At 42.5% G+C, this 133,221-nt stretch overlaps 2 protein-coding genes across 2 annotated transcripts in view; one reads left to right on the forward strand and one right to left on the reverse strand.

The window, feature by feature from the left end:
• Positions 1 to 27,149: 27,149 nt before the first annotated feature.
• PTPN11 (protein tyrosine phosphatase non-receptor type 11) lies at positions 27,150 to 119,349 on the reverse strand. The gene is made up of 16 exons (XM_004429964.3): positions 119,184 to 119,349; positions 94,723 to 94,845; positions 84,709 to 84,903; positions 82,841 to 83,033; positions 79,631 to 79,747; positions 78,075 to 78,188; positions 58,820 to 58,916; positions 56,350 to 56,429; positions 56,065 to 56,223; positions 52,162 to 52,293; positions 48,013 to 48,167; positions 47,024 to 47,091; positions 46,368 to 46,519; positions 34,019 to 34,131; positions 31,856 to 31,957; positions 27,150 to 31,161 (listed from the first exon to the last, which is right to left on the reverse strand). Exons 1-15 carry the CDS (start codon positions 119,195 to 119,197, stop codon positions 31,888 to 31,890), a joined length of 1,782 nt encoding a protein of 593 aa, XP_004430021.1. The 5' UTR covers positions 119,198 to 119,349; the 3' UTR covers positions 27,150 to 31,161; positions 31,856 to 31,887.
• Positions 119,350 to 131,201: 11,852 nt separating this feature from the next.
• Positions 131,202 to 133,221, forward strand: part of RPL6 (ribosomal protein L6) — a 6,371-nt gene continuing 4,351 nt past the window's right edge. Inside the window, exons 1-3 of the mRNA XM_087424191.1 lie at positions 131,202 to 131,352; positions 132,106 to 132,342; positions 132,433 to 132,531. Coding sequence (XP_087280317.1) covers positions 132,106 to 132,342; positions 132,433 to 132,531 — 336 coding nt within the window. The 5' untranslated portion in view covers positions 131,202 to 131,352. The remainder of the gene's footprint in view (positions 131,353 to 132,105; positions 132,343 to 132,432; positions 132,532 to 133,221) is intronic.

The raw sequence follows: 133,221 nt of genomic DNA on the forward strand, positions 1-133,221 counted from the left end.
GAGTGAAACATCCTTATCACAATAATGGAAAAATACCTATTTTCTGGCGAGATATTTCATGCTTCTCTGCCCTTGGAAGTTCCTCGCAAATTTTTTCCTGTCCTTCAGCGTAACCAATGTGTCAGTTTCAGGGTAAACAGGCAAGATGGGGGGAGGGGGCCTGGAGGGGTGACGGATGGAATGTTGCCATAGTAACAAAGAGTTTCAGTGATGAGTATCCATGGTGATTGTTGCTAAATTCTGAGAGCTTTTAAATGCTTTATTCAAAATACATAACAACAGTGCAGCTGCTGAGGATGTTATGAGGGGAGGAGAGGAACGGGCTGGTTGTGCTTTCCTGGATGCGTGCTCGGGGTGGTTCCGAAGGAAGAAGATAAGGTGGTTTAAGGACAGACGTGTTCCTTGTGTGATGCTGTCTAGGAGTTAGCAAGGACTGCTATCCTGCTAACAGAGGATGCCCTCGCACCTCTGGGTCCCATCCGTACCTCAATCACCTACTCAACGGGGTAACACCTGAGAGAAACTCGGGTAGAAACCAGCCCCCACCCTGTTCCTTCCCTGGGCACCCTGCCCCCACCACTGCCTGGGAATAGAAACACAGGGAGCTCTGAGCAGAACTGAGAGTTCCCAGGAGGAACCTCATTGGAAGCTTAAAATAGGTGCTGGGGATTGCAAAGCAGGGACTATTGCTTTTTTCACCCCCAAATTTGCACGGACTGTGAGTTGGAGAAATGGGACTAGAGCCCAGGTCTTCTAATTCCTAATCCAGAGTTCACTTGTTCTCCTTTTGTATTAGAATGAACTTTGACTGTGAACAGGCAAGACCCCACATAACAGGAACTGTAACAAGATGGAAGCTTATTTCTCTTTTATAAGAAAAAAAAAAAAAATCCAGAGGCTCCTTCCATCTTGTTGCTTTACTGTATATAGACTGCATTTGCATGATTACCTCATTATCCACCATGGTTGCCTAATTCTAGCCATCACATTCAAATTCCAACCAACAGGAAAGAGATGAAGAAATGAAAGCAAAGGGCCCAAACAGCTGTCTTTTAAAGAAGTTTCCGGGAAGCTGCTATCTGATGTTTCCCCTTATACATCATCTACTACAGGGTCTCACCTAGCTGCAAAGGAAGGAGGGAAAGAAGGAAAGAAAGAGAAGCTCTCGCTGTCCAGAATCATCTAAAGTGAGGACTGCGGTGGTTCTTGAGATGATTTTAGATGGTACATTATCACCTGGGGAGAAATTCTTCCCTTTTCCATCCCATTCCAATCTTGATTACTTTATGACAGGGAGAAAGTCTCGGGTTGGTGCTATAGGTCCTAAACATCCCCCTCACACTTGCTGTTATCTCCTTATAACAAAGAGAAAGGAGATCTCAGCCCAGAGCTCTAAGTATCCCTAAACATCCCTAAATACCCCCAAATATGAAACCCGACGGGCAGAGCAGATGCTGACTTTTGTTTTACAGGAGTCGCTGTCTTCTCCGTCACAGTTGCCTCTCTAGAGAGTAGTGACATTGTTTTGTTTGCCTTGTGTTAATTTTCATTTCCTCTTTATTTTGGTAAGTAATAAGATTTTCCGTTTACACTTGTGATGTTTTCCTTTTAAATAAATGTCTTTGCACTTTTAAAAGTGAGTCGATTTAAAGGAAAAAACATTAAGTAAACAATAGTACAGGTGGTACGTGGATATGTTAAAAGTTGACTGAAATAGGGGACACGCAGGTTTGGTGGAAAATTCAACTGTTGATACTGGAAGAGGCCTGCGTTCTAATCCCGGTTCTGCCACTGACTTGCTGTGTGGCCTTAGGCAAGTGCCTTCACCTCTCTGGGCCTCCGTTTCCTTACATGGAAAATGAAGAAAACTAGCCTCACTGGTTGCTAAGATCCCTGCTTGGAATGACAGGAATTCTGGGTCTACAGAGGACCCCAAATATAACTCCTGAGGACCCCGACCTCACTCCTCTAGCGATACTAGCTTTGCCTCGATGAGCATCTGAGAGCACGTAAAGCAGCAAATGCTTAGTTTAGCAATAAAGATTAATCTGTATTCAGAGCATTGCGAATAAATAAAGATTTTTTAAGCCAGTGGAGAGCCATCTCCCAAACATGCAAAATTAGACTTAATTATTTTTAAAACAATACATCTCTTAATTTGCAAATGAGCAGAACGGAATGGTAAGCAGGGTCTTATTTTGGATGTTAACTATTTAGCTTTTTCAATTGAAAATTTTCATTCTCTCTCTTCACACTTCCCCTCAATGTTTATTAATAACTCTGCCTTTTCTTTGGGTTTAAATTATCCCTAAATATTAAACTCGGTGTGCAGAGCAGATGCTAACTTTTGTTTTACAGGAGTCACTTGTCTTATTACAACCCCAAATAAAGACCCATTTCCCATTTTCTCAAGAAATGCTGGGGATGGTCTACTTTGGTGCTCTGGACTTCCAGCCAGAGGGGGACACAGACCCACTGTCCCTCAGACATGTCAACTCCTGAGTGCCCAGCGATTTCAAGAAATGCACATGAAAACCACAATGACAATTATTTTATACCCACCCGTTGGAGAAAATTGAAACGTCTGACCGTAGCAAGTGCTGGCAAGGATGTGGAATTCTTATAGACAAGAAGCCAGTCCAGGAAGGCAGTGTGTGCGCTGGACAGAACGATAGCTTTGGAGGCATGCACTCAACCAATATTCATTGGGTACCCACTATGTGCCAGGCACCGTCGTCAATACTGGGAGGCAGCACGGGGCGCGACAGACAAAAGGCCTTGCCTCGGTGGAGCTGACGTTCTGGTGGGGAACAGTGAAGAAAAAACAAAATAAGTAATGGAGTGTGTTAGATAAGGGGAAGGCTAGGGAGAAAAGGAGAGAAAGCGGGAGGAAGCAGGGGTGGGTGGTGGGAAAGGACTGCAGTGTTAAATAGGGCTGTCAGAGAAAGATCAATGAGGTGGCTTCCAGCCGAGACTTGAAACAAGCCTATGTGGATATTTGAGGCAGAGTATTCTAGGCAGAGGGAACAGCCAGTGCATAGGCCCTGGGGTAGGAGCATGCCTGGTGTGATTAAGGAAGAGCAAGGAGGCCCAGGTGACAGAAGTGCAGTGAGGAAGGGGGCAAACGGCAGGAGGTGAGAACAGAGAGGGAACATATGGGGCTTGTAAGCCAGGGTGAGGATTTTGGCCTTTACTGTGTTAAGATGGGAGCCACAGAAGAGTTTTGAGCACGGGAGGGACTTAACATCCCTGGGGCTGCTGGGTTGAGAACAGACTAGAGGGTGGAGGGCATAATCAGGGAGACCAGGGAAGAGGCTACTGCAACAGTCCAGGCGAGACTTTATAGTGGTTAGGCCAAGTGATAGCGGTGGGGATGGGGAAAAGTGGGCAGGTTCTGGATAGATTTCTAAAGTAGAAGCAACAGATTATGCTGAGTCCAGCTAGAGCTGAGTTCAAATCCCAGCTCGCCCACGTTCTTAGGCATATCACTTACCCTCTCTGAGCCTCAATTTCCCCATCCATAAAATGGGGATAATCATTCCCATTAGGGCTGGTGAGGCGTCAGTGAGCTGGTACATAGTCAATCAAAGCTGTTATTATTACCATCCGTTCCAGCCAGTGTCCATCTCCTCGTGACTCTGCTGACCACCCCAGACAGCCTCACGGAGGTGTCACAAAGCCACGTTCTGATATGGAAAAGGGAAATGGGCCTGAGCAGAGTGGACCCTAAGATGCTGATGTGACCAGCAGCAGAGAAAGGTGACGGGTTGCAGGCCCCAGAGGGGACTGACCAGCACGTGAGCCGTCCTCAGCCAGAGACCAGGAGAACCACCCCCCTTCCCTCCCTCCAGCCTCCGCTCTCCGTCTGCCGCTGCCCGTCCCCTCTCCCCCTCCATTAACGGCAGCCTCTTGTTCTCGACGGAGAAGGTTCAGGCTGCCTCTGAAGGCCTTTCTGCACGCTAAAGATGTGGGGAAAACAAAATAATTACGCCCTGCCTTTCCTGGTATCTTTCAGCTGGGGACCCACAGTGCTTTTCCAGCATTAATGAGGCCGCCGAGGCTGCCAGCAGCTGAGCAGTGCGGGGAGGTCACAGACGGAGCCGGCATGGGGCTGGCTTGAGAGCTCTCTGGGAGGAATGGGAGCCAATTCAGAGGAACGTCCACCCCGTTCTGAAAGGGTGATTGAATATGTCCTTCAGGTCACTTCTTCAAAAAATGGTAAAACTCAACACAGAAAAGGGAAACCAGAAAACCTTAAAATGTTTGTGGAAGAAACTTTATGTAATTCACACTGATTCCCAACAATCAGCTTGTCTACCTCGGCCATAATCAAGCTGGAAATCAGTATAACATCATTAAGTCGATCAACAAACATTCCCTGTCATTTCGCATGTCACTCAGACATGCTTTTTCTGACCTATTTAAAATAGCATCCCATTGCCCCTACCACCACCTCCACCATTATTTGTTCCTTTACCCTATATTGTCTATTACTATAGGAAATTATGCTTATTTATCTATTTTCTTATTTGCTATTTCCTCCCCCACCTGAAAATAAACCTTGTGTCTGTCCTATTTGTTGTTCTGCCCCAGCACCTAGCACAGTGCCTGGCATATAGTGGCCCTCAAAAAATATTGAACGAGTGAGTGAATGAATGAATGAATAAGGGAACAACCCTTTGAAGGAGGCAAGACTGGTATATCTTTGCCATTTAACAGGTGAAGAAACTGAGGCTCACCCACATGGAAGCCAACAGCTCAAGGAGGGGAAGAGTGCCTACCGCGTGCCCCGAACTAGGCTGAGTGTGTTGCACAGATTCTCTCATCTGAAGCCTTTAACAACCCAAGAAGACGGCGTAACTCTCCCCATTTTACAGATAAGCGGCCAAGTTCAGAAACTGCCTCGTGGAATGCAGAAATGGCCCCCAGAGACGTCCACGTCCCAATCCCTGGAAGCTGCGGATGCGTCACCTCCACCACAAGAGGGAATTACAGCTGCTGGTGGAACTCAGGTTTCGAGCCCGCTGACCTTAAAGTAAAGAGATGATCCTGGATGACCTGGTGGGCCCGGTGTAACCACCAGGGTCATTCACGCATGAGAAGAGAAGGCGGGAGGCTCAGTGTCAGAGACGGGGTGTGAGAAAGACTCATCCGGCCGTTGTTGGCTCTGAAGATGGAGGAAGGAGCCACGAGCCGAGGACTGCAGTCGTACCCTAAGAGGCTGGAAAGGGCAAGGAAACGGATTCTCCCTAGAGCTCCAGAAAGGAACGCAGCCCTGCTGACACCTCGATTTTAGCCCATTTCAGACTTCTGACCTCCGGCACCAAAGATAAGAGACGTGTGTTTTTTAAGCCACTAGGGCTGTGGGCATTTGTTACAGCATCAGTAGGAAACCCGCACACGCCCCGCGATCATCCAGGGGTGATTGCTGGCGATCGAGCCACAGATCACCGCTGCCCTCGGGGAACCTGCCCAGCTCTCAGACAGACCTTCCTGTCCCTAGATGAGCGGGCGGCGGGGACACGACCCCTCCCCAGCAGTGGCTGATCAGACCAGGGAGGGACAGCCCAACCAAAATAGGTCAGATTGAGTCTCTCCCCCCCGGGGATTTGGAATGGAGACAAAAGCCTCAAATTAGTTTCTGTTTGGAGCAGCCTCCGGCCAAATCTGGTTTGCAAATGGGATTTATTGGGCCCACATTGTGCTTTAAAACCTTTTTTAATTATTTGCAAACGTATTTAAATCTTGACATTTTATATTTTCAAAATCTGGGTTACCTGCTGCTCTTCAAAAATCAGAGCCCCTGGCGACACTAGCCCACGCCCTGCACAGCGATGATGACCAGAGCTGGTCGCACACTCCTCGTGGCCCGCGTCCCACCACCGCCCCTTGCTTCCCAACACTAAGAGCAGGCATCCGTCAGCCCCTGCCATCACGCCCAGACTACTGTCTGCACCCACGTGTGTGGCCTGCCCCTCCACACCCACTGCCCCCTTCCCCACCCTGCTCCACACCCTGGGGGCTGAGCCTGCGGACGGCACCAGTGGGCTCCCGCGTCCTCTGGATTTAGTTGGGTTTGACCAATGCAAGGTGCCAGCAGGAGATCAGAGGGCAGGAAGAGTGTGCTGTTGGATTATTTATTTACTGCCTCCCTCCCTGTGGGGTCACTAAGGGCTGACTGTAACCCTCCATGAAGGCCACAACTCCTGTCCACATGGCCCTCTCCATGCCACCCGCCGCTCCCAGATTCCAGAACCACTCCCTCGCCAGTCCTCTGGGCGTAGGAGTGATGAAGTTCTGCTATGACTAGCCCTGGGGTTTCCTCCACACCTCTGTAATAGTCCCTTCATTAAACCCTCCTCAGCTTATCCTAATGAGGGTCCCTAACGGGACCCTGACTGGTACACCGGGTGTCTGCCAGGAGTGAGAGTATGAAAGGTGGACCAAGAGACCGTTGTTCCCATTGACATCACCTGCCTGACCCCTGAAGATTCTGAGTTTAAGACTCCATATTTCTCCCTCGGGTCCTTGAACTAGAAAAAGACATAAAGCCATTGTGCTGTTAGGTGCATGAAAAGCAGAGACAGAGAGGACAGGCTGCCCCGGTCCCCTGCAGCGTCCCAGTCCCAGTGCCTGTTGCTATCCACTGGAAGCGTGGCCATATTGCCACCATTTGGGTCTGGGAGCCACCCCTGTGGATGCCACCACCCCCACATTGCCCCCCTTGTGCTGAGCTAGAGTGGGAGCGGGTTTCTCTTTCTTTCTATCGAAAGATCTGTAACTGCAGAGAAGCCTGGGAAAGACTCAGGTAGGGTGGACATTTGTCATCTTCTCGCTACCCAGCATCCATCTCTCTTTTGACTTGGAGAATTGCGTCACCCCCATACAGTCGAAGGAGCTGTCAATTTTGGTGCCATACCACCCTGCCCCGGGGACTGCTCTTTAAAGGGCCCTGCCCTGGCCCTCTGGCCATGCTGTTTCCCGTAGGTGAAGAGTTTGTGGGGCCAAGAGGATGTGCCCACTCGGAGGGGCCCACTCGGAGTCCATGCCCCTCCTTCCAGACCCCATTCCAGGAACTCTGGACTCTTGCTTCCAGAGCCTGCCTGGGTCTCTTTCCTGGGTTGTCCCTCCAAGGGTGAACCATGCCACCACTGTGGGCATCTTGAGGCCTGAGGGATGGCCCAGGGCAGATGTTTGCTGGGGGCTAGAAAACAGAGCTTGGACACATGGGCTGGGGCTCTACCTGAGGCCCCTTCAGATGCAGGACAGGACCAAGGGTTAGAAGAGAAGGACGGGTGGGCCATGGGCCAAGGGCCGGCTCTTCCAGAGTCACCACATTCCAGCCCATAACTCTGAGGAATCCAAGATTCTAAACTCAAACCTGGTCTTCCAGGCCCTTCTTCAGGTATAGGTGCCGAAGTAGGAGGATAGATCATATTTTATTTAAGTTTTTTGCTTGATTTATAATTTTCAAATATGTAAACAAATGATAGATGGGCCTCCCTTTGCACTCTTGTCTTGGGGGCTACAAATGTCAGGGGTGGGCCTGCAAGCTGCCCCCATCAGCCCCAGCCAGGAAGGGGTCATGGGACCCAAGCTGGGCCAGCTGGGCGCCCCTCCCCACAGTCTGTCTACTGAGCCTTCTGGGTAATGCCTTTGACTTAACTGAGCCGGAGCTGGTTTCTGTTACTTACAACCCAAGAACGCTGACAGGTAAACCAAGTCTGCCCAACCCCAAGCCCATCGTTCCCTCCATTAGAAAAGGAGGTACGGACACCAAAGGCCTGCATCCGCGGAAGACACAGAGGATACAGAGAGGCAGGAAGACGAGACACGAGGGCATCCTCAGGTACGTCTCACAAGAGGTGTCCGGAGGGGGACTCTCTGCCCCCTCCCTACCCTGAAACCTAAGTCTTAGTCCCCATCCTCCATCCCCACTCCCCCCACCCCAGATGTCTCAGGGCAAATTGTGCGTGAAGATCCACTGAGTCGCATAAAAAGGTTGCGCCTTCAGTTCCAGCCTCCACACTCAAATGTACCAAACAAAACGAAAAACAGTCTTTTTATTTTCGCTAGAAATCATCAAAGCCTCCGCACTTGATTCTCTGTCTTTTGTAAATATTTCTCTCTCATCCCCTAAAAGTGATCTCACTGAATGGATGAATAATAATCTGGAGAGAGGAGTGAGGAAATTTACATCATTTAAATGAGAGCCTCTGTTACGCAAAATTATTATTCACATCATCCTCTCAATGGGAGGAACTTGCTCCAGCTGAGGGCCGACCACTCTTTGTGAGGCAGCAGGAGGAAGGAAGAGAGATGATCAGGACGCTAAGAAGAGCAGCCAGAGGGAATGGTCCACGGCGGGATGGGTCCTTGCATGTTACACACGTTACATACAGTTTGGTGGTGCATTTCTCTCACGCTTAAAATATGCAAAAATCTGAGTCATTCCCCTGGCAAATCACAGGAAATGAACCCCTCAGAGGTTGTGGCTGTAAATCAAGAATACTTGTAAAGACAGCTCTAAATATTCTGAAAGACCGGGAAGGATGGAATTCCCTCCTAGCAGGGTGTCTTGTAAAGAGGAGACAACCTGGAAAAAAGTTCCCTTTCCGGGTAAACGGGAAAAGGACAGAATGTTTGATACAACAGAAACCAGCATCCATTATTATTATTGTGGATGCTGATACTGCTAATAAGAAGCCCATTCGTTTGCCAGGGTTTTTTTTTTTCTTTTCTTTTTTTTAAAGAAATTTGATGGGGATGTTCCCCTGCTTAAAGGCTTTTAGCGGCTTCTAGTTCTGCACATCACACTGAGGCCTATGCCCCCCCGCTTGATCTGAGTCCTTTCTGTTTCTCCAGTGTCTTCCCAGCCTGCCGACCTCCTCCCTCACCTCCTGCAGCCACATCTTTAGCTCCTAGAATACGCACAGCTCCTTCCTACCCCAGGGCCTTTGTCTGTGCTGCTTCCTCTGCCAAGAACGCTCCCCACTCTGACTGGCTGCTTCCTTCTCACGCTCCAGGTTTCATCCTTAATGTCCCCTCCTCAGAGAGGCACCCCCCCACACCTCCTAAAACAGGTGCCCCCATCTCATACTCCCTCAGTATTCTCTATCACTGCTGGACGCGCACACCTTCTCTCCCTGCCTCTGCTATTTTTTCCTTCACAAGATGCAATTATACACTTACTTGTCTCTTTACTTTTTTTTTCGTCTGTCCCCCTAACCAGGTTGTAGACTCTGGGGAAGCAGGGACCGTGTCTTTCTCGTTCACAGCCAGATTTCCAGCACCTAGCACAGATCCCGAGTCGTAGTAAAAAGGCAATAAATAATGAATTAACCAGTTCATTAGTAACCTATTAATTGGCAGGGCACGCAGTGGTTTCCAAAGCACTTTCACCCTTCTCTTGAACCTCGCAACAAAGCTGTGAGATGAGCCAGGCAGATATTAATTATTCCCATTTTGCAGATTGACACTTCAGGCCCAGGCTTGCCCATCTGAATATGAGCGGAGGGTAGAACTCAGATCTTCTGACGGATTCAGAATCCAGGGCCTCTTCTGCAGGCCACACTGCCTGGGCCTCAGATATCACCTCTTTAATTCAAGTTCCACTGAAATCTAGTACACCCTTTCTTCAGTCAGAGTTCAGACGAGGAGTTGTAAATAAGATCAGAAATGTTTTAAGGAATGAAGTGTTTTCAAAGCCTTCAAGCACTTAAGCAGCAGTCATTCACTCATTCATTCATTCATTCATGCAAGATTTGACTGATCCCCGCTTCTGCGCCAGGCACTGTTCCCGTGGATTTGGGTCTGAACAAACTGCCCAGGGGATCCTGATGTGCAGCCAAAGCAGGAACACTGATCTAACCCCACCCCTCCGTTTTACAGATCGGGAAACTGAGGCCCAAAGGGGAACAGTCATCTGCCCAAGGAGGAGGAGGAGCCTCTGCACCCCACATATGTGACGATGTCATCCTCACGACCATGCTGACAAGTAGCATTATTATCCCCATTTCACAGACGGGAGTGAAGAGACTTGGCCAAGGTCACAGGGGCAGTTATTGGGAGTAGGTGGGATTATCATCCACTGTCCCGAGTCAGAGTCCCCAGAAACCTCCCCGGAGACGGTTTAGCGCACAGGCTACTCATTCAAGCGGGCCCTTCGTCGGCCCCGTGGAAGGTTGTGAAGGAAGCAGGAGTGGACAGAGGGGAGGCTGAGCCGTGATGCACGCCCCACCACACCTCGGTCCCCAGCGGGCCTGGAGCTAGTGTGGTGATATTCCCAGTTGGGTCCAGACGGCCAGGCCTTCCTACTCCACCTTGATCTGTCTTGAGCTGTGGGCTGACCTGGGAAGGGGAAAGAGCAGGGTGGCTCTGCAGCTGAGGGGTCCCTGAGGGGTTCACAGCTGAGGCCACCTGCTGTCAGCACTCCCAACAGGTGAGGCAACGGGTTCCCAGTTGAAGGGGGATCTGGGTGGCACATGGCACGGAGGCTAGATGAGCTCATGGGACTCGCCCAAAGTCTCATAGACAAAAAGTAGCAGAGCCAGGATTTGAACTCAGACCTGTCTGATGTCAAATTACCCCTCTCCCTGCACTGTTTTTTGTTTTGTTGTTGTTGTGTTTTTTTTTACCACTAGTCTACACTGCTTAGTGAAAAGCAAAGTTGTTGATAACTACTTGGATAGAGGGAACAAAAGAGGAAAGATTCAAAGACATCAATCCGAGGTTTGACAGCCTGGGAGCCTGGATATATGACACCATCCCTGACGAATGGGAAAATTGGGATGTGGAGCCAAAGGAGAGAGGAGAGCTGGCAGGTTCAGATCTGACCGAGCTGCCTGTGGCAGAGGTTGCGACATGAAAATATGCATTGAGGGAAAGATGACGAAACCACCATTTTTTGAACTCTCTGAGATGGGAAAGGGCCAGGAAGATAACCCACCTTTCATTCGGAGCATTGCATGATGAGAAGTGCCATTACCACCTGGAAAAGATGAAATGCAGCTGGGAGATTAAAGAACAACTCTGCAATTTCTTCCAGGGACTGTGAGGACTCAGGCTTGTCCCCAGAGAGAGGCAGCAACTGCAGGCAGTTTCACAGAGGATGACACAATGCAGCAAGCACACAACGAGGAAGCAGGAGGCCTGAGTTCCAGCCCCAGCTCTGCACTGACAAACACGCTGTGTGTCCTTGAGCAAGCCGCTTGCCCTCTCTGAGCCTCGATGAGCGTGAGTTACAGTGAGTGAGTTCTACCTTACAGAAGCCAGACGTAACATAGAGCAAAATCAGACAGGTTTGTTTCCTAATGGTGTTTTAGGTTGTATTCCTTTGTCGCTGTCACACTTCTTTTGCACATTAAACCTCCAGGAAGAGCGTTATTTCCACAAAGAAAAATGTCCATTCTTCATCTGCCTGTAAGACAAAGCCCCCTCAATCTACCCTTTGTTCTTCCTCTTTTGAAGGGGCATTAGGTAAAAGAAATATTTCACTTTCCTCTTAACTACTGTAACAGCCGGTGTGTGCTGACACATGGCAACCAGCGACCTCCATCTCCGTTTCAGAGGCCGTAGGGAGTGGTCCAGGAGGAGCCAGAAGTCCCGCCCCTCCCTGCTCTGACCTCTCAGGAGCTCCTATCGGTGGCCCCTCCTCCACAGCGCCACCTGTCGTTGGGTCCCCCCAACTCCATTCCCTCCCTTGGCCCCAGAGGTGGTAGCGGCCTCTCACTGTGCTAGCCCCTCCGTGCCTCAATATAGCCTTTATTGACCCGACTCACGTCATTATAAATAGCCCTTTTATTAAACCCTCCTCTGTTACCTAGCTAAAGTGCACCTTCTCTTTCCTGCTGGAACCCCAGCTGATATACTAGGTGCTCCATCAAGATGGGTGAAAGTAATGAATGAATGAGTAAAATGAATGAACGAGTGGATGCACCCGGTGACTATGTGAGGTGATGGGTGTGCTCACTAACTGGATTGTACTAACGTTGTGTACGTCATTTCACAACACACATGTATATCAAATCATCATGGTGTACACCTTAAATACATACAATTCATATTTGTCAATTATACCTCAATAAAGCTGGGGGGAAACCAGTGGTTAAAGAAGAGAAATAGAGAATTCGGGCAGGGATTCGGGTTAAGGTCAGGCTAAGGGTGAGGTTAGGATTTGTTTGCAAAGTAGAGGGGGATGGGATGGCAGAGACGGCGAGGAGAGCTGCCCACAGCTGTCTCTGGTGCTGCAGGAAGACGCCTCCGGCCTGTCCCTGCCGCCCCAGGGGACGCGAGGTGACTGGACTGCGCAAAAGACCCATTAATGACTTTGGCCGAAGGTCAGCCGGCACACCCCACACTCATCCACAGACAGTACATCAAACCACCTGCCACACGATGGCCCTTCAAGAGGCGGCCGCTCCCTCGACTAAAGGATGCTAGACCTCAGCCTTGAGTAAGGTCAGATGGAAGGAGTCCGACACGCCGGGCGCCCTTTGAAGAAGTTACCAGACTCCGTGGCTCTGAAAGAAAGACGTTTCTCATTTTCCACAAGCGATTTTGTAAGCTACCAGTGCTGTGGCTTAGAACACACTCAGGAGCCCCCATCTGGCTTCTTCCCATGCCTAAGACAGGCATTTTCTGTATTTACAGAATTCTAGATTTCTAGAGTTCAATGTTTCCCAAGTTTCTGTTACTCAAAACCATGGTCACCATTTGGCCATATCCCTGCCATGCATCCTTTATTATTTATTTAATGTTTTTCTTTAAAGTGGCTCTCACCCAGTCCCCCTACCCTTTTTTCTTAAATACGTTTGAAAAGGAAACATTATATCCTGCATCAGCAAAGTAGATTGGTTAAGGGCACAGGCTCTGGCAGCAGACTTCCTGGGTTCAAATCCCGCCTCTAGTATCTACTAGCTGTGTGACCTTGGGAAAGTGCTTTAACCTCTCTGTGGTTTGGTTTTCTCATTTATAAAGCAGAAATAATAATAGTATCTTATCTCTTAAGAGAATTAAACGAGTTATGGATGTAAAACCTTTAGAAAAGTGCCTGGAATTAGTCAGCACTGTATAAGTGGTGGTGGTAGCTATTGTTATAAATGGAAAACTGGTTATCACTGGCTACACGGAGAGAACGTCAAGAGAAAACATAAATACAAAATTAAAAAACGTTATTAAATTTTCTTGGTTAGAAAGAGAGATTAGCAGATGTGATGTATTAAAGCCATCTTGGCACAAAGCTGAATTTTTCTTCAGAGGGTAATCAGAAAGGCTGACAGAGAAATGAACAAGGAAGAACGTTCTAGCCAGGTGATTCAGTGGATTTAAAGGTCCGTCCTTGGGTCATCTAAAATCATTCGTGGTGCCATACACTGTATTCCACTCCCTCCACTTACAGGGCAAACGGAGGTCCAGAAGTGGGAAGAGGCTGCCCAAGGGCACGGGCAAATTAACACAGATGTCATTCTCAGCCCCGCTGGAGATTCTCTGGACATGGACTCCTGGAACCTCTCCTAGACACGAATAACCCGAGCTCAGTCCTGCTCTGTTCAATGGGTTCATCTCTTTAGGCGTCCAACACAAAAAGCCCCGAAATGTAAAGGAAGGCTTTTATAAAATCTCACAAAAACTTGAGAAGCAGTCACTGGCCATTACACAGAATGATTTGCAGAAGCCTCAACTATTTTCATCTTCTCCAAACCGCCTTATGAAAAAGACAGGCATAAAGGCAAAGGCTTCACCAGCCCTCCCCGGGGTTGTCAACCCTGGCGTATTGCAATCAGTGCTGTCGTCAGTTCCAGGAAACCTGATTTTTCTGGCCACTAAAAATGCCTGCGATATTCTCCTTTGGTTTCCAAAATTCAGATGTGCAGTCCTCAAGACAAAGGAAAAGTAAATAAGAAATAAAAATGCCAGGCCAGGGAGAGTGAAACCAGGAGACAGGGTTAGTCCCCGAGGGAGGGTGGCCAATGATTTTTCTTCTCTCAGGGGTTGGGTTCCTCACCTGGAAATACAGAGAATTGAAACTAATGGTCTGTAAGCACCCGCCACCTGCACCTCCTGCGTATACACACACACACACACACACACACACACACACACAGGCTCTAATGGGTCAAACTACCGGCTCCTCCCTCCCACCCAGCACCCCCCCCCGTATTCTTAGTTGAAGGTAGACCACCCTCCCAGTAACCCAGACTGCAGACTCCAGACCACCAACCTCCATATCTCCTTCATCACGCATCCTTCATCATGCACACAAGTATCGTGCCAAATCTTGCCGACTCTCATTTTGTTATTTCTTTTATTCATACAATGCTTATTATCTTCCAGAAAATGGGCTGGAGTGCTTCAAGCGTTATCTCCTTAACTCCTTACAACAGTCAGTAATGGACATCTTTTATTTTGCTGCCCAGCACCCACTCTCCTTCTTCTGGTAAGAGCACCCTGTTTTCTTTTGGGGAGCCCCTGACCCCCACTCTCAGTCCATGAGGCTTGGGAAAGGCCAACACATGCCCCCTTCCAAGGGGTAGTCGCATGACCCAGACTTGACCAATGAGTGTATTCCATCCTCCTGGCCATAAGGGATTCGCACATGTGACCTGTGGTGATCCAATTAAAGCCAATCTCATAATTTTTATAAGAACTATTAGGAAAGAGCTTCTGTCTTTGCATAGGAGCTGCTGAGGGAGTAGGATGTAAGCCTAGCAATATTGGCAGCCATCTTGCCACCATGAGGAAAGAAACAGCTTAAATAAAGCCAACACTGAGTCAAGAGATAAATTCTTAGTAACTTTATTGGAACCTCTAGATCCAGCCAGACCTGAAATTGGACCAATCTCTTGTAAGCATAGAACACAGGTAGTTACCTTGGTGGGAGAATTAAAGAAGAATATCTCAGGTAGAAGAACAGTGAAGCACATGAAAAAGGCCTGAGGCAGAAGCATTTTTGTGAAACAGAAAGAGAGCCGTTGTGGCTGGGGTTCAGAGACCAGTGACAGGCGAGAGTGGAAGACAATGAGGTCTGAGAGAAAGGTGAGGTCCGGACCATCCAGGGCAGGCCAGAGTAAGTATTTAGATAGTTATTCTAAGGACAATAGGCAAAGTTTCAAGAAGGGGAGGGTTAATAATCTGATTTGAATTTTGAAAAGTTCCTGGGGGCTGCTTTAAGGAGAAGGAACGGACTGGGGTAAGGAAGCAAGGAGGGTAGATGTTGGAGGGACCATGAGGGGACTACCGTAATCATCAGGTGAGAGAAACGGTGGCCTGGAACGCTGGCATGTGTCCAAACTGCTGCCCTTGGAAAGAACGCAGAGAGGAGGGGAGGCTGGCCACGTCCTCTATCTTTGTAGCTACACGATGTGGAAACTAATGCGACTGGCAAGGCGAGATTTGCCACACCCCAGCAGCCCACCCGAACCACCGAGTCATGGAGAGTTAACACCATCCATAAATCTACAGCTGCTGAGCGAGAGCGCCGCTTTGCACACACACAGCCACAACGCAAGGGGCGGTGCGCTGTTTCCCTGGTTGAATTCAGTCACCCTGAAGCCTGTAAGAACCTGGCAGCTTGGCAAACTGTCTGCCAGACAGGACCCCTTGTACCTGTCTGTCCTCTCCTATTTACACTTTTCAATGATTTCTTCTCCTGAATGATATTTCCCTTGAATTAAAAAATGGCAGATGTTAATTACGAAGGGAAAAGATTCCTTGACAGGGGAGAAATCAGACAATATCCCCTTAACCACGTGATCAAGGTTAACATCATCAATAATGGGACAAATGACACCTCATTCCTCCTGACGGGATGCACTGAGAAGGACACATCACCCACATGGTATTTTTGCCCAAAATGTTTAACCTGAATCTCATCGCAAGAAGCAATCATGCAAATCCAAATCGATGGATTTTGTACAAACGGAGTGACCTGTGCTTTCCTGTTAATGCCATGAGAGACAAAAAGAGGCAAGGGAACTGTTCCAGATTCCAGGAGACTGAATAAAAAGGACTGCTAAACGCCAGGCATGATCCCTGATTGGATCCTGGTTCCAAAAAAAAGTGGCTGTAAAAGAAAGACATTTTGGGGACAATTGAGGATATTAAAATATTGATGGTATTTTAGACAATAGTGTTACCTCCACATTAAATTTCCTGAGTGTGAACATTGTATTGTGGTTATAAGAGGAATGTCCATGGTAAATGTCATGCTGTCTGCACCTGGATCTCAGGAAAAATAATGATAGAGAGATGATTGATAGATAGATAGATACGTAGATACACAGATAGATGGCATAAACATGGCACCATGTCAAAAATGGCTCCATCAGGGTGACAATTATGTGAGTATTAATTGTACTAATCCATTATTCTTGCAAGTCTTTTGCAGGCTTGAAATCTTTCAAATTAAAATTTCTGGGAAAAAATCAGTAACTTTTTTCAATATTCACACCCACAGTGGCTGATGTTCTACTGTCACTATGGTAAAGACTCATCTCCTGGTGGGGAATGTTGGGATAACTATGCATCCCAGTTTGCCTGGGACAGACATCATTATTAACAGTGCCCCCTAAAAAAATGCTAACCCTAATTATGTCTAGGGTGGTTGCCTAAAGTGGAGAGAAAGCATTATCTGACTTCTGAGAAATCAGGTTATTTTCACTTATTCATTCATCAAACATGTACTGAGCACCTCACAGTGTGCCAGGAGCTGAGTATATAACGCTGAGCAAAGTCAACAAGGTTCTGGCCCTCACAACACCGACAGTCTAAAACCACGCTTGGCAAACTATAGCCCCCCAGCCCGATCCAACCCGCTGCCTGTTTTTTTATAACCTGTGAGCTAAGAAAAATTTCAAATTTTTAAATTGTTGGAAAAAAGCAAAAGGAAAATGACATTTTGTGAAGTGTGACAATTAAATGAAATTCAGACTTCAGTGTCTATCAATAAAGTTTTATTGGCACACTGGCCCGCTCATTCATTTACGCACTATCTCTGGCTACTGTCACTCTCCAACAGCAGGGTTGAGCAGTCACGACACAAATCGTATGGCCCACAAAGCATAAAATATTTACCGTTTGGCCCTTCACAGAAAAAGTTTGCCGACCCCTGGTCCAAAGTTGTGTTTTCAGTGTAGTTCCCAGGGTTGCTAAGAGATGAAATAAGATAATGCAAGTTTTAACAATACAGTGCCTGGCACTTAATAAGTGCTCCATCGATGTGTGTTGACTAACTGCCTCAATTTACTCATCTGTGAAATGAAGAGAAGAAGAGCCCTACCTGGTTGTGTGGCTGTAATGAGAGAATGCTCGTCAAGCACTTGCTGCCTGCATATAGTAATCACTCAATAAACGGTAACTACTGGCGGTTATACGAGCTGACTTCAGCGAGGCGCTTTCTATTTACAAGGTGATGGTCACATTTAGTATCTTAGTTAATCTTTTTAATGTTTCATCCTGAAGTATCTCAAATGTTCAAAAGAATATATGGAACATATAATCTTGTAATATAAACATATTATAAAATGTTATAAAATCCAAAATATATATGGAAATATATAATCTTATAATGTAAACATGTTATCTTATATAATAAGATATAAAAATTAATAACATGAAAAAAGTTAGCTAAAAGAAGCATTTTGAAGCCATTGGAACCCCACTTGCCCCGCTCTGGTCTCCCCCATCCTCCTCCCTTCTTCTTGCTAAAGCAACAACTATCCAGATAGCGGAGTTTATCGTTCCCATATTTTCCTTTATAGTTTTACTACAAATGATTTTTTTCTCCAAACACTGTATTATTTGTTTTTTGTATGTTGTGGAACATGCGAAATAAGTGGTCTCATTCTGTTCATCTTCTTCCACGATTTGCTTGTCCCTTTGTTTGTACGATCCATCCACGACGTGAACCTCTCTTTTCCTCTTCTGTATCGCACATCAGTGTATAGGAAATGCCACAATTGATTCCACCCATTCTTCTGTGGAGGGGCATTTGGCGTGGGGGCAAAGGAGGTCTTCCATTATTTTGCTGCTACAAACAAATAGATGTTCTTGTGTATGTCTAGTAGCTCATTTAATCCTCATAGCTGCACCAGCCTTACATTATGATTATCAGCCCCATTCTCCAGTCAGTAAACTGAGGCTCTGAGAGCTTGAGTTATTCACCAAAGTCACACAGCGAGACTCACGACCAGGTCTTTACTCTCAGCCTTCCTGCATTCTCAAATCTTTCAAATCAGCCCCTTCCCAAATTGAAGCAATTTCCCACTTATCCCAAGCAGAGGAAATCACCAACCTATTTCTGTTCCCAAGATTAAAAGCCATGAGCAAATAAAAACATGTTGGCACTTCCCAAGTGTGTTTGAATTAAGTTTTGCATTCCATGCCAGGGAGGGAGGCCAGTTGAGGATTTCCAATACTCATCGACTGTGATAAAAGCAAGAGGTTTCTGCTCGACAATCACCTTTGGAAGGGCTCTGTAGACTCTAGCGCAATCCATGAATTTTGTTCCCTGATCCTCCCTGCTACGTGTTATCAATTAGTAAATTCAATACACAGGAACAGGCTATGTCAAGGGCTTGCAAGACACTCTCAAGCCCCATAGGAAGAACATAGATGTTGATTGAGCACCTATTACGTGCCAGGGCATCTGCGGCCATTAAGCTTCTCAATCCCTTCACATCAATAGGTACCATTACCTCCATTTTCCTAAAGAGGAATATGAGGATCAAAGGCCTGGAACGACTTGTCCAAGGTCACGCAGCCAGGAAGTGGCAAAACCAGGAAACAAACCCAAGCCCGTGGGGTTCCAAAGCCCTGATTTTCCCACTAAATCAACATGCCCGGAACAGAAATGCTCCATCTCTGCCTGGAGCCTAAAACTTACATGTAATTAACACCTCAAACCAAAACATATATTTTAACTTACCCTTAGCAGAAACCTGATGGTTTATTCTTAAACCTAAAGATAGGAATTATATGGTTCCAAGCAAAGATTTTAGTCCATTTTCAAATGTGGAAAGGGTATTAAACACAATAAATCAATTCACAATCGAGCACTGCTAGAAGATCCTTTGTGTGGCTGAAACCCAGGAGTTCTTTCTGGCCCTAACTCAAACTTTTGTTAGAGGTTTTTCTAAAGCCTTCATACAAAGTAACACTTGGAGGAATCAACTCTTTACAAAGAAGGAAGCTGATTTTAGTACCAGGGAAAAAAAAATAATGGTAATGTGGAAAGCAACCAACATGTATGAATGAAGACGGAAAAAACTGCTTTTTACACGTCTAGAAATCTATCAAGACCCAGACATCTGTCACCTCCTGAACAGACTTTAATTTTAGAGTTTGCTTCCTTTAAATTTTTTTTTCCCTTCTCTTCCCATAGTTAGATGGATTTAACATACGCCTGGGATTTCACAGGCTCAGTTTCAGTAGGTGTGATGTCTAAGAATATCTGAAGCTGTTTTCGCGAACTTGTGTAATGACGCTTGCCTTGTTCTGTGAGATCCAGTCTTTGGATTTGTCTTACGCTTCATGGCGACTCTTGTGATGTCAAGTGGTCCACAAATCCGTGTCTGCAGACGTGAACTGATCCAAGCATGGGTATGATTTCCAACGACCCTTATCTCCACGTGGAAATCTACCAGTGCAGCCTGTCCCAAACTACAGATGTGCCTACGCATCCCCCAGTGATCTGGTAAAAAATGCAGATTGTGGTTCAGTGAGGCTGAAGTGGGACCTGAGACTCTGCATTTCCCACAGTCCCAGGTGACGCTGATGGTGCTGGTCGGCTCCAGTGGGCTTGTTCTTCTCCATCTGCCCCGTCCCCGTCCCAGCTCCATTCTCTGCCTTGCGGCCTGCAGCACCTGGACACCTTGGCCCTCTGGCTTGCAGATGGGTTGGGCCAATGGGAGGCTGGGTCAGTGGGTGGGGCCGATGGGAGGCAGCAGCAGGAGGTCAGAGGGCGGGAGGAGAGAGTGGTCAGGGTGTTTCTTCCTTCCCTGCTGAGCCCTTCTGTGCCTGCAGCTCCCTACTGGGGCCGTCTCCACAGCTCCAGACCTCGCCAGGTCCTAGGAATACTGTCCCCCATCCCTGTGTCCTCAAGACTTAAGGGTGCTGTGGAAGGCAGAATAATGGGCCCCCAAGCATGTCCATGTCCCCATCCCTGCAACCTGTGAGTACGGTGCTTTCCATGGCAAAGGGGACTTTGGAGATGTGATTAAGTTAAGGATCTTGAGATGGGGAGATTGTCCTGGATCGTCTCAGTGGACCCAATATAACCATCAGGGTCCTTATAAGGGAAATAGGCAGGAATGTCAGAGTTAGAGTGACTTGACCAGCCGTTGCTGGCTTTGAAGACAGAGGAAGGGACCCCAGGGCAAAGAATGTGGGAAAACTCTAGAAGGTAGAAAAGGCAAGGGAATGGATTCTCCCCTAGAGCCTCCAGAAGGAATGCACCCCTGCTAACACCTTGACGTAAGCCCAGTGAAACCCATTGCAGATTTCTGGCCTCTAGAACTGTAAGATAGTGAGTTTGTGTTGTTTTAGGCCACTATGTTTGTATGAATTTTTTACAGCAGCAACAGGAGACTAATACAGATGCTAACGTGTCTCCTACTGATGCAGGTACCTGGTGCATCACCAGCCCACCTGCCTCCCTTAACCCTGCTGACACCTCCCTGAACGGTCCCTTCTTTAAATTCTACTCACTTCAACCCTTGTGAGTGACTTCTTTTCTTCCTGGATCCTGACAGATACATCCAAACACCTCACAAGCAACTTACACACCTTCAAGACTGAACGCATCCTCTTTCCCCAAATCTGCTCTTCCTCTGGACCGCCGAGTCCTCGAACAGGCCAAGCTGATCCCTGCAGCAGGACATCTGCACAGGCGGATCCTCTCTCCTGAAATGCTCTCCCTCCAGACTTTCACGTGGCTGACCTCTCTATAAAGGCATCACTCACTCATTCACTCACCCCTTCATCCATTCCACAAACATTCATGGAGCGCCTACTCTTTGCCAGGCACCATTCTAGGCACTGGGGATACAGCAAAGAACAAGATAAAGTCCCTGTCCTCTTGGAGCTGACAGCCTAGTGAAGACAGACAATCAAGATAATTTCAGATAGCGATGTGTGCCGTGAAGAACACAAGACAGGGTGATGTAATGTAATTGAGAGGTGTCCATTCTGCTTAGGGTGGTCCAGAAGGGTATCTTTGGGAAGATGTCATTTGAGCTAAAACATGAATGACAAGAAGTCAGCCATGTGCAGACCTAGAGGCAGAGCATTTCAGGAAAGAGGATCAGTGTGTGCAAATGTCCCGCTGCAGGAACCAGCCTGGCACATTGGAGGCCTAGAAAGGGGCCAGTGTGGATGAAGGGTGGTGAGGGAGGAGGAAAAGAGGCCTGGAAAGGTGCTTGACGTATATTGTGAATGAATGACTGCATGGTGAGGTCAGACGCATGGACAGAGGCCAGTGTACCAGGCAGAGCTTCTCAACCAGGAGGGGTACTAACCTCCTCCAGGGGAGTTTGGTAATGCATGGGGTGCTCATGGCTATCATAGCGACTATGGGCACCGTTGACATTTACTGGGTAGGGGCCAGGGATGCAAACATCCTAAAATGTGCAGGAGAGTCCCACACAGTGAAGTTCTGTCCACTCCAAAAGCCCAGTAAGGCAAGTGGATTTTATTCTGAGTGTGATGGGAAGCCACTGGAGAGCAGAGGAGCGGTGGAATCTGACGTGCCTGTTTAACAGAGCCCTGCGTGGGGACAGAGGCGACAGTGAGCATGAGTGGAAATGGAGAGGCCACTCAAGATCCTACCACGTTCCAGGAACACTGTTTCTCTCTCTCCTTGACCTTCAGAAATAACTGTGGCTAGACGAGCATGACGGTAGTAGAGTCAGGGAGACGAAATAGACTGGGGATATATATTTTGGAAGGAGAGCGGACAGAATTGGCTGGTGGTTGGCCAAACAGTGGGTAGAACGTGAGGGAAAGGGGGGAGTCAAGACGGTCCCTATGTGTCTGGGTCGTGGTGATGCAGAGTGCCCCTCCAGATCTCACAGCTCACAGCTGCCCCCAGGGGATCAGGTTGAAGCTGCCTCCACCTGACACCATGTCTATCTGTCCATCCATGCATTTGTCCGTCTGCCCATGCTTAGCTTCTTCCCTGCCCCCTCCTGCTTCCCTCTCTCTCCTTCCCCTGAGGGCCTTCCTTCTGCAGATCACTTGCACAGGAGTCCCTGTCGCAGGCTCCACTTCTAGAGAACCTGACCTAACACAGACAGGGAAGGTCTCCCTGTAATTTTATAATTTAAACAGAACATTTTTATTAAAAAGATTTTTTTTTTTTTTTTTTTTTGGTTAGGAACAGGAAGGCTGGGGGGCTGGCGAGTGATACCCAAATGGTTTAAAGAAACAAGGTTTCTTTTGAAGATGATGAAAATGTCCTAAAGTGGACTCTGGGGATGGTTGTACACACCTGTGAAGATACTGAAAATCACTGAATGGTACACTTTAACTTAGTGAATTGCATGGAATGTGAATTATATCTCAATAAAGCTGTTTTAAAAAAATAGTTGCCAATCTTTTGTCCACAACAAAAAAGAAAAAAGGCCAACCTCCTTGGTCATGGCCACAGTTTGCCGTCCCAGTCTTATCTCCCATTCTTGCCTTCAGGTACCCTCTGCTCCAGCCAAGTTGAACTCCCCATCCTCTCAACCCCCAAACCATGTGCTTTTCTGCCCTGTGGCTTTGCCTGCCTGCCCACGTCTCCAGGAACGCTTCCCTGGGCCCCTACTCCTTTCCACTCCCCCACTCCAGCCAATGTGAAGTCCTCACTCAGGGCCCCCGTCTCTCCCAGGATTCCTCAGGGGTCAGTGTGGTAAAAAGGAGCAGGCACGGACTTTGGAGCCAGACAGACCCAGCTGGGCTCAAATCCTAGCTCCCCCACTTACTAGGCCAGTGGGACCTTAGTAAGTCAGTTAATGTCCTTGAACCTCAGTTTACTCACCTGTAAAATGGAGACAAGCCATTCGTCCTACAATGACTGAGCATCAGCTGCCCAGATACCATGCTAGGCGTTGGGTACGTGGCGGGGAGCAAAACAGACAGGGAGGGTACCTACCTTGCATGTTTAGAAATAATCTGTATAAACTCTGCAACAGTGTTTGACACGTAACTGTCATTTAGTAAATGAGGGGTATTGTCATCATTTCCTTCTACTCTCTTAATCAACTTTGTCCAGGCCTCATCCATAGCTGTTTCATTTTCCATCTTATTCAGCCTGTGTGTGTCTCCTTTCCCTAAATGGGCCACCAAGTCCTTTAAGAAGGGATTAAGACAGATATTTGCTTTGTACTCCCCACAGCAGCTATAGCCCAATGCCTGCTTTATCGTACTCATTAAAAAGCGGTTGAATGGACGCATGCATGCATGCATACTGTTTGGCACTTTTGAATCTGGAAGAAAATCTGAAGTAATTCTCAGCTCACTAGCCAGGATAATTAAGACCGGTCTCACGTGGCAGCTGGAATAGGGCTTCAGCATCCGGGGTGCGCTGAGAATGCGGTTCCCAGGCCGTTCTCCTCATCGCCACTGAGAATTACAATCCCAGCAAGGCCAAAACCTCACTCACAGACAGCTGCACCCACAGGCACCTGAAGAGGAGTACTGTGCAGAAATCGACCCTGGTGCCTCAGTAATTACAGTCATGTCAGTCAGAGAGAATTGAGTATCTTTATTCCTAAACTCAAAACAAGACAGTTCCGGAACTCAACAGAAAAAAATGTCAAGCGACATAAAGAGTTCACAGAAAGGCATATACAAAGCATTTGAAAAGATGCCCGGCCTCACTTTTAAGAGAAATGCAAATTAATTACATTGAACTATCGTTTCTCATCTATCAGGCCGACAGGGGTGCCAGGGGATAACATGATAATGTGATAAAGATGAGGGGACACGGGCTGGCAGGGATATGACTAGACTCAGCCTCACTGGGGACAATGCGGCATTACCTGTCCTAGTCACAAATGCAGCCCCTCGGAACCAGCACTTTTCGGGTGGAACATATGTTCAAAGTTGCCCATGGTCCTTGGGGTATAACGGGAAACACTGCTCATGGGAGAGAGAGTTTCCACTGTATGCTCTTTAGAAGCTGTTACATTTTGTTCTAAGTGAATGTATTACCTATTCAAAAACTACACAAAATTTTAAAATTCATTAGAGCTTTAAGCCTCAGAGGGAAAAACTTGAAAAACAGAGACAAATTGGTTAATGAGTACAGAGAGTTCCAGTTGCAATGGTGAAACAGTTCTGGACAGGGATGGTGCTGATGTCACACCATAATGTGCGTGTGCTTAACGCCACTGCCCTGTACACTGAAAAGTGGTTAAAATGGTCAATTTTGTGTTGTGTATATTTTACCACAATAAAAAAAATTTAAAACAAAACAAAGACAAGCACACAAGACTGAATCATGAGGCCACACTCAAATACTATCACTTGGTAGATCAGCACTCGGCTGAGCTGCCCAAACTCAGGGGCCTAGACCACCTGAATTCTCCAGGGTATTTATTCATCCTGAATGAATACAATTTATCTTTCTCAATAAAGGAAATTTATTAACTATAAAACTAAATTGCAATTTAACTTTACTGACTTTATAAATTTATATGAAAACACTTCCAATGCAGGGAAAAAAATCCTTTGCCCTACTGCAAGAACTTGATTTTTCCCTTAAAAAATGTGGTCTCGGCAATGATTACATTCAGGATGAAATTGTTCATTCCAAACCATGATGTACACTCTAAATTATACTAGGAAGTCCTAGCAACACTGGCCTACATTATCCAAAACAATGAATTCAGTCAGCATATTTCATCAAGAACTAAATGGTTAAAAATGCAATAGATAGAGAAGGGAAACACTAAAATATGTACTACATTTTGTTGCAAAATATGTCCAAAAGTGCTAGAAAGGCTATTGGTGTAGATCGTTGTAAAGAGAGTTGTTCTCCTTTGTTCAGAGATGAATGGAGACACAAGGGTTGAACAGAGAAACAGCTATTTGCCTTGCATATTCATTTCTAGAAAGAGATCCGGAGAAGAAACTGGCCTTGACTGAACCCACAAGAAAATGAAAGTTTCTCTCTCTCTCTACACACACACATTCTCCACTGGTCAAGAATAAGCTGAAGTGACGCCCACTGCTGAATTCTAACCCCCATATAATTCACTCCACTGTGTAACCATCAGTTTCAGTTAATACCCTGATTATCGTCTACTCCATTCAAATTCTAACTCTCTCTATGTACATCAGCCTCCCCCGCTCCACTGAGCTCCTTGAAGGCAGGAACGGTCTTATTCATCCATTCCCCAGGGCCTAGACCCTAGTGGCGACTTAATCTTCGCTGAATGGAAGAGAATTTGAACCCCAAACAAATGCTTTGCAGTCCAGCATAACTACGGTCTTACCAGGCAGAGACAACTCCAAGTCTAAGCAGCACAGGCAATTCCTGTCCATAAACTGCCCACAGGTTTTGCAGTATGGTACTGCTCTCTTATAGCTCATACTTTAGTAGCTATCTTTTATATCATGATGGTATTTGGGGATTTAAATCGTCTGACCTCAAGGGGCATATTTATCAGTGGCTATTGATATTGCACATCTCTAGTTCTGGCTCATTATCATTTTGCAAATTCAGTGTTTGGAAGCTTAGCTACTTCCCAGGGGGCAGAAACACCACCTGCAATAAAACCATTCACTTGAGGTTGCAGTTCCCTTTTCACTGCCCCTCAGAGTCAAAGCGAACGGGTGGTTGCGAATCATACATGTAATGGGATCCAATGATAAGTAGGCGCTTTCTTCGGAAGCTTCTCATTTACAAGACGACCAAGTTGAATAAACCCTTTGCGCTCTGCCCACAGTTGATTTGTTATGGGGATTCCTGCTTTGTCTTTAATCTATACGTTTTCTTATTTTTCTTAGGATCAGGAAGTATAGAACTAGAAGGTTCTTTCATGGCATGTCAAAGACAACATATTGTTGTCTTTGACAACATATCGCCACTGCCCTCAAACGTACAACCCAGGATCTCAGGAAGGATTATGGGGAATGAGGCGTCTCCGGCCAACAGTGCACACAGCACCTCTTCTGAAACCCCACAGGGTAAACCCACAGTAGTACCATGACATGAAAACCCACTAGGGGTCCTCCATCTGCAGAAAGTTGCGTTCCCCTGTGGCAGACACCCTTAGCCCCTCTGCATAACTCTCATTGTGTTTGGAAGTGGTTGTCTAATTTCTGTCTCTCCTACTTTGTCTTGGCACCCTGCCTCTCCAGTAGTGCTCACCCCAAGTATAATTAACTGCCTTCTGACTCGTACAAGGCCTAGCTCCCCCCTTAGAACGTCACTGCCATGAAGACGGCCACTAGGCCTGTTTCAGTTACCGCTTAGCCGTGGTGTCGAGAACAGGTGCAGTGCGCTGGCATTGCAGAGGCACTCCATAGTTTCTGAATGGACAGATGACTGGGCTAACCAATTAAACCAGCTGAATCTGATCAGAGGCATTATGTAACAGTTAAGACTGAGAGGAGGACAACAGTACTTCACAGTGTAAATAAGTAATAGTAATCACTCCTCAGATTTACAATAGAGAATAACTACATGTTTTGCTATTTATAAAATGATTGCTTTCTGCCAATGTTAATGCAGTGTTGTCAGAAGAGGCAAGGCCTTGTTTGTATGTGGCCTGAAGCTACTTGAAAGGGAGGAGCTGACATCCTGTAGCACATAATTTACTCCTCCCACAAACCTCCTCTATCATATCTGTACTTCATATCCCCACCCAGTTCTACTCACATTCAGCTCTGTATGTTTTCTAATCATTTCCTGTATATTTTACACAGATATACTTTTTATTCGTTACTTACTCGTAAGTTCCAGAATTCCCTTTCTGTCTTCCACAGCCATTCAGAGTAGGCACTCAACAAATGCGTGAGGAACTGATTCATCTCTTCTGGATTCCACACTCCCTTCTAGATGAGAGCTGCTCAATGTCAGCATTTTGCCAGTATAAGAAGTTGAGTGACCTATTATCCCAGTTTTACCTTGACATTTCTGATGAAGCAAATGACAAATACCATAATATAAGAAAACGGTTTTATTCCTAATTTTTAGTTCCCATACAGTTTACAAATACACTTTTATTCTGATAATACGGCTTTGCAACTAGCAAAGCAGTTGAACTAACACCCATAAATACAGGTGGGGAGACAATTAACATCCACTAATGTTTCTCTACATAAACTACCCTTTTAATGTCATTTTTTTAAAACAATTGCAAATAGACTACATAATATACGTGGGCAAAAAGGCAATTAAGTGAATCTCTTGAAACACTAAATGTATAATAAACAGTGTATATTATCAACATTTACATGATTCACATCAAAATGATGACATCCTAAAACGTATTCCTTTTAAAGGATAGATTTATCAATAAAATATTACATATCTTTTAATACTCTGGTACAATACTTCATATACTGCAGGAAAATTAAATGTAGGTCTAGTCATCAGCTTAATAAAGGATCCTTTTCCATTAGCTTTTATTAATAAAAGAATCACAATTAGGTCATAAATAAACAGGCAAATTATTAATTACATGATTTGAGGTTTAGGATGAAAACTTGTAAAAATTAGTTTGATATACAGCAAAGTTATACAACACACGAAAACCAACTGTTTACTATTTTTGCCTTGTGTGAACTGCCCATTGTGAAAAAGAACAAACTTTGTAATGATGGAAGAAGATACGACAAACTATATTTTGGAACTTATTTTTCAAGAGGAAGAGGGAAAAAGATTTCAACAAAATTAAGGGCGAGTACAAGTCCTAATAAAGGCATCTTGAAATCAGGGAGGCCATGTGCTTGCTATATAAAACTTTATTCCCCCTACAACATACAGAAAACAAAAACTGTACTGGGTTTGTACTTCTGTCTACAGCCTAAGTTTCCCTTATGGATTAATAAGCTACAACAAAACACTTCACAATTGCAGACTTTTCCACATTCCCCAGAACTAGAAATAACCCAGGACGTTATATTAGTTCTTAAAATCCCCAGTAAGATAACCCCTAAAAATAATCTTGATGATTTTCTTGGCTCTTCCAAAGCAATTGTGCTCTGTAAAGAATGCACAAACACTAAGAAAGTCGTACATGTATTTTCTCATCCTCATTTAGCCACATTTGAAAAGTCATTGATTTCAATGGGAGAGATGACCATAATTTTCAGGAGGGCCACACACTGGATATGAGGTGTCTTATTTTTTTAAAAAAAGCTATTAAGACTCTGAAATTTGGCTTTTTTATAAAACCCCAATACCACGTGCCAGACAAGTTCTTCACCCCAAATATAAAATCCTATGCTTATAATTTTAAAATACTCAGCCAGCTATGGGATATTGTGCAAATTTAATGTCTACCAGCAACCCAGAAGCAGACTGCATACATGTCTCTACCAGACCTATTTTCTAGGTAACCTGATTCAACTATTACTTACTGCTCTGGCCCTGGGCCCTTTGACTTCCTCAGAAACCACCTCTTTGGAACTTCCATTTCCACCATTTTTTAAACCGGCACCTCGAGCTCCCCACATCTTCACAGCCCCTCTGCCTGACTCCATCCCGTGTAGAGTAACCTCATCTGAGAACCTGCAATCGCCCTTTACCAAACACACCACAAACCTTAGCAACCTGGGGACTATTACAACCCTGTCTTGGCATAAGCTGACCTAACAAGATGGTTTGCAGACTTCTTGGAGGGAAATCTAAAGGAAACCAACATCCTGTAACAAACAAAGCCAGCCTAGATCAGGTGCTCCCGTTCCAGGTGCAGAAACAGCTGATCTTAAGCTACAGGCAGAGACAATGACGCAGCAGGTACACCTGTACAATCAGACCCTCGCGTGCTGGTGAAAGACTTTGCCCCCAACGTCCAGGGTCAAAACCATGAAATCAAGGCAAAACGGAGACCATACAACATGACGATGCAATAGAGAAGAACAGGATTCACGAGCCTTGTTGCAAATACTGAACTGGAATCTCTTTCTTTACAGGCTTGACAGGAAGACAGTAGTCTTTACATTCCTCTAATAAGGTAGTTACCTTCAGGCCACACCTGTGTTCAGAAGCAACTCTAAGTTCAATGGATATGGGGGGGTGGGGATCAGTGTACATTTGCCTATGAAATTACCTCAGGGTTTGAAAGGAGGTAAAGACCTCGGGAAGAAACTCCCACCAGGGCTGATCTCGTTCTTCCTTTCAGGAGCAAAAGCAAGAAGAATCCCAGTAAGGAGACCAGGACTTAATGGCAGAGCTGCCATAGCATTTTATTATCTTTACAAAGTCAACCAGTGATAGTTTAATTGAAACACACTCACTGCATGATGATCAACACGGGGCAAAGAGGGATGTCTCTGGAAAAGGCACTTCAGGTAGAAAGTTAGCAAATCTTACTGCTCGATTAAAACCAAAACGAGCTACTGCTAACCCCGTCTGCTGAGCGGCCTCATGAGGCCTGCTCCGTCTCCTACAGCCTGATTGGCAGCGTGTGAGGCCTGACCGAAACCAGGAGCACAAAGAAAGCATTACGTTCACCTCCCTCTGTGGGTGCCACGGTGATGGGGTGGTCCTGCTTGCAGATGCTCTGCCCCATAAACACATCCATCCTTACGAGACCAATTTTCCCATATGATGGTTCAGAAAACAGGCTCAGAGCCGGCAGAAGCGGTGCAGGAAGCCTCCTGAAGGTCCTGTTTCTCAGCCTGACTTCCAGCTTACACCAGCTATCAGAAGCAGCTTCTCAAGGTCACTAGCAGCTTCTACTTTTGCTAACTGTAGGTGTTTTCCCCGGCACTGGTTCTGACAGTCTGTCACACTGGGGGCCCCCATGAACCACACGTCCACTTCATGCCCTCATGTAGCGCCCTCTTCCTGAACCTGGGCTGGGCCTGTGACTTGCTTTAATCAACAGAGGGTAGTAGGAGCAATGCTGTGACAGTTCTGGGTTTAAATCTTAAGAAGGCCTGGCCACTATTGCTTTATACCCTTGGGAGCTCTGAGCTGCCATGTAAGTGGTCCAGCCACCCTGCTGGCGAGGCCATTGGAAAGATAACACGGAGAAGGAGAGACTGGAGGACTACGTGCAGACAGAGAGGCCCAGCCACCCCAGGGTCTCAGCCAGCCCGCCGACCCCATGAGTGACACCAGCAAGACGAGCAGAGGAGCAGCTCAGCTGAGCCCAGGCCAGACTGAAGAACAGTGAGGGAAAAAAGCTGTTGCTCTAAGCCACTAAGTTTTGGGGTGGTTTGTCAGTAAAAACTGATAACCAAAACACTCGTTATCCATAGATGCATTTTTTTCTAACTACAAGACAATTACTCAGATGAAAAGAAAATACGGCAAACGTTTTCCCACCACCTTCTCAGTCAACAGGCTCAACAGTAATTGGTCATCTGCTAATAAGACATGCTTTCTATCCTAAGTTCCCACGATATTTTCCCCATGGTTTTTAATGGCAATGCACAGGTAGACAGTCAACTTCTGACAGTCTGGGGCATTGGCTTAACTATTATTTAGCCAAAAAAAGAGGCTATCAAAATGCATTATCCACTACGGGATGGATGATGATAAATGAAATTGTCCTCATTTCTACAGGATGTTGTTACTGAATTTCCCCCAATCATTTTTCCTCTTACAAGTGCCCCATCATCCTCCACAAAGAGGAAAAAAATTAAATCTATTAAGGTTACAGAAAGAAAAAAAATGCCAATAATGGGAATTTGAATCACCACCATCTGCAAAATATAGAGCACAATGTAACTGCTTCCTCACTTTAAAATAAAATTCTATAAAATATAACATTGTCTACATTGTAGAGATGATTTCTTCTTATCTGAGGAAATGAGCAACTGGAAATCAGGTATTGTTGAGTTAGAATACAGTGGTCTTTAAATGCTTTGAAATTTTGCTTATCAAAAGGTAGTCAACAGCAACGCAAGCCTTCCAAATTCCAAATTCAAATTCATTCTTCACATAAACTTTCTTGCATCTGTTCTTGATCTTTTTAGGGAGAGGGTGAAAGTCCACATCTGGGGGAAAAATAAGTTAGAATTTTTTAGGAGCATACATCTAAAAGTTTGGCAAGGCAGTCAACCATTTTAAAATAGACTTAAAGCTTTTAAATATACTACCCATTGAAATGGGAAGTTCAACATGAAATGCTTAAACTATGAGTTTCTGATTTATCTTTTAAACACACATCACACACTTGGGTCACCTCTAAAAAGATGACTGACGGGGAGGAGACATACGAGGGAGGTGAATTCCCAGTAACAGAGCTGGAAGGAACGTGGAGTTGAGCAAGTCGGAGACTTGGGAAGTCCAGTGCCCTGTGTCACACAGCTAGTCAGAGGCCAACTGGGGCATCCTGACTCCAACCATCCAGTGCTGGGTCCCCATGCTTCCCAGATCCCTAAAGAGCATCTCCCAGCACAACTTGGTTAACCAACTCTAATAAAAATTGCAAGAACAGTGATATCAACCATGTCTCTATAGTAAGTGCTAACCTTGCCCCCACAGAATTAATTCTGCATTTGGTTTTAATGCTTAAACTCTACAACAAATCCAGCTTGGAAAAAGAAATACAAAGTCAGCAAAAAGGAGGCTGGTTTGTAAAACTCAATTACGGTACACTTTGCTAAAAGTCTCATGAATTATTTGCCTGCTTAAAAATGCCACAAATGTTATAAACAATGAACTGATACAGCACTTCTATTTAAATACCTATTTCTGTGCTGAAGTCTTGGTGGGTCTTCTCATCTGAAACTTTTCTGCTGCTGCATCAGCCCGACGTTTTCATAGACTCTAGCATTATCTTCTCTCATTCTGAAAAGAAGGCATGAACAAAATGCAGACCCTGCTGTTTAAGCTTCCATGATATTTATGAGGTACATGCTACATGCTCCGGGGACCAGATACGGTGCAGACATAGTTCCTGCCCCCCAGGAGCTGGCATTCTAGAAAGGGATATAAGACGTAAATGTAATAGAATTGTGAAGTTACAAGTGAAATGGGGCCTCAAGTCCCTGTGCTCTGGGGTGTGGGGGAAAGCGGGCTGTTTTCCAGGCAGGCAGAGCAAGGGAGACCTGTATGATGAGGGATTTGAGTTAGACCTTGAAGAAGGTGGGACATGGGCATGTAGAAAGGAACAGTATTCATTTCGAGCAGAGGGGTCTGAATAGGCAAAAGCTCAAGAAGGGTGAGTGTAGGAGCAGTCAGGCAGGAACCGTAGGTGCATTTAGCCTGAACTAGCTACATGAAGGGGAACAGTAAGCATGAAGCTGAAGGGTGGTTTAGGGCCCCGGGGCGGAGGGCCAATGCGTCAGAGGCCAGACTCCGTTCTGCTGATCAGGGAGTGGAGATCAGAGCAGTTCGGGGGGACGAGGAGCCCAGGAGCTGTGGGCACCAGCCTGAGGGGCAAGCTGAAACAAGCAGACGGGCTCGGGGTCCGGGTATCCTAGGTCTGCACCCTACAAGCGGGACGACGGGAATGGAGAGGCCAAGAACCTGTCCATCACAGGCAGGCCACTGGTAATAAGGCAGTCGTCAGAGCTGATTCTGCTGTGCCAACACGTGGGGAAAGCTTTCTGGCAAGGACTCAGAGGCCTGACATGCTAGTTCCACTGCAAATTACTGCAGACAGCAATTTAAAATATCAACTTTCCCTAGCAGTCCACTGGGAAAGAAAAAAGCAGGCAGAAGGAACAGGTAGTTTGGTGGGGAGAATACTTACACTATATAATTTCACTTCAATGTTAAATAGAAAGCAAATGTAAATACAAACCTCACATATGCTATCTAAAACATTTATAGAGAGGATTACAGTCAGCAGGGGTCTAAAAATCATCAGAAGCAAACAGAGATAAGACTCTTACGGGAAAATAAAAAGTAAATGTTATACCAGAGACTGACTTTAGAATATATAGAAAAATAATAACTTACAACTGCTATTCACATAATCAATTTATCAAATGTTTTCCTATCACATTTTAGTTTAAACAAGAAGTTGGCAAAGTTTTTCTATAAAGGACCAGAGGGTAAATAATTTAGTCTCTGCAGGCCATACGCAATCTCTGTTGCATATATTACTCTTTGTGGGTTTGTTTAATGACCCATTGAAAACCATTTATGAGCTGTACAAAAACAGGCCGTGGCCAGGATTTGGCCTGGGGACTGTAGTTTGCTGACTCCTGGTTTAAACACCTGAAGTAGATTTCTGTTGACTGTGGAAAATTATCAGATCATGATTATGTTGACACACTAATGGTCAATTTATTTATTTATGTATTTATTTATTTTTGCTGAGGAAGATTCACCCTGAGCTAACATCTGTTGCCAATCCTCCTCTTTTTTTTTTTTTTTGCTTGAGGAAGATTAGCCCTGAGCTAACATCTATGCCAGTCTTCCACTATTTTGTACGTGGGTTGCCGCCACAGCACGGCTCACGAATGGTGTAGGTCCACGCCTGTGATCCGAACCCATGAACCCAGGCCACTGAAGCGGAGTGTGCCGAACTTAACCACTACACCACGGGGCTAGCCCCTCAATTTATTTACTTTTACTTAGCAAAAAGTCTTAACACATCAAAAAAAAAGGATGTTACCTACCTCTGCAACAATCCCCATCCCATCAAAAGAACAATTAGATTCTTCTTAGAGAACACCACCTGACGTACTTATAATCCCATATAATCCCAGCTGGTGGAGCAATCAGCCTTCAGTTTAGGTAAATTAAAATTGAGTTTAGATAGCCACTGATACACTCACTAACCGGTTGGGCAACAATAATGTGCACCAGTGAAAGGTGTGCACTGCAAAGACTTGTTGTTTTTCAGCTTTTCTACAGGATAATATTCGGGTAAAAAGAATTTCCTTCATTACTACTTACTCTGCACAGGATGGCGTTGGGGTACAAGGCGGGAGAGGACTCTGATCTCCACTTGTCTGGTCCGTTAGGGAATACTTAATATTTGTATATTCGTGCCCTTTCCTCTTGCTTTTCTGAAAGGTGAAGATTGCATATATAATGAACTGTGACTTTTTTAAAGGAATAAAGAAGCAAAAAAACCATTTCACCAAAAAGGAAAGAGAGGGAGAGAGAGAGAGAGACAGACAGAGTGGACCTGAATACTGATATGCTGACCAAATGTTAGTGAATTCATCTCCTCAACGTAAATACCCCATATGGATGAAACGTACTTTTGAAGCAGACAATTCAAAAGCACAGAGAGTCATGCATTAACAATTTAATGTATTAAACCAAATGTACCCATTTCTGAGGTAAGAGAGAATTCATACTTTCATTATCACATTAGCATCTAATCATCTCATAGTTCACTTGCAACACATTTAATGATTTTCAGGTAAACAGCTGGGAAAAGAGTTCCAGAAATAAATTCACTCCAAGCAAAAATGGCACACAGGTACAAAAGACGGCAGCACTTTTATCAGAAACAATAATACACTTTATCATATCTTCCCTAACCCCCCCCCACCCCAGAAAAGACCCTAGCACCTTTAAAACTTTATTTTTGGCTCTAATGATACTCCGAAAAAAAGTGGCAAAGACAACCAGTAGAATGTAATCACATCTCAGACGCAGAGTGCTCTAACTCCATTTGGTAGGGCTCCCGGTTACATGATTTATCACCTTTTACTCCTAATTTCACCTAAATTCACAACCAATTCCGAAAATCTAATCCATCAGGTTATCATCATTATATAACGTTGCCTTCGTTATAGGATTGTTCAAGAAACAGCAAATATTAGAAAGGGCATCCCCCTGACGTACACGTGGGGAACTGTCACTCGCTGCTGGTGAGGGTAAATGGGTGCCATCGCTTCAATGCACAGTCAGGACTGGCAGTACTAACTAGTTAGTATCTAGCAGTAATGAAAAAGCATATATCCTACAACCTTGCACATTTACTTCTTGAGAAACTCACACACATAAGCCTAAAAGAACTGTACAAGGACGTCCAGTGACATGCTATCCTTAATAATGTCCGCCAAGAACAAATGAATGCGATGTATTCATATCATGAAATAATAGGCAACAGGGAAGAGAAACGTCAAAAAGTGTGTGTGCGTGTGTGTGTGTGTGTATCAAAACAGATTTCATAAACAATGTTAAGTGGAAAAACACAAATTACAGAACAATAAAATAGTATGATACCATCTGGCTAAACATTCTAAACATATAAACAATGTTATATATTGTGTACAGAAATCTGTATTTGTATTTTAAACTATAAAAAGAGACTGCAAGGCTAATGACTGCCTTGGGGTCCCAAGGGTGGAGATGAGGGGTGCAACTGGGGGTGAGGATCAAAGGGAATCTCAGCTGTACCTGTTACACTTGATTACTTTTATAAGAGAAAAAAGACTTGAAAGAAATGTGACAAAATGAAATGGTCAATTATAGGTGTGGTACCGTATCTTTTAAATTTTTTCAAAATAAAACGTAAAGCATAAAAGAATTTTTTTTTTTTTTTTTTTTTTTGGTGAGGAAGATCAGCCCCGAGCTAACATCCATGCCAATCCTCCTCTTTTTGCTGAGGAAGACTGGCCCTGGGCTAACATCCATGCCCATCTTCCTCCACTTTATATGGGACGCCACCACAGCATGGCCTGACAGGCGGTGCATCAGTGTGCGCCCAGGATCCGAACCCAGGCCGCCAGCAGTGGAGTGCGCGTACTTAATCGCTATGCCACAGGGCCGGCCCCAAGCATAAAAGAAATTTAAATCCACCAGTGAGGTTTCTTTTTTCTTTCCTTATTCAAAACTCACCAAAAACAACAGCTAATAAAAAGTGGAAAATCTTATTACACCTAAAACAAGGGGATGCTACAAATCCCGTCTACAAACCATAAAGCAGCTGTAATCCTGTGAGAGCTGGACCGAAACAAAGCAGCAGCTAGGAACTGACACATGTCTGCTCAGACACAGCGGGACAAAGAAACCCCTGAAGGTCGCTGTCACAGAAGTGAAAGGCCTGGGGGTGTGGGGGAGCTGCGCAGGCCAACAGAAGCCGGGCAAGCCTGGAGACAGCAGTTCAGCACGGCAGAGAGGCCACCTTCTGAAGGGCCCTTTCTGCTGTCCACCAGCACCCTCTTAGCTCTGGCAGACTGGAGGGGAAACAGGGGTAAGAGGGAGCACTATTAACACTGACTACAAAGGCTTTGCAGGGAGTCACAACGGCCCCTTGAACACCAACACATGGATGTGCTCCCAGGGCACAGGTGACAGGGCATCTGAGACAACAGGCCCCAATCAAAGCTGTGGACGTCCTCGGCCGCCCTGCCTCCCCTCACTATGGACCCATTCAGTAATGGAAGGGTCAGCACAGGACCTCTATACAGATGGGGGTTGGGGGAAAGGCACCAAAAGGAGAAAGAGAACAATAAGCAAAAGGCAGGGGGAAAAAACACATCACAAAAGAAACTAAACAAAGAAAGAGGAAGAGAGAAAGACAAATATTTCCGCATCAATATCACAGACATGAGTTTTCTCAAGAAAGAGCTCAAGTGAGAGATTATGAGACGAGAGAGAAGATGAAAAACAAGCTAGCAAAGCATCAGAAAGAAACAGAAGAAAAAACAAGAAATACTACAAATTCAAATCAATTAAAGGCAGCAAAAAATAAAATAGGTGAAAACCTAGAAAGGAACACTGTAGACAGGTTAGAGGAAAACATACTAACAAAAATCCATTAATAAAATACATAAATGGAGAAAGCAAATAAGAGATTTGATACACATAGTGGAATTCCTGAAGATGGGAACAAACACAACAGAAACAATATTCTAAGACATGACGCAAGAAAATGTTTCTGAAATTTAAAACAAAAAAAGTCCGAATCTGCATTCTAAAAGGGTACATAACATAGGAAAAAGCTCACAATCAATCTCCCAGATATTAACAATAAAAAAAGAATCTGCCTGGATTGGATCTCCAGGCAGAAAAAGTCAGTCACATATAAGGGGGGATAAGCAAACTGACTTGAGACCTCAACACAGACACATTATTCTGAAGAATCCTGTGGGGAAAAAAGATGACCCAATAATCTTATACCCTGCTAAGTTATCCTTTAGATACAAAGTCAATGTTCAGACATTTTCAAGCATGCAGAAACTTGGAATACAATATCTTTTTTTTAAACCACTAGATAATGAAATCTAGCCAACAGAGATAAATCAAAATAAAGAATTCAGAGAAATCGAAACCATGATAAAAGGACTAGGGTATTGATTTAAACACAGCGCTAACACTAAACTACTGCGGCAATTATAGATATAAATGCCATAAATCATGTCACAAATCAGGAGGCAAAAGAAAAATGTGCTAATTCTCTTTCACAGATGAAGTTAAATATCAATTATTACAATAATAAAAACAGTTAACATTTCTAAGCACTTAACTTTGTGCCAGGCACTATTTGACTCTATTATCTCATTTTAATCCTCATAACAACCTTTTGAAATAGATATTATTATTAACCCTATTTTACAGATGAGGAAGTGTGCAATTTCTGCATCACATCCTTAACACAGGGGTTGGCAAACTAATGACCTGTGTGACAAACCCTGCCCACAGCCTTTTTATAACGCTTGTGAGATAAGAACAGTTATCTATCTTACAAGTTGAACAGTTTTTAAAGGGTTGTTAAAAACAGAAAGAAAAAAAAAGAATATGCAACAGAGACTTTATGTGGCCTGCAAAGCCTAAAAGATTCACTGCCTGACCCTTTACAGAAAAAGTTTGACTCCTACATTAACAGGCAGCTGCCTGCCCTCTACTTCCCCATGCTATCTGCAACCATGTGCAAAAGGAAACATCCTACAGGACGGGAGAACAACAAGAAAGAATGCACCTGGGTCCCTGGATGACCCCATGGAGCACAGCTGCCCTACACCCCCTCGTCCCCAAATCGCCTGCCAACTCCGACTTTCTGTAGAAGGGAAATAAGCTTCTATACCTTGTTTAAGCCACTATTATTTAGCCTCTGTTAAGGCAGCCATATCAACTTATTAACTGATGAGGCAGTTGTTACAGAACTTATAGTCTAGGGAAGAAGTTGCAAATATAAATCCAAGGAGAAATGTTTTGTTTAGTCTCTACAGAATTTTAATTTTTTGAACAACCACTTTTAAAAACCTAAAGGCTTTATGAATAATTACCTCTGAATAGCAGCCGTAGATTTTTAGCACTGAAACACTGACATATAAAAAATAATTTTTAAAAAGATACAATATAACTTAAAGTGAAATATTAATGGAAGAATTGGCAGAGAACATTACTTATTTTAAAACATTCTAAAGTTTTAAAAATCTTAACTCATTTTTTAAAATAAAAATCACAGGGCCGGCCTCGTGGCTTAGCGGTTAAGTACGCACGCTCCGCTGCTGGTGGCCCGGGTTCAATCCTGGGCGCGCACCGACGCACCACTTCTCTGGCCATGCTGAGGCCGTGTCCCACATACAGCAACTAGAAGGATGTGCAGCTATGACCTACAGCTATCTGCTGGGGCTTTGGGGGAAAAAATAAATAAATAAAATTAAAAAAATAAATAAAATAAAATAAAACTCACAAATATAAAATAAAAACTGAAGATAAACTTGCTTTCTACTCAACACTTTTTTTAAAAATTGTGGTAGAACAACACATAACATGAACTATAGCCTCGCAACAAAATGTTAAGTGTACAGTACAATACTGTTAACTATATGCTATTGTTGAACAGCAGATCTCTAGAACTTTTTCATCTTGCATGACTGAAACTCTATACCCATTGAACAGCAACTCCCCATTTCTCCCTCCCTACAAAAGACTTTCTTGAAAAGCAAAATCAGTATTTCTACATAAAGTGATTACAAAAGAATTTTCTAATGAAGGATAATTAATACAAATGGGACATGAATTATTTCAATGAATCAAAGTAGCTCAAGGAAAAGCATAAAAATTCTGGAGCTTTTTAGCTTATTTAGGAAGAACAAGAAATAAAACTGATTCACAAATCAGACAGGTTTGTTTCTTATTATGGTGACAGCCCAGGCTGTCTTATAGATCAAAAAAGTTCTCAAGGGATATGGGTCATTTTGCTTTGTTTTGTTGTTGGTGGGTGGAGCAAAATTTGTTCCAGAGACCTAAAAAATGATCTGAAATTGATCTATCCTCCACCCAACTTCAATGACATAACATAGTTACTAAGTCTTTTGCAATGTTTATAATAAATCTTATGGCCTTGCCAACTGACACACAGCCAAGGTTGAGAGGAAGGACCAACCATGAAGCTCTAAAGTCATCTGGTATTAAATATCTTTCCATGTGAAGTAACTCCAGTTACATTCTTAAACCTTAAATTACAAAAAAGCCCAACATCCAACAGCAGGAGAGAGGATAAAATGAAAACTCTCTTGTCTAGGTTATGGAGCACAAGATTACTGGTCCAGTGTGCTCTGGGTTCAAATGTCAGGATTACAAGCACCTTGACTCCTTGCACATCTAATCAAGAAATCTTACGGGTGCTGCCTTCTCTCTGTGCTCACTGTGGGCCCCGCCCACCCTGCCCGAACCATCAGCAGTTCTCACCTACACTGGTCCCCCTGCAGCTGCTCATGCCTAGAGCCCACCACTTCTTCCCCATCAAGCCAGGGCCCTCTTTTTAAAACGAGGATCTTTTTATGTTACTCTCCTGCTTCAAAATCCTCAGTGACTTCCCGTTTCCTTTAGTGTGGCCTGCAAGCCCTGCCCCCTCAAAATCTGGTGTCTGATCACTTTTGCAGTCCCACCCATCACACCCCATGCTCCCCCTCTCCAACTCCCTCTACTCCAACTATACTGATTTATTTTCACTTCAGGAACATGACTACTCATATTCCCAGGGTCCGGCACAGTTCCTGGCACATAGTACAACCCACGTGAATTAACGCAGGAATGAATAAACAAATGAAAAAATGTGAAAAAGCCTTTTTATTGGACCAGGGAGAGTAGGAAAGATATGTGAAGAATCACAAATCTAGGGAAACAAATAAAATAGGACAAATGGGGGCTTGGCCTCACATTAATTCAAACTTTCCATCTGGTGAAACTTTAGTTCCATGAGGCAACAGCCATGTCTATCTTGTTCTGTTACCTCTTCAGCATCTAATCAGTGTCTGGAACACAAAGGCACCTAGATATTTCTTAAAGGAATAGTAGCAAACAAAATGTGCAATAAAATGAATGGTAAGTGCCAGAGCAGGCCAGTTTAAGTCTTGCTGGCAACAACTTAAATTCAGCCTGCAGAAACACAGCCTATTATGTTTCTATCATGGCTCAGTTGTGATTACAGAATTCTTAAAGGTAACTTCTGTCCTATAGTATGATTCACTCAGAGAGAATACTGTCCAAGTCTCTACACTGCAGCTTAAAGGACACTTCTTAGGGGATGTGGAATTATTTCCTTCAACGAAGAGTTGCCTACTTGGTAAATTCGATTCTAACAGGGGTACTGGTTAGCAATTCTGAAACTACTTTACATGTATATGAGGGCTGAACAAATGAGTAACTAAATTATAGACCATGGGAGCCAGGTTTCTCCCAGTTATAAAAGTTGCAGACAAGAACAGGTAAGGTAAGAATGAACCCTGCGGTCCTGAACAAAACTCAGACATCGGTCCCAACTCAGGTTTAGCTTAATCTATATACAAACAGACAGATATGGAAACAATTACAGGTGTATGTGTACACATGGATTAGTATACAGATGTACGTCTCCTAGCTCTGTCTGCTGAGAGCACCTAGAAGCAGTGATACCCAGCAGCAATGAGCATACCCAACACCCAGAACTTGGTTTCTAAATACCAGTCTTTAATAAACAGAACCAGGGCGCCATAGAAAAATGGCTGATTCTAGGGCTAGGACAGGGAAAATCTAAGATGAGCCTGGAGCACCTTGTCGTGCCAGAAAGTAAGGAAGTGCACAAAAATGAAAGGATAGGGACAAGTCAAAGGGACACAGAAGCCAACCAGAAAAAGCTCCCAATGGCCAAGGCTGCAACAATCTGAGCAACAACACAGACAGCACAGTACTGGATTATAACCCAAAGTGTAAAATAAACACACGAGTCCACACTGATATAAAGAAATAATTGGGGCCCGTCCCGTGGCTTAGCGGTTAAGTGCGCGTGCTCCACTGTGGCGGCCTGGGGTTCGCCAGTTCGGATCCCAGGTGCGCACCGATGCACCACTTGGCAAGCCGTGCTGTGGTGGCGTCCCATATAAAGTGGAGGAAGATGGGCAGGGATGTTAGCCCAGGGCCAGTCTTCCTCAGCAAAAAAAAAAAAAAAGAGGAGGATTGGCAGATGTTAGCACAGGGCTGATCTCCTCACAAAAAAACAAAAACAGAAAAAGAAACAATTGGATAAATAAACGGAGAGACAGGACAAATCTTCCTTACAAGAGAATTCTAAATGAGTTATGTAGCTACCACCCATTCCAAAAGGAGCATAACTCCCTTCCCTTGGGTATGATCTGCACTAAATGACTCGCTTCCAAAGAAGAGAGTAAAAAAAACAGAAAAAGAGTCATTACACAATGAGAGAAATCTGGCCAACACCACCTAAATTAAGTGATGAAGGTTAACATCACCAGGCCATGTTGTCATCAGGGGCCCCCGAGCGATGAGAGGGGCACTTCACAACTTACGTCGTGGCACTCTTCCCAAAAACCCATTACCCCAGTCTAATCCCGAGAAAACAGACAAACCCAAATCGAGGAGCATTCTAGAAGATGTCAGACTAGCACTCTTCAAAAGTGTCATGGTCATGAAAAACAAGCAAAGACTAAAAAACTATCACAGATCAGAGGAGACATGTGACTAAACTCAATATGGGATCCTGGACTGGATCCTAGGACAGAAAAAGGGTATTAGTTGAAAAACTGGTGAAATCCAAACTCTAGAGCTTAGTAGCAATGCATCAGTGTTAACTTTTTAATTCTGATAAATATACAATGGTTATGTATGATGTGAACATTACAGGAAACTGGATGAAGGGTAGCCAGGAAATCTCTACACTGTCTTTACAACTTTTTGTGAATCTAAAAATTATTCCAAAATAAAGAGTTTATTTAAAAAAACTAGTGGAGGGGAGAAGAAGAGTTGCATATATATATATATATATATATATATATATATATATGCGCACATATATGTGGGAGGTTATATAGAGAGAACTCAACTAGAGCAGTAATTAATTAGCTAATTACCAACTCAAAGAATATTATACCAGTACAAATAAGCACACCCAGTACTCAGATCTTGGCTTCAAAATACCAACTCTTGAATAAAAATAATCAGGGCTCCTTTGAAAAACAGCAAAGTACAATATGACCCTGGATCATCCCGTGGCGTCAAAAGATGTAAGGAAGTGCTCAAAAATGGGAACATATCAAAAGGATAGAGGAACCAACCTGAAAAGGTTCCTACTAGCCAAATTTGGGACAATTTAAGGAACAAAATAAATAATAGAAATGGATTATAACCCATTCTGACATAAATAAATGAATAAACAAATAAGGGAGAAGGGAAAGCTCTTCCTTAGAGTAGGTTTTCAACTAATAAATGAAAAGAAATGATAGAAACAGAAAATCACCATTGGGCAAATGTCACAGCAGTAATTTTTCCAGGCAAGAATTGTGACTGCGGGAGCCGGCCCCATGGCTTAGCAGTTAAGTGCGCACGCTCCGCTACTGGTGGCCCGGGTTCGGATCCAGGGCGTGCACCGACACACCGCTTGTCCAGCCATGCTGAGGCGGCGTCCCACATACAGCAACTAAGAAGGATGTGCAACTATGACATACAACTATCTACTGGGGCTTTGGGGAGAAAAAGGGAAAAAACGGAAGAGGATTGGCAATAGATGTTAGTTCAGGGCCGGTCTTCCTCAGCAAAAAGAGGAGGATTGGCATGGATGTTAGCTCAGGGCTGATCTTCCTCACAAAAAAAAAAAAAGAAGTTAAGCTTAAAAAAAAAAAAAAAGAATTGTGACTGAATGTACAACTAATAAGCAAAAAGTATGATTAAAAATTGGTTATTTATATAGTCTCAAGTATCTACCTACAAGATATTAATTAAAAAGGGAACAACAGTAACTTTAAAGTGGAGAAATCTGACAGACAACACCTTAATCAAGGAATCCAAGTTAACACCACCAGTAACGAAACAAATCAACAGAAGGTGCTCCTGATGTGACGTATTGAGGACAAAACACCACTTCTGTGACAGTCTTGTCAAAAATACATGACCTGAATCTAATCAAGAGAAAATACCACACCACAAATCCAAATTGAGGGGTATTCTATCAAATAACTGGCCTGAACTCTTAAAAAATGTCAAGGTCATGAGAAACTGTTCCAGATTAAAGGAGCCTAAAAATACATGACAACTAAATGCACCATGGGACCCTGGACCACTTAAGGGATATTAGAGGAGGCCAAATTGGCAAAATTTGAATATGGTCTGTAGATTAGAAAATAATATTAGATCGATGTTAATTTCTTGGTTTTGATAATTTTACTGTAGTTATATAAGAGAATGTCCTTATTTCTAGGAAATACGCATCGGAGCATTTAGAGGCAAAGGAGCATAAATGTTTGCAACTTACAAACATTTCACTTAAAAAAATTATATATATATGTGGAGAGAGAGAATATGAACAAATGATTAAGTGTGTTAAAATGTTAACAGTCAGGAAAGCTGGGTAAAGGGAATTCTATATACTGTTTTTTGCAAATAAAAATAATCTTTTAATACTATACATGGAAGTGAACAAAGAAATCTACTTCCAAGTAAATGGCAGAGTGTGAGAAGAACCATTTATAAAAACTTGAGAATTTTCTCCATCTTGTTTCATTTGCATTTTCCCCTGGATTTCCACCTCCATTTTTGCATCTCCTCCGTCGCAGCGCTGTCTCTATTTCTCTACTCCCTTCCCCACTGTTCTCCACCCATGACTGTCATTTTCTTTTTTTCATTTATCCTTTTAGCAAATTCTTTCACTCCCAAAGTCCTTAACTCTTCATAATTTTGGAAATGACTGTATTTCAAAATAACCAATTATCCTGAATGACTTTTGTTCATTTGCTTAATTTAAAAATCAGGTGGGTTTAATGTTTTTAAGTTTGCCACTTAAATCTTCTACTAAATGAAAGTACTTTTAACTTTACCACGAAATCAGGTAGCAAGTTCTTACACTGAATCAGACAGTACAATGCAGAAAACTACATATTACAGGATCCCATTTTTTTTTTTTTTTTTTTGGTGAGGAGATCAGCCCTGTGCTAACAACTGCCAATCCTCCTCTTTTTTTGCTGAGGAAGACTGGCCCTGGGCTAACATCTGTGCCCATCTTCCTCCACTTTTTTTTATATGGGACGCCGCCACAGCATGGCTTGCCAAGCAGTGCGTCAGTGCACGCCCGGGATCCGAACCAGCAAACCCTGGGCTGCCGCAGCGGAGCGCGCGCACTTAACCACTTGCGCCACGGGGCTGGCCCCCACAGGATCCCATTTTTAAAAATAAATAATCTAAGCTTACACATTTTTTTTAAATACGAAGGCTTATATATCAAATAGTAGTTAATGAGCTTAGGACACAGTGTTGGTACATATTGGCACCCAAAAAGTATTTGCTGAATGAGTGAATGAATGAATGCCTGCGTGCACACAAGCACTCGTAGGGTAGGATTGCCAGGGACATTCAGTTTCTGTATTCTATATATTGTAATACTTAAATTATTAAAAAACATGTTTTGCTTTTGTCCACCGCCCCCCCAAACCAAAAAAAGGCAGCGATAAAGATTTTTTTAAACACTTCCTAAATCCACATTACAACTCCAGATTTAGGGTCAGAGAGACCATATGGTAATGAGAAGATCTAAAGTGCTATAAAAGCTGGGGAGAGAAGTCCCTAAATTCTCTAAAACAAGGATAAAAACCAAAGCTTCTGAACGAAATAAGAGAGCTTTTTCTCCAGCTTTTCTGAGCAAGACTAGATTATGTGTTTCAAGATATCCCTGAATATTTTTCAATTTGCACCAACTGTGCACTCTCTTTGTAGTTACTAGGAATCCTTCTCTTTGGGCAACTTATGCTTTAACTATTCCTGGACCAAATTAAGCATAACCGCAAGACAAATACGAAATAGCCTATGGTAACCATCTAAATATTTCACGGCACTGACAGTAACCCAAAGTCAGATTGAAAGCACTAAAGCTCAAAGCCATTCACTTGCTAAGTATTTGACCTTACACTCCATATATATGTGTACATTTGATGTACACACACATGCACTGTTTCTGAAGATGTTTTTGTACAATCAAACAGTCTAGTGAGTATTTTTGTGTGGACTGAGAACCTACTAAACTAATTACCAAGTGTCCTACTTTGGCTAACCAAGCTTGGATAACATGGCTGCTATTCTGCCAGGTAAGAAATCTTTCAATCAGGTGGCATGGCCCACTTTGAGAAGAGCTTAGCTCCCCTTTTGAGAAGTTGAGTTCTCTGGAAGGCAGTAAACAGGGTAAAGCAGGCAAATATCACTGATGTTTAGACACCACCCCATCTGCAGCATAGCAACAGGGCTGGGGTGGGGGTGGGGAGGGAGATAAGCACAGCTCCCCCAAAAGAGCAGTCTCCTCCTTTCCCTCATCTCAGCAAACTCCTAATTAACTCAGCTTTGTGTCTGTTATGAATAGCTTCAAATGGAAAGGCTCCAATCCCACATTCTTCTTCATTATGCACGGCTTATTAAAATTGAAATTTCACTGTTTCCAACTCCACCGAATTGGCGGTTCAAACCGCCGCGCACTATGAGGAGTGAAGCATTCATTCAAGAGATGGAATCAGGATAAATATGGCCTGGATCAAAACTGGAACAAGCTGGAAACTTCGAGGCTTTGAGTTCTAAGCTTGCCATGTGAGCCTGGGAAAGTTCTAACCTTTCTGTGTGTCAGTTCCCCAATCTGTCAGGCCGGGACAACGGCATGGTGCCCCTCCCTTCCGAAAAATCAGAGCTGTGAAGTAGGGAAATAATCAGTTTCCAGAGAAGCTCTTCCTGATTGAGAACTTGTTTCCCATTCCCAAATAAAGACAGTCGTCTATCAGAGCCTGTCCTCCTGCTCAAAAGGAGAGCATATTCAAGCTGTTGCAAAAAAAAAAAAATGAAAATCCGCACACCAGCCCTGCAGGCTCAGTACCTGCTCTTCTTCAATCCTGCGCTGTAGTGTCTCGATATAATGCTGGACGGCCATATAGATGAACCGGTACTGAGCTTCTGTCTGCACCATCCCTGACCTCTGAGACCGCACCATCTGAATGGTTTTGGGAACGTCGATGTCACAGTCGACGCCTACAAAGCAAGCACCACGAAGCATCAGGAGAAACTGCAGAGCCTGGGTGAAGTGCTTTAATGCACAACGTTTAGCAGACTCAGAGATAAAGCACATGCAGTCTTCAGTGTTCTAACCGAACGTGTTCCAAGGGCTACGGCGCGGGCCTTCTGACAATACCAATGATCCCAGAAGATTACGTGAGGAAGTGTGGGAGATGAGGATTCCCTCCCTTTCCAACAGCACCACCCCATACCGCCAGCAAGGATGAAGTGGCTGGGTAGAGACCACCACTGCACACTCAACAAAAGACTACAGCAGTGGGGTCCACAGCTCCTAGGCTTCGTTTTATGCCAAAAGCCCAAATAGCATTATTTCTGTTCTCTGGCAAAGTTGAAGTCTTCAGCCCAGATTTTTGTGAACATTTTTTAACATTCAAATTCTTCCCCAGGCTATTTTCACTAGCACTTTCTTTCCATAAACTAAAAACGGGAACTGTAGCTTCTGCCCTCCAGATGACCTACCTTTCTCTCTGATGATGTCAATAAGGATATCAATCACAATGAACGTCCCTGTCCGGCCAATTCCAGCACTGTGGGCACAAGGACAAAAAGCAAGCACAATGGAGTCATTCATGGGGGTTTTATACTCAAAACCAAGCCATTAACATCAACAGAAACAATGTCTGCTCTGGGGAGTACTTAGATTGTCTATTTATATTTGAAAACATATTAGCAAAGAACACAGGGACTCAGTCCATCCTGCACTGGGAGTCCAGCTCCTCCAGGACCATGTGCCTGAGGCAAGTCCCTTCCCCTCTCTGACCCTCAGTTTCCTCATCTGTGAAATGGGGATAACAGTACATACCTTACAGGGTTGTTGTGAGGATCAAATGTGAATCAGGTATGAAAAACACTGAGCTCAGAGACTGGCATAGAGCAAGTATTCAATAAACAGTAGCTTTTAAAACACTGAACAAGGAAAGTTGCACACACATCTACTTGCCCAACATATGAATGAGATTTAGGAAACCTAACTTTCCCCAGTATAGTTATGAAGCCCAAAACTTGGGCACCAGCAGCCTGCAAACTCTGATGCAGAGGCCATGGGCATGGCTTCCAGAGGCCTGGGTGGGGAGCGGTCTGAATCTTTTGAAACAAACAAGTGTATTGTCAGGGGAAAAAATATATCTTATTTCCATGGTAGAAGAGAACAGAATCACAATCAAAGAGATGAATCCTAAATTACTAAACTAAAAAGAAAACCAAGCAAACACGACTAAGGACTCCTTGAGAATAAGGACTGTGGTCACCACCCTTTGCCTAGCCACCCCCAGTACCTGGCTGGCCTGGAAGGTCTATGAGAAATGTACTTTAGGGCCAAAGTGTCCCTTGAAGCAATTTATCAGGCCTCAAATAGAGAATAAATTCTTCCTGCAGTTAAAGAGCTGGGGGTGGGTAGGTAAAAACAAGCCCTGAGTGCTTGTAGACAGGGACAGAGAGGGGCTACTCACCTGCAGTGAACCACCACAGGCCCAGCATCCATGATGTTCTCCTGCTTATGGTGGACCTCCTCCAGGAAGTCCAGCACACCCCCGGGGTCACTGGGCACTCCGTGGTCTGGCCAGGTCCGAAAGTGGTACTGCCAGACCGTTCTCTCCGTATTCCCCTGGAGTAGAGCCAAGAAAAACCAGAAAAGAATTAAATAAATCAAGGGGTTGAGGAATTGCCCGGTTCCCATCTTTCCCAGATCCTATGTGAGCTGATGCAGCTGGTCGGCACAGAATCGCCTCACACTCCATTTAAAGGTCCTCTTCATGAGTCTCTCAGATCTCTTCTCCTTTTGGGTCTGGCTGAGCAATCCCGGAGGCAACACTTGCCTCTGTTATGAGAATGAAGATGTCTAGTTTCTTCAGGAAACTACAGCTTGAATCACTTCTCTGAATCATCAGCGGCAGGCAATGTCCCCATCCCTCCCCATCGGTGAGTAGCTCAACTCAGGAGGCGACTGAGGCCTCCGGGACTTGGAGCTCTCCTCCCACCAGATGGGAAACAGAGATTCTCTCAAGACACTTGCTCCTCTTTGTCTTTCTATACCCAGCCCTCCTCCCCTCCTCTAACACACATACTTTTATTGTCATATCATGATATTTTAAACTTCTGTTTAGTGCTAAGTTAGATAAGAAGACAGGCTTTGCAATCAGATGGCTGGATTTAGGCCCAAATCCCAGCATTCACACTCACTGTGGCCCCTGGACATCTCTAAGCCTCAGTTTCTTCCTCTGCAAATGGGAATAATGATTTCTCTCTCACAACACCATTGTGAGACTTAAACAAAACCAACGAGACACACATAGCTACAGCTCAGCAGACAGTAAGCGACTCGGCACACTGCGCTCTTCTGAGGAGAAGGATCCTTCGTAAAGGTCAACGATGGTACTCAGACTACAGAAGACCAAAAAGTATCACGTTCTGGGTCTACCCAGATTAGGTCATTGTAGCACTGCTACATCTTCTTCCCATATACTGTCTCCAGTATCTGGAGACAATCCAAGCTAAGCGATATTTCTAAAGGGGAATTTAAAAAAAGAGAGAGAGAAACTAGACCAGTGTCCACCACCAGTGACTTTCAGGATATCCAAGGAATCCGAACCACAATTAAGATCTTTTCTTGAATTACATGCATTTAATTTGCTGATGTCATAAAAAAGATTTTTCTTGGTGTTACTGGTCAGCTGAACATCAGGGGGCTACACAGGTCAGTCAGGGAATGAGAGAGACCCAGCCTCCCTGTGCTCCTCCTCCTCGGTAAATGGTCACTGAGGTCTCTGCCCCGACTCCTCCTTCCCAGGCAGTTAAGAGGCTTAAATGAGATCATGTGACAGCACTTAAGAAAAAGTGTAACATGTTACACAAAAAGCAGATAACACGTGACCAGCAATTCCGGAGAAATGATTGGTCCCATGTCAGCATCTGCATCCAAGGGTGCAAAACACAAACCAAACACCAACGTTCCCTGTACCTGCTACTCAAAAGTCTCTGATAACAAGAAGATGGATGGTTTACCACTAAAACTGAAGAAAAATCCACCTGCCACTCAGAAACACCTGATAGCGGGAAGACGCGTAGGTGATCACTAAAACTGAAGAAAAACTTATCTGGAATCTTTGTCCAATGTCCTCTAAATCTCTCTCTCATTTCTGCTTGACAGCTACATTTGTCCAGTTCCTCTCACAGTCTCTGCAACAGACTGAACCTCCACCCTCTCCCCACCATCAGAAGAACGGCACCCCTGTTGACACCAGAAGTTCCAACATCTCACCCTGGACCACAACCGCCGAGGTTTCCAGCTCCTGTTAGGCCCCCGACCACCTCAGGGAGCTCACCAGACCACTGAGCCTCTCTCCACTCTCCACCTGCCTCCTCCTGCCCTTGCCGCCCCCTTAACCAGCTCGGATTCCACATACTATCCTGACAATTGCTCTCCATCCACTGCACCCACCAGGCAAAGCCCTGAGCCTGGACAAACCCAACCACCCACTTTCTCTGTTTTTAACCCAAGGAACAGTGTCCTTGAGAAAAATCACACAACCAGGTGATCAGCGTCACTAGATGTTCACGTTCACCATGTCAACAGGGCACTCAGCACTGCCTAGATATTTACGGGATTTCTTGCTTTCTCTACAAAGTTACTATTTCATACTTTTCCCACTTTCCTCAAATATTTCATCTCTTATTATTCCCTTCCAATGTCACTGACGGCCTTGTCTCATGCCTCATGGAGAATATAGAGAAAATCCATCTCAGCTCCTCTACCGGCATCTGCGGCTACCTCCTCCTCTTTTCCTCCTATTGCCACAGAGGAGCTGTCCCACAATCGACCAAATCCATCCACGATGCTCTGGATCCCATTTCCCCTCCTCATCCAATCTCCATCCCGGCCTCCCCGGCATCTTCGCTTGGATGTCTCAAAGGCATCTCAAACTTGACATGTTCCGGAGGTTGTTCTTCATCCTCCCTCCCTCCTCAGATCTACTACCATCCACCCCACTGCTCAAGCGAGAACACGGGCGGTCATCCTGAACGCCGCCCGCACCTCTCACTCACACCATCATCAAATCCCTTCATGTCTCCCTCCACAATCATCTCGCATTGGTCCTCTTCTTTCCTCGCCCCTGTCATCACCCTGTCATCTTGCACCTAGACGCTTCAAGCCCTACCACCTTCCATATCTTCTCCCAGCTTTTCTGACCTCTGCCACAGCGCCACTGTCCACTCAGACTCCAACTCTTAAGATGTCTTTGTTCCTCCTCCTCCTCCAACAGCCAAACTACCCCCATGCCCTGCAGACTTCACCCAAAGGCCTCTCTCACACACACTGCTTCACTTCCAGAGTTTATTCTGACATTTTAACATAACATTCCTTTCCAAAGGAAGGAAGAAGAAAGAAAACAAAAAGAACAACTGCTGGGGTCTCTGGGAAACGGGGAGAGGAGGCCACCAGACCTCGACCACTGCGGACGCCTCCCAGCCAGCGGATCACCCCAGCCCATCCTCCCCGCCAGGGCTATCAGACACCTTCCCAGCACACAGCTCTGTGCACAGGTTCACTTGGCACAAGAACCCTCACGGGTTCCAAGATAACTAATGAATAAAGTTCACATTTCTTAACATGATGGTCAAGACTCTTCCCGACTTGGTCCCAGCCTCTCTCAACCCCAGTTTATTCCCTCGATTCCCCACTTGCCTTTATCCCCCATAAATCCCACTCGCCCACACTTTGCACTTCAGCACTGTGGCCCACAATGACACCTCCATCCGGGAGGCCCTCCCTCCACCATCTTCTCCCATGGGAACCTCACCCTTAAAGACTCAACCCCTTCTGAGACCATCTCCCTGATGCCCGAGCTGGAAGGAAGCCCAGCCTCTGCAGTACCTCGGCACCTCAGCTGTGTGTCATAGCCCATGTCTGCTCTGGAGCACAGCCATTTGTATACACAGCTTCTGGCTGCTACATGACTGTAATTCTTTGAGGGTAAAGGCTATTTCATTCATTTTTGTGTCCCCAAAAGACCTTGAATAAGTAAGCCCTTCTAATCATGAAATTAAAATGAATCCAAATCTAATCCTGCTTTGTAAAGTTAGTCACCCCAGGGACAAAACTGAACTACATGCAATTAAGATCTGATGCCATGGAATTTGAACAGGACCTCAGGGCCTTTGCACTTGCTGCTCCCTCTGCTTGGAACACTTCTCTCCAGACTCTCTGGATGCCTGGTTCCTCCACCTCCAGGTCTCAGATCAAGTGATATTCCCTCCAAGAGGCTCTCCCTGTTTACTGCATCTCAAGTACCCTGTTTCTTTCTAACATACCCTCCTATGGCCTGCACAGACTGAGCACAATCGGAAAGCTTAGTTGGTTATTTACTTTTTAACCTTCCGTCTCCAAAGGCTCTGCGAGCACAGGGACTGCTCCTGTCTTGTTTGCAATGTACTAGTAGTGCTTCAACTGTACCTGGCACATAGAAGACACCCAACAAACAGATACTGAATCAGGAGTGAATAAATACACAAACGTATGCAGGCAAGAGTAACTGCACGACCCTGGGTTACTGCGTACATAGACATTCACCAAAGTCTCTAAAATACGACAATATACTTACTTGTCCAACCTTTGAAAGTTTAAGTTCTCTTAACGTGTAGTCATGAGCAGCACTCTCTTTGACGTTCCTAACACGCATGACCCCGTATTCTTTTAGAGCATACTCGTCAGGCCAGTATTTGACACATTTACTCTGGAAGGGATCAGAGAAAAGACAGTTAATCTCTGTGAACTTTGAAATAAAAGCCTAAACCAGCAGAAAATAAATTTCAACCCCTGCTTAAGACTACTAACATGGAAAATGGTGCATCTAGTATCTAACCGTTGGATTTTCAAAGAAAAGGAAAGAAGAGTTCAAACATGAAAAATAGCTGCTTGGAGAGCCAGGGAGAAGGGGGCAGGGAAAGCAGCCTCTGCAGAGCTGTCTGATCTAAGACACATGTCAAAGGAGAGTCAGTGCTTATTCATTTATCTCCAAGGACCAAAGATGCAAAGAGAGAGGGACTAACCAGTTTGAGGGTGCTGTCTAGCAACCAGAGTTTTGAATTCTAGAGATCTGCCAGTCACTCTACGGAAGGCAAGCAGGGACTCTGGAGGTGGATGGGCTGCCCAACGAGCCAGACTGTCTGGTTCACTTCCGCACCAGCGTAGGAGGACTCTGCCTTATCTAACCCAAGTGTGAATAACTCCAGCACAGAAAGGCAGCCAATGGGGTTCTGAACCAGCTGCTTTTTCTATATCCAGATCCATTTGATACCTACTACACACGTCACCTTCTCTTAACTGGGTGCCTGGGAACGCCAAGCCTGCAATAGCTGCTGGCTTCAGAGCAAGCAGATTGAAAAATATGGCACCAGAAAATCATTCTTGCTGCCAAAGAGGAAGATATTTCGCTCAATGAGAGACGAGTCTGTACATATTCGGTGATGCGTCCTGGGCAGAGAATGCTTTTGTGTTTTGTTTTTTTCTGGGAACGGTCACCCACACCACTCACTTTCCAGAACCACCAAGACACAAATATCAGCAAGAGAAATTCACCTTGTATGTTAGGAAGACAGAGAAATTCACAGTTACAAAACCAGAAATAGGAGAGCAGCTGCAGACATCCACATAGTCAATGATAATTGATAGGGAAAAAAAATATGACAAGAGGAAAGTTCAACAAAGGGATTAACGGATGGTGCGACTTTTTTGCTTGGCATAGTTTATGTGGTCTTTTATTTATTATTATTCTGAATTCAGCTTTCCCTCCAGTATTTTGTAGATCCAAATATCTCTGTGACAGATTTGACACAATTTTTATTATCCCCAAATAAACACTTTCAATACTAATTGTACTCAATGCTGTTATTGGCCAATCAATTCTGAGGACTGCTGGTTGCTCAAGAGAACTCAACAGAGAACAAAAAATTAAATCACCCCTCTGAAAACATTTCAGCTGACTTCAAATATCTGCCAACAACTGCAGCCATTCTCCCAGTTTTCCAAACTCTGATGCAAACCTTGGCAAACAAATTCTAAAATGTGAGAGCTAATACTTTAGCTTTTAAATTAAAGCCCAGGAATCAAAGGGAATCCAGAGTCTGGTTTTTGTTCTGTGCACTGGAGGGATCCCCAGAGAGCAGGTTATCAGAAAGGCCTGTGGAAGGAATGAAAGCCCATCATGTCATCCTCTCCCCCCACAGAGTGAAACGGAAGAACGGGAAAGCAGGCACAGACTGGGAGGAGGAGGTGAGGAGTGGGACACAGTGATCTGGCCCAATGTCTGTCTGTTCCAGGAGCTTCCGGCAGCTCTTCTGAAAGGGACCAACACTGACTCCTCTGAAGTGACACGAGCACCCTCTCTTCACAGCTCCCAAGTCCTTTGAGAATAGGCGGCCTCCTACAACTACAATCAGGCAACAGGCAGGGCAGAGTTTTCCTTTCCATATTTAGGGCAGGTGACACTCACCTGAAGCAGAAACTATGAAGACGTTTTAACTTGTATGTTAATTCAAAAACATCTAACACAGGCATCTTACTGCAGGCAGCTGCTGGAGGAAGCCTCTGCTTCACAATGACCAGATCTGGCCTCAAGGGTATTCAGAAGTGTAACAACCGGTAGTGCAATGACGAAAATCTTACAAAATCATGCTGCCCTTCACAACCGACATGAAAATTATAGGAGGGCTAAAATCCAAAATCACCCATCTGTCTTAGGTTTAACTTATAGGTATGACGGCTACATGCAAATTTTATATAAACCAATTAAAGTGCATCTAAAAAAGAACTCTGACCAGAATACAAAGACACAGGACTTTTCCATATGAAAAAACCCACATGGATGGGCTCACTTTGGGATAACACAGAGAGCTGTCACTCAATGAGATCTGGCTGCTTCTTTGGAGGTACAGGACGTTACACTTTTAAAAACCTCAAGTGTCTGTCATGAAGAGTGTGGGGAGGTGGGTGTGGTAAGCTGCTGGGCGGAGTGCACACTGGGACAGCTACTCTGGAGGGCAGTTTGGCAGAAGTTATTAAAATGACAATATGCATACGCTATGACCTACCAACCCTTCTGATATCTAACCTAGAGGAACATTTGCCACATACACATACAAGCAAGAGTAAGATTGTTCACTTCAGCACCGTTTATAAGAACAAAAATTGAAACAGCTGAATGTCCATCAAGGGCATAATGGTTAAATAAATTATGGTACATCCATACCATGGAATACCATGCAATTACTAAAAAGGAGATGGTCAATATATACTAACAGAAGAAGTTAGAACACATATTTAGTGGAAGAAAAAAACCCCAAGATGCACAACAAAGTTATTGTATGAGAGCACTTTTTCATACAGTATTTTTCATAAAGTAGTACTACATACTTCTAGAGGTACATATATACGTGTGTCAATACATGTATATATGTAAATGCAGGTATGTAAAGCCTATAATAATGCCTATAATATACATAGGTAAATGCTAAGAAGATAGTGTGGAAGAATACACATCAAACTGATAACAGGGTTTTTATGTTGGAGGAGGGGACTAAAATGGGTGGATGCAGGAGGGTGACAAAGGCAACATTAACCTTAACTATAATGTCTTTGAAAATTTATATGAATACATTGTTTGGATAATTCAAATTAATTTTTTTTAATTTTTAAAAGTCATGATAAGTATAGTTTATATGACCAGTGAAATCACTGTTTACTAGTACTTTAAGCACCTGATAGTACGAGACAGGCCTCCTTACACAACCTTTTTGACTTCTGCTTCTGGATACAATGGAGTAACAGGGACGGGATTTACCTTCCCACTTTAAACAACTAAAGAACTGGAAACAATGAAACGACATATCCAATAGAATCAGTAACAAGGACATTAGAACAGTTATTATAAATATATTCCGTATGTTCAAAAGGTATAGGAAATGATGCACATAAAGAGGCACTGAAGATATTTAAAAGATCTAAATAAAACATCTAGAGACGAAAAAGACAACGTGTGCTGTGAAAAACAGAGAGGACAGGACTAATAGCAGATTACGCACTACAGAAGAAAAGATCAACCTGAAGACGTACAGCAAAAAAAAAACAACCATCCAAAATGAAAGTGGGGTGAAAAGAGAATTAAAAAAATGCACAAAGCCCGAGTGAGTAGTGTGACAACTTCAAGCAGCCTAACGTACGTGCAACTGGTGTCCCAGGACGGGGTGGGGGGTACATATTTGAAGAAATAATAAACATTATCCAGATTTGAAGAAAACCATAAATCCACAAACCCAAGAAGCTCAGTGGACCCCAAGCAGAAGCAGCGGAAGGAAAACTAAAGGCACATCATAAACTTCCTCGACTCCCTTTCTCCAGAGGGTCAGTTAGAGCACGCTTAATTTGTTTATTCAGTTCTTAATTAACATGGTCAACCTGCCGTGTCCAATAGTTTAAACACATTTTATCAGAGGCATACGTAGCATACCTTTCCTCTCTCCACTTCCTTCGTAGTCATGACAATCACTCTGGAATTCTCTTGAAACACCATCCGCCAAAAGTCATTCACCGTATTCTGCAGACAGCCTTGTGTGGCAATATAACTCTTTTTGGGCTTTGAGTTGTTGCACTTGGTTTCAAATTCAGGCTAGAAATTTAGGAAGAAAATCCTTCAAACATTTGAAAGCTGCGTTCAAGACACAAGGAAGGATTTAAAACACAAAAAAGGGCTAGCAATCTATGGTCAGAAAACACTGTGAAAAGCAAAATTTACCATGATAATATTTGCATTGATGTAATCTGAAACAGGCTCATTGGGATCACCATCGTGTAGGACAACCCTGGTATGATCAACTGGAAGAAAAAAAAAAGACCAGTCACCAAAGTGCTCAGACCTCTTCAGGACAAATCAGTTCAAATCAATTAATCCTCAACCTAGTCCAAGTTTTGTTCATCAATGATAAGACCACATAAAAAAATAAAAGCCTAAGCGAGCACAACAATAATCTGAATACCACATGATGCCTCATAATGCTTTTTTTTAAGAAGAATAAAGTAGCAATGTCAATTTCCTGATTTTAATAATGTACTATGGATAGAAAGGATATTATCATTGAGTGAAGCTGGGTAAAGGGTACATGGGAACCCTCTATAAGTTTTTGTGACTTCTTGTGAATCTAAAACTATTTAAAAACAAAAAGCTTTTTTTGATTTTAAAAAAAAGGAAGAGTAAAGTATAGATAAATGACATGTCTGAGATTTGCTTCAAAATAGCATGGGCAGAGAGGATAAGTGGATCAGAATACAGATGAATCAAGACTGGGCATGAGGTGACGACGGCTGGAGCTGGGTGATGGGTATGTGCAGGTTCTTTATATTATTCTGTCTACTTCTGAATATATTTGAAACTTCCCATAATAAAAAGGGTTTCTTTAAATGAGGCAGAATGAAATACAATATTTAAAAGATTCTGATAGTATCAACTGACCAAATTCTATACAAAAGTACATTATTGGTAGAAAAATCTGAGTGCTCTACCTAAGCAACATATTTTACAACGGGAATTAGTAATATAGTTTTATGTCTTAATTGAATAATGTTCTTTTTGCCTCAGACTCCCCATCTTTAAAGAAATAAGATGTTAATCGGAGGAAACATCTGAAACATCTGGGATCTTTAAGGGAGGAAACAGCAATAATACTCTATTTAGATACTGCATAATATTGTTCCCTTCATCTTTTCCTACATCCCTGCATCTTACTAATAAGTACCATTAGACTTCTTGAGCAGAAGTGAAAACTTAGACATAGAAAGAATGAGGCTTCCCCAAGGTCATTAGGACCATGCTGTGGCTTAAACTGATTCTCTTCAACTTCTCATTGCCTTTCTCAGTATTATAAATGCCTCCTCTTTCTCCTATCCTCATCTACACACATTACAAATATCCATATGGACGTGGTATACACATATACCATGTATGTGTACATATGTATACAGAAAGAGAAAGACTATGCTTCACACTCACACGTACACACCGATGGGCTCACAATATCTGACAACATGGCTCCGACCTGATGAGACATTAGAGCAATGCTCTCCAAATTTGATCATGTGCCCAATAAACTTTAATAATAAAGTTTTTGAACACTGAAATATACGCACATACATATATAAACAAGCCTTATTTTTAAGTTGGGTAAATTTATTATGCGTGCACTGCTATCAATCTGTACATCAGGTTTAAGTTTTTCTTTCCCTTTTTTTCTCTAGATATAGGATATACATAAAGAGAAATTCAAACTGTTCCTTCCCTTGCCCCAGTGGATTGCCTTGCATGCAACACTCTGAAGACCCGTGCATTAGAGCATGGTGCTAAGATCAGTGACTTTGGGGGCTCCAGTGCCAGTTCTCCCTCTTACTCCCACTTGCGACCTTGCTAAAATGTCTATAAAATGGGGATAATAAGAACACTTGCTCTGTGTGCATGGGCTATGGATTAAGTGAGCTATAGATGCAAAGAGTCTGGCACAGAGTCAGCCCTCAGGAGAGGTGAGTGATGACAACTGTTTAGTGCCATTTCTGGGGCCCTTATCCAAGGCCTACAGCCTTCCGGGCCTCTTTTTCCTCATGGTTAACTTGGGCTCTACCTGGCAGCATCTGGATGTTAAAGGAGGTACTGCTTTACCAGTATCACAAGGTCCACTTCTGAGTGAAGCATAGGTGTGTACCCCAATCTCCAGTAACTCGAGGTCAGGGCATCAGGGAACCCTGATGGAACAGTTGGAAGAGCCCTCATGAGGAGCTTGTCTGTTCCCCAGGTGAGGAAACAGTCCCAGAAAGGAGGCGTGCCTTCCCCAAGACCCTTGGGATGGATATTGCAGCTCAAGGACACAAGCCTGGGACCCCTGAGACTCATGGTGTGGCCTGATCCTGGGAGATGGCAAGCTGTGAGACTATCACTCTTAAGCAGACACTCTTAGGCAGACAAAATCAGTTAACAGAAGGAAACAGGCACACTCAAAACCTCCTAGCGGCAATTTTACTCACTAATCAGCATCACAGGAACTCGGTTAACGAGGCCATCCATCCCCACCACAGTTGATTATTTTGGAAACTGCTCACAATTAAGAGGCTAAGGCCTCGGATATGCTGAGAAGGCACACGGCCCCCAGGACAAGTTACAGGGGCACTGGGAATCAAAATCTCCAAGAGTGATTACTACTGAGCAGAATATTGATACTCACAGGGCAGGATGTTTTTATATCTATTTTTGTTTTTATTTTCTTGCCTCTGACCCTCTTTTCGGCTGTAGAGAAGTTTGCACTCCTGTTGTTGTAGTGTCTAGAGAGAAACAAAAGTAAATACTATTGTGTCAAAAGCTTCAAAAAAAAATCCTGGCTAAACATTTCCACTTTAAGGAATTTATCCTAGGAAATGTTCCCAGTCAACAGCTACAAGAATGCTCATCTTAATATTGTATCAACAGCGGTAAAAACATTGGAAACAACATAAATTTCCAACAAGAAAGGGCTGCCTAAATAACACTATTGTTCATTCACACAAAAGAATGTTCTGCGGCCATTTACAAAGATGTTCTAGGAGAAGATTTAATGCCTTGGAAAGATGATCAGAGTTAAATGTTAAGTGAAAAGAAGGTCAAACTTCCCAAACAGTGTGTGACGTAGGTCATATGTCTGCATTCACCCAGGCAGAGAAGAAATGGTAGAAGAATATACACCAAAAAAGTCATGAGGAAATTTTTTTCAGGGTAGTAGGATTATGAAGGCCTTTTCTTCCCTCTCTCTTTTTTTTTTTTTTACCATTTTTTTCTCCTAAATTTTCTACAATGAATAAATATTTATAAGAGGAGAAACCTTGTAAAATAACGATTATTAAGAATGAAAGCCAATGAGCACTGGTGTAGAGTATACAAAATAAGAAATGTGATCTGCGTTCTTGAGGAGTTCATGAGCTGCCTACTTTTCCCACTGTTTAATGCAGAGCAAGCCATATGCCAGTTCTCAGATGTCAATGCTGGAGGATAGTGGAAGTAGTGTTGGTATCACTGTATCATGGGCATGCAAGCTTTGTTAGCAAGGCTGTAGAGTCCTCCCAGGCCAGAAACTCACGTTAGTGCCCTAGGCAGCCAGCCTGCAGCTACACAGGCACCCGCTGCCCTCTGCTCTCACCAGCCAGAGAGTGAGGAAGAGAACGCTCGAGCTCCTGAAGTGAGCAGTCAGGGCAGGAACGCAATCAGGGAAAGAAGAGACCAAGCCAGACAGCCACAGCGGGGCTGGCCCCAGCGGAAGAAGGGACATGGGGAAGTGGAGTAAAGGACCAGCTACAGGAACAGACAGGGAGGTGGACAAGCCAGGCTGAAGCATTTTCAAGGGGTAAGTTTCATTTTCAAAATTACAAACAGTGCCTCTTTAAGGGACCATTAATTTCAAACAAGCCTATTTGTAACAGGAAATCACAAATGGGCAAATTAAGGAAGGTAGACTAAAAAGAAAAAAATATATGCGTGTGTATTTTACATATACATATAAATGCCAAAATGGTTACCCCTTAAAGATTTCTACAAGGAGCAACAGAGTCAATATTTCATAACAGAGCAGCCCTGTTGTATTTCCATTTCATTTATGTGAATTTCACAGACAGGTATGAAAGTCAGGAGTTTAAATTGCTATTTGACTCTCGGCTTCAAAATGCAATATCCGGCCTTGACACACAGCTCATAACAAAAGTGTTTAGCTAGCGGAAACCTGGACAGAAATAAAGTACAATGTACACAGACCTCTGACAATGAAACTGAAACCGGCAAGCAGCCATTGATGACTGAGCAGCTGGGAACTATGGGGGACTGGAATTTGCAAACTCAGAGTATGTCTCTGCCTGAATGCCGTTTTGACCCCCACCCCCACTAACTGACCAAAGGAGTCTGGGATGGGAGGCCTGCCCCCAGAAAAGGCCATTACTATAGACATCTCCCAGTACCTGGGTGGGTCGTGCTAAACCCATTCTTAGTTCTGGTTATCCTTTATGAGATACATTTACATTTGTAAAGAAAATCTCCATTTGTAAAGGTATCTTCTTCCCTGCACCAGGAAGAAGGTGGGATGGCCTTACCTAGAAACTTAGCAGAATGGAAGGCGAGGACTTACATCTGCATGATAAACTTACTCAGTGTACAATATGCTGTCTGACTCCCACTAGGTTCCTATAGACGACATCTCCCTGGAGCCTGGGTTACCATGGTAATGGGTGTTTGAGCTATTTTTTTTCAGGAATGGAGCCTCTTGTCCACTTCAGGCCGGACTGAGACCACCAACCCATCAACTGGGCCCTTGTGATGGCAAGAGGTTGGAACTCCACCGTCAGGGCATGCTAACGCAGCCATTCTGTGAACATGTGTCCTACGAAGAGATATGAAGTCTGACTACGCTTGCGCAGATCATCAATTACCTCATCTCCCCTGAGCTCCAATCATTTCAGACCACCTTGCCCCCTTCCCCATAAAAACTCGAGTCCCCATTTTCGGGGAAGCGGATTTGAGACTTGTTCTCCTGTTTTCCTCACTGGGCTGCTTTGTGATTAAACCCTCTCTCTCTGCAATCTCGTCATCTCGGTGATTGGCTTTCCAGGCAGCGGGCAAAAACGGACCTGGTGTGGTAACAAAACTGTCATTCAAATTTTTTAAATGAACTCAGATTAAGTAATTAAAGCGATTTGCTTTCTCCAAGCTGGCATTTCCTTTGAACTGTAAGCCAGTCTTACGGAGCAATACTGCTGTATTAGGAAGAAGGTTCAATCTTGATTTTTAGACATTAAGATGAGGTTCAGAAAGAAGTTCAAACACAATGAACTGAATCAATCACTTAAAAATCAACCAAGTGAAGAGCAACAATGTCAACAAAAGCTACTATGGCAGGGAGGGAGCTAGGAAATAATTAGCTGCTTGATTCAAAACAAACTTGATGGTAAAGCACTCAAGTGTTCAGTCATGAAACAAACTTCATGTGACGCTTCACTTGTTGAGGGCGCGTGGCCAGAGCAACCTCTATAAAAGGCAAATGTCGGGCCAGCCCCGTGGCTTAGCGGTTAAGTGCCCGCGCTCCGCTGCTGGCAGGCCGGGTTCGGATCCCGGGAGCGCACCAACGCATCGCTTCTCCAGCCATGCTGAGGCCGCGTCCCACATACAGCAACTAGAAAGGTGTGCAGCTATGACATACAACTATCTACTGGGGCTTTGGGGGAAAAAATAAATAAATAAAACTTCAAAAAAAAAAAGGCAAATGTCATCCAGCCTCTCCCTGAGTAATCACCTTCAATTTCTCCCTCTGCCTTCAAGATCAAGGCCAAGCTTTTCAGAACAACTCACGGAGCCTTCTCATCTCTGAACTAACAGAGGCCTGCCTCTAACCCCAGCTTCCGCTTTGCCAAATTACTACTCTGTCTGCCTCGGTTTCCTCAAGTGTAAAGTGGGGATAATCCTAATTATCTACCTACCCCATCAGGTTGGTATAAGAGTTAAATGAAATACATGTAAAGTGCAAAAATGTACCTGGAATGCAAGGGAGCATGGAAGAAGATGCTAGCTATTGCTATTAAATTATTATGGTTATATGAGCTCTATACCCAGCTACTCCATGTGTGGTCTGCAGAAACACAGAGTCTCAGGTCCTGCCACAGATCTACTCAATCAAAATCTGCACTTCAACAAGATTTCCCAGTGATCAAATGCACATACAAGTTTGAGACACAACGTCTATACTCCAGCCATACTAAAATATACATAAGGGTCTTGAACTCACCACATTTCTTCAGGCCACATTTCTTGAGGCTTTCATGCTCTTGTACATGCCATCCCCTCTGCCTAGCATTCCCTTTCTCTGCCTGGAGCACCTATGAATAGTTATGTTTTATTTATTCCTTAAGACCCATTCAAATACTTCCTCTGAGCAGCTTTCCTGATCCCCTCAGCAATGCAGAGCATGACTTCTTGTGCCACACAACACCTAGTGCACTGTCTGCAGTACCTCTCTCCACGAGCACACGTGGCACTGAATCCCAGCTACGTCTTCCCAATCTGACTCCTCTACCAGACAGCAGGGACTGCCCTGCTATGCCTGCAACCAGCCCAGCACCAGGCACGTCGCAGGCACTCAAAGTCTGTTTGCCAAATGAACAAAGGGGCTCGGGGCGGGGGGGCGGCGGTACAGACAAACCACAGACTACCACCAGTGATGGCCTGGGCACTACAGGCCCCACACTTAGCATCGCTTTCTGACACTACTGACCCAGACTTCAACATAAAGGAAAATCATTGTAGGCAAAATGCTGTAGAACAGCATTTCCCAATCTTTAATCATTTGAAAAGCATCTTCAAGATGCTTTGCCAGCTCGGCACACTGTTATATCAGTTGTTTTCTATATTAACCTTCTCTTTTTCCCCTTCATAAAATGTATTTCAAAAGGAAACCTCATATTACTAGCACAGATGAAAACCAATATCACTTGCCATATACAGAACGTAACCAGAAAAAGGAATATAATAAATATGAAATATTATCAAATTCTACCTAGATACTGTAGCACGCCTGAGGCTTTGTAAAAAAGGGACACTGGCAGATGTTAGAGGCAGATGTAAACACATATTAGAACCATACTGAGACTTTCTCCTAAACCTCATCAAAGGATTGGATAAGGGTTAAAAAGAGAAACCTTAACTAACCCTACCATGTAATCATTTTGTAATATATAAGTATATAAAATTTAACACGTTGTACACCTTAACTTACACAATGTTATATGCCAATTATATCTCAATTAAGCTGAAAAATGATTTAAAAAATACTATAATGGGGTACCACCAAAAAATCGTCTCACACACGAAGAAACACTTAACCAGACTAAATTCAGAGTTCCAGGCCAGGGAAATCCTCATCAATATCCATGGCATTGGGCCGGCCCGGTGGCGCAGGCGGTTAAGTGCGCACACTCCACTGCGGCAGCCCGGGGTTTGCCGGTTCAGATCCCGGGCATGCACTGATGCACTGCTTGTTAAGCCATGCTGTGGCGGCGTCCCATATAAAGTAGAGGAAGATGGGCAAGGATGTTAGCCCAGGGCCAGTCTTCCTCAGCAAAAAAAAGAGGAGGACTGGCATTGGATGTTAGCTCAGGGCTGGTCCTCCTCACAAAAAAAAAAAAAAAAAATCCATGGCATGGCAGCTGGACCATCTACTCAGGTCAGCCAGAGGCTTCCCTCAGCCTGCATTAAGTTCCCAATCACCTCTTCCATGTGCATTTGGGGTTTGAACAGCACACAAGTTGAGACAGGCCTTTGGGCCCCAGAGTATTCCAGAAAGGACAGGCCCAGAGCCACCGCATCTCCCAAGCACAGTCGGGTGCTAACTGCCAGTGGCTGGCAGCTGTCACAGATTAATAATGACTAACAGTGTGTCTCTCCTGCAGCTCCTTCCTCAGTGCCCATTAGCCTATTCTCATCTGTGCCTGGGGCCCAAGCTGCCTGAACACATTTCATTTCCCACAGTGGAAGGCTGCCACCCATCTAGAGGGAGACTGAAAATAAAAAGAACTCAGAAGTCGTGACCTGCCATGCTCTGCCCGCAGAGGCCCCCCAACTGCACCCAAGATAATCAGCTACCACCCGCTAAGGGGCACTTCCTCCCCAGAACCAGGCTGAGGGCTGGAGGAGGCCAGAGAACATGGAACCCGCCCCGCCCCCAGGAGGTTATGATGCTTTCATGGTTTATCTTCCACACCCTCCCTCTCACCAGCAGCCCCTGGGGCACAAAAAGCTGCAAATGAGCTGTCCAGCTGAATGTCACTGTGTCGCCATCCCCGTTCTCCACTGGGCCGTGGCAGGGATGCTCACGATAAGGGACAGGCAGCAAAAAGGACAATGTAAAGCTGGGGCACAGGCAGCAAGACACCCTGTTTTCCCAAGTAATACAACCAAAGGGTTTGCACCAAATGATGAACCCTCAAAAGGGGCCAGAGGCTAGTTTCAGCCACCCGATGGCATGAGTCAAAGCAGATCCAGAGCCCAAGCGATTGTATCAAACTATTAAAACTTAAAAAACACCAAGAGAAAGTCAATCCGCTGATCCACGATGTACATGCAGGAGTGCCCAGCAGCACGACAGACTGCGGATGGGACAAGTGTTCATGGTGCAGAGCCACCCTTACATTTATGGCCAGTTAACATCCCTGCTTCCCACCCCGGACCCCTGCCAGCCTAAATGTCAGCAGCGGCATCCCCAGTCACTGTGATGACAAAGAGACCCCCACAGGCTTCCAGGGCCCTGACTGAAAACCACTGGACCTGGCTCTTCAGGACCGAATGTCATGAACGCAAGTGGAAGAACAGGATCAAGCAGAGACAGGCAGGCAGCAAACCAAGTGGCAGAGCCAGGCATCCCTAGGCACCGTGACAACGGCCCAATGACCACTGCACCTGCACTGCTCTGAGCAACAGGGACAAATCGCCAGGGGGAGAAAATAACACCACTAACCATTAAGGCCAGACCAAGCTGTCCAGTTACTTTACGGTTGAAAACAAAGCTACAAGGGTGTATATGCTGGATGGGGGGTGGGGGTGGAGATGGAAGAAACCAGATTAACAAAATGTTGGTAACTGTTAAAGCCGGGTGCTGGGGAAAATGAGGTTCATCATACTATTTTCTCTACTTTCAGGTGTTTGAAAACTTCAATAATAAAAGGCTTTTGTAAACAAATGAATAATAAATAAAAATGTAAAAGCTCCTTCTAACTCTCTCCCCACTGCACTCATGGCTGTAGCCCCACGAAGGAGAGAAAGGGAGCTGACAAAGGCTGTCAAACAGATGGTCTCACTCGTTCTGATGCTATGAATAATTATTAAGACAGCGGTAACCACCGGGGCAGGCTCCAGAACCAGGCCTTCTACAGGGTCTGAATAAACTTCTGTTCTTTGGCATCTCTCCTCTCTGCAGAGGAACGCTGCAGTTTCTCATTGCGTCCTCTTTACTGCAAACTCTGCAGCGTCACCAGGCACCACAGGGGGTGAAAGCCCCCACTCCCTGACGCCACACTGCACAGCCTGTCACCATTTCTCTGCGGTGGATTCTGGGCAGCTCGTCCTGAGTGAGTCTACAGCAGCATCCAGGGATGAAGGGGCTGCTGGAGACTCTCATCACCAGAGAAAGTCCCAACAATCGACGGCACTTACGAAGCACCGCGAGGGACAAACCCAGCCCGAGCTCTGGTTCCCGTCTAGGTGCTTGCTGTAAGCCAACTCACCTCCTTGCCCAACAAGATGGAGTGTAAGTAGAAACATGAATTTAAAAGGCCTGGTCCCCGGAGGAGAGCAGGTTCTAACACGTGGAACAGCGGCAAACGTACAAGACAGATCTACAATGAAGGGTGTCACTAATTACGTGGTGCAGAATTTAGGGAGTGAGGTCATGAACACTAACTGAAGCAGGTTTCTGGAAGAAGCTGAGGCCTGAAGCAGGGGAAGAGTTTAGATGTTCTGAGTGAGAAATGAAGACATCCTGGCAAGTCAGGGAACACAAGCAAAGGTGGCTAAGAAGCCAGAGGTTAGTGGGAGAGCGAACGAGTCTGGCCCACAAGTCTGGAAGCTGTGTGCTGGGAAGTGGTGGGAAATGAGGTTAGACAGACAGAGTAAGAAAAATGATGGAGGGCCTTGAGAACTGGGTGGAAGAATCTTCAAAGGCTGAGTGAAAAGAAGCACAGCATAGTAGACTTGGAGTCAGAAGTCCCAGAAGTTCAAACCACGCCAACCATTTGCCAGTCACATCCCTAGGGACAACTTTCTCACTTCTTCTGGGCTTCAGTTTCTTCGTCTCCAAAATGAAAATGTTATGTGTCTAGTAGGAAATAGGGGTTTTGAGCAGAAGAGTGACAGGAGAAATGCTGAGAGCAAATTAGCAAGAAGGGTGAATGGAGGGTCAGAGGCAGAGAGTAAATGAGCAGCTCATGTCTTCTGGGGTGATGAGACTGCACCCCCAGGATCAGGTGAGACTCCTGTCTCTGCCGCCACCCACCAAGCGGTCCCGGGTAGGTGCCTTGATCGTTCAGAACATCCAGGGATATAACTCTACCTACCTCGCAAGATCTGGGGATGCAATGAGAGGACTCCCCTCGCCCAACACGCAGCACCAAGTCAACAATAAATGTTAGTTTCCTTCCTTCCTCTAAGACCATTAGGAAAGAATGGAAGACATTAGGAAAGAAAAATCAACAGGACTTGGTGAATGACAAGATACGGAAGAAAGAGGAGAAAGATAAGGGAAGGGATGCTCTGAGGACTCCAGCCTACAAAGCCAAAGAATAAATAATGCAACCACCAGAGACAGAGAAGTAAAGGGGATATTTGGTCTGAAGAGGAAAATAAGAGGTCTTGTGTTGAATGCTCAAGTATGAAGAGATATGACAGCCGAGGAGAAACGTGGAAGGTCAATTCGAAAGGCAAAACCAGAGCTCAGAGCCACATAAACTTAGGGGCAACTGGACGAGGATGAGAACAGATGTACTCCCCAAGGAAGAGGAAATTTAAAGCAAGATAAGCAGAGGACCCAGACCACGTCTTGGAGAACCAACAGAGTTAGGTGGTCGGGAGAAGAAAAGGCAATGAACAGCAAGAGAGGCCCAAGAAAGGGGAAGAAGGAATAAACCAGGCGCATGCGGCAGCAGGTCACAGAAACCAAGAAAACTACGGGAATGAGGAGCTGGACAGCTGTCTCAAGAGCAGTACACGGAAGAAAGAGGCTAGAGAAAAGACTATCTGTATTACAATAAGAAGCCATTGCGGGGCTGGCCTCGTGACTTGGTGGTTAAGTGCACGCGCTCCGCTGCTGGCGGCCCGGGGTTCGGATCCCGGGCGTGCACCGACGCACCGCTTCTCCGGCCATGCTGAGGCCGCGTCCCACATATAGCGACTAGAAGGATGTGCAGCTATGACATACAACTATCTACTGGGGCTTTGGGGGACAAAAAGGAGGAGGATTGGCAATAGATGTTAGCTCAGAGCCGGTCCTCCTCAGCAAAAAGAGGAGGATTAGCATGGATGTTAGCTCAGGGCTGATCTTCCTCACACACACAAAAAAATAAAAATAAAAAAATAGAAAGCCATTGGTGTCTCCTGAATGTATTATTTCAGTATATTGGGGGAAGTCACATTCCAAGGTTAAAGAAGGAAGGAGCTAAGAAGAAACGGAAGCCGCAGCACAGGCCCACTCGATGAAGACAGGGCGATGGCAGACACAGAAAGTAGCAAGGTCATTTAAAGGCAAACAGGAAAAGTGAAGCAGAGATGTTAAAGCACCCAAAAGCAACTTCAGTTCTTAAATTCTCTGTAAAGGTGTCAAGCAGCTCCAGCCAATGAAAACAACTCTCAAGGAAGGGAGGGGAAAAGAACAAGAAAGAGAGAGAGAGAGACGCTGAAAAGAAACAGTCCAAAAGAAACAAAGGAATTTCTCCAGAATGGAACCCATGGAAACAAAACCTATAACCACTGCAATGCTCTGCCCACAGGAATGTAGCAGCCCTTCTATTAAGCAACTAGGAGCCCGGGCCTAGATGGAAAATCTTGGTTACAGCTCACGCCTGCCATCCCGGAGCATTTTTCAGCACAAGGCTAGAGCCTTGGCTGGGGGCTGTTGTCAACGTGGCAGGGCTTAGTCACCAAGGGGAAGATTTCCAATAGAGATCACTAGCAAGAATTATTATTCGAGACACAGCTTTGGGGTGTAGTTAAAGTCTTGTTTCCATAAAACCTAACCATCTCAAAGCAGAATTTACAGCTCCCCTGAGCAGGATGTAATCACTTTAAAGAAATCAAACTGGACTGTGGGTTTGAAGACAGACACTGGCTTCTCCTGGAGACACGCTGGTTGGCAGAGCTGCCGGCAGAATTCAGGAGAGCTGTGTAGCTGTCAGTGAGGTGACGGCAATGCCCATGCACGCTGAAAACAGCTTGAGACTACAACAGAGAAGAGAGGTCTGTGTAACAGAAGGAGGCTGAGTTTAAAAAAAAAAACAAATTACTAAGGAAAACAAGCTTTAAAGTTCTGGGAAAAAATAACCCCAGTTAATAAGGTGGCATGTGGGCTTTTTGTGTATGTGTTGTGGTTTCCTTTTAAATCAGAAACAAAAGGTTCAAAACTAATATCTTCCTGAAATTCATCACTGCAACCCTGAATTAGCTCCTCTTCGGCAAGTGTGTACAGGGATCTCAAAGACTAAAATGTACATTCACCAAGCCTCAAACAGGGGACTCCAAATGAAAACTGTTTGAGAATAAAGAGGAACACCTCAAAACAAAGCCTGGAACATTCCTCCATACTTTTTAAGCATCAGAAAGCTGTTCTCTGTTGAATATACGCGAAGGGTCTGAATCCAACGCGACCCTCTCTCAACACTCAATACAAATACCTATTTTGTGCCCACTGTGTGCCAGGTTCTCTGCTGCATACTGGGGCTACAGTAAACAAAACAGGACTACCCATCTTTGTGGGGCCCATGGACCAATTTTCTTAGCTGATACACACACAGCAGACATAAAATAGCAGGACCAAAGTGTCTCTCTTTATTTGTTCACATCAGTTTCACTTGAGCACAACCTCTCTTTATTCCAACAGACCTAGTAATGTTATCTGCTTCTATAGATTCAGAGTACAGGAGACAAACATGAAACCAATAACCACACAAATTATTCATGAATTCCAAGGACTATAAAGGAAAGAATTCACTGCTATGTGCACACACAACAGGAAGAACCAATCTAGGCATGGGGACAGGGGTCAAGGAAGGTTTCCCTGAGAAAATGACCCTGAGGCTGGGAACTGAATACTGAAGACATGTTAGCAAGAAGAAGTAGGAAGGAAGAGCGTTCTAGTACACTCCCACCCATAACATCATAGAATTAGTCGAAGAATCATATTCGCATTAGATGTCTAATAGGCAGTTCAAACTTTAACATGTCCAAAATAAAAGTTGATCACTTGCCCCAAAACCCATTCCTGCCAGTCTTCCCCACCTAAATAAATGGTAACACCATCCTACCAATTGCTCAAGCCAAAAACTTTCATCTTATTCTTGCCTCACCTTTGTCTTACCACATAATCTGTTAACTCTACCTTCAAATACTGACAATTCTACCCTCAAAATATCTCAAGACGGGGCCAGCCTGGTGGCATAGTCATTAAGTTCAATGTGCTACACTTCAGTGACTCGGGGTTCACAGGTTCAGATCCTGGGCGTAGATCTACTCACCGCTCATCAAGCCATGCTGTGGCAGTGTCCTACATACAAAACAGAGGAAGATTGCCACGGATGGTAGCTCAGGGCTAGTCTTCCTCAAGCAAAAAAAGGATGATTGGCAACAGATGTTAGCTCAGGGCCAATCTTCCTCACCAAAAAAAAGGAAGGAAGGAAGGAAGGAAGGGAGGGAGGGAGGGAGGGAGGAAGGGAGGGAGGAAGGAAGGAAGGAAGGAAGGAAGGAAGGAAGGAAGGAAGGAAGGAAGGAAGGAAGGAAGGAAGGAAGGAAGGAAGAAAAAATATCTCGAGAACCCAACTACCTCCCCTGCTGCTGCCCTGGTCCAAGCCACCATCATTTCTCTCCTCAGACTACTGCAACTTGCCCTCTTGCTGGTCTCCCATCTTCTATCCTCCCCCTTGCAGACCATCCTCTGGCCCACTCCTCTCCACCAGCACTGGCCTGTTGGCTGATCATGCGACACATGAAGTGCATTCCCCTTCAGGGCCTTGGCACTTGCTGTTCCCTTTGCCTGAAATGTTCCTCCTGGGCTTATCTGCGTGGCTTATTCCCTTATTTCCTTCAGGTCTCTGTTCAAATGCCACCTTGTCTGAGAGGCCTGTGTAAAATGGTGACGCCCCCATCAGCCTATCCTTTTTACCTTAGCCTACTTTATTTTCTCCATAGCACTTATCCCCATCTCATGTATTGAATATTCCCTTGTTTCTTTGTTTACTGTCTGTCTCTCCTAATTGACTACAGGATCCATGAGGATAAAGACTTTGATTTGTTTCTGCTACATCCCCAGAACCTAGAACAGAGCCCAGCATAGAGTCTGTACTTAATAAATATTTGCTAAATGAATGAACGAATCACTGCTGCCACCAGCGTCTACCGTTCGTGGTAGATATTTTTGGGGTATCTGCCCAAGTCCCTACAGTCCTCATCTGTGAGAACTATTTTTCCCCAATCAGGGTGGTCTGTGCAGACACATTTGTTCTATGTGATCATGTCCTTGGAACAGAGATGGATGGCATCTGAGCCAATGAGAATCTCTGAGACTTTGGTACAAAGACTGAAAGTTTCAATATCTAAAAGGGGCTAGAAGTAAGGTTTGTAAGTCCAGAAGTAGAGAAATCTGCTGAAGGAAAAGAAGGATGAAGCAGGTGTGAGGAGAGCAGGGATACTGGATACAGAGTGGGCAGCAAGATGGAGGAGGAGGGTGAAGGAAAAGAGTGGGGGTCGAAGGACTGTCAGCAGCAAGATTTCCATCCTCAACTTGGGTCCTGCAGTCAGATGCAGTGTGCAGGCTCAGCCCACAGTGCCCCCTGGCAGCTCAGGCCTAGAGGACTCAAAGGGAGGGGCAGGCACAGGGAGAAGGCAAATACCCTGTCAATGCAGCCATGCAATACGCATCTCACCGTGATGCACAAGGGCTGATTCAGGTTTCAGGTAACTTGCACATCACAGGCACAAAACAACAGGATCGTAACCTGCCTTTTCATTTATTTAGCATCAGTCTCATTCAAGCAGAACTTTACGTCATTTCAACAAATCTAGAAATATTATTCACCTCTTTATATTCACAAACAGAGACATGCAGGAGACACAAGATGCTTACACAGATCAGAAATGGGCAATCTCTAGGAAAGATCAGAGGCTTGGGTTTGCAATGTCTTGATCATACAACATATCCTAGAAGAAAATCATCAACCTGAATTTATTTCAGGAGCAAAGAACCAAAGAGCTTCACAAGAGACTTTGTATTTTAAGATGAGTCAAAAGAAAAAGTAATTTATAAGTGTCTCCTGGGGAAACATACCTGCAAAGACATGTAGAATTTTACAGACAACCAGGAATCCGGCATACAAACAAAACATAGGTGTCAGTTACATTACCAATGGCACTGCAGTTTAGAGCTTTGGTTCATTTTAAAGACCATCAGAGCACACTGTGAGAAGAAACTGATCCCAAATTTATCATCATCCAGGAAACAGCTAAGGTACAATCACTACAATAATAACGCCCTGCTGCTGTGGATCAAACTTTAGTTTCAAAGGATTTAGATTATAATGAATTTCTGCCTCCACGTATCTAATTTTTCCTAAAATGGTTTGTTCTGTTCTCAGCCTTATTTCCCTGGCTCCAACCTTAAAGGGCAAGCTTTTAAAATTGACTGGATTTGAGAAGCAGGTACATAAGAGATCTACAAAGCAGGCCATCAGCCATTTAGATCTAGCTTCAGTTTAAATAAAACGTTAACGCCCTGATTTAGCTCATAACAATTTATCACCTCAGCCTGACCAGTACGAAGAACTTGTAGGGTACAGATGTGATCTTGTTTTTTTCCATTTCCCCTGAAAGCCAACTCAAATTTTCCCCCTTTTTGCTGTATAAAAGACGACCTGAATTTGAGATGGCTCAGAGTAAAACCATCAGGTCAGCATTTAAAATCAACCCTCTTTTTCCATGGCCAGCAAGTCAGGCTAGGAGTTCCTTCTTTTATTTATTTTTTTGTGAGGAAGATTGGCCCCTGAGCTAACATCTGTTGCCAATCTTCATCTTTTTGCTGAGGAAGATTAGCCCTGAGCTAACATCTGTGCTGATCTTTCTCTATTTTGTATGTGGGACACCTGTCACAGCATGGCTCGATGAGCAGCACATAGGTGCCTGGGATCCGAACCTGCGAACCCTGGGCCACCGAAGCAGAACATGAGAACTTAACCATTACGCCACCTAGGGGTTCCTTCTAAGTTCACATCTTGACCCCACCAATAGGATCATGAAAAACACCCCCACTATAACAAGCTCTTCAGAAAGTTTGACTTTGTTTCCCTAAGCATTGCCCTAAGTGAACTTAGTGTTAAAGAAGCTACCACTGCAGAGTCCCACCTCACTGGTGTAATTTTTTTTTAAAGTTCATAGTCACTTTAAAGGAAAAGTGGTCTATACAAATGATCACCTCAGCTACCATTTCAAAAGGAAGTAGGGGGCCGGCCCAGTGGCACGGTGGTTAAGTGCGTGCGCTCTGCTCCGGCGGTCTGGGGTTTGCAGGTTCGGATCCCGAGCACGCACCAACATACTGCTTGTCAAGCCATGCTGTGGTGGCATCCCATATAAAGTAGAGGAAGATGAGCGCAGATGTTAGCCCACGGCCAATCTTCCTCAGCAAAAAAAGAGGACTGTAATCAGATGTTAGCTCAGGGCTGATCTTCCTCACACATACACACACAAAAAAGGAAGTGTGACATTAAAATGGGTCTAGATTACAAAATAGCTCACTATTTCTTTGCGTGTGTGTGTGAGAAAGATCAGCCCTGAGCTAACATCTATGCTAATCCTCCTCTTTTTGCTGAGGAAGACCGGCCCTGACCAAACATCTATTGCCAATCCTCCTCCTTTTTTTCCCCAAAGCCCCAGTAGATAGTTGTATGTCGTAGTTGCACATCCTTCTAGTTGCTGTATGTGGGACGCGGCCTCAGTGCGGCCGGAGAAGCGGTGCGTCGGTGCACGCCCAGGACCCGAACCCGGGCCGCCAGTAGCGGAGTGCGTGCACTTAACCGCTAAGCCACGGGGCCAGCGCTCACTATTTCTTATATTTACCAAAACAGTTCGACACCTTTCAATTTTAATTAAAAACAGTATTTTGCAGACTTTAAATATACTAACCAAAATCATGTACAATATATAATAAAAAATTAAAAATGAGTAACAACTATCATTTTTTTAACACAGAACATTAAAAAAATGTTAATATAGGGGCCAGCCCCGTGGCTTAGCGGTTAAGTGCGTGCGCTCCGCTACTGGCGGCCCAGGTTCAGATCCCAGGTGCGCACTCATGCACTGCTTGTCCAGCCATGCTGAGGCAGCGTCCCACACACAGCAACTAGAAGGATGTGCAACTATGACATACAACTATCTACTGGGGCTTTGGGGAGAAAAAGGGGAAAAAAAGGAGGAGGATTGGCAATAGATGTTAGCTCAGGGCCGGTCTTCCTCAGCAAAAAGAGGAGGATTGGCATGGATGTTAGCTCAGGGCTGATCTTCCTCACCAAAAAAAAAAAAAAGTTAATATTAACAACAGTTAGCAACCATAGAAAAAGATGTGTGCACAAGGCTATTCATTGTATCCTCTTTGTAATACACTTGGAAACTATCCAAATGCCCATCAATAGGTTGAATAAACTACAGTACTTCCACACAATGGTGTACTATGCAGTAAAAATGAATGAAGGCTATCTCTAGATACTACTACGGAATGATCTCCAGCATAGTGAAAAAAGCAAAGTGGGAAAAAAGTGTGTAAAGTTATGCTACTATTTATCCAAGAAAGAATGGGATAGGAAAATATGTATTTGCTTATACTTTTTAAAATGTAATGATAAACCACAACTTTTTAAAAAATGGCTATAAATATCCGGAGGAAAAGACAGGGATAGAAAGTATACTTCTTTGAATATACTTTTTAGCTTTGACTAGACTCAAAAGCAATATTTTATGTAATTATAAAATTTTATAGAAATTTCTAAAATTCAAACATAAAATGAAACAAATAACCTAACTGTATATCCACTTAGTGTATAACCACACAGAAAGGGACTATTACAAATGAGTTCAGTAGTGGAAGTCTTATTATTCTGAGACTGTGCAATGTGGGATAAAGCAAATAAGTAATCACATTATGGCTTCAAGAAGTGGGATTTCTGACACAGGAGAAAGGAGATACAGGGATAAGATCAATGAGGTTAGTAAAAACCCTGAAGTCCTGAATTTGAACTCATAGTTTATTTCAAGAAAACAATTTTTTCTAGCTCCATCCATTGAGAAGGCAATAACCAACCTAGTAGCAATGAGCACCTCTGGCTCCCAGACTATCATCTCTAAGTACCACTTCCCACAAAAGGAAGGAAGAGAAGGAAGGAACAAAGGGAGGAAAACAAGAGAGAAGGAGAGAAGCCAAGTCGCTCCTTGGATGAATGACTGATTCCAGTTCAGACATGGGAAATGTATTATCCTGTAACAACTTATCACACCAAAAAATAAGAAATCTAGCAAAAACTATTCAAGTTGTATAAGGATTAGAAGCCAACTTGCACAGGCTCCCAGTGACCAAAGCAAAAATATCTGAGCAACAAAAACGATAATAAATGCCACAGATAGAAGCACACCAAATGTGTCACAAATCCATGAGTATATATTGATACAAAAAAAAAAAAAACTGGGGAGAATGCTATTTTGAAAACTGCTTAGTAAAAAGGAAAGAATCAAGCATTTATCCTGCCTTGGTGATGAAAAGCTTATCTTTATAGAAATATTCCCTCTAATAAATGAAGAAGGAATGATAAAGTTAGAATATCATGATCTTACACCCCTTATAAATTAATGCATTGAGGCAATAATTATCAGTGGCTGCTAAGAAAATAAAAAGAGAAACAACAGCACATAAGTACCTCCTAATGCATCCAGCAAAATCCAGACCATAAGTAACTCTCAAGACAAAGAACCTGCTTTCTCTAATAACAAAAACAAAAACAAAGAGGGTCCTAAGGTCTGAATGTTTGTGTCCTTCAAAATTTATATGTTGAAATCGTAATGCCCAACGTGATGGTATTAGGAGGTGGGGTCTTTGGGAGGTGATTAGGTCATAAGGATGAAGTTCTTGTGAATAGGATTAGTGCCCTATAAAACAGACTCCAGAGAGCTCCCTCACCCCTTCCACCATGTGAAGATACAATGAGAAGTCTGGGACCTGGAAGAGGGCTCTCACCCGACCACGGTGGCACCCCAATCTCAGACTTCCAGCCTCCAGAACTGTAAAAAATAAATTTCTGTTTTTTATAAGCTATCCAGTCTGTGGTATTCTGTTACAGCAGCCTGAACGACCTAAGACAGAGGGAGAGGGAGAAGGAAAGAGAGAGGAAGGAAGAGAGAGGATGGAAGGGGAGTCAAAATATCAAAAGAAATTTAAGATTTTTAAAAGAGAGATACACATGGAGCATATCTGAATAATGATACCACAAACAATTTTTTTAAATTATAAGACAACTGCCATAATCTGAACAATGACTGGATATGTGATGAATTTCTATCTTGTTTTAGATGTGGTAGTTGTATTCCGGTTAATTTTTTAAGGATTTCATAAATATTAAAATATTTATGAATAAAATAATATGATGTCTGGGGTAACTGATGAAGCTGATACTAGTCCATGGGGGTTCCTTATACAAATCTATTTTATATACATTCAAAACTTTTTCATAGTCAAATGGGAAAAAGCACTTCTCAATTCAAACAAACTGCAAATATGTGTGTGCGTGGATATGGCAACTGGGAAAATGTGAAGAGTGACTGATAGGTGTTAATATTAAAGAATTATTGTTAATCATTTTAGGTGTGATAATGATATTTTGGTTATAATTTTTCATTTTTTTTAAAAGCTTCATTTTTTTTTTTTTAATTTTTATTTATTTATTTTTCCCCCAAAGCCCCAGTAGATAGTTGTATGTCATAGCTGCACATCCTTCTAGTTGCTGTATGTGGGACGTGGCCTCAGCATGGCCGGAGAAGCGGTGCATTGGTGCGCGCCCGGGATGCGAACCCGGGCCGCCAGTAGCGGAGCGCTCACACTTAACCGCTAAGCCGCGGGGCCGGCCCCTTGGTTATAATTTTTCAAATGAAAGAGTTACAGATGAAATGACATCTGGATTTGCTTCAAGGTAAGCCAGGGCTGGGGAGTGAGTGAGATGTAGTTCAAAAAGACTGACCACATATCAACAACTGTTAATGCTGGGTGACAGGTATATTGCCATGATTATACCACTATCTTAGCTTTTGTATATATCTGAAATTCTGCATAATAAAAAGCTTTGAAAAATAGTTTTTTCATTCAAATTTTGATGTAAGGTTTCTAAAACTTCTGTACTTACCCATGTTACCTCAGGAGGCTTTATGAAGATTAAAAGAAATGAAGTGAATGTAATTAAATGAATGTTGAAATGCTGCCTTGTATTATCTAGGCCAGTGGGACAGAATGAAGAGAACACCGAGCTTGAGATTTAAAAATTCTGACGTGTTTATCATCACTTTTTCGTTGATGCTTTTCCTCACTGTCTTCGGTCTCTCAACTACAAGCTCCTTAAAGACAGAAACCCTTTCTATCTTGTTCACCATGGTGTCCTCAGGGACTAACTCAATGCCTGGGATGAAAGAATTTCAAGTTCTTGTTCAGCAATGTTGAGCAAGGACTGTGAATGTTCTATTCTGTACCCAATGCCACAATTCAATCAATATTTGTGGTATAGGTTGGACAATTTACTTAACCTCCCTGAGCCTCCGGCTCCTCATCTGTAAAATGGAAATAATATCTACCTAATCTAGTTGATACTGTGGTTAAAAAGACTTCATGTGGCCATTCATTCATTCACTCCACAAATATTTGTAAATTCTAAAGTCCTATAAAAAGTATGGAATAATCATTCCCATAAACAGAGTAGTAATAATAAAATGACACAAATATTAGCTAAATGTAAATACTCATCAACAAATATTTATGGAGTTTCTGCTCTGTACCAGGCACTGGGCTACAAGCTACGGATAACTACGAAGGTAAATATGGCAGAATCTTTGTTTTTGAGGATGTTTTCTGTCAAACGGATGAAAAGAGAGAGAATGAGATTACAATATAAATTCATAAGTGACATACCAGAGTGCAACAGGAATACAGCACATTCCAACTGGAGACATTCTCCTACCCAAGTTGGTTTCAGGAAAGAAATCAGTTCACTTAACTTCCCAAAGTTATAAATTTCAACCTCCAAATTAAAACCACCATGAGATATTTCTCCTTTATTTACTTACTCACTGCAATAAGGCTATAGATTCCTTCTAAAGACCCCAGCCAATACTGGAAATCTTCCAAAGGTTTTAGATACTTTTGTTTTTTTGGGTTTTTGTCAGCGGTCCAAACCAAAAGAGTTAAATGGAACTACTGGCTCATCCATTTAATATTAATTGCCAACTCCCTTCTCCCAGAACACAATGCCCTTCTATTTCAAAGAAGCCCCCTCAGCAATTTGTTCCATGTCAATCAACAGCCAAATTAAGAAAGGACGCAGATTCAAGTCTTTCAGATCTAATTCCAAACACAAGACCAACTTCTCTTCCATTAAAAACAGGACTTAATAACTCATGTAAAAAAATTTTTTTTAATAACTTACCTCAAATTCTTCCCAAAAGCCTTGTTTGACTTTATCTGTGGTCTCAGCCAATTTGCTCAGTTCTCGAACTCGGCTTTCTATTTCCGCAGCGTTGATACGAGTCGTGTTGAGGGGCTAATCAAATTCAGCAGTTGGTGTGAAATGAAGAAAGTATTACAGGAAACAGTGTTAACGCAAAAAAAAAAAAAAGACTCCTATGTTGGTATTTATAAAGGCAAGAACAGAAAGTTCACAGGACACAGTAACTCACAATAAAGTCTTCAAATACAGTTTCACTTTCTTTTCTATTCTGTCAGAAAATATATCTTTCTTCAATCTCCACACATACTTTACTCTGCTGATATAAATTTGAACCTGTTTTTCTTTATAAATTGACCACAACTTTATTTAGAGAGATGATATAATTTGCCACTAAGTAATAATAAAAGCAAACTTTGAAATAGCAATAACTCCAAAGTGAATAAGAGTGACCACCTAGGGCCGGCCCCGTGGCTTAGCGGTTAAGTGCACACACTCCACTAATGGCGGCCCGGGGTTCAGATCCCGGGCGCACACCAATGCACCGCTTCTACAGTCATGCTGAGGCTGCGTCCCACATACAGCAACTAGAAGGATGTGCAACTATGACATACAACTATCTACTGGGGCTTTGGGGCAAAAAAAAAGGAGGAGGATTGGCAATAGATGTTAGCTCAGAGCCGGTCTTCCTCAGCAAAAAAAAAAAGAGGAGGATTAGCATGGATGTTAGCTCAGGGCTGATCTTCCTCACACACAAAAAAGAGTGATCAACTAAAGGTAACCAAAGGCTGATCTATGGTGAAAACTTGCTTTAAAAACTCTATAAGGGGCTGGCCCCGTGGCTTAGCGGTTAAGTGCGTGCGCTCCGCTGCTGGCGGCCCGGGTTCGGATCCCGGGCGCACACCGACGCACCGCTTCTCCGGCCATGCTGAGGCCGTGTCCCACATACAGCAACTACAAGGATGTGCAGCTATGACATACAACTATCTACTGGGGCTTTGGGGGGGAAAAAAAACTCTATAAGGCCTTTTAGAGATACATATGGAGATAATCATGGAAATGATGTAATTTCTGGAATTTGTTTCCAAATACCACAAGAGTGGAGTAATAAACGAAACAATATTTGATGAGTTGATCATAACTGAAGCTGGGTGATGGGTACATGGAGGTTCATGATACTATTCTATTTCTATATATTTAGAATATTCTATATTAGGATTTTTTTTTTTTTTTTTTTTTTTTGGTGAGGAAGGTTAGCCCTGAGCCAACATCCATTGCCAATCCTCCTCTTTTTGCTGAGGAAGATTGGCCCTGGGCTAACACCCGTGTCCATCCTCCTCTATTTTATATGTGGGACGCCTGCCACAGCATGGCTCAGTAAGCAGTGAGTAGGTCCGTGCCTAGGATCCAAACCTGCGAACTCCAGGCCACTAAAGCAGAGCACACGAACTTAACCGCTGCACCACAGGGCCAGCCCCTATATTAGGATTTTTTTAACTCTCGAAGAAGATGGAGCTTTAGCTTTCCAATGTGCTCACCTGCTTGAGTTGTAATACTGTGCCCAGTGTTTCTACCATGGGATTCTTCTTGTAATGCTCCACAAGATCTGTCAAAGAATCAAACCGTTCTCCTCCACCAACATCATATTTCAATTCCTTTCAAAGAAAAAAAAAATTATGACCTTTATGTTAAGTTACTGTTTTTCGCAACTGAAGTACAAAGACTAACTCTCCCTCAGTAATGGAAAGATCAAACAGCTGTAGGAGCACAAAGGAAGGAAGCAACAAAGATGATGAAAACGGAGAGGCTGACCGAATGTCAAAGAGTTCACTGTGAGGTGTGAGAAGCTCTAAAAAAGTACCCAACATTAACTAGGGCACAAAAAAGTTTCTCCTTCATAAGTTAACTAAATAGCTGAAATAATGAAAAACAGTATTCTTTACTATTTACTTATACTCCAGGCTAAGTGACTATACATAATAAGGCTGCCGAATAGAAGGTAAATAACTATTTCTTTCTGAAAGACAACAAACCCCAAGGCGGTGAGGCAGCACTGAAGCCCAATATACACACTCTTACTTTCATTTCTAATGAAAATTTAAACGGGAAATCATAAACAGAGACCAGGAAATTTTTTCTGACAAGGAGATCAGAATAGTCTATTTAGGGCCGGCCCCGTGGCTTAGCGGTTAAGTGCACGCGCTCCGCTACTGGCAGCCTGGGTTCGGATTCCGGGCGCACACCGACACACCACTTCTCCGGCCACGCTGAGGCTGTGTCCCACATACAGCAACCAGAAGGATGTGCAGCTATGACATACAACTATCTACTGGGGCTTTGGGGAGAAAAAGGGAAAAAAAGGAGGAGGCTTGGCAACAGATGTTAGCTCAGGGCCAGTCTTCCTCAGCAAAAAGAGGAGGATTGGCATGGATGTTAGCTTAGGGCTGATCTTCCTCACAAAAAAAATAATAAATAAAAAAAATAAAACTGGGGAGGAGGGGGAGAAGCACTTTCAGAATGACAGAGCAAGGACATCTGAAAATCTGCTCTTCCAGAAAAGTAACAAGAAAATTGGCAAAAATTATCATCAACTTTTTCAGAATTCTGAAAACTAACCAAGAACTTTCAACAGTTCAAGGAGCATTTATGCAAGAAAAATGATTGCATCTTGAAGATTCAATCTGTGCAGAACAAACTGTGGCCTTGTAACTTGCCTTATTCCCACCCGTCCTCCCCAGCTTCTTGGTAGCCTTGAAAACCAACAGCCTCGTAACCACAGTGGCTATGAAAACAAGCAATCTAGCACAACCAGAGGGCACAGAATGGATTTGGAGCTCACTCAAGGGACCTATCCCAAGAGAATTATCACTATTTGGCCTGTTTAGCAGCTCCTTGGAAAAGGCCTGTTTTCAGAGCTTGTCTTTGTTTAACTGACTTAGAGCTCACTCAGCCCTGTCTTCAGGGCATCTGCTAAAAACAATCAGCAGCAATTGTTTAATATCACGGCTGTTAAAGCAGCAATACCACTTAGGGCAAATAAGAGACTAACCAAAAACCTAAAAGGAAAATCTAGGCAACATCCATCGGGGGCTCTGAAAACCTCCAAATATTCTTGAGAATCTAGAAGGCCACGTGTATGTGCAGGGCTGTGTGGAGTCCAGAAAAGATCCAAGAAGGCCCTAATCTTCACCTCTAGCTGACCTTGAGGTTCTGTGCAAGCAGGAAGTGAAGGCTAAGTCAGAGTTTTAAGCTGCCAGAGTGCTGAAGGCGTGCCCCAACACACACACACAGAGGCCCCCAGGCAAAGACTGGCAGACTTAATGGTTCAAGGCATTTAAGGAAATCTCTGTTCAATCATTAACTGACCACTAAGCTAAACAAGCAAAACTTCAGTAGGTGTACATGACAAAGAATACAGGAAAGTCACAAAATACACACACAGCAACAATAAAAAGTAGCAACAACAAACCCAGGGAAAGGAAGGCATCTGATTTCCAGAGTTCCCACATTATATTATTTAAAATGTCTAGTTTCCAGCAAAAAATCATGAGACGCAAAGAAACAGGAAAGTTATGGCCCATACATGGAGGTGGGGAGCACTCAATAGAAACTATCCTTGAGAAAGCCCAGACAGACTTTAAATCAGCTAGTATAAATATATTCGAAAAATTAAAGGAAACTATACTTTACAAATTTAAATAAAACATGGGCATGATATCTCATCAAACAGAGAATATCACAAAAACTTGTACACCAATGTTCACAGCAGCATTATTCATAATAGCCACAATGTCCATCAATTTTTTAATGGATAAACAAAATGTGGTATATCCACATAATGGAATATTTGACAACAAAGAGTTTACTGATACATCCTCTAACATGGATAAACTTTGCAAACAGAATGCTAAGTAACAGAAGCCAGACACAAAAGGACACATATTACATGATTCCCTCTATATGAGACATCCAAAATAGGCAAATCCATAGAAACAAAAAGTAGATTAGTGGTTACTAAGAGCTGAGGAGAGGGGGAAAAAATAGGGACTGACTGGTAATGGACACAGGGTTTCTTTTTGGGGTGACGAAAATGTTCTGGAATTAATGTTGGAAGTTGCATAATTTGTAAATATACTAAAAACCACTGAATTGTCCACTTTTAGGGTGAATTGTATGGTGTGTGAATTATATTTCAATAAAGCTTTTTTAAAAAATTTTATTAACTGAAGCAATAAGTGAATAGACAGTTACTATTTAGGAAATTACATCAAAACAAAGTTTGATGTAGTTGACCAAGAATCAACCTCCTTGGTCCAGTCACCATATTAAAATCAAGAAATAGTGAGTTCAATCATCCCAGCCTTAATGCAGGAACTCTGTGATATGAAGGCAAATGCAGTCACAGGCTAGATTGTGACAACCTGAAGGAGGAGCCAAGGCCATCCCTTTAGAAATTGAGACTGAAGCCGACTCTAGCCGCAATCAAGCATGACCAGACTAGATCCTGCAGGGCAGAAGGTGATGCACCGAGGCACGACTTAATCTGCTAGACATAGACTGGAAATAAATAATTTAATGAAGTTCTGAAATGATGAAACACAATAAACAATGTACTAAAAGTGCAGAAGCCCTTGACTAAACCAGCAAAGAAAATCTGACTTTGGAAGTGATGGTGTGTATCTTTTCCCAGCAGAAAAATCACCCCAAGACGACATTCTGCCAGACCTATCACTCAATTGGGGCTTTACCTGACAGCGGATCATGACATGGGTCACTTTAGACTTGCCGTCATTGCTCTCTCCTTTGTCATCACCAGTTCGGACAGAGAGAACAAAATCTCCAGGGTGGCTTTGGCTCTCTCGCACAAGGAAGCTGCCGTGTTTTCCTTTCTCAGTTAATAATTTCTCTGCTTCTTTCCCAGAGAGGTGTCCATGAAACCACCTAAATTTTTAAAATGAAAATGAATTGAGTTCTGCCATGGGTTCACAATATTCTTTCATGAAACTACTATATTTAGTCAGCTCTCCTAAACACAATTAAAAACAGACACTTTCCTCCAAGAGATTGATCAATCCCACAAAAGATAGAACTTGCATCTCAAAAAGGCAGAAAAAATGATAAAGATGTCAAGAATGACCACTAAACTTCTTAAATGAGCCCACAGGCACCTGGAGACAAAGGTCCTCAGTCTTTCCTATTTTCTTTTACATTTTCCATTTTTAAAAATGAAATTTGTCATTTCTCCATTGCTCAACTCTAAAAGAACCAACTATTTAATCACAACCATTTAAAGAAGTTACAATAGAAAGTCATGGTAGAGACAGAGAATCCTTTGAATGTTTGCCCTTGCTTTGGCATGTGAACACCACATAAAAAAGGATTTTCATTATAAATTAATTCTAGCATTCCAAATTTTTCCATATTTCCAACCTATACTTCAACAGCCTTCAAGGTTGCTGTCAACATCTTTGGACTGTATACTGGGTTATCATTTAAAACTTTAATGCACAAAAGACTTGAGTGAGCGATTTTGCTAAAAATGTGAATTCCCATGCCTTCCAACCAGAGATATCAATACACTAAGTCTGACTGGGGCCCAGCAATCTGCATTTTTAACCAGCACACCAGAGTCCTGATGAAGGCCATCCAAGGACAGACTTGGAGACAACACTGCTCTAAGTTACTATAGAAAACATCTTAACATAGTCATATTTATAATATTAGTGGCTTTAGGATCTTGGTAAGAAAGCAAGCACTACCGTGGCAGATAATGCTAACGGCTCATCACTAAAGGAATATACTCCAAGTTATTTTTCATCCACCCTCAACTCAACAGAGTAAAATTCAGAAATAAACTGCACCGAGTTGGCTGACAACTTTTTGCTTGAGGCTATAGTGGTGGCTGGAGAAACAAATTATCAGCATATAATTGCATTGACATGAAGGTGCAAATTGAAGAAACCTACCTGAAGATCCAAAATATACTAACCTGATTAAGAGACCCTGAATTTATACTGAGTCAGAGAGGAGACTGGGAATGCAGAAAACCAATAAAATCAATACAAACAAGTCAAGCCCCAGCTTTCGTCAGCTTAGTTCCAACATGGGGGACAGAATCTCTGAAGTAATACAATTCCCTTTAAGCAAGGGCATTCTCACACATTTGTGGATATAACATAGAAGAACTGATGAAAAATCTGACCCTCTGAGTTCTCTGCTTTTCCACTTCTGAGCCTAAACTGACATCTGTTGGTGGCACTGCTGAATAACTGGTCGGAAGCTAGTACAGGGAACTGCAGCTATTCTGGTGTCTCCATTTATCATTTGTTTTCCTCTCGCAACTCTCAAAGATTATCAGCTGACGTTCAATAATCTTAAAATTACTACATGTACCAAGAATATACAGGAATAGTCTGAGACTCCTGTAGAATAAGTATAAGAAACACTGATTGAAGCTTTTGCAAGAAAAGGGCACTCTGAGAATAATCTGATCCTTTTATTCTTACTTTAGTAAAACTTTTACAGCGTGAGAAACAGATACAAGCCAAACCCCCATAACGCACTCACATAACATCCGTGGCACGAGACACTCTGCAGTTACTAAAGTGTCACTGACCTTTCAGAGGTAGGATCTGCACAGTTCAGAGGATATTTGAGCTCAATAACATCTCCATTCTTCTCTTTTAATTGCCCATGATGTTCCATGTAATACTGGACCAGCTCAGCCAAAGTGGCAAACTTCTCCCCTCCATACAAGTCATAGTAATCCCCAGTGTTCTGAATCTTGATGTGGGTGACAGCTCCATTTCTTCTACAATAGTCCATTAGAAAGGGGAGGGGAAAAAAAACAAATAAAGAGCTACACTGGTAAAAATGGATCTCATATTCAGGATCGGATTTCACCTAAATATTAAAACAACCCAAGGAATGAGTTTTCACTTCTCCTGTAACAAACAGAATGAGTGAAATAAGCAGAGTCAACCATTTCAACACAAAGGGCTCTGTTTATTAGTTTCCTTTCCTTGTACAACTTCTATTTTGAAAGTCTCACCCGTCAGATTGCATATATTGACAATTTTTCTCATCATTAATTAATCAAAACACACAAAGTTAGACATAGAAAAAATCCACTCCTAAGTATTTTGCCCAAAAGAAATGAAACTGTTTGGCTACCAAAAGACTTGTACAAGAACATTCATTGCAGCCTTATTTGTACTGGAAATAAATTGAAAACTCAAATATTTATCACCAAAATGGATAAATATAGTTGCATACTCATACAATGGAATAACACAGAGCAATAAAAAAAAAAAGAACCACTGATACATACAACAACATTGATGAATCTCGAAAACATTATGTTAGGAGAAAGAAGCCAGACACAAAAGAATATATATTGCATGACTTCATTTATATGAAATTGTAGAACAAGCAAAACTAGTCTATGGGGATAGAAATGAGAATAGCGGTTGCCTCGTAGAGGGAGGGAGATTTGAAAGGAGCACAAAAGAACTTTCTAGGGCGATGGAAATGCTCTATATTTTGACTGGGGGGTTGGTTACATGAATAAATATATTTGTCAAAATTCACCTCACTGTTCATCTAAGATACTATATGCAACTGTTCCTTAAAAAATCATTTTAAAGACACATATAATAGAGTTTCCGGCATGAGACAGCTAATATGTTATCCAACTGAGTTGACATAACACTGACCAAAAGCTTCTAAAACTTGGTATTTAAGTTAGCATAGGCAGCCTGACTATGATTTCCATTTGGTTTTCTGAACTACTACATACACCTCAAGGATACCTTTTATCACCTTTAGGGACCCAACGAACAGATCTGGAAACCCCAAAATGGTAACCATAGGTCTATATTTATTTTTAGTCTGACTCTGAAGCATTATTGATGAAGTCTCTGGAAAATATAAACAAATTTCTACCAAAGAAAAAGTAAAATGGGAAGTAAGAAAAATCGTCCCATGATGTTACTGACAATTATCTACTTCTAATTTTTGGTGGCAATCTTTTCTAGCGGGTAAAAAAGGCACTTCTGGTCACTGTCCCCCAGCTACACCCGACTATATTCTAACACCTGAGCTTTCTATTTCTGGCCTTCACTTAATGCCACAACACAAAGATCCTTCAGGGACGGACTAGCTCAATACACAGCAACACAGAGGGATCTCAAAAACGAGAGACTGCACGAAAGCAGCACAATGCAGAATGACATGCTTAGCATGAACCATTTATGAAAATTCAAGAACACACACAAGTAATACTAAATATATTATTCACAACACAGACATACACATATATATGTATTATATATTATCATTATAAGTATTATAGTATCATTTACATATTACATTCTTTATTGTATTATAAATACATACTTCTTTTTTAATGAACTAGAGAGAAAAACACCAAACTCATGATAGTAGCTGCCTCTGGGACAAAGGGAAGAACGGGATCGAGGGTGGTGAGTAAAGGGAAATTTTGCTTTATTTTATATTTTATTTTTAAGAAAAAAATGACTGGCAGTAAATACAACATGGGTGATTGCACGTAATTTTTTGTACTTTTCTGTATTTTTTTTCTCAAAATTGAAAAGAGGATCTTCCTTGACTAACTGAATATAAGATCAATCAACGTAATACACCACATTAATAAAATGAAGAATAAAAATCTCATGATCATCTCAATAGATGCAGAGAAAGCATTTGACAAGATACAGCATCCATTTATGATAAAAACTCTGAATAAAATGGGTATAGAAGGAAAGTACCTCAACATAATAAAGACCATATATGAGAAACCCACAGCTAATATCATCCTCAATGGTGAAAAACTGAAAGCTATCCCTCTAAGAACAGGAACCAGACAAGGATGCCCACTGTCACCACTCCTATTTAACATAGTACTGGAAGTCCTAGCCAGAGAAATCAGGCAAGACAAAGAAATAAAAGGGATCCAAATTGGAAAGGAAGAAGTGAAACTGTCACTATTTGCAGATGACATGATTTTATATATAGAAAACCCCAAAGAATCCACCAGAAAACTTTTAGAAGTAATAAACGAATACGGTAAAGTTGCAGGATACAAAATCAACATACAAAAATCAGCTGCATTTCTGTACACTAACAACGAAGTAGCAGAAAGAGAAATTAAGAATACCATCCCATTTACAATTGCAACAAAAAGAATAAAATACCTAGGAATAAACTTAACCAAAGAGGTGAAAGATCTGTACACCGAAAACTATAAAACATTTCTGAAAGAAATTGAAGAAGACACAAAGAAATGGAAAGATATTCCGTGCTCTTGGATTGGAAGAATTAACATAGTTAAGATATCCATACTTCCTAAAGCCATCTATAGATTCAATGCAATCCCTATCAAAGTTCCAACAACATTTTTCACAGAAATAGAACAAAGAATTCTAAAATTTATATGGAACAACAAAAGACCCCGAATAGCTAAAGGAATCCTGAGAAAAAAGAACAAAGCTGGAGGTATCACACTCCCTGATTTCAAAATATACTACAAAGCTGTAGTAACCAAAACAGCATGGTACTGGCACAAAAACAGACACACAGATCAATGGAATAGAATCGAAAGCCCAGAAATAAACCCACACATCTATGGACAGCTAATCTTTGACAAAGGAGCCAAGAACATACAATAGGGAAAAGAAAGTCTCTTCAACAAATGGTGTTGGGAAAACTGGACAGCCATATGCAAAAAAATGAAAGTAGACCCTTACCTTACACCATACACAAAAATTAACTCCAAATGGATTAAAGACTTGAATGTAAGACCTGAAACTGTGAAACTTCTAGAAGAAAACATAGGCAGTACGCTCTTCGACATCAGTCTTAGCAACATCTTCTCAAACACCACGTCTGACCGGGCAAGAGAAACAATAGAAAAAATAAACAAATGGGACTACATCAAACTAAAAAGCTTCTGCACAGCAAAGGAAACCATCAACAAAACAAAAAGACAACCTAACAATTGGGAGAAGATATTTGCAAACCATACTTCTGATAAGGGCTTAATCTCCAAAATATATAAAGAACTCATGCATCTTACCAACAAAAAAACTACCAACCCAATTAAAAAATGGGCAAAGGACCTGAACAGACATTTCTCCAAAGAAGATATACAGATGGCCCACAGACACATGAAAAGATGTTCAAAATCACTAACTATCAGGGAAATGCAAATCAAAACTACAATGAGATATCACCTCACGCCTGTCAGAATGGCTATAATTAACAAGACAGGAAACAACATGTGTTGGAGAGGTTGTGGAGAGAAGGGAACTCTCATACACTGCTGGTGGGAGTGCAAACTGGTGCAGCCACTATGGAAAACAGTATGGAGATTCCTCAAAAAATCAACGATAGAACTACCATATGATCCAGCTATTCCACTGTTGGGTATTTATCCAAAGAACTTGAAAACACCAATTTGCAAAGGTACATGCACCCCTGTGTTCATTGCAGCCTTATTCACGATAGCCAAGACTTGGAAGCAACCTAAGTGCCCATCAAGGGACGAATGGATAAAGAAGCTGTGGTATATATACACAATGGAATACTACTCAGCCATAAAAAACGACTTAAATCCAGCCATTTGTGACAACATGGATGGACATTGAGGGTATAATGCAAAGTGAAATAAGTCAGAGGGAGAAGGTCAAATACCGTGTGATTTCCTTCATTAAGTAGTAGATAATAACAACAATAAACAAACACATAGGGACAGAGATTGGATTGGTGGTTGCCGGGGGGGAGGGGGGGAGGGAGGAGGGTGAAAGGGATAATTCGGTACATGTGTTTGGTATTTTGGTGGTGAACATGATGTAGTCCATGCAGAGATGGAAGTGCAATGATGTACACCTGAAATTTTTACAATGTTATAAACCAATGTTACTGCAATAAACAAAAAATTAAAAAAAAAAAAAAAAAAAAAAAAAAGAATGGCTATAATTAACAAGACAGGAAACAACATGTGTTGGAGAGGATGTGGAGAGAAGGGAACTCTCATACACTGCTGGTGGGAGTGCAAACTGGTGCAGCCACTATGGAAAACAGTATGGAGATTCCTCAAAAAATCAAGGATAGAACTACCATATGATCCAGCCATCCCACTGCTGGGTATTTATCCAAAGAACTTGAAAACACCAATTTGTAAAGGTACATGCACCCATGTGTTCATTGCAGCGTTATTCACAATAGCCAAGACTTGGAAGCAACCTAAGTGCCCATCAAGGGACGAATGGATAAAGAAGCTGTGGTATATATACACAATGGAATACTACTCAGCCGTAAGAAACGATGAAATCCAGCCATTTGTGACATCATGGATGGGCATTGAGGGTATAATGCAAAGTGAAATAAGTCAGAGGGAGAAGGTCAAATACCGCATGATTTCCTTCATTAAGTAGTAGATAATAACAACAATAAACAAACACATAGGGCCAGAGATTGGATTGGTGGTTACCAGAGGGGAAGGGGGGAGGGAGGAGGGTGAAAGGGATAATTCGGTACATGTGTGTGGTGATGGGTTGTAATTAGTATTTTGGTGGTGAACATGATGTAATCTATGCAGAAATAGAAGTACAATGATGTACACCTGAAATTTATACAATGTTATAAACCAATATTACTGCAATAAACAAAAAATTAAAAAAAAAAACAAAACTGAATATAAGGCAACATAATCATCAATTTTTCAGCATGGGCACATAACAAAAAAGATTAGATTGCCTGCAGAGAACCAGGACAATAAACTCATCACACATGCATGCATGCACATACACACACACACACAGGTGCACACACACACACATATAACAGTGTCTACAATATATATATGAATATATATAAGGGAATATATAAAACGTGATACTTGGCAGTGTTGAGGAGTTGCTGAAAACACTGGTCTAAGACAGTTCACAAAAAAGACATATAAATAGCCTTTAAACTTATTAAAAGATGTTCAGCTTCAATCATAAGAAAATGAAAATTAAAAAATCACTGAGACACCATTTCTCAACTATCAGGTTGGCAAAAATGGAAAAGCCTGACAGCATTCAACTGGGAAGCTGTGGCAAAACAGGCACCTTCACACACTGGTGGGAGTGCAAAACGATACAATCACCACGAAGGTGAATTTGGAAAAACTCTACTGTATATACATTTACTCTCTGCCCCACCTATCTCACTGCCAGGAATTCATCCTGCGCATAGATTTCCAAAAGCATGAAACATATGCAAAATGTTATTATAATCTCTGCGGCATTATATATCACTGTAAAATACTGGAAGCAACTAAATTCCCATCTGTAGGAAACTGTATAAAGTTATACGCTATGCAGTTGACTAAAAAGATGAGATCACTAAAAGATTTCTGTAAGTGAAAAAACTAAACTACAAAGAAGTATATTTAGTATTCTACTTCCTGTATAAAAAGAAACACAAAAAAATAGACCAGAAATTAATGGAAGTGGTTACCTATAGGGATGGATAGAATTACGGTGCCAACGAGTACGGATAAGGAGATTTCTCAGAATATATCTATTTATATAGTTTGATTCTTAAATCTTGTAAATGTTTCACATATTTAAAAAACAAAATTAAATCAACAGGGATCAAAAAAGATGAATACGTAACCAAAAAACTGAATACAAACAGAAAGAAATGAATCTAACTTTGTAGCCAGTTCATAACTTCACAGAAAATTAATCCCAGTACATTTGAACAGTACTGACTGTACACCCTTAGTGGGATATAGTCTAAGAACAAAAAGACTCCAAAGAAATCATGAACTTCACTTAATGGGTTTGTAATTAGAAATGACAGTGGTATAGTAACTCTGGAACTATTTTTGTATTATAGGATTGGCCAAATGAGGTCATATACTGATGCTGCCGGGAACCAGACTTCTCCCTAGAGGAGAAAGGAAATACAAATGTGGACTGGGAAAAGGCGAGAAAGTTCGGTTGAACTGGAACTATCAGTAAGAACACTTGGTTTTAAATATATAAATATTTATTTCCCAGTTTTGTCTACTGTAAGGGCCTAGAAGCAATAAATACACCTAGCGTCTAAATCTTGGTTTCTAAATACCATTCCCCACTAAAGGAATCAGGGCTCCTGAGAGAAATGAGTGATTCCAGGTTTGGAGAAAAAAACTATAAAAGTGGCCTGAAACATCTCATAGAGCCACAAAGCAAGGACGTATTCAAAGATTACTGGGGAAATGTCAAAAGGATATAGGAGCCACACCGGCCAAATTTGGGGCAAACTGAACATCAAAAATAATAATGGTGAGGGGCCAGCCTGGTGGCGCAAGCAGTTAAGTGCACGCACTCCGCTGCGGCGGCCCGGGGTTCGCCGGTTCAGATCCTGGGTGCACACCGACACACCGCTTGTTAAGCCATGCAGTGGCGGCGTCCCATATAAAGTAGAGGAAGATGGGCACAGATGTTAGCCCAGAGCCAGTCTTTCTCAGCAAAAAAGAAGAGGATTGGCATCGGATGTTAGCTTAGGGCTGGTCTTCCTCACACACACACACACACACACACAAACACGAAAAATAATAATAATAATAATGGTGAAACAAGCCAGAAAGAGAAAGACAAACACTGCATGATTTTCACTCATATGTGGAAGATAAACCAACACACGGACAGATAGAACTGTTTGGTGGTTACCAGGGGCAAGGGGGGTGGGGGCGTGGGCACAAGGGGTGGAGGGATGCATTTATATGGTGACTGACAAACAATAATGTACAACAAAAATTTCACAATTAAAAAAAAAAGAAAAAAATTTCACAATAAAAAAATAATAATAACGATGCCAATGAATTATAATGCACTAGATAAAAAAGAAAGATCCATGAATCCATAGTGATACTCAAAAATAATAAGGAGAGGTGGAGGATTGGAGCACTTCTTTCTAGAAGAATGCCAACTAATAAATGTAGAAGAAATAACAGAATTAGAAAAATAGTAATTTTCCAATTGCCAATATAATAATTTATTCAGGTAAAATTCAACACTGCATGCTAAAAACATTAAACGAAAATGTGTTGGGGAAGCAGTCTTCACATACTCACAAACTACCATCTCACTGACCACTGATTAATTACAAAAGGAAAAAGGCACCTTTATAACAGAAAAATCTGGTAAACACTTCAACCAAGTGATTAAACTGAATACCACCAAAAGAAGGGGTAAATAGATATTACGTGCTTTCTGACGTGAAATAATGGAGTGGATCTAACATCATCTCCATAGCATGCTTGCCAAAAATGTTTACTCTGAATCTAAAAATGAGGAAACCATCAGCAAATCCAGATTGGAGGACAATCTATGAAATAACTAGCCTAAATATCAATGCCGAAAAGCCAAAAGAGGGAAGGAAAAAAAAAAAAGGTCAGGAGAGTGGGCTGTTCCAGATTAAAGGAGCCTAGAAACATAAAAATTAAATGCAATGAGTGATCCTTGACTAGCTCCTGAATCTAGTCTGGGGGGTTTGGGGTTTTCAACTACTTCAAAAGCCATTATTAAAATAATGAGGAAAATTTTAATATGGACACTATATTAGACAATATTATTAAATCAATATTAAAAATTATTATATATAATAATGATATTGTAATTATACAGGAGAATGTCCTTGTTCATAGAACATACACACTGAAGTACTCAGAGATAAAAATAAGTGCCCTGGGGCCAGCCTGGTGGCGTAGTGGTTAAGTTCGCACACTCCGCTTCGGCGGCCCGGGGCTCAAGGGTTCAGATCCCGGGCACAGACCTACGCACCACTTACCAAGCCATGCTGTGGCGGCGTCCCACATACAAATAGAGGAAGATAGGCACAGCTGTTAGCTCAGGGCTAACCTTCCTCAGCAAAAAGAGGAATACTGGCAATAGATGTTAGCTCAGGGGCCAATCTTCCTCACCAAAAAATAAAATAAAATAAAAATAATGTCCTGATACCTGCAACTTATTTTCAAAAAGTTCAGCGGAAAAAAAGTATACACGTACACACATACACACACTCAAAAAGAGCAAATATGGCATAATGTTAATAGGTGAAGGGAATGTGGGTGTTCACTACACTCATCTTTCAACTTTTCTATAGGTCTGAAATTTCTCAAAATAAAAAGTTGAGGAAACAGAAAAAAAGAAACCCACCAGTTCTGTAGTCCTGGCTCTGCTGCTTACTGGCTATAAGACTAGCTTACTAACTTAACCTCTGTGCTTACTCACCTGTAAAATGAAGATAACACTAGTACTTATTCATAGGTTGTTGGGAAAATTAAATAAAATGATATGTATAGAGCGCTTAGCACGATGGCCTGGTATATATGTCAAGTCCCCAATAATGTTTACTATCATCATCATCATCGTCATCATATAATCTCCATCCAAACTCTTACAGCTCAAACGTCATAAAACTGTAAGTTAGAAGTCCATGCTGAGACAAGCCCTGAAGACTTCATCAAGGCTTCCATCCACCCCTTGTGCTAAGACTGAAGTAAAAGCCAACGACAGTGGCTCCTCAAGAAACTAATCAATGCCAAAAAGGGACTTCCCAAGTCCCAAGGGGATCCTAAATAAATCCTCAAGAACATGTTTTACTTACTTCTTTATTTAAAAATAACAATAATAAAAGCAAATTCATAAAGCAATTCAGTTCTAGCTCCTGAAATGAGGTAGAGGAAGGAGAATAAGTATATAAGAGAAAGTCAATTACTAGAAAAACTCTCTCACATCCGCCCAAAGGGATATGTAACAGGATGTTGGACATACTGTTCAAAAAAATTTAGAACTAAAAATGTCTAACGACAGGGGACTGGATAAAATGTGGTACATTCACACCACTCAAATATTATATAGCCATTAAAATTAATAATTAGATCTATATGTACCAGTGCAGAATTCAAAAACTTTAAAAGGTACTTGCAGAATAATAGATATATTATAAAGACATTTATGTAAATTTTAAAAACACACAAAGCAACTTTATATTGTTCACACATAGCACAAATGCAGTACAAGTATAAAAATATGCTCAGGAAGGATATATGCCAACCTCTCGATGGCGGTTTCCTTTGGGGAAAGAGGGAGGGGATGGGACTGCCACGGGAACAAACGGGACCACAACTTCCTCAGTGATGTTTTATTTCTTGAAAAAGAAAAGCCATCTGAAGAAGCTCTTAAAAAGTATTTTTCTCATTAAGAAATCAACAGAAGGGAAAGGAAAAAGGCAGGGAACCAGGTCAGAATGAGTGGAACCAGGATCAAGCAGTGGATGGCTTAGGAACTTGTTAAGCCCTCATGGTCTGCTGCAACTCACCCTCAGGGGTCTCTCAGAAGAGAAGAAATGCCCACCATCACATCCCTCCAGCTGACTTCCCAGGCTCCCACTCTCATGCCCTGAACCCCAAAAGCAGGCTTGAATCACGTGTGATCTGCGGGCCAGGCCTCACCCCAGGGCAGCAGGCCGGCCTTCAAACTCTCAATGAGGGGAACCAGTCGTCCAAGTGTGGTTTCACCATTTCCTACCTGGCAAACACTCGCAGGGTTCTTTTTCACTTCCAACTTACCTAACGGAAAGTGTGAAGTCTCCAGGGTTACTTTTACTGGGCCTGGCCAAAAAACTGCCATCAACTCCTCTTGTCAACAGCAGGTTTTCTGCCTCCACGCCAGTGATGTTGGGATGAAACCATCTTGAGAGAGAGAGAAAGAGAGAGAGCAGTGAAAACAGACGACTGTCAGCACTACTTTCCACACCCTCACAGCTAAAACATCCATGAGTGAGTAAGAACAATACAAATCAAGACCTCCCCTGCCCCTCTCCCTCTTCTCCTTGGTCACCTCCCCTCCATGCCTTCCTCTTGGCAGGGGCCTGGGATCCTGGGAGCACAGTAGGTGGGGCTGGAGGCACGGTCTGTGGGACTGGGGCTAGGGGTATGGGTATTAAACCATTGCACCTGGTGGGGCCAGGCCCAAAAAGACAGTCCATATGGTTAGAAAATTGAGCACATGAAGTCGGACAGAGCAAATAAGTAAGTAAATAAATAAATAAACTACTTAATAAATAAGTAAGCATACTGAGGATAATGGGAGCCAGGTTTCTCACTGTTGATGAGGGAAATACAAGTATGGAAAGGGAGAATCCAGAATAAACCCTGTGGTGTTAGACTGAAACTGGAGGTATCAATGCAAACTCTAGTTTTGAATATACACATGGAGACAGATATATAGAGAAATATAAACGTACATTTCTGTGTATGTGTGTATAAGTATACATGCACACATACATATACATCTTCTCACGCCCTCTTCTGAAAGGGCCTGGAAGCAACGACACCCCAGCAGCAATCAGCATAACCAGCACCCTTATTTTGGTTTCTAAATACTGTTCTCCAATAAAAGGAACTGTTCTCCTTGGACAGCTGATTCGGGGGCTAGGGCAGTAACAGTAAGATGAGCTTGGAACATCTTCTTGTGTCACAGTACAAAAGAGCTCTAATGAGAACATGTCAAAAGGATCCAGGAGCCAGCTTAAAGGGCCTCCTCCTGGCCAAATTAGGGACAATTTGTACCTCAAAATAAACAATGATAGTAACGGATTATAACCCATTGAAAAAAAATAGGAAACCAAGAGTCCATACAGATATTAATTTTTAAAAACAGAAGTTCCTCAAAAAATTAAACACAGAATTACCATATGATCCAGAAATTCCCCTTCTGAGTATATACCCAAAAAAACTGAAAGTAGGGACTCAAACAGATACGTGCACATCCATGTTCATAGCAGTATTATTCACAATAGCCAAAAAAGGTGGAAGCAACCCAAGTGTCCATCAACGATAAATGGATAAACAAAATGTGATTACATACATCAGTGGAACATTATTGATCCTTAAAAAGGAAGGAAATTCTAGGGCTGGCCCAGTGGTGTAGAGGTTGAGTTTGCGTGCTCTGCTTTGATGGCCCAGTGTTTGGATCCTGGGCACGGACCTACACACTGCTCATCGAGCCATGCTGAGGCGGTGTCCCACACAGAGCAACTAGAAGGATGTACAACTGACATGCAACTATCTACTTGGGCTTTGGGGAGAAAAAAGAAAAAAGGAGGAAGATTGGCAACAGATGTTAGCTCAGGGCCAATCTTCGTCAAAAAAAAAAAAAAAACAGGGAAGGAAGGAAATTCCGACATATGCTACAACATGGATGAATCTTGAAGACACTATGCTAAGTGAAATACACGAGTCACAAACAGACAAATACTATATGATTCTACTTATACGAGGTACCTAGAGTAGTCAAATTTAAAAAAGACAGAAAATAGAATGGTGGGTGACGGGCTGAGGGGAGGAGGCAATGGGGAGTTATTGTTTAATGGGTACAGAGTTTCAGTTGGGAAGATGAAGATAGTCTGGAGATGGATGGTGGTGATGGTTGCACAACAATATGAATGTACTTAATGCCGCAGAATTGTACACTTAAAAATTGGGGCCGGCCCCGTGGCTTAGAGGTTAAGTGCACACGCTCTGCTGCTGGCGGCCCAGGTTCGGATCCCGGGCACGCACGGACGCACCGCTTCTCCGGCCATGCTGAGGCCGCGTCCCACATACAGCAACTAGAAGGATGTGCAGCTATGACATACAACTATCTACTGGGGCTTTGGGGGAAAAAAATAAATAAATAAAATTATTTAAAAAAATTGTTTAAATGATTAAGTTTTATGTTATATATATTTAACCACAATAAAAAAAAAATACATGGGGAGCCAGCCTGGTGGCGTAGTGGTTAAGTTCACATGTTCCACTTCAGCGGCCTGGGGTTTGCAGGTTCGGATCCCGGTGCGGTCCTACGCACCTCTCATCAAGCCATGCTGTGGTGGCATCCCGTATACAAAACAGAGGAAGATGGGCACAGATGTTAGCTCAGGGCCAATCTTCCTGAGCAAAAAGAGGAGGACTGGCAATGGATGTTAGTTCAGGGCTGATCTTCCTCACCATAAATAAATAAATAAATAAATACCTGGGGAGAAAAGGAAAGCTCATTACAGTAGAATCACAAAGAATCACATATAATAAATATAGAAGGAATAATAAAATTTGAAAATCACCATTTGGTAACCACCATATTAATAGTTCAGGCAAGAATCATCAACGGATGGTGATGGATAAAAACTGGACTGTTGGTGGTAAACACAATGCAGTCTATATAGAAACTGAAACATACACAATGTTATAGTGACCTCAATAAAATAATTTTTTAAAAAAATGAATCATCAATGGATGCAAAAACTAGGGGGTGAACTTTTCAGGAGGGACAGGATATTTATAGCAACTCAAAGTACCTCCCCAGAAAATGCTTATTAATTACTTGTTAATTAACAAGTAAAAAATATTGATGAACTTCACAGAGAAGAATTTGACAGATACTATCTTAACGAACTGATAACAGTTAACATCACCAGCTATGGGTTAAACTGACATCACGTTCCTCCTGACATCATGCACCGAGAAGAACATACTGTCATTTCTGTGATATTCCTGCCAAAAATACATTACCTAATCTAATTGCGAGGAGCATCAGACAAACCCAAAATGAGTGACATTCTACAAACTAACTGGCACGTACTCTTCAAAAATGTCAAAACCATGAAAGAAGGGGGTGGAGGGAATCAAAGAACTTTCCAGATTACAGGCCAGTAACAGTAACAAGACACAAGTAATACAATGCATGATTCTTTCTGGACCGTATCAGGAACCAGAGGGAAAGGAGGCAAAGGGAAAAGAAGGGTTTTTGTTGTTGTTTGTTTTGTCTTTTGCTATAAAGGACATTACAGAAACAATTTGAAAGGGGAGTAGGAATTTGATGATAGTACTGTTATAATGTAAATTTCCTGATTTTGATGAGGGTACTGTGATTATGTGTGTGATTGTCCTTGTTTTTAGTAAATACACACTGAAGTATTTTGGGATTATAAGACATCATGTCTGCAACTTACTCTCAAACAGTTCAGAATAAAATTATATATACTGTGTGTGTGTGTGTGTGTGTATAGAAAGAGAGAGAGAAAAAAGGCAAATGTGATACAATGTTAATGGATAAATCTCGGTGAAAAGTAAACAGAAGTTCTTTGTACTATTCTTGCAACATTTGTGTAAATTTGAAATTATTTCAAAATAAAAAGTTTTGGAAAACACACAAAAAACGAAGTCCACCATAGATGGCATCCACTTCATCCTCTCTAGTATCCAGCAAAATTTCCCTCATGGATCCCAAATGTCAACAAGATTGGTGGTAAGAAGAGTAATTTCCAAAGTCAAATTATCGTGGACCTTTATAGGCTAATTCAATCCTCCCAGGAACTTAAGTCAATATTAAATGTAGAGTTCTGGTACTGACAATAAAATGAACTTTTAAGAGACTTATCAACAAATATTGGCCCCCAACTAAAGTGTTTTACAACAGTGAAGAAGACAGAGATGCAAGGACGAAGAGCTGTCATAAACTGTGCATTAAGGACAGAGAGAGCTGCACAGCGTTACAGTTAGGGCTCCGACCACACAGACCTAGATGCACATCTGAGCTCTACCACTTACTAACTCTGTGACCCACGCAAGTTCTTTCCACCTCGGATTCCTCAAAATGGAAATGCTAATTCTTAGGTTCATTTTAAGAATAAACTGGGAATCCAAGGGTGGAGGATGGGCAAAATAGGTGAAGGGGATTTAGAGATACAAACTTCCAGTTATAAAATAAATAAGTCACAGGGATATAACATACAGCATAGGGAATACAGTCAATAATATTGCAATAAATTTGTATGATGACAGATGGTTACTCGACTTGTGGTGATCATTTCATAATGTACATAAATGTCAAATCACTATGTTGTACAACTGAAATTAATATAATATTGTATGTCAATTATATTTCAATTGAAAAAAAGGAATAAACTAAAAATTCATACAATGGAATATTATTCAACCATTAAAAGGAAGTATTAATAAATGCTACAATTTGGATGAACCTTGAAAATATTATGCTAAATGAAAGAAGCCAGACACAAGAGGTCACATGTTGTATGATTCCATTGATGTGAAGTGTCCAGAATAAGCAAGCCCATAGAGATTAGGGCTTGCTCAGAGAAGGGGGATAGCTAATGGGTACAGGGCTTCTTTTCAAGGTGATAAAAATGTCCTAAAATTGTAGTGATCACTGCAGTATGTGAACATACTAAAAACCACTGAACTGTATACTCTAAAAGGGTGAATTATATGGTATGCGAACTATATCTCACTAAAGCTGTTTTTTTAAAAAAAGAATAAACGGGGAAAATAAAGAAGAAGGCTTACTAAATTCATTCACTCAACAAACACTTACTGAGCACCTATCACAGACAAGGTATCTAGGCACTGAAGACACAGTAGCTAACAGAACGTCCCTGCCCTCAAGAAGCTTTCTTTATAACGGAGGAGACAGAAAAGAAAGAAAGAAAAGTAAATAAAATGTCAGATGGTAATAAATGCTACAAAGAGGAATAAGGCAGGGTGAAGAGAACAGGAAGTGTGGAGAGAATGGGGTGGATGCTACTTACATGGGCTGGTTGGGGAGGGCCTTAGTGATAATGTAGCATTTGATCAGACCTTCCCGAACAGATTTAATCAGGAAGAAGTGAGGCAGAAACATGCACACACGCAGTCACATGTCACTTAATGACGGGGATACATACTGAGAAATGCGTCGCTAAGCAATTTCGTCGTTGTGCGAACATCGTTAAGTACACTCACGCAAACCTAGACGGTACAGCCTACTACACACTTAGACTCTATGGTACTAAGCTCATGGGACCACCGTCATATATGCGGTCTGTTGTTGAGTGAAGCGTGGTTATGCAGTGCATGCCCGGAGAGGAGAGAAGCACAGCAGGCAAGGGGAAGAGCAAGATCCAGGTCACAGGGGCGGACTGCATTTGACATGCTTAAGTACACAGGAGGCCACCGGCGTTGCAGCTGAACCGCTAGAGGACAGAGGAGTAGGAGATGAGGCCAGTGAGGTAATGACAAGTCAGATGATGCAGGGCCTCGGAGGACACCGTAAACACTTCAGCCTTTATTTTTTTGGAAATGGGAAAGGACTGGAGTGTTTTAGGCAGAGAAGCAACATGATCTGACATATTTAAAAATCATCTTTCAAGCTACTGTGCAAAGATAGAAGCACACAGGTCAGTTAAGAAAGGTACTGCGATAATCCAGGCAAAAAATGATGGTGCCAAGGACTGAGGTGGCAGCAGCAGGAGAGTGATCAACAGTCCAACTCAGAGTGTTTTAAGGGTAGCCAACGGGATTTCCTAGTGGATTGCATATGGGACGGGAAAGAAAGAAAGGAGGAAGAATGACTCCTAGGTTTGGGGCCTAGCCAACTGGAAGGTTGGAGGTACCACGTACAGAGATGCAAAAAGGGTGGAGAGAGGAAAATCAAGTGTTGGATTTGGTACGTGTTAAATCTGAGATGCTTTGTCATCCTAGTGTCTGGTACATACTCAGCACTAAATGTTAGATATTATTATTGAAAATCATAATAATAAATGTAGGATTGTTCTGACAAGAAATAATCAGAAAAAACAAGAATCCAGATGTAGTCTATCAACATTCCTGTTGTTTCCATTAACTGAAATTTATTTTATTTTTAATTTTTCCTATAGCATCTTACTAGAGTTTTGAGGGAAATCTAATCATCATTCTGATTGTCCTAGAGAAAAATCACAAGGCTCAGATCAAAGGGAAAAAATACTAGTTTGCTTTTTACTTCCTCTGAGAGCTCGTCAGAAGATCAAGACAGAATTTCGCCCAGGGAAAACTCAACCTCACTTCATTAGATACCTATCATTCCAGCATCCCATACTTTTGCATTCAGTATGATTATTGAAACTATTCATTTTCTTTTAAATCTTGTCCACAGGTTCTTTGATCTATGGTTCCCATCTGGATCCCCATAGCCCTAGGGAATCAAAAGGTAGTGATAGAGGGCTTCCAGTTATTTATAACTTGTCAAAAAGTATAATGAAATCTTACATTAATGCTCAATTTGTCTACCTACTTAAGCTAATTAAAATGTCAAATCTTTTTGCTTTTGGCTGCAAAACAATTAAGTTACTTGGTGTGGTAGTCTGAAGCTGAGTGGCACATATTCCTTAGAGGAAGAAACAAAAATGGGAAAACTAATCATCATTTAATAAACACAGGCTTGGAAACAAATTTTTTCAGAACATTGGGTTTATGGTTTTAAAAAAAAAAAAAAAAAAGAAGGGGCCGGCCCTGTGGCATAGTGGTTAAGTGCTCGCGCTCCGCTGTTGGCGGGCCAGGTTCAGATCCCGGGTGCACACTGATGCACCGCTTGTCAGGCCATGCTGTGGCGGCACCCCATATAAAGTAGAGGAAGATGAGCATGGATGTTAGTCCAGGGCCAGTCTTCCTCAGCAAAAAGAGGAGGACTGGCGTTGATGTTAGCTCAGGACTGATCTTCCTCAATCAATCAATAAATAAATAAATAAGGAATAGTAACAGCACTGAGTCATAGGGTTATTGAGAGGATAAAATGAGTTAATATTTACAAAGTGTAGGGCCAGCCTGGTGGCGCAAGCGGTTAAGTGCGCATGCTCCACTGCGGCGGCCTGGGGTTCGCCGGTTCAGATCCTGGGCACGCACCGACGCACTGCTTGTCGAGCCATGCTGTGGCAGCGTCCCATATAAAGTAGAGAAAGATGGGCACGGATGTTAGCTCAGGGCCAGTCTTCCTCAGAAAAAAGAGGAGGATTGGTATCAGATGTTAGCCCGCTGATCTTTCTCACAAAAAAAATATGTATATATATTTACAAAGTGTCTAGAACACTGCCTGGATTTCACAGGAGCCAAGAACAACAGTGACTGCCTAAATCCACATCTCCCCACAGATCCTTCAAAAACAATACAGAATGGAAATAATAATAACAACAAATAAAAATACACAAAAACCACTCCCTCAACGTGCGTAGAAGATAGAAAAGGCCCAAACTTCCAAATTGTCTGTAAGTTCAGAAAGAAAACATACTAAATCTCAGTGAGGGATCTCATCCTCCTACTGCAAGCCTTTGTGCCAAGCAAAGGCTTTCTGAGAAAAACTACATGGCAGAGAGATCTAGTGGCAGAGGAGTTAGTGGAAGGCCTAAAACTGCTCTAAAACCACCTCCAGAAAAAGAGAATCCACCTGGAGTGTGAAAATACTGAAAAAGTTTTCTGGTAGATCAGAGCCCTGTTTATAGGGAAGGAGCGTCGGGCCGGCCCCATGGCTTAGCGGTTAAGTGCGTGTGCTCTGCTGCTGGCGGCCCGGGTTCGGATCCCGGGCGCGCACCGACGCACCGCTTCTCTGGCCATGCTGAGGCCACGTCCCACATACAGCAACTAGAAGGATGTGCAGCTATGACATACACATATGACATAGCCCCTATCTACTGGGGCTTTGGGGGGAAAAATAAATAAATAAATAAATAATCTTATTATAGGGAAGGAGCGTGATTCCAGGGGCAGTGTTAAAAATGCATGCTCTCTGGGAAAGAAAAAGGCCAACAAGAGAGAGGCTCCATTTGGCAATTAGGTGACAAAAGGAAGGGAAGAAGGGAGAAATTTAGGGTTCCGCAAAACAAAACAAAAAAATCAGAGGATAAATAAACTCTCCCCCATCACACAAATACATACACAAATCCACTAAAAATCCTAGACTTTTCTACACTGACAGAAGATGCCATTGAACTAGGAATCTGTAAAACATTTAGGATCCACAAAATGAACAGGAAAAAAAGTGAATGTCTATACAAAGATTGTACACTACAAAAAAAAAAAGAAAAGAAGAGTCACACATCTCAGCTGTTGAAAACTAGCCCCAGATAAACAACCATGAAGAAAGCTATTAGATGACACTCCCATCTTAATTAAATATACTTGAACAAGCATTTTGGGATATTAAAAAAAACATTCCAAATAAGAAATTTAAAAGTTAACAGAAATGGACAAAAAGCAGGAAGAAGTAAAAAAGGAGTTGACTGAACTCAGGAAAAGGAAGAAAAAAAATAAAATCATGTAAGAAATGAAGACTAAATTATAAAGTGCCCAAGGGAGATAGGCTCAAATGAAAATTTAATAAGTAGCATTGAAGAAAGGCAGGAAAAGAACCAAGAGAATAAAAATATGATGAAGAAAGAAGTAAAAAGGATCTGAGAGAAAGTGGTTAATATCAAAAACAGGCAAAGAAGAAACAACATACATATAACTGGAAAATTAGAAAAACAAAACAATGGAACAGAACTAATATTTGAAACTAAATTGACAAAACAAATAAACTGAGATGAGAACCTATATACTGAAAGGGCCCACTAGGTCCTTGGGAAAATTAACACAGAACAATCACCCTGACACATATTCTAATGAAACTATTAGACTTCAAAGACAAAGGAAAAAAGAATTCTCAATGCCTCCAGGAAAAACAATTAAATAACTTACTAGAGGAAACAAAATAGATTAGCATCAGACTTTTCAAAGCCAACATACAAAGCAAGTTGACAAATGGAACAGCATTTTTTAAAAACTCAATCAAAGAAAGTATAAACCAAGAATTTGATATCCAGCCAAGTTATCCTTCAACTATCAAAGCTATAGAAAAACAGGTTTCAACATACAAGAACTAAGGGAATGCTGTACTTATCAGTCTTTTCTGATCAATCTACTAGAGGGTAAGCTTCATGTAACTAAATGGTAAGAAATATCCACAAAATAACTGATGGTGAGCATTTAAGAATATATAAATGAATGTGTAAGACTAAAACAAAGATGGGAAAGAGGGCAGAAAACTAACGTACAACAGTTATATATTGTGACAAAGTAGAAATATTGCAACTAGAAAATGGGAAAAGGGGAAGGAAAATAGAAAAAAACTCGTTGTATAGGCAATAGGCAAAAGATGGTGTTAAAGGATAATGAAAAAAATCTGATGAGCCAGATAATAAAAGTTAAATAAGAAAACAGAGGGCTAAGGACATTCAAAAAGGTGTAAGTACAAAGGTGACCACTAGAACAAAAACACAAACCTTCTCAAATACCCCTGAAAAAGCTGTTTTCAACAAAAAAGTACAGAAGATACATCTTGTGAGAAACAATGCAAAGAAAACACAATACATATAATTATAAAATATTATGATAGAGTTGATACCAAACCTATCAGTCATAACAATAAATATGAATCAGTTTGTTATCTATTAAAAGAGACTGACCATCCATAGTGAATACACAACACTTACAAATATTTATGTACCAAACAGCACAGCAACCACCTTTATGAAGCAAAAACTACAGGCTATTCAAGGAAACATAGATTAAAAACACACTAACAATAGGAGACTTGAATACACCACATTCAATACCAGATAGATCAAGTGGACAAAAAAATAGGTAAGGGGATACAAAATCTAAACAACATAAATAATAGCGTAGATCTTATGAGCATATATTGAACTCCACACCTTGATGACACAGAATAGACATTTTTCTCAAGTGTCCAGAGCATCTCCATAAAAATTGATCATATATATTAGGTCACAAAGAGAACAGTAACCTCCATAAAGTAGAAATATTACACAATACAATACTACAATGCAATGAAATTGAACTCCACTAACAAAACCAAAAAACAGAAAAGTCCTTCCACCTGAAAATTTTAAAAACTTCCATTAAACTACTCTTGGGTAAAAGGGGAAATACAGGGCCGGCCCATGGTGTAGCGGTTAAGTGCGCACACTCCACTGCTGGTGGCCCAGGTTCGGATCCCCGGGCACGTACCGATGCACCGCTTGTCAGGCCATGCTGTGGCGGCGTCCCATACAAAATAGAGGAAGATGGGCACGGATGTTAGCCCAGGGCCAGTCTTCCTCAGAAAAAAGAGGAGGATAGGCATGTATATTAGCTCAGTGCTGATCTTCCTCACAAAAAAAGGGGGAAATACAAACTTAAATTACACAATTTGTAAGAAATAATGTCCATGAAAACACTACATATCAGCATCTATGTGATACATCTAACGGAGTCATCAGAGGAAAATTCACTACACCAAACACTAACATTAATAAAAAATATAAAAGAATAAAAATAAAGTCCCAGCTCAAAAAAAGTACTAGAAAAAGGACAAAGGATAGCTCAAGAAAGGAAATATATTTTATAAAGATAAAAGCAAAATCAAAGAAAAAATAGTAGATCCAATTAATAAATAAAAATTCTGCTTATTTAAATTAACAGAATAGACAAACCACTAGTAAACTTGATCAGGGAGAAAAACAAGAGAAATCACAAATACACAAAATAAGATACGACAAGGGGGAAATAACCATTGAAACAGAAGAAATTTTAAAAAATAAGAGACTATTTTGCAGACTGCTGTACAAATAAATTAGAAAATCTAGGTGAAATGGATAATTTTCCAGAGAAATACAGACTACCAAAATTGATTCCACTGGAAAGAAAACTTAGGAAAATCAATTTCTATAGAAAAATAGAGAAAGAAATTAAAAAACTATTTCACAGAAAAGCACCAGGCCCAGATGACTTTAAAACAGAATTCTACCAAACTTTCAAAGACCAGATAATCCCAATGCTCTATAAATTATCCAGAGAATCAAAAAGAAAGGAAAACTTACTACTTCCTTTCATGAAGCAAATATAACACTTCTACCAGATAAAGACAGCTACTTCCATGATACGGAAGGCAGACACACTATTCCTAATTCTCATAAGATTCCAATTATTTTAAACTTAGAATGATGGTTATATTGTAGTATTTCAAAAATACCCTTAAACCCACAATTATTGGGTTAATGAAATGAACGAAAAGAAAATAATTTTTGTCTCCCCTCTATGGAAGGTGAAGTGTTGCTCTCTCCCAGTGTCCTCCATCACTAGTCTTCACTAAATGAACTACTGCAGGCTCAGCAGTTACTGCATTTTTAAATACCGGTCATCCTGCCTGGCCTGCCACGATCTATCTGTGGACCTGTTCCCTTACTGTCACCATCGTCAACTCTTACTTCTGGGTTTTTGTTTTTGTTTTGTTTTGTTTTGTTTGTGAGGAAGATTGGCCCTGAGCTAACATCTGTTGCCAATTCTCCTCTTTTTGCTGAGGAAGACTGACCCTGGGCTAACATCCGTGCCCATCTTCCTCTACTTTATATGTGGGACGCCGCCACAGCATGGCTTGATAAGTGGTGTGCAGGTCCGCACCAGGGATCCAAACCCGTGAACCCCAGGCCACTGGAGCACGTGAACTTAACCACTACGCCACTGGGCGGGCCCCTTCTTTCTATTTTAAAAGTAGGTTCTAAGAGAATTTCTCAGGTCTGTCTTCATCCTCACCACTGTGATGGCAGCCTCAAGTGCACTATGTACACTTCTATCAAGATCTTTTATTGCTTATCCTGTTTTTCATTCCCATTTGATCTTTCCTTATCTCAGCTAGCTACTTCAGGCTGCTCCAATTTTTTACAGAATCAACGTCCTTTTGGATCTTGTTGAGAAGACAAATATAAACTTTCTAAAATCTTTTTAATTCATTTATTATAATAGCACAGGTGGGCACCAAATTCAAAGAAAAAGCCCAGGCTTCCCTCAGACTCCCAGTTGCGCTCGTCAGAACTACAGTTACCAGTTTCCTAATCTTTAAGAACTGTCTCATGCATATACATATATATACTTACCTACGTGTGCATGCATGCAAACACCAACTCCCTCCATGCCTGCCTGTGTAACACACACACACACACAGACGGAATTCTCCGGATCTACACCCCAATATTTTCAATTACGAAAATGTGAAGATCTTTCTATATCAGAATATAAATATTCTCTTAAGTGGCTATACAATATTGCATTGTAAGAATGTACCATCCATAATTTAATCCCTATTGTAGGACATTTATATTATTCCTAGGTTTTTATTACAAATAATGCAGCAGAACACATCCTTTACAATCATCTTTACACGTTTTTACAAGTATATCTATACATTAAATTTTCAGAAATAAAATTGCTTTGTCAAGAGATTTTTTTAACTCTGATGAATTTGCCAAACTGTACTCAAAAGAAGGTACCAGTTTCGACTCCCATAAATGTGAAAAGCCCCTGCTTCCTCTCACTTTTGCCAACACTACATATATTACCAAACTTTTTCATCTTGGTCTATCTGATTTACGGAAACCGGTACCTAGTTTGCATTTCTATGTGAGACTGAGCACTTTTTCAAGTTTTCAGACCACTTTTTTTCCTTTTCGTTGAGTTATCAGTTTGTCCTTGTTCATTTTCTACCGGATTTTTTTTCTTACTGATTTATAGGAGCTCCTGTATAACCAGAAAGTGATTCTTTATTATGTGTGTGGCAAATATTTGTCTTGGCTTTTTTCTCTTTTTACTCTGTGGTATTTTTTCCCCCACAGAAATTCATCTTGGGCATGGTTAAATTTATCAGATTTTTCCTTTATGGCTTCTGGGTTTCTTGCTATGCCTAGAAAAACAATTCACAGCACTGTTGTGAGATGGAAATAAATTAATACATATAAAATGCTTAGCACAGAATCAGCCCTTAGAGTTTCACCTTTGGAACTAGGAATTTAGTTTTTAGTAAGCATAAAATACTTAGAATAAAGTGACAGAATTTAACAGGACCCTGCAAGGTGTGTTCCCTACTTCACTATCCTGTTCTGGTGACCTCTCTGTTTTCCTCGTGTGCCCTACGCAGCCTTTGCACGTGCTTCTCGCCACCACAGTCAGATCTTGCCCCATCCCACTCTCTCAATGCACCATGTGCTCCCCCTGGGTGATACCAACAGTCTCCTCATACATTTCCACAACGGCCAGCTTATAGGCTAGAGCAGCAGCTTCGTGAGGGTAAAGAAGCTGTCTGTTTCCTCACCAATGTGAACCCCCAGCCCCCAGCAAAGGGGCTAACACATTACTCGTTAATAAATACGTGTGGCGAGAAGAGAAGAGGGAGAGCAGGCGTGGGGTGAGCCCGTCACTGCTCTCTCCCACGGCCACAGTCCCCATCCCACCTAGGTGGTGTCACAAAGACAACTCCTGCACGGTCAGAAAGAGGCACAGACTCTCTTCAAACTGGCCAGCTCTTTATTTGGGGGGGCAAGGCGGGGCGGGAGTGCAGGTGGGGAGATGATTATTTCTATTACTCAGTCGATTCTTACCCGATTTGGGGTGCTGAGGAGGATATTTTCCCCTATCTGTATGCTACTGCATTTCCAAAGTGAAGGTCTAGGGCACCTGTGCACAAGCCAAAAGCTTGCCCCAAAGCCTCCTCATGTATTTGGAAACATCAAATTTTGATATTTTAACTAAGCTAACATCAGCGGGGAGAATTTTTGGTTGGTCTCTTTCTCTTTGTCTCTGTTACCAGACTGGTACCCTTACAGCACTTCACCCAGTGTTGTTCTGTCCCCCTCACTTGTAAACATGCAGGTGTTGGTAACCATAATAACAAACATAGATTTAAAAAAGAAAACAGCTGCTCAGAGTTCTTTCTACACTACAACCAGCTAAAGTAGACTACACTGCACAGCCCTTTAAACAGACCCCATTTAAAGCAATGAAATTTTATATATAAACTGATACAACTGGAAAGTTCTATCATACTGGATGGTAGAAGAAAAGAACCAAAGTCATAAACACCTCTACAAAGTTTAGCAACCATTCTACCAGGCTTTTGGTAGAATATCAACTGTTTGGCTTTAAGCTTTGTTTAATTTATGACTCAGAAGAAAATATAATTTTTTTTCTATTAAGTGCATTTAAAAGAATCACACCTATATTCTGAATTTGTTTCTCCCTTCAATAAAGCCAATAAGCATAAATACTTTAAAGAAATACATGTATTTTTATTTACTAATGTGAGTTGCATTTTTCTAAACATTAAATAAGGCCAGCTATCACAGCAAGAAAAAAACATAAAATACTACATTACGCTTTCCTTCCTAATTATTTGGATTGAAAAAAGTTGAGGATAAGGCACAGTTTTATGTTTTCACAATTTGCAATTTAATTTGTAAAGAAATATTTCAGGGCCAGCCCCGTGGCTTGGAGGTTGGGTGTGCGCGCTCCACTGCTGGCGGCCCGGGTTCGGATCCCGGGTGTGCACCGATGCACCGCTTCTCCAGCCATGCTGAGGCTGCGTCCCACATACAGCAACTAGAAGGCTGTGCAACTACGACATACAACTATCTACTGGGGCTTTGGGGGGGAAAATAAATAAATAAAATTAAAAAAAAAAAATTTAAAAAAAAAAGAAATATTTCAAAGTGCATAAAAAACATTTCAGCATCTATTAAAAAAAAGAAGCTACTCCTGTACAGAGCTGAAGGATAGCTTTAAACATTTCTGATCTGCAGTTAGCAAGCATCATGGTAAAGACTGGATAAGGCAAGAATTAGCAATGGATGCTAAATCCAGAGAGAAATTGTGGGAGGACCAGGATATCTGCATGGTCTTAAACTGTCTCCCCATCAACTGCTTATTAGTTTAAAAGGAGAAAATAGTAATCATACAACGAAGAAACTGGACAAACTCTTGACCACGTGGTCACTGAGGATGATTAACATGATCAGCGGACATCATGTACCTCCATACATGATACCCAAGAACACACAATATCACCTATGCAGTACTCTGCCTGAAAGTGCTAAATCTAATAATGATGAAACATCAGACAAATCCAAAATGAGAAATCTGTTTTAAAAGGGGAAGGGAGGAGGTGTACTCTCCAAAAAAATCACTATCATAAAAAACAAAGAAAGGCTGTAGAAATATTCCAGATTAAGGAGACCTAACAACTAAATATAACTGGATTCTGTAGGGGAGAGGGAAAAAGTTCTATACAGGACATTATTGGGTCAACTGGCACAGCTGGACTACAACAGATGAGACACAAGTATTGTTATCAATGGTAAAATTGCTCAAGTTAAGAATTAATGAGGATAATCTTATTCTTAGAAAATATATACTGAAGTATTAAGGGGTAGAGGGCTATGGTATACCTAACTACCCTCAAAATGTTCAGGAGAAACATTATAAAATATTATATGTGTATGTACACACACACAGAATGTTAAAGTAAATGGGATAAAATGCTGACATTGGTAAATCTGGGTAAATGGTATTCTATTTATATTGGTATTTTTGGTGCTATTCTTATTCTTGTAACTTTTCTCTAAGTTTGAAACCTAACTCCAAATAAAAAGGCAAAAATTGTTTATATTGAATACAAATTTCTGATAAATCCATTTGCTGAAGTCACCAGCATGACTTCCACCATCAGTAAGTTACGCATCCTTAACCCTGAAGCTGACTGTAGTAGGTACTAAAAAGAGATGGCAGGACGAAGAAAGTAAATAAGACAGAGATGGGCCTGGCCCAGTCGCGTAGCGGCTGAAGCTCCACACACTCTGCTTCAGCAGCCTGGGTTCGCAGGTTCAGATCCCAGGAGTGGACATACTCCACTCATCAGCCATGCTGTGGCGGCATCCCACATACAACACAGAGGAAGGCTGGCACAGATGTTAGCTCAGGGACAATCTTCCTCAAGCAAAAAAAAAGGAGGACTGGCAACAAATGTTAGCTCAGGGCAAATCTTCCTCATCAAAAAAAGAAATAAATAAAATAAATAAGCCAGATGAGAATTTACATCAAAGAGAGAGTACGGAGACAACGAGGAGAAAGATTTATATTTTTACTACTACTAATATTTTCTATTTAAATAAAAACATAAATTATAACATAAAAAAGATTTCTCCATTTTTTTTTTTTGTGAGGAGATCAGCCCTGTGCTAACATCTGCCAATCCTCCTCTTTTTGCTGAGGAAGACTGGCCCTGGGCTAACATCCGAGCCCATCTTCCTCCACTTTATATGGGACGCCGCCACAGCATGGCTTGCCCAGCGGTGCGTCGGTGCGCGCCCGGGATCCGAAGCAGTGACCCCCGGGCCACCGCAGCGGAGCAGGCACACAACCGCTTGCACCACCAAGCCGGCCCCAATGTCTCCATGTTTATATCACTACAAACACATTTTTTTCAGCAATTATGAACTAGCTCTGATAGCAAGGAAAAAATAATTTCTTGGCTATTATATATTACAGCTGGTTAAAATTACAGCCACATTTACTGATTGCTTGACAGGTAGCAGTGTGCAAAGTGGACTCCAGAAATCTAACTTTTAACCATTACATTCTGCTGTTTATTTCTAAAAATTTCTAAGGCAGGACTCTGAATCCAGAATGGTCTTCTATTATAACCCTGTGTTCTCACCTTTGCATATTTTATAGAAATAACACTTACAGAGACTACCCTGCTGATGCCCAGGGACACTATAAAAGTGACCGCTGCTGCTGAAGGTGAGGCTAGGAACCACCACCGACACCCATCAGGTAGACTGGCAACAGGAGATAAGGCAGGTGGTGGCCTCTTTACCCTTTTATTAAATAAATTATATTATTCCACTTACAACTTATAATTATACCTATCATATTATTAAGAGTGAACAGAGGAGAGTGATGTTTACAGAGGAATCTTAGTAACCGGCATTTAGCACAAAGGCTGGACAGTAGAGTAAGGCTTAATAAACATTAGTTATCACTGTTGTTGTCATCATTATTACTGGTGGAAGATATGCAGAATCGATTCTTCTCCTGCATAATTATGTCAGTTTCACATAAGCCACTTTGACATATGTATCATTTATGTTACCGTGCCTTTCCATAAACTTGCCTTCATGTCTCAGGGGCTGTCCCTACATTATTTCAAATAGCATATAATTAGAAATTGAAAGGTCCGTAACCCATTGACTTGAGCTTTGATACACTGTAAACTCTCCTTCCTTAGCTGTTTTTTCCAAAAAGCATTTGTAATTACCAAAAACTCTTTCCCAATTATATGTTTAATATTTGTGTTCGATCACTGACATTTTGTGATTTGCAGCATGCTTATCACTAATAAGGAGTTCATTCAACCCCTGAGATCTCAGTGAGGGAGAGTAAAGAAGACTGGAGTTAAGAGAATTAATATTATATTACAGAGCTGGCCTCGAGGATCATAAACACTTGTAATATTAGGGACTGAGGCCACACATCTCTAAGCTCTGCCCCCATCTCCCACCTAGTGCGATTTCAAACAGTAAAGGTTATTCTACCAAAAAAAGAAAAAAAAAGAATGTAAGTGCATCTGTATTACCTAAAAGGAGGGGAAAAACGCAAATTAGTATGACTCCACTTGGGTTTATCCACAAGGCGATTAACACAGTGGGTCTAGACAGGATGAGAGGAAACAGATCAATTTCCAGTCCTCCTCGTATAGACACAGTAGGCACCTAATGAATGACCTTGACTGAATGAATTTCAGGGGGTGAAGAAAAAACAGGTAGGATAAAAGACACTGAGAGGAGGGACGTGGAGAAAAAGTCACAGGTGGAGAGGAGAAGGAGAAAGAGCGTCTTCCTCTTGCTCATTCTAACACCTGCAAACCTGCCAGCCCCTGACAACCCCTTCTAACCAGCCATCCTCTGGCATTGTCTATTACTTATTAAGCATCTCAGGTCATAACATGGCCCAGGTGACTACCACCCCTCTCACAGAAAGAACTGAAAACACACACACACAACACCAACACTTGTGAAAAAGAGCCTCAAATCGACGTCTAAAACACACGAGCCCTGTGCTGAGCGGGCTTGCAGAAATGAAAGCGAATCCCTGCAAGAGTTTATAAACCCAACTATCTGCTGGGAAATCACACCAGAAATCTAAATCCCTCATTAGTGAATGCAGCTTCTGCAAAGGCTTAGCTTTCCGAGGCTAGGAACTTATTTATGTCAAGTGAGTTTAAAAAAAAAAATGCTGATGAACCAAAAAAGAAAATACAATGATGCTGAATATTTTGTTTTATCTGTGCATCCCCCTCCCCCAGTGATGTGGGGAAACAGTCAAGCAGGCCAATAATTTCAGGAACTTATTCTCAAGGCTGCTATGCTAAGAAGGGAGTTTAAACTAGAAATTCAAAATCTAATTTCAGTTTTTTGCCTAAATATAAAGTGATGCTGGGTAAAACTTTCTTACCCACTGCTCCAGAAAAATCATTATCTTTGTCCTTGGGGAGAAAGTTTATAGTTTGGTACCTTCTGCAGATTACAAGAATATTCCTCTTTTCTAATTAAATTTTAATATTCTAGAGGAAAAGGATAACTCATGGAGAAGGGGCGATCAACAGGGACACGTATTCTAAGTAACAGAGGCTAGAAAAAAGTTAAGGCAGCTTTTTAATGGTAGTGGATAGCTACATCTTTATAAATTACTATCTTCTCGCGGAGTTTGATTGGTCAGCCTCTCTGCTTTGATGACAAGGCAATAAAAGGAAACTGTCTCCAAAAGTTTTTCCACAAATGGCTTCTACCCTAGTTCAAAGCCTTTCTCGCTTGTCTGCTCTCCCCGAGTCCACTCGGGCCTCCTACCATCCTTCCTTCACAGCAGCCAGAGGGATATTTTTAAATAGATCAGCTCATGCTGCTCCCCTGATCACATCCTTCTATGGTTTTGCATTGCTCTTAAAATACAATCCAAACTCCTCTGCGTGGTCCACACGACACTGAGAACCTTAAAAATCCCTGTGTGGTCAAATCCCCACCTATGTCCCCAGTCTCACAGCTCTTCCACATGCTCCCTTCTGTTCTTCGAGCAGTCCAAGAACTTCCCTGCCTCAGCACTTTCACACTTGCTGTTTCCTAAAACCTGGAACACCCAATGCCTAGCACAGTGCCCGGCACTTAGCAATCCCACAATAAATAGTTCTGGAATGAATGGATCAATATTTCACGAGAGTGCGTCAATGGGATGATGGAGACTTGGATCTGTAGCCTAGTATCTTTAAAATAAACATATTGCATGTGTGGATATATGTATGTGTGTACAGAAAGACATATATACAGTGTGTATGTATGTGTACATCAGTAAACAAGTATATAGGTATTCTAAACAGTATGTTCTATACTGATAAATTTCAACTTCAATTTGGCATTACCTTCATCAAACTCATTTGAAGCTGGTGTACAAGTCTGTCTCTCTCTCTCTAAATTCAATGTTCCTTGCAGACATGAATTGTACCTTTCATATTTCAGGGTTGCCAAGGACTATCACACATACAAGTTTGTTAAATGCTCACAACCCTCCAAAACTCAGTAAGGAACTGGGCTGCATTTTAGGGTGTTTGACTCCATTTCAGGGGTCCCAAACCCTTGGTTGCAGCCCACAACTCCCACAGAGCCTGCCAAACATCAGTATTTGCCTTGCCTTCCCGTAAAAAGGTCAGCACTGGACGGCAAGCGCTGTCTGTGTTCCCCAAGGGGAAAGAGGACCAAGCACAGGGTCCTCTATTGCTCTGGAGCTGCCTAACCAAGTACACCGGGGCCCACTAGTAACAACGCAAACACGGGCTGGCTCTGCTTTTCCAGGATCTTGTGCGATTCTGTAACAGTCTCCACGCTGACCATGCAAGAAAGGTAAGTCATCTTAGCAGCGGCCCCTGCATTTGAGCAGCTCTGGCCAAAAACCTGAGCTTACATTGGGACATAACACTAATAAGGGCATCCCAGTTTCAACTGGAAAGACATAGAACTGTTCTTTTTCAGCAAGGCAAGTTTATTTACTCCCACAGGAGATAAACAAACATGGCCACCCAGGACAGCCTGGGACAAAATGTACTTGACCTGGAATAGATAAACCAAAAGCCTAGAGCCTGAGAGCAAGCTAAATTTTCTGCTCCTCTCAGCTCAAGTCATCGCGCATTATCTTTCAGAGGAAGGAAAGCCAATGTAAAGGATGTACCATATGCTGAAGGAAGACTTGGAGATACAGCCAGTTCTGTCAGCTGAACAAGGCACAGCAGGGCAGACAAGCAACCTCAAAATCTAACTTCAGTACTACCACTGCTAAATTACCCGGGGGAAGTCACTTAACTGCTCACTGCCATCCTCTCCCTACCTGTGATGTTGACAGGTATCCGTACACTGCATACACCGACATTTTAACTACTGAATGCATACAAACCTCAACTCTAAACACACGAATCAAAAAGAATTATTTTGATAATTAAGCACAACGAAATTCAGAATAATACTTGTCAGGCAGGAGTCAACTCATATAATCACTTCCTCAGAGACTTTTCCTAAACCTCTTATCAAAACTAACCACATTCTCCCCATTGCTGGTTTTTTTTTCCCTGCCAGCAGTTATTACTACCTGAAATTGTCATATTTCTTCATGTGCTTGCCTACTCTCTCTCTCTCTCAGCCATAAGAATAATAATCTTTGTCTATCTTACTGCTTTATCCTGCTTTATCAGTAACTACTTGTTGAATGAATTAATACTGATGTTAAAAATAATTTGAGGGGCCGGCCCGGTGGCGCAAGCAGTTAAGTGCGCGCGCTCCGCTGCGGCAGCCCGGGGTTCACCGGTTCGGATCCCGGGCGCGCACGGACACACTGCTTGTAGAGGCATGCTGCGGCGGTGTCCCGTATAAAGCAGAGGAAGATGGGCTCGGATGTTAGCTCAGGGCCGGTCTTCCTCAGCAAAAAGAGGAGGATTGGCATGGATGTTAGCTCAGGGCCGATCTTCCTCACAAAAAAATAAATAAATAAATAATTTGAAAAAGAAGAACGAAGTTGGAAGACTAACACTATCTGATTTCAAGACTTGTTGTAAAGCTACAATAGTCAAGACCACGTGGTATTGCCATAAGGAGAGACAAATCAATGGAAGAGAAGAGAGTCCAGAAATAGAGTCACATATAAATGGATAACTGATTTTCAACAAAGGTGCAAGTTCAGTAGAGACAGACAGGCTTTTTAACAAACAGTGCTGGAACAAGTGGATATCCACATGCAAAAAAGACAACATGTATCCATACCTTATGCCATATACAAAAATTAACTCGAAATGGATCATAAACCTAAAACTATAAAACTTGGAGCAGACATTTGAGACCTTGGGTTAAGCAAAGATTTCTTAGAAATGATACCAAAAGCATGATCCATAAAAAAAATTTGACCAAATTTTTGGATTTAATGGATTTGATCAAAATGAAAAGCCTCTTTTCTTCAAAAGAGATGGTTAAAAAAGTGAAAACACAAGCCACAGACTAAGAGAAAATATTTGCAATTCTGATAAAGGTCTTGTATCCACAAGAAAGAACTCTCAAATCTCAATAACAAGAAAACAAACAACTACATTAAAAAGGAGGAAAATATTTGATCAAATAGACATGTCACCAAAGAAGATATACAGATGGCAAATAAACACATGAAAAAATGATCAACATTATTAGTCACCAGAGAAAATACAAATTAAAACTATAATGAGATACCATGACATATGCAGTAAAATGGCTAAAATTTAAAAACTGACCATACCAAGTGTTGACAAAGATGTAGAGAAACTGTAACTCTCATATGCTGCTGGTGGGAATGCAAATGGTATAACCACTTTGGAAAACAGTTTGGCAATTTCTGAAACAGTTAAATATACATCTAATATATGATCCAGCCATACCACTGATAGGTGTTTACCGAAAAGAAATGAAAGTGTTTGTCCATACAAATATTTGTACACAAATGTTCAGAGCAGCTTTATTTGTAATAGCCAAACTCTAGAAACAATCCAAATGTCCATGAACAGGTGGATGGATAAACTGCGGTACATCCATACAATGGAATATTACTAAGTGATAAAAAGTAATGAACTATTTGACACACACTACAACATGAATGAATCTCAACATAATTACGCTGAGCATAAGAAGCCAGACACAAAATTCCATTTATATAAAATTCTAAGAAATGCAAACTAACATACAGTGACAGAAAGCAGAACAGTGGCTGCCTGACAACAAGGCAGGGATTATAAAGGCCCAAGGACACATCACAAGCAGTGATGGATATGTTCATTATCTTGATTGTGGTGACAGTTTCATGAGTGTATACATATGTCAAAACTTATCAAATTACACACCTAAACATATGCAACTTATGGCATGTCATTTATACCTCAATAAAGCTGGTTAAAAAAATAAGAACACAGACCTACGATCTGAAAAATAATAATAAATAATTCCCAATTATGTGTGTTATGTGCATAATCTGACTTTTCAGGTAGCACACATTTCTCTTCTGTAATAGGTGAGTAAGAAACACCAGGGCTGGAGAGGAGGAGGAATTACTCTATTTCAAACTGTCATCTTTACCACTTGCTGCCTTGGCTATACCCACACTTCCCGGCCTATACACTAACAAGCTGGACAATGCAGGGTCTCTTACCACCCAGTCCCTTCCCTACCCAGCCCCCAGCCTTTCTGTCTCCTAAAGAAGCAGATCCTTACTTGTCTGGAAGAGCAGACACAAGGAACAAAAGGCTCAATGACTATTTGACAGATTAAAGAATAGACAACTGTTTTATTTAAAAACTCCCTAAAGAATTAGAACATTTGAGGCTATACACTGTTCTGCTGAAATGCAGTTATATATTACCCAGATCTGTAAGCACTTGCCAACAGACCTGTCCAAGTCACTCACGTCCTAAGAGTTTTCAGTTTTCTTTTTTCTCCCTCTTTTCATTCCAGTTCCACGAATGAATAACGTGCAGGTATATCCTGAGAAGACATACCTAACATTTTGAAAAGTCTCTCATTCAAATAACCCCAATAGCTTGAAATAGTTTTTCAAATGTCTAATATAGTGACCTTCACAGGACAATTAAGGAAAAGATTAAACAATGGGTCTTATGTGTGAATCTTATATAAAGAGTAGGACACAAAACAGCAGGATCATTATCGGAAAACAATACGTCACGCTACTGTTGAACAACAAAATTAAGGCCTACAAATGATTAGCAATAGTTATAAAAGAATAATAGCAATATGGTGATTAACAGTGGGGATTCTGGCCCCACCACTTATTGGCTGAGTGACCTTAGGCAAGTTGCGTAACTTCTGAAACTCAGTTTATGCATCTTTAGAACGGAGACGTTAGTACCTACCTCAAACGGTTATTGTGAGGATTAAATGTGTTTGGCTTACCGTGAGAGCTAAATCAGTGTTGGCTATTAGTGGTATTATTACCCTGCACTTGCAAAAGATCTCATTAATTCGCTAATCCTCCTTATGACTCAGAGTCAAGTCCTGTCATTTACTAGCATGTTATTGCTGAGCCTCAGTTTCCACATCCGTAAATCGGGGGTGATTAATGTTACCTGACTTTTAAGGTTGTGGTGAAGGATTCAATAACCAGAGATACAGCTCCCTTCCCTCCCATCTCTCAAAGCGAACAGTGCAGAGGAAGGAAATACTTCTAATAGCTGCAGATACAGTCAGTTTTTCCATTTCTGGCACGTGAGGGGTGGGGGGAAGGAGATGCAAAGAGGCACATAAAGGGGTCAGGGATGCTGAGCGAAGCCCCCAAAAGCGCGCGACCAGCAGAGCGACGCCGAGCAGCCCGACCGCCGGGGCCGGGCCCCGCGCCACTCCCTCCTCTTCCCTCCCGCGTCCCGGGCCGAGGAGCCTCCCCAAGCGAGCGGGGTTATTTCGGAATCACCATGAGGCAATTCTCATGAGGCAATGGGTCAGGAATGCGGCGCCGAGCCGGGCCGCTGGCGCCCGCCGTTCCCGCGGCGGCTCTACCTGCCCCCGTCCTGCCGGGCATCCCCCGGGCTGCGGGAGCCGGAACTCGGGGAGGCAGGAAATGAATGGGAACCCGAGGGGTGGGGGCGCGGCGGGCGCAGGCCCCCGGCCCCGGGAGGGCGCGGACGTCGGGAGGGGCCCGCCCGCTGACCCCAGGCGCGGGCCGAAGCCCGGCCGGGGCGCCCCCTCCCGGGCGGGGCTGACCGCAGGCGGCGGGGGCCGGGCCGAGGCCGCGCCGGGCCCCTCGGGGCTCCTCACCTCCGCGATGTCATGTTCCTCCCGCCCTCCGGCTCCGCGACGGACCCGCTCCTTGCTCAGGCTCCGCTGGGCCCGGTCACATCGGGCTGGCCCGAGGGAGGCCCGCTCGGGACCGGACGGGGGGCAGAGCCAGCCGGCCGCGCGCAGACCCCCCTCCAGGCCTGGGGATCCCGGAGACTGTGCAGCCGCCCCCCGAGTCCCGTTCGCTCCTCCTCCTCCCCCGCCCCTCGCCGCCGGCGCCACTCTGACGTCACCCCGCGCGACGCCCGCCGCCACTTCCTGCTTCCAGTCCGCCGGGGACTGAGTGGCGGCAGGTGATGGCAGTCCGGTGGCTCGGTGGGGCCGCCGCCGCGCAGTTCCCAAAGCACCTCGACGTCCTCCTTTAGACCTTGGCCGCAGGGCGTGCGCCGCGCGCTCAGTGCTGTACGCGCTCCCGGGAACCCATGCCTCCGCTTCCACCGTGTCAGTTTCCATCCCCGACTGCCAAAGCGAATTTCATTCATTTCATTCCACACATCGCCGCTCTGCTTCCTGGCTGTGTAACCTTGGGAAAGTTGCTTAATTTCTCTGAGCCTCAGTTTCATCCATTCCCTCATTTCTGTAAAATAAAGATAGTAATTGTATTTTCTTCGTAGGATTGTGGAAATTAAATATGTAAAATTCTTAGAACTAGGCCTGGCCTGTTTAGTAAGTGCTTTGTAATTGTTCGCTGTCTTTTCATTACAATTAAACATCTGTTGATTGTTTGCTATCTGCTAAGCACTGTTTTAGATTATGGGGATATGAACAGAAAAGACAAAAATCCCGTGCCTGTGTTCTCGAGGGAGGAGCTACAGTAATCAAGATAAGTAAAATACTCAAGATAATACTCGTACCCTCCTTTCTTGTCTTTTCTCCATAGCCCTTTATATTATCGTTTTCATTAGGGTAGTTAGGGAAGGCTTCACTGAGGATGACGTTTGAGTAAAGAACTGACGCTGGAGCAATCTATGGGAATAACTCGAGGGAATAGCATTTCAAGCACAGGGAGAGAGAAGTGCAAAGGCTCTGAGGCAGGAGGCTGCCTCCTGTACTATTTGAAGAACAATGAAGGGATCTCTAGCTAAAGCACAGTAGAAAGTGGGAGGGGTGAAGGGAGAGTAGCAGGAGATGAGGTGAGAAAGGGGTAGAGATAGTATAGAGTCCTATAGGCTATTTAAATGAACAGTAAAATGGAAAGCCATTGAAAGATTTTCAGCAGAGGAGGACTATAATCTACCTTTTAAAATTATTATTTAAGATATTCTCTAAGGAATCAGATCAAGAGGGCAAGGTTGGAAACAGAGAGACCAGTTCGGAATACTAGAATTCTGTAATATTCCAGGCTGGAGATGATGGTGGCTCCAACCAGAATGAGAAGGTAGAGTTTTTACTTGATGAAGGCCCATGTGACTCATTAAAGGTCACAGATCTAGTAAGTGGCAGAGTCAGAATTGGAACCTACATCTATGTGGCTACAAAACCCTCATTTTTTCCTCCCAGTGCTCTCCAGCTCACTTCTGATAAATAAATGGCAAGCAATAGGACATATTGGAGTATATGAGGAAGCCATTTGGTGTAAAACTAATTTGGCCTGACCTTGTTTTTCCAAAAGGGCCTGATGTGGCTTTTGAACATGCATTGTATATCTGCTTTAAGCATTTACCACGTCCCCGAAGACAAGAACAAATGCCCTTAAGATAAGGATGTAACTTCCCCCACATTGGCATTTCCTTAAGGATAAGCTTTTCTCCCTAGGCTAGGATTTGATTGCTGTCCTCATCTTGTGACCACCCAACTTGAGACAACAGACCTGGTACCTGCTGTGCCCATCAAGACAGCAGACCTGATGCCTGCTGTGTCCATCAATTGCTGTGCCAACAGGACAATCTTGTGATTATTGTAAAGGGACATCGCAATCATATGTGATACATGCTCTTTGACCGTGTATAACTGCTCCGTACACCCCACTTCTTTGGTGCCCTTCCTTCCTTGGGGAAGGAAGGCCCCGGGCTATATGGTCCTCAAATCTGGCTCATAATAAACTCACCCCAATTTTGATTTATAGATTGATTATGGATTATTTGCATTGACACTTCTATATGAAGAACTCACATGCAGTGTGCTAACTGCTTTAGCCTTGTTACAAAAAAATCCTTACAAAAATTGTCTTTAATATATGCCAATTTAATTTAGGTAATAGGCATTCAATGAACAGTTGCCCAGGCTGTTTCCTTCCATTCCTCCTAAATCCCGGCCACCTAGATGACTCAAAGAAAATCCTAAAGGATTTTAGCCTGCACGCTTGCCCTCTCCAATCCATTCTCCACATAATAGCCAGGGTAATCTAAAATGCGGAACTAGTCACTCCCTACATTGCATATACTTCAATGGCTTCTCATTGCTTTTAGGTTGAAGTCAAAAAACTTTTTAACAACCACCTGATCTGGTTCCTGCTCACTTCACCAACCCCACTCTCCCCACCACGCTATGACCCAGTCATGCTGAATGACTTTCAGTTGTTCTCAATATGCCATGCCCTTTCCCAGCTCAGGGCCTTTAAACAATCTGCTCCCCCTCCCTAGAGAGTACTATGTGACCCCCCTCCCCATGAACTCTAGTCTACGCAGATCTCAAACTAGAAGTCATCTCCTCTGGGATAGGAAGACTTACCTGATTCTCCCAGTCTAGGTTAAGATGGTCCCCAAGACACCTATCCTGGCTTAGAAGTGAACACATTTCATTATAAATCTAAGACACAATATCATGTGGGGGATAAGTTCTTGATCTCCAAAGCTCAGCCTGCCTGCCTGGTTGTCCCCAGGTAAGTGACTTGACTCCTCTGTGTCTCAATTTCCTTCTCCGTGAAATGGAGGGGTGAAAATACTACCTACAACATAGGGTAAGTTGTGAAGAATAAAAGGGTTAACGATTGTGAAGTATTTAGAACAATGCCTGGCAAAGTAAGCACTTGGTAAATGCTGGTTATCACTTGTCTCTTTTCCAAAGTAAGCTGTAAGCTCTTTGAATACAGAAACTGAAGCCAGGTACTTGATGGTTACTGTAGATATTCAATAAGAACATGATTGCCTTTTGACCTTGTTCCCAACACAGACATAGATGATTTTTGTCAATTTGCTCTTTTCTTGTTTAACTTGAGGAGTGACTGATTTATGAGTTTGTTTTGCAGAAGAAAGAGAATGCCTTCAGGGAGGTTGCAATCTCCAGACGGCCGGCCCCCAGCAGCCATTGCAGATTGTCTTGGGGCTTATCTGGAGTGACCTGTTTGTTTCTCCAAAGCTCCTCCTGGCAAGCCCATTAGCTCTATAAAAACTCCCCTCTTTTTGCTCTGGTTAAGGCAGATTTGAGCAAACCAGTGCTCCCACCTTCTCATCTTGGCCAACTCAAATGGGGCCTTTCTTCATCTCCAAGCACCGATATCTCATTCAGTGTTTGTCTTGCTGTGCATCAGGCACATGAATTTAAGATTAAGAGGTTCAGTATCAAAACCATTGCTTCCCCTGTCTTTCCTATAGTCTATACACTCTGCAGCTAGAATGATCTTTCTAGAATACAAATCTAATCATGTCCTTCTCCTGTTCTATGAGGGAGGTTCAAAGCCTTTAGCACTAAATGAAAATCCTTCCATTAGCACATCTGGCCCTTCTAAATACGAACCATGTCTACCTGTTCAGCTTCATTTATCCCCACCTCCTCACATGATCTGGCAGTTTCCAAAGGCCTCTTGCTGTTTCTTGCATCCCTGTATTCCAAAATTTAGTTCCTTCTGTCTGGAATGCACTTTAAACCCATCTCCAAATGGAAAAGTAAGTGTCAAGCAAGATATAGCTCCAACTCAATCAACTTGTGCAGTAAACATTCTCTGCACACATCCCTTGACCACTTCCTGAGAATAAAATAGAGCCCTCTTCCCTATGCTTTGCGGGCTGCCTGTTCATGCCTCTATCAGCCCGCAACACGGTTCAACATCATTGTTGATTGACTGTTCTGCCTCTTCCCTTAGATTATGAGCTCCTTTTAAAACAAAGTCACTATCTTCTTCATCTTTACATACCCAGAGCCTAGCACACTGCCTGGCATAGAATAAGCTTAAGAAATATTCATTTAGGGCCGGCCCTTGGCTTAGCGGTTAAGTGCGCGCACTCTGCTACTGGCAGCCCGGGTTCGGATCCCGGGCACGCACCGACGCACCGCTTCTCTGGCCACGCTGAGGCCGCGTCCCACATACAGCAACTAGAAGGATGTGCAATTATGACATACAACTATCTACTGGGGCTTTGGGGAAAAAAAAAGGAGGAGGATTGGCAATAGATGTTAGCTCAGGGCCGGTCTTCCTCAGCAAAAAGAGGAGGATTAGCACGGATGTTAGCTCAGGGCTGATCTTCCTCACAAAAAAAAAAAAGAAATATTCATTTAGGGGCCAGCCCCGTGGCTTAGCGGTTAAGCGGGCGCGCTCCGCTACTGGGGGCCTGGGTTCGGATCCCGGGCGCACACCGACACACCGCTTCTCCGGCCATGCTGAGGCCGCATCCCACATACAGCAACTAGAAGGATGTGCAACTATGACATACAACTATCTACTGGGGCTTCAGGGAGAAAAGAGGAGTAGATTGGCAATAGATGTTAGCTCAGAGCCAGTCTTCCTCAGCAAAAAGAGGAGGATTAGCATGGATGTTATCTCAGGGCTGATCTTCCTCACAAAAAAAAAAAAGGGAAATATTCATTTAGATATCCCATGCACGTGGATTGGAAGAATAAACATAGTTAAAATGTCTATATTACCTAAAGCAATCTACAGATTCAATGCAATCCCAATCAGAATCCCAATGACATTCTTCACAGAAACAGAAAAAAGAATACTAAAATTTATATGGGGCAACAAAAGACCCCGAATAGCTAAAGCAATCCTAAGAAAAAAGAACAAAGCAGGAGGCATCACAATCCCTGACTTCAAAACATACTACAAAGCAATAGTAATCAAAACAGCATGGTACTGGCACAAAAACAGACACACAGATCAATGGAACAGAATTGAAAGCTCAGAAATAAAATCACACATATATGGACAGCTAATTTTCGACAAAGGAGCTAAGAACATACAATGGAGAAAGGAATGTCTCTTCAATAAATGGTGTTGGGAAAACTGGACAGCCACACGCAAAAGAATGAAAGTGGACCATCTGCTATTGCCATTCACAAAAATTAACTCAAAATGGATCAAAGACCTGAAGGTGAGACCTGAAACTATAAAACTCATAGAAGAAAATATAGGCAACACACTATTTGACATTGATCATAAAGGAATCTTTTCGGATGACATGCCTACCCAGACTAGGGAAACTAAAGAAAAAATAAGCAAGTGGGACTTGATCAGATTAAAGAGCTTCTACAAGACAAATGAAACGAGAATCAAGATGAACAGACAACCCACCAGCTGGGGGATAATATTTGCAAAACATACATCTGACAAGGGTTTGATCTCCATAATGTATAAAGAACTCACACAACTGAACAACAAAAAAACAAACAACCCGATCAAAAAATAGGCAGAGGAAATGCACAGACACTTCTCCAAAGAAGATATACAGATGGCCAATAGGCACATGAAAAGATGTTCAACATCACTAATCATCAGGGAAATGCAAATCAAAACAACACTAAGATATCACCTCACGCCCGTTAGAATGGCTATAATCACCAAGACAAAAAACAACAAGTGTTGGAGAGGATGTAGAGAAACAGGAACTCTCATACACAGCTGGTGGGAATGCAAACTGGTGCAGCCTCTATGGAAAACGGTATGGAGATTCCTCAAAGAATTAAAAATAGAGATGCCCTATGACCCAGACATCCCACTACTGGGAATCTATCCAACGAACCTGAAATCAACAATCCAAAGAGGCTTATGCACCCCTATGTTCATTGCAGCATTATTCACTATAGCCAAGAAGTGGAAGCAACCTAAGTGTCCCTCAACTGACGATTGGATTAAGAAAATGTGGTATATATATACAATGGAATACTACTCAGCCATAAAAAAAGACAAAATCGTCCCATTTGCAACAACATGGATGGGCCTGGAGCGTATTATGTTAAGTGAAATAAGCCAGAAAGAGAAAGACAAACACTGTATGATCTCACTCATATGTGGAATATAAACCAACTCATGGACAGAGAAAACTGGACTGTGGTTACCAGGGGCAGTGTGGGTGGTGGGTGGGCACAAGGGGTGAAGGGAGTCATATATACGGTGACGGACAAACAAAAATGTACAACCCAAAATTTCACAATGTTAAAAACTATTAAAAACATCAATAAAAAAAAAGAAATATTCATTTAGACATACTTTATTCTAATTTCTTTTATTTATTTATTTATTTATTTTTCCCCCCAAAGCCCCAGTAGATAGTTGTATGTCATAGTTGCACATCCTTCTAGTTGCTGTATGTGGGACGCGGCCTCAGCATGGCCCAAGGAGCAGTGCGTCAGTGCGCGCCCGGGATCCGAACCCCGGGCCACCAGCAGCGGAGCGCGCGCACTTAACCACTAAGCGACGGGGCCGGCCCATCTAATTTCTTTCTCAAGTACAAAAGCAATACAAGTTCCTTCCAACAGGCCAAATAAAGACAATAATTTTCTCTGCTCCTCAATGTATACATCTTCTCTACCCGAAGCCCCACACTGTTAATGGTTTGGTGTGTATCCTTCCACACTTTTTTCTGTACCTATGCAAACACACAAACACATCCCACACCCACACTCATTCACATACATAACATATATAGGAATTTTTTTCTATTTTATGTTTTAAATGGGTTAATGATATGTGTATGTATTTATGGATTCATAATATGTCTATTATATTATACGTGTGTGTATGTGTGTATATATATACACATATATATAATTACAAAGATATATAAATACACACCTTTGTGATTGATCTTTTTCTCCTAGTATATAATGGAAATCCCTATAGACCAGCACTGATTGTCCAATACAGATATAATGTGAACCATACATGTAATTTTAAAGGTTCTAGTATTCACATTTGAAAAAGTAAAACAGGTGAAGTCAGTGTGAATAATATGTGTAACCCAGTATATCAAAATATTACCATTCAACATGTAATCAATAAATATAAAAAATTATTGAGGTGCCGGCCCGGTGGCACAAGCGGTTAAGTGCATGTGCTCCACTTCCGCAGCCCAGGGTTTACAGGTTTGGATCCCAGGAGCAAGACAGCACACTTAGATGTAAGTTATTCTCTTCTATAGCACCATAATATTCTATAGAATGGATATACATATTTTTAGTCAATTCCTGTATTGATGAACATTTAAATTATTTCCAGGGTTGTTTTTTGTTTTTTTTTTTTCGCATTAAAAATAGTGTTTCCATGACTTTCTTATGAGAAAATTATTGAGTGAATGAGTGAATCACTATGTTGACCTTAACATTAACACTTAGGGAGGTGTTATCAATATTGTCAATGTCGCCAAAGCAATCCTGAGAAAAAAGAAAAAAGCTGGAGGCATCACAACCCCTGACTTCAAAATATACCACAAGACTATAGTAATCAAAACAGCATGGTACTGGCACAAAAACAGACACACAGATCACTGGCACAGAATTGAAAGCCCAGAAATAAAGCCATACATCTATGGACAGCTAATTTTCAACAAAGGAGCCAAGAACATACAATGAAGAAATGAAAGTCTCTTCAACAAATGGTACTGGGAAAACTGGACAGCCACGTGCAAAACAATGAAAGTAGACTATTATTTTACACCATACACAAAAATTAACTCAAAATGGATTAACGACTTGAATGTAAGACCTAAAACCATAAAACTTCTAGAAGAAAATATAGACAGTACACTCTTTGACATTGGTCTTTGCAGTATCTTTTCGAATACCATGTCTACTCAGGCAAGAGAAACAATGGAAAAAATAAACTATGGGACTACATCAGACTAAAAAGCTTCTGCAAGGCAAAGGAAACCATCAACAAAATGAAAAGACAACCCACCAACTGGGAGAAAATATTTGCAAATCATATATCAAACAAGGGGTTAATTTCCAAAATATATAAAGAACTCATACAACTCAACAACAAAAAGACAAACAACCTGATCAAAAAATGGGCAGAGGATATGAACAGACATTTTTCCAAAGAAGATATAGAGATGGGCAACAGGCACATGAAAAGATGTTCAACCTCACTAATTATTAGGGAAATGCAAATGAAAACTACAATGAGATATCACCGTATACCCGTCAGAATGGCTAGAATCAACAGGACAAAAAATAACAAATATTGGAGAGGATGTGAGGAAAAGGGAACCCTCATTCACTGCTGGTGGGAATGCAAACTGGTGCAGCCACTATGGAAAACAGTATGAGGATTTCTCAAAAAGTTAAAAATAGAAATACCATATGATCCAGGTAACCTACTGCTGGGTGTTTATCCAAGGAACATGAAATCAACAATTCAAAGAGATGTATGCACCCCTATGTTCATTGCAGCATTATTCACAATAGCCAAGATGTGGAAGCAACCCAAGTGCCCATCAACAATGAACGGATATGCTGTGGCACCGTCCCACATACAACATAGAGGAAGATGGGCACAGATGTTAGCTCAGGGCCAATCTTCCTCACACACAAAAAAACAAAAAACAATGAATGGATAAAGAAGATATGGTATATGATATATGTGTATATATATATATATATACAATGGAATACTACTCAGCCACAAAAAAAGACAAAATCGTGCTGTCTGCAGCAACATGGATGGACCTTGAGGTTATTGTGCTAAGTGAAATAAGCCAGAGAAAGACAAACACTGTATGATTTCACTCGTATGTGGAAGATAAACACATGGAGAGGAGAACAGATTAGTGGTTACCAGAGGGAAGGGGGTGGAAAGGAAGGTGAAAGGGGTAAAGGGGCACATATGCATGGTGACAGATAAAAACTAGACTATTGGGGGGGCCAGCCTGGTGGCGGAGTGGTTAGGTTTGTGTGCTCCACTTTGGTGGCCCAGGGTTCACAGGTTCGGATCTCAGGTGTGGACCTACCCACCGCTTATCAAGGCATGCTGTGGCTGGCGTCCCACATATAAAGTAGAGGAAGATGGGCACAGATGTTAGCACAGGGCCAATCTTTCTCAGCAAAAAGAGGAGGATTGGCAACGGATGTTAGCTCAGGGCTAATCTTCCTGACCAAAAAAAAAAAAAAAAAACTAGACTATTGGTGGTGAACATTATGCAATCTATACAGAAACTGATATATAATAATGTACACCTGAAATTATGCAATGTTATAAGCCATTATGACCTCAATAAGTTAAAAGAAGAATTAAGTGAAAAAATATATTGTCAGTATCATTCCCATTTTATAGATAAGAAACTCACGTGCAGAGGCTTATCACAAGACCATATAGCAAGTGATCCCCAGACTGCATGGACAGCACCCTTTCTGTAGCACAACTGCCTGCTGGTTTTCTGTCTTTCTGTGACATAAAGAGGTATGATTCAATGTAAGTGTATGTTTGACCTTGGATAAGTCATTTATTATAATTGAGTTTCAGTTCTTTCATCTTAAATTCCTATTCACAGGGAGGTTGTCCTGAGGCTTAAAATGATTTAGTATCCGCAAAAACATCTGCTTTGTAATGAATAAAGCACTGTACAAACCCAAGAGCATTTTATATATGGCAAAACCGGGAGCTTCATAATAATGTTTACCTTATAATTAATACATTGATGACACTTTGCCCAAGTAATGAACAGTGGTTTTGCAATACCACAACAAAACACAAGAGGGGGTTCATTTATGTTTTTATTCCAAAGGCAGGTCATTTAACAAATATTTTGCAGCATTTACTCAGTAAACGTCTCTGAGATTGTCAGAATTTTTGAGGGGCTCAAGTAAGCAACTCTGTACTTTGTTCATTCTGATACATTTTCCAAAGTAGCACTTTCTAAGAGGTGCTTTGCTCAGGAAGCTGAACAAATAAAGCTGCTGACATTTCCATTCTTTTAAAAAAAGCAGTGCCTAAGCTTTTACCTTGAGAATATTACATGCCCGGACAGTGAATAATCCTAAACTGGCATAAAATGCAGCCTATTAGGATCACACTCATCCTTAATTTGTAGGGAAGGCAGACACTTTAGAAACAACATGTTTCAGCGTGTGTAGCAACTCTGTACTCACTGTAGCCCGAAGGGTTCCACTGAAACCTCTGAGGCCTTCAGAGGCATCCGATCACTGTATTTCTATCTTCAGTCAACCAGAACCAAGAAAAGGCTACATGATTCCCAGGGACACAGCCACAAAGTATGTGGTTTGGATCTGAAGAAAATTGAGGTGAAAAACTTTAGCTACCAGCAACAAGCAAGAGGAAGAGAAGGGAAAATTCAAGCCCAAAGGTGTCACAATGTGTACATGTTGCTGTAAGCGCTTTGATGAAGTAGAAAACTGTAAGACTTACCGTGTTATTTATTTTGCAAAAGATAATAACTATTCTTATTTTTAATTCTGATATGAGCAAAGAACTCTCTTAGTTATCTTCGTTAGTCATCTCTTTATTCTTTACAGACTGGTGGTTAACAGCATAATCTTTGAAATCAGATCTATGTTATGAACAGGTTACTTAACCTCATTGAGCCCCAGATTCCTCATAATGGTATTCTTCATAGGTTGTTGAGAGGATTAAATGAGATAAAGCAAAGCACATAGCACACAATATTGTTCTTATTATCCCTGGTGCATAAACCCAGAATACTTGGCACATAGTAGGATGCCATTAACAACTGTAATGTTGATGGTGATGGCTATGATGGTTACAAGAACTTTTTTTTTTTTAGGTGAGGAAGATTGGCCCTGAGCTAACATCTCTTGCCAATCTTCCTCTTTTTACTTGAGGAAGATTGGCCCTGAGCTAACATCCAAGCGAATCTTCCTCCATTTTGCATGTGGGTCCCTGCCACTGCATGGGTTGATGAGAGGTGTGTAGGTCCGCACCTAGGATCTGAACCCGCAAATCAGGTTTGCTGAAGCAGAGTGCATGAACTTAACCACTACACCATGGGGCCAGCCCCCAAGAAACAACATTTATTTAGTACTTACCATGCATCAAACACTGTTCTTAGTGATTTAATCTTCCCAACAACCCTGTGAGGTAGGTGCTACAATTATTCTCACTTTAGAAATTAAGAAACGGAGTACAAAGTTGCCAGAATTGCTTGCAGAAGGGATGAACAACCATGCTCTTATATGCCTCCATGCCTCTTATATTTATTGTTCCAATTGCCACTTTCATCTGCCAAATTTGTATGTACTTTTCCAAATCCAACACAAAAACCAACTCTTCCGCAAAACTTTCCTAAATCTCCCGGCAGGAATAACCTGTAATTATTCTTTTTTCTGTTTGTTTTTCCCTTGAATGTGTTTTTCAAAAACAGGAATATATGTTATTCATCTTAAATTCTGGCTTTTCTGCCATTGAGCATAGTCTACAGTCTGATTAGAGGATATAGGCATTAAGCCAACTGCGCAGAAAATGTCCATAGAAGGTTCCCAACTAGCCTTTCATAGGAAAGATGTCACTTTACTAGGGGATTAGGTCCTTCATCCACCTATCCCTTCTTATATTGAAAATAATACGGCTTTCTAAGGTCCTTAGTAAGCAAAATAAAAAGTTGCAACTTTATGTCGGTTCCCAAAAGTCCTTTGAGAATTTTATCAGTCTACAAAATAAAACATTTTCAGACAAAATGTTCTTCGCTTCCACCCTTCGCTCTCTACAGTATTTTCAAAAGAGAGAAAACTACACTTCCCACGATGCCCCAGATCCGGAAGGAAGTGAGACTCGACACTTCCCGTGATTGCTTATAGACCGGAAGTCGTAGCCTTAGTCCTCTTTCCCATCTTGCAAGGTAAGAATGGCGGGGCTTCCCTGCAAGAGTCGATTTCAGAACCCCAATCCTTCGCCATCCGAACCAGGAGGCTATTAAGTCGACATCTGCTGGGGTCGAACATGCTCGGGATCAACTGAGAGGCCTCCCAGACGCTTCATTTCTCTCGTTTGCGTTTGCGGTGGGGCACGAAGAGGCTGAGGGTGAGGTGGAATTCTGTAGAGGCTCCGGGGCTCCGGCTGCTTCCCGCCCTCCTGGGCTGGGGGAACGGGGCCCCTCCGGGCATCCGTAGCGGGCTAGTGGGGCCGCAGGGACCGGGGCGCCGGCGCGCGGTCCGGAGTCCTGGTCCCGAGTTCCGGAGACGCCGCAGGGCTTGTGTGAGCCACGTTGGGACGTGGGGCTGAGGCCAGATGCTGCTTTCCCGTCTCCTCGCGTCCGCGACCGGAAGTCGCCTCTTGGGCTTTCAGCCTGGCCTGAGTTTGGGCTAACTGTATGTGTCCTCGTCTCCTAAGCCGCATGTCTTCAATGAGACGGTAGTCTTGAAAAGAGCAAAAGCCCGGGAAGCAAACGGTTTCAAGTTCCAGCCTCGCTGCATTCCTGGCTGGAGATTCCTTGGCTCTAAGATTTCTAATTCGCAAGACAGGAGTAATGAAATAGGGACTTTGACCACTAACTATTTAAGAAACACCGAACACGGTTAGGATACCTTCAGATACCCAAGTTCATAGTGTATTGGGGAGACAACCCCTAAGTTAATCGTTATGAGGGTTGTGGATGTGTGGGGCTTTGGAGGAAGGCTTGTATGGAATGGGGGAGGGATGAGAAGGCTGTTAGAGCTACTTGGAGGGGAGGTGAAGGGCTTGTCGTCTGGGAAGCCTATCAGGTACAGTGTACGACCTGCCTTTGTATGGGATAATTGGTGAAATGTCTTCTTTGTTTAACATATGTACTGGCAGATGGCGGGTGAAAAAGCTGAGAACCCGGCTCCTAAGGAGAAGAAACCTGAAGCTAAGAAGGCTAATGCTGGTGGCAAGGTGAAGAAGGGTAACCTCAAGGCCAAGACGCCTAAGAAGGGGAAGCCCCACTGCAGCCGAAACCCTGTCCTAGTCAGAGGAATTGGAAGGTACTCCCGGTCGGCTATGTATTCCCGAAAGGCCATGTACAAGAGGAAGTATTCAGCAGCTAAGTCCAGGGTAAGGGAGCAGGGGAACCGCTAACCATTGTGTCTTAACCTTAAAATGTTTGGCTGCCTCTGACTTTTTGGTGCTTTGTTGTCCGGACAGATTGAAAAGAAAAAGAAGGAGAAGGTCCTTGCTACTGTCACAAAACCAGTTGGAGGTGACAAGAATGGTGGTACCCGAGTGGTTAAACTTCGCAAAATGGTAAGATTTGGAGGAGACTGTAAATGGGATGTTTAGTTGAAGCTTGAACACAGGATTTTTTAGTGTGCTCAGGTTTAGAAGCTTATGTTTACCAGAGACTTCCTCATGGAGGAGAATGGGTCCTGGGTTTGCCACTTGGCTTTAACATTTACTGTTCGATCTTAAGTAGAGTTACTTTTCTGTGCTTTTGTTTCTTCACGTGTAAAGCAGGCATAAAGGTTTGCCTCACGGGGTGGTTGTGAGAATTAAATGAAATAACGCATATAGCCTAGGATGCGGTCAGGCCAATAGGACATTTATCCACTAGAGCAGTGTTTCTTGGTTCCTCTTTACTGCGCACAAGACCCAACATTTTCTCAAGGTTTGCTCTGTATTTCCATTATGGAAATATTCCCAGATATATTACACTTCACATTTGAAAATTACTACACCAGAGGGAAAGTGGCACTTTGATCCCTTGTCACAAGTTTGTGAGCTGATTTTTCTATTAGTTATTAATGGTTGTGATGAAAGCAAGACTGTCCACTAAAATGATACAGTGTACTTATAAATAGGTTATTCTGAGTTACTTGTCGTATCTTTAATAGTGTTTGCGTGGGGTCTTTTTATAATCGATGAACTGACAGTCCTAATCTAGTGTCTGTGGTTTTCTACAATTTGTTTTCCTTTGTGGATAAAATGGGAGTAATA

This window comes from Ceratotherium simum, chromosome 35 (genome assembly GCF_057802395.1).
Source record: "Ceratotherium simum simum isolate JZ-2026a chromosome 35, ASM5780239v1, whole genome shotgun sequence".
NCBI lineage: Eukaryota > Metazoa > Chordata > Mammalia > Perissodactyla > Rhinocerotidae > Ceratotherium > Ceratotherium simum.

Coding starts and splice junctions, on each gene's coding strand:
- PTPN11 (XM_004429964.3), bottom strand. Junction 83,034..84,708: donor GCAGATCCTACCTCTGAAAG/GTCAGTGACACT, acceptor TTAAAAATTTAG/GTGGTTTCATGGACACCTCT. Junction 58,917..78,074: donor GCTTTTGGGAAGAATTTGAG/GTAAGTTATTAA, acceptor GTTTCTCTCTAG/ACACTACAACAACAGGAGTG.